Source organism: Microtus pennsylvanicus, chromosome 4, assembly GCF_037038515.1.
Source record: "Microtus pennsylvanicus isolate mMicPen1 chromosome 4, mMicPen1.hap1, whole genome shotgun sequence".
Classification (NCBI taxonomy): Eukaryota; Metazoa; Chordata; class Mammalia; order Rodentia; family Cricetidae; genus Microtus; species Microtus pennsylvanicus.
In genome coordinates this window covers 3,512,570-3,649,674 of record NC_134582.1, presented here as the reverse complement: position 1 = coordinate 3,649,674, position 137,105 = coordinate 3,512,570, and the positions used below count along the sequence as shown (strand labels likewise).

The 137,105-nt window shown below is 43.3% G+C and overlaps 2 protein-coding genes across 5 annotated transcripts; one reads left to right on the top strand and one right to left on the bottom strand.

The window, feature by feature from the left end:
* Nucleotides 1-15,434: 15,434 nt before the first annotated feature.
* Nucleotides 15,435-24,228, bottom strand: Timm21 (translocase of inner mitochondrial membrane 21). The gene is made up of 6 exons (XM_075968127.1): nt 23,566-24,228; nt 21,333-21,395; nt 21,150-21,247; nt 16,128-16,201; nt 15,940-16,045; nt 15,435-15,842 (listed from the first exon to the last, which is right to left on the bottom strand). Exons 1-6 carry the CDS (start codon nt 23,858-23,860, stop codon nt 15,744-15,746), a joined length of 735 nt encoding a protein of 244 aa, XP_075824242.1. The 5' UTR covers nt 23,861-24,228; the 3' UTR covers nt 15,435-15,743.
* Nucleotides 24,229-24,454: 226 nt separating this feature from the next.
* On the top strand, nt 24,455-67,131 carry Fbxo15 (F-box protein 15). 4 transcript variants are annotated; one of them, XM_075968123.1, is made up of 10 exons: nt 24,455-24,828; nt 29,003-29,113; nt 33,595-33,699; nt 35,602-35,844; nt 36,932-37,141; nt 40,088-40,214; nt 42,016-42,098; nt 42,995-43,140; nt 62,104-62,228; nt 66,758-67,131. In XM_075968123.1, exons 1-10 carry the CDS (start codon nt 24,455-24,457, stop codon nt 67,025-67,027), a joined length of 1,794 nt encoding a protein of 597 aa, XP_075824238.1. In that variant the 3' UTR covers nt 67,028-67,131. The 4 variants fall into 4 exon arrangements, with proteins under 4 accessions (XP_075824238.1, XP_075824239.1, XP_075824241.1 ...); XM_075968124.1 differs by lacking the exon at nt 33,595-33,699; XM_075968126.1 differs by lacking the exon at nt 62,104-62,228 and having other exon boundaries at nt 66,758-66,985.
* The last annotated feature ends 69,974 nt before the right edge of the window (nt 67,132-137,105 follow it).

Sequence of the window (137,105 nt, the reverse complement as noted above, 5' to 3'; positions counted from 1 at the left end):
AATAGCACAGTTCAGTAGATTGCCCCATAGCAACCAATGCAATTAACAGTGTGCCACAGATATTTCCAAAAGCCAACGTGATCTAGTTAATCCCGTCGGATTTAAATTATGTTGTAATGTAAATAAATAGTGTATACAATAAACCTTTAACAAAATTAGAGGGAACATCTAAACAAGTAACAGGGCCTAATAAATAGTGTATACAATAAATCTTTAACAAATTTAGAGGGAACATCTAAACAAGTAACAGGGCCCAATAGTGTATACAATAAATCTTTAACAAATTTAGAGGGAACACTAAACAAGTAACAGGGCCTAATAAATAGTGTATACAATAAATCTTTAACAAATTTAGAGGGAACATCTAAACAAGTAACAGGGCCTAAAGAATGCCATTAAGTGTAAATACTCCAAACCCTTTTTTTTAAAGGAATGGTCTGTGTCCACTCATATGCTGGCATCAGTCGCCATCTAGTGGCTCTGAGAGTAATAGCATGAGTTATGTTCAGGAAACCCTGAGGACCTCTTCTGTGAAGAGACAGAAGAAATCAACAAATCATCTTTGAGAAGATGAACAAGATTGACAGACTATTAGCCCAAATACCACTCCATGCAAAAGAGAAAGACAGGACTCAAATGGACAGAATCAGAAATGAATGAGGAAACATTACAAGAAACAGCAAAGAAATCCGGAACATTAAAAAGGAATACCCAGTGTAATTGGAAAATCTAAAAGAAATGGATAAATTTCTAGATTCAACCAAACAATAAAAATTAAACCAAGAAGCCATGAACCTAAACAGACTTGTAACAAATGAGTAGGTCATCTGGGTGTGAAGGCAATACCCTTAGTTCCAGCAGGCAGATCTCCAAAGATAAGGTCTACAGCTAGGCTACACAGAGGAACCCACTCCCAAAACAAACAAGCCCCCAAACCAAAACAAACGAGGAGATTGAAACAGCAATAAAAAGTTTACCAACTAATAAAGACTAGGACCAAACGGATTCATGTAATACACAAAATTAAATGAAAATTTCCCATCTGGGCTTATCATACTCCCTCCGAGAGTCATGGACCATCTAACAAAACTTCAACACCAGACATGAGAAAAGCCCCCTTTGAGTTGTTGGTCAGGGCTGTCCAAGAGACTCCCAAACATTACAGGTTATTGCTATTGCTTCGGTTGCCCACAGAGGTGGAAGGTAAGTACTCCTTGATGAAGATGCCATGGACTTTAGACATGGGTCCCTGAGACTCCTGGGCTGGAACTGACCTTAAAGATGGGCTGTCCTGGTGCCAGAAGGCACTCGATGCAAACTTCCAAAGGTGAGAAACAACCTCTAATGATTTAGAACTTCCTGGCAGACGAACTGGACAAACGAATCTAGGGGAACATTATGGACACATTTGCTTAAGAAATTAGAATATAAGTAATTCCTGTTTAAACTTCAATGTTCTCTGTTAAAGGTGTGTTATTAGAAAAATATAGATCAAGAATTCTACTGTTTAAAACTGCATTGGATGAGGGCATGGCCCAGTATTAAAATATCTGTTTGGCCATTTGCAAGGACCTAGACTCAATTCCAGCACTGAAATAAAAACAAAACAAAATATATTACCAGTAGTGTAGAGATGTATAGCAACCCTCTATTACATCAAAGATTTCAAATAGTATCAGATTAAATAGATAAGTGTAAGGAAAAATAACTCCTTTACTATCAAGGAGGAGGAAATGAAGAGATTAAAATAGCCTGTGTAAAATAAAAGTATAAATTAACACCTAAGTATTTTTTTGTAAAAGCATGGGTTTTCACTGTTTGAATTTATGCTTTACTGTGACAAAGTTGCCAAGATGGATTTATGATTAGGATTCTGCAGCAAGGACTCAGTATATGATAGCAGTATTTCACTTCGGTTCATAGACTTTTGGTTTTAATAATTCTAAACAACTTGTCTCAAGTTTTAAAAGGTAAAAATTTATAGAATTGCATGTCATCCATTCATAATATGTGAGAAAGAAGACCCATAGCTTTGGGTCACTTAAATATCCCCAAATGGGGGCTAGGAAGATGCCTCGGTAGGCAATCGATGCCTGAGCCCTGAGTTAGACCCAGAACACATGTGAAAACCCTGGGCATGGTGATTTATGCCTGTAAAGCTAGCGCTGGAAAGGTGAGCCAGCCTAGCCTGATAGTAAGTCCGCGGTCAATGAGAGATCTGTCTCAGGAGTAAGGGGGTCGGTTTCATGAGGAATGATCCCTGAGGTTGTCCTAGGGCCTCATCTCACACCTGCACATACAGGTGCACTTGCACTTGCGCTTGCGTGCGCGCACACACACTCCCCAGTGGGACCCTGTGGTCCATGATGGACCCTAAACCCCATTCTGGGGGTCTGAGACTTTACTGGTACAAATCTGGTTGTTTCCTCTGCTAATGATTCCTCCCACGTCCTTCCCTTTCGCCTGCATCTTTGACCGTCACTTTCTCTATTCCACTGTGGTCCCTCTGGTCCCTCTGCAGTAAGCTTTAGGGAATTTGCCACTTTGTAATTTGGGTGCTGACTGGTTTTCGTTGGGTGAGTGCAACATTGCCACGGGGCTTTGACTGCACTCACAGATGCCCTAGCTCTGCCATTATTCCAATTCTCACAGAACCCTGCTGTGCTGTATCTCAGTGATGCTTTATAGAGAGAGGTCTCGCTCTCTTTCATCCTGGAGAGTTTGTGTGTGTCTCTGTGTGTGTCCGTGTGTGCGACTCCATGTGTGTGTGGTGTGTGCCTGCCCCTTGTGTGCGTGCGTGTGTGTGTGTGTGTGTGTGAGAGAGAGAGAGAGAGAGAGAGAGAGAGAGAGAGAGAGAGAGGGAGGGAGGGAGGGAGGGAGGGAGAGAGAGAGAGAGAGAGAGAGAGAGAGAGAGAGAGAGAGAGATCACTCCTTCTTAATCTGTTGCTATGGAAGAAATCACAACCTTCACCCAATTTTGTTCTACATGAAATAGTGTCCAGACCACACAGAACCCAAGAGTCTCTCACTGGTGGGAAAAAGTCAGAGTTTACACAGATTTGCTTTCATTGTCTGGTAATTCTGATGGCAGAAACAAAGAGCAAAGACAGACCCACCCGAGGACTCAATCTTTCCAATCCCGAGGGGCATTATTATTTTCTTCCATTGCTTTTTCCCTTTCCTTAAAATATTTATGGTTTTTTTTGGGGGGGGAGGGGTTTCAACTATAACCAGAAAGCAGAGGAACAGAGCCCTCGAATGCCCCTGGTTTTCTGCCATAAAATGGCAGCATAGAAATTTGCTCTGTGCCCCTTTCTCCTGAGAATTCGTATTTTCCATTAAGGATGGATGTGGTAGGCAGTGTGAAAGGGACAGAATATGGAAGAAATATCTCTTAGTGGGCACGGGGAAGAGGAGAGGGTCTAGGAATAACACTATCAGCAGAGCTTTGTCTGAACGGCCAAAGGTGAGCAATGACCTTGGGCAGGGACCAGGGTCACCCCTGTGGCCCTACTCAAGGGACTGTTGTGCCACTGTGACTTGAATGATGTAATCCCATGGAAGGCACAGAACAATTTCCCATAGAGAAAGAGAAAAGAGAGGGAAGAGATTGTGTGTTGGTTGCTAAGGGCAAGGAGTGGGTGAATTCCTGCTGTGGTTGGGAGGATTGGGTTCTGTAAACCCTTGTTTACTGCCCATGTCATTTCTCCTGTTGTATCTGATCTTAATTGAGTGTGCACCCAATCATGCATATGTATAAAGTAAATAGGAACTTTCCCCTGAAATACTCAGAGGACATAGTTTGACTTACTGACCCCCAAAGCTAAACCAGTCCAGATTAAAATGACACACAAGGGGCTTGCTAGGGGCTTGCTAGGTAGCCATTAGACTGCACTGACCCGCTAGTGTGCATAGCAAATAGTGGCCTTTGGCTGCTGAGTGGGCTGCCTCGCCCTGCTTGGAAGCCTTGTAAGGTGAATGACTCTGTGAAGTCATACTCAGGTGTTTGAGCAAGGGTGGGACCTCTTGATATAAATTCTGGAAAAGCCACCTTTGTTAGGTCAGCTTGGGTTGACAAAGGGAGGAGGAAGGCCTCAGGTGGTTTGTGACTATTTCTAAATAGCATAAGCTTGAAAGGCAGAAAATGGAAATGGTGTCCCCTGACAGAGGGAAAGTACAGGGCATCACAATCACACCACACCTCTGTCCTGTGTCCCCGTGGTGTGACGAGTGCTCCAGGAGGCTTTCTCTTGGGCAATGGGCGGAAGAAGGGAGGAAGTTTATACAGATTGATGAGCAGTGAGTGGTAGAAGCCGATAGGCTGAGCACACAGTATGAGTTTGCTTTCTTTGTCTGAAAGAGACAGGAGTGATGCTATGGTGGGCATCACTTTCAGCCCTTGCCCTCCAATTCTTTGGTCTTTTTTATAACTCTTCACCATCTGTGCCCCAGAGCCAAAGAACTTCCACGTGTAAGTGGGGAATCCTGCAGTGAGGCAGAACCGACGGCAAGCTGCACATATTTTATGCTTTCCAGGAGTGTTCTCTTTCATAATATCAAGTATTCATGCCAACATTTCACAATAGATCATCCAAATAATGCTTTGTGTAGCAAACCGTTGACCTTGGAGAAAATTGACAGCATCCGAGTTCATTCGGAGCAGAGACTTCAAATAGCAGCTGCAGCGTTTAACTAAGCATAGCAAACACATCTGCCAGTGAAGAGAACAGTAGGCCACCCAATGGCTGTACCGAACTCCTGGTAGAAAAAATTGTAAAAGCAAATAGCATAGGTAGCCCCTCTCCCCTCCCCTTGGTCCAACAGCCCTTTGACCTCCAGGGCTACTCCCTGGAGGGTGAGGACTCCCGTCCTCACGTGTGGGTCACGGAAGTGCTTTGAGAAAGATTCTAGTGGTAAACAAGGGCCATAGGAACAGAGAAACAAACACGACAAAACAGCTCCCTGCAGAGCACAGTGGAGGAGACTCTGGAGCAAGAAGACAGCATTTCTCCTCTGCGGTGACACACTCAGAACATAACTTTTAAATCACTGTTAAACTCAATGGCGCAGTTTAAAAAAGGCATGCAAGGCAGATTTAATACCCTGCAAGTAGTTCTGCTCAATAGGATCCAAACAAAGCATTTGGATGGTATATTAAAATATTCCAGAGCCAAGAATCTATTTCCTTTTTGCTATCTAAATTATTTCAACCAAAAGACAGAATCTAATTAAGCTAAATCCTTTAAGCACATTAAACAATTCAATCTTCCTTCTTGTTCTGAAAGTCTGCCCAATCTGAAGCCTGGTCTCCTGTGAATTGTAATGAACAGTTAGTTTCTTCGAGCGCTTCGTCGTAACGCTGCAATTTCCATAAAAAGGGTATTTCCAAAATCCATTTCAGGTAGGCAGAAAAATCACATCTGGGATTTCCCTCTGGCTCTGGTGTCAAAAACACTTCACAGTGACACCTGTCAAGGCATTAAGGTAAAGAGAGAGCCAAATTATATTTTCTGATAGGAACTTGGTGTGCTTTAACTTTAGCAGCTGGGCAGCTGGGCTATTCTGTGCTGATTTGATGGCTTCTGACCTAGACTATGTCTGGTCAGCCACGTCATCCTGCACTGCACAATATTCCAGGAGAATTATCATCCCTGATTTTTAGGACAGGGAAAGAGCCGGGCTATGAATGCCAATATTTTGGGGATGGCCTCCTAAGTTTTCTACTCAGTTACACATTTTAAAAAGTGTTTTCCCTTTTGTGAAGATTTTTGGGGGAGTCATTCTTCATCAGAACCCGTTCTGTCATGGTGTATATGTGATATGCCCCCCCCCCCCACGGGCTCATATGTTTGCGAGAACATTTGTTCCAGCTGTTGCTGGAGAGGTTGTGGAACTTTTATGGGGTGGGGCCTGATGGGGAGGTGAGGGCTCCTGGGAGGCACATCTTCAAGTTTTCCTCTGTCCTCTCCCTTGTCTTGCCCTTCCCTTCCTCTCCTCCTCTGTCCCTGCTTCCTCCCCTTTCTCTCCTAGGCACGAACATATGTACTTTCTCCTCTCCTCTCTTCCCTTCCTGTCCTTTCAGATAGTGAAAAGGTGAAACATCCTGCTCACAAGCTCCTGCTGCCTTGGAGCCGTCTGCTTTCGTGAGTTCCCCGCTATGACGCACATATGTTCCTTTAAACCACCAGCCAGAATAGATTCTTTTTCTCTTAAGTTGTTTTGACAGGTATTCCCTTCCAGTTCCCAGAAAGGCAGCTAAAATACATTCTCTCTGCATTTCAACACTAAGAACCCGACCAGTGTTTTGGCCTGCAGCACTGAGCTGCTCAGCTGGAGGGAGGGGAGTCGAGTCCTGGGCTTCATCTTTCTCTCCATTTCCCTCTGGGCATCCAAGGGGCCTGGTAAATGCTGTATCAATGACATCTTTCTTAGCTCTCACCAAGGAGAGTCAAATAATTGGTCTCTCCAGCAGGTTCAATGTGTCAGTTTTTATTAAATGACTGCAGGTGTGTGTGGGAGTCACAGGTGGCTGTGGATGCCTGAGCTATGGGGCTGAAAAGGGAGCTGCATGCACTTGCAGCTTTACAGAAAACCCTTTGATGGAGCCTTCAGTTGCAGAGTTCAGACAGAGCTCTCACCGAGTGTCTCCTAGTCCCCAGTCAGAGCGCAGGCCATTGTCAGGGTGGAAACGTGGTTGTTGAGCTGTCTGTGAAAGCACTTTTTAGCTTAGTGGCCCCCATCCTCCATCTTACTTGAAAATCCCATTAGAATACTCTCCCATGTTATCAAGCTTGGACCAGTTGCCCTTTCCAAACATATGGCTGTGCTTTCTCATGTCTATACTACATGAAGCATCTCTGCAGTGGAACTAAAGGTTTAAGATTGGGGGTCTTCAGGTTTCATATGTGTGGCCCCTGAATTCAATGACAGGTGTTATTACAAGGAAATAGAAGGAAAGAGAAGGGGAGACCAAGGGCAGAAGGACCTAGATATGGAGGCTGAGGGGCCAGGGAGGCAGCTATAGCCATGGGTCACTTGGAGCCACTAAGAGGTAGTGGAGGTCGGAAGGGTTCTTCCCAAGTGCCTTCTAAGGGATTATAGTTCTGTAGACAGACACCCTGGCCTTGCTCCTGATCTCCAGAGTGTGGGAGAATACCTTTCTGTTGTTATCATGTTAATCCCAATGACAAGAATAAGATCACTACCATACTTGAGCTGAATTTGAAGCAAGCTTGATTTTTATTGGGGTGTACCCAAGATCTCACTGCAACTGCTGGGTTAAATAGAGCAGCCCTGAATCCATCTCTTGGGCTCCTTTTGAGGAGTAAAATCACTAGTAGTTTTACAGAACGGAGACAATGGAGCAATAAGAAAATACAACATTTAAAATTATGTGATCACGCACCATGTGATTAGGAGGGGTCAGGCTGGGTCAGGGATGGTCAGGGAGTGTTGATGGGTGAGGACACAGGTCAAAGAATCCTAGGCTAACTCCAAAATAGTCCATTTTTTAAATTATAAGGGGAAAACTCACAGAACAGGAATGAGAAGTCCAGCCTCAGCTGTGTAGTGTGGGAACCACAGAGAGAGTGAGCCCTGGGCAGGCCAGCGGTTTTCTCTGGATACCCAAGAAGTCACACCCTAACCTGGCCCAACATCTTAAAGGCTATTGGCTAACAGAGGTTCCCCATCACCTCCCCCCTTTGTCTAAATAAGAGAGTTTCAAATCCAATGCAAAACTATATGCATTAGGAACAGATATTAAGTATAAAATTAGGATTACAAGCAGCATAAACAATATTAAGCAAGGAACACATGCTAATTTTTTTAATAAACATTTTATCCTAAAGAGTCTAAGTCTTGCATTGGAAATGGCTTGGCTAAATCATAAGACTATTTAATCTTTAACCCCATTGAAGGCCTAAGAAAGGAGATAATATTGCTTGAGTAGGCAGGAAGTGCAATCAAGCACCTTCCAAAATGTGCAGTTTATAACAGAGACAACTGGCTACCTGAGCAATCACCCAAAGACTCATTTGTAATGTTGAAGCAACCAACTTTGGCTAAGGCCTAGAGTGACCGACCATTTTTTCAGAGGCAGGAAAATTTTTAGAACTCTCTTACCCTGTCTTGCCAAGGTTTGGCAGTCTTTTTTCTTATGTCCTGCTTATATACCATGTACTTTGTCAGTGACCAAGGCATTGGCAGTGCCAAGAAGAAAACAAGCTCCAAGTGATGTGTCTTTGGTGTTCAATATTCTCTTGGGAATAAATCGGTGCTGTCAGGAACAATTATGTTCACGTCAACAGAACACTAAGTTATTTAAATACCATATTCCCGGGATCCTTGAAGTGACTGAAGATTACCTATCTATGCAGAATACAATCTGTATGTATTTAAAGAACCTAATTCATCTGACTATATGTATTAGTGTGAATAAGTTCATACTATATTACCTATTATCCCATTCAATTTTCTCTCTTTTTTGTTGTTCTAAAATTTTTGCTTTTTTTTGTAAATAACATTTTTTGAGAATCTGCAGTCCATCTTCTAGGACCGCTGAGATTAATTGAAGCCAATGTATAGGGTGGCCTTATTGTTTGAAGCCCACATTTTGACCATTTTTCTAAAAAGGTGAATGCATGCCATTAAAAAACTATTGCTTATTTATCGTTTTTAGATTACTCATACATATAGGTTTTTATGTATATTCTTTGACTACCTTAGGGTACTTAGTGCCAGATGGTATTTTTGATGATATTACTGGATAGGTAGTTAGAACTTTGGGTAAGCCATCCTGGAGTCTGGTACGTACTGATGACGTTAATATTGTCTTTGTACCTTTTGTCCCTGTTCATTAATTTTTATAATTTTTAAAAATATTTTTACCACTTATTTTTTAAAGTTTAGATCTCCTGTCTGGTGTTTTATTCTAACGTCCTCACTGAGGATTTTAAGTTATGAAGTTTGTCCAGTAAAGATAACGTCTCATCCTTGGATATAATTTTTATGATGTACACGTTACATTTTTGGAGAGACATCCTATCTGCCAATCTATCATAAGTGTTTAACAGATTTTGATTATTACATTTAATAGCACGAATTTTCTTAGACAATATCTCAGCACCCTCTGTCACTGACTGGATTTTGTCAGTCAAATTGGTCAAATCTTTTTTTAGAGTGTTGATTTTTCCTTTTAGCTGGTTCTTTTAGTCTGTAAAGAATGTATCATTTTTAAAACTGCCTCATTCTTGGCTCTATTATCAAACCATTTTTTAAGGAGAAAATATGAAAGAGAAAAGCTAATTCCTAGAGATGTAGGAGGAAAATTACATAAGCCTTGAATAATACCATTTATAGTATAAATAAAAAAGCTGCTGAATTTTTGGATCGTTAAATTATTTGTCATTTTTGACCTTATAAATTATATATTTGACCTTATAAATCTCACCTGTAATGAGTTGAAGTGGGTGTAATAACCGTTACCGGCCAGCAGGTGTCACAGTTGTAGCCACATGGCCGGGAAATTCAAGTCTTGAACAGTTTAAATTGGTCTTAGCGTGTTAGATACTGAAAAATATGCTTAAATTAAGAGCAGTTATTAAGGCAATCAAAACAACCAGGATAAAGAGAAAACCTAGAGCCTTTTGCAAACAACCCACCCTCCTCAGTACAAGATGCCCCGCTTTTCAAAGGCAGAAGTGTTGTCCACAGGAAGCTGCATCTTAGCTGGAGTCTCCTGTGACAAACTTCACAGTGGCGGCGCAGGTAAGGAGAAGAGGGTGGTTGTGTTGAAGCTCATCTCTGTTCCGCAAAGTTGGTCCGAGGAGAAAGGAAAGCACCCACCAGAGACTATAATCAAAGATGGTTGCTGGAAGGAGTGGATGTAGACTCACAGTGGCTCCGTTAAAAATTTTCCAACCTTACCATGTGTCTTAGTTAAGGTTACTATTGCTGTGATGAAACACCATGACCAAAGCAACTTGGAAAGGACATGGTTTATTTGGCTTACACTTCTCTATCAATGTTTATCATTGAAGGAAGTCAGGACAGGAACTCAAACAGGGCAGGAACCGGGAAGCAGGAGCTGATGCAGAGGAGGCACAACCAGACAGGAAATAGAGGCAGTAGGACATATCCTTTTGTAATCGTGGGGGCAGTGGGACCCGTACTTTTGTTTTCCTCTTATTGAATGTTTGAGATATGCAACACAGAAAGATTATTTACATTGAGAAATAAATAGTTTTCCTATTAGACAGCATCCACCTTCCTTCAACTCCCTTTGTAGAACGGTGATAAAAATCACTCCTTATGAAAATCCTGCCTGATTCTCAGTTTCCTCCTGTGTGTTTTATCTTCAAAATATTTTACAAGCTAGTAGTTCTCAAAAGGATTAAAGCTATAGCTGCTATTATTATCACAGCTTATAGATAAGGAACACATAGGCAATTTATTTCTCTATAAATTGCCTCTGGCGGTAGGAAAGCTCAGATCATCTGAGGGTGAGCACAAAGGCTCAACTAAGAAGTTCTATCTTCTTTTAAGAAATGTTGAATGTGACTTTGACCTATTCATTGCAAATAAGGAAAATAACTGTAAAGAAATAATTTGAGAATAAAGTGAAGTCCTGTGTTAACACTAGAAAAGTGAGCAGGATTCTCTGATACCCTCAACTGACCTCATGAAATTGCAGCTTTCTGATTCTATGATTTCTTTCATGGCTGAAATGTATCCAAAAAAATTCAATTCACCTGAAGAAGAAGGGACATGAATGCATGGGACTTTCTCACGATGTTTTGAGAGAGAGTAGGAGAAGAGGCCATCAAGTGGGAGCAGAAGGCTAGGGAGAGGGGTTTCTAGAGAGTCCGAAATGGCGATGAAAGAGAGAAGTGGGCTTAGAGGGCGACATACGGAGCTGCAGCCTCAAGGGTCCCAAAGAAGACCTAGCCAGAAATGGAGGTCTACGTTTCCTAGGGATGTGGGCTTCAGTGTGAGGTTATCTGTACTTGGAAATGTTTTGTATAGTTCCCAGCACTCCACACATACAAACTCTCATTCTCTAGCCCAGAACCTAAAAGTCTTCATATTCCCATTTTCATAGGAGGGAAGCAAGATGTTTCAAGTCTCCTTGAATAAATGTCCTCGGGGAGTCAAATCAAGGAACCTTCAAGAATAGGGTGCAATCAGGTCTAGAGGTCTCCTTGCTCCCTCATGTTCTACCACAAGAAGAGGGCTAGAGAGCTAGAGATGCCTGTGCCATCACCAATAAGAAACTTACACATAAGTCCTAAACAATACTGTGGTGTTCCAGGACTGAAAAAGTTAGAGATGAAAAAATCTCAATAATAACACATAACGCCATCATATTTGACAAGTACTGGAAAGAACAATTTCATCATTGCTCTGACAAAGAGTAGGCATTTTAAGGTCTGTTTATGTGATATCAAACTACCTGAAAGGATATTGCATGATGCTTATGTATTATTAATTTTCGGTTATCTATAGGCTAAATACAAGGTGTCATCAATAACTGCAGTCTTTGATTTGATAAGTTGGTTTCCCATCTGAATTTTTCCTAAATTAAATCCATAGCATTTCTTGGTAGTCTATCACACACAGTAGTGATGTGGGATGTCCTTCTGTATTGTTTTTATTGGATAATGAATAAAGCTGTTTTGGCTAATGGCTTAGCAGACTAAAGCCAGGTGTAAAGTCTGAACAGAGATATATAGAGAGAGTAGGCAGAATCTGGGAGATGCCATGTAGCAGCTAAAGGAGGAAGACACCTGCCAGAACCTTTCCGATAAGCCACAGCCTCATGGCAATACACAGATTAATAGAAATGGGTTAATTTAAGTTACAAGGGATAGCTAGAAATATACTGGAGTCATTAGCCAAACAGTATTGTAGTTAATGTAGTTTCTGTGTGATTATTTGGGTCTAGGCGGCTGGGAAATGATTGCACAGTCTCCATTTACACAGTAGCCTGTGGTTTCTGGGAAAAACAGCTGATGTCCACCTTTCTGTGCTAAAGACAAGTGGACCTGTAAGGTTCACATGGAAATCAATACATGTTCCTTCAGCATCTGTGCTAGAGGAGAAAGCCATGTGCCTCTCTCAGCACTAACTAGTGATGTCATTTATATGGAAAATGATGCGGATGAGTGTACTTAAAGAAGTGAAAAGTCTGCCACAGCAAGGGAGTGGGAATAAGTTGTTGCAGGTGTGAGTCCCGTTCAGACTGGAGTATCGCGATTGGTCTGACCGCTGTGGTTCATTGTGTCATCCCTCTGCGCCTGATAGATGTAGCTGTTGGTAGTAGCTGCAGGGAATAAAGACAGCCTTGTAGTTGATGAATCTGGTGTTTACAAATAGGCTTCGTGTTAATATGCTTTCTATTGCTTAACCAGATAAATCTCTCAGATACCAAGGTAATATCTGGCATCAGTACATGTTAACTATCTTACGATGTATCTGATTTTCTGTTCACTGTCTGAAACAGTTTATCACGAATATCACAAAGAAGGGAGAATACAGAGAATGAGGAGAAGAGGGGAAAAGAAGAGAGAAGGGGCATTTTATACTCTCTCTCAAGGTTATTAGAACTAGGGCTGTAAACTACAGAAGCACTGACTATTCCCACTGCAGGCTGGGTGAGCACTTTGGAAATGGGGTGTCAGTGGAAGATGGGGCAGACTACCTCAGCAAATCTTCTATCTTAAGGGCAAGTTGAACTATACTTTTTATCTATGCTACTCATAAAAAAACTGTTGGTGCATCATTATCTTAGGATTTCTATTGCTGTGAAGAGACATCGTGACCGTGGCAACTCTTATAAAGGAAAACATTTAATTACTGTTGGCTTGCAGTTCAGAGGTTCATCCCATTATCATCATGATAGGGAGCATGGCAGCATGCTGGAAGACATGGTGCTGGACAAGTAGTTAAGAGTTCTAAATCTGGATCCTGAGGCAGCAGGAAGAGAGAGACACTGGACTTAGCTACTTGTCCAGCACCTCAAAGCTGATCACCAGGGACACACTTTCTCCATCAGAAACATTTACTCCAACAAAGCCATACGTCCTAACAGCACATCTCCCTGAGCCACCACAATCATATATCACACGATGAAAAGCAAAGTGGGACCATGAGGACAGTTAAGACAGTCCACAGGGAGATGAACGGTGGATGTACTAACTTCATATATATATATGCAGCCCTACAGGTTTTTTAAGACATCATCTTTCTGTGTAGCCCCATATATCCTGGAAATCACTATTTAGACCACCTGGCCTGGCACTTAGAGAGACTTAGCATAGATAAAAAGTATAGTTCAACTTTCCTGTAAGATAGAAGGTTTGCTGAGGTAGTCTGCCCCTCTTTTCAAGGTTTGGCTTTTATGAATGCTGCCTCTGTCTACCAAGTTTTGGCTTTTTTGTCTCTACTCTGATTGTAGCTTAGCTGCACAGATACCCCATTCCCAGTGCAGTCAAATACATTTCTTTCCAAATCATAAAACCATTTTATTTAAAAGTAAATAAGACATTTCTATTAAATGGGAACAGAATATAGGAGCTCTAGTCAGTAAATGGAACCAGAGTCTACTGGGTAGTTCAAATAACTATTTGGTCTTTCTTCCCTGGAATCTCGTTTGCTGTAGTGCAGACTAAGTGACCTCAAAGGGTGGTTATTCCTCATTCCACTATGGCTGCCGAGGCTGACTCTCTAGAGATGGGTGTTTCCTTCCACAATTTCTTCTCCTAGTATTGTTTCTAGAGACATTTGAGTTGTACTGTTTGGGTTATTAATTTCTCTTACTCAGGCAGACTTAATTTTGGGAAGGGCAAGACTACATACACTTTTGCGGTCTTCTATTTTTTATGCCTAGAATATTCATATCTCAGCCGCATCTTCAGCCACCCTTTGAACAGTACAGTATCTGGATACTAGAATCATAAGCATCTCTACAGTTTGGATGTTGTGCATGCCCGGGTGCTGGCTCTCGCTGGAGCAGCTCTGTGTGATCTCCTCTGCCCTAAAGATGTCCTGTGAGGTAGATTTTACATCGAGCATAAAATGAGGGAGTGAAATGTGGAGAAGAAACACTAGAGGATTTGAAAACTGGGCAAGCCTGGGTTCAAATACCTATTCTAAAGTCTTACTGGGGGTGACCTACTACTGCAGGTGTGGCTCCCCAAGAAGTATGTCCACACTGCAATATCTGGTGATGTAGGAGGGTCGGTCATCTTTCTATGTGTTACTTTCATAGGTTAATAAAGAAACTGCCTTGGCCCTTTGATAGGACAGAAAATTGTTTAAGTTAAAAAAAAAATCAGGTAACTAAAGCAAAGAGATAACCTAAGTTGGACAGACGGGTACTTCCTCTCCTAAATAAGTTAATCATCTCAAGAACACATCTAAAATCCCTCACCACCCATTCCAAAGACAGAAGAAACACATGCCAGGAAACCCTCCTGAGGATAAAAAGGTTCCTATACCTGTCTAGTGCACAGAACACTTGTTTATATAATCAAGACTTCCAAGAGGAGACCCCTTTAAAAAACACACCTAGAAAATAGAACAGGACATTTATTTATTTATTGTTTTGTGTGTTTTGATATATTTGGACAAGCCAAATTAGAGACTTTTCTTGTAAAATGTTCTTGCAAGATATGCAAACTTGTAAAATTAGAGTTTTGTTTGAACAAACACTTCATTGTTTGTTCAATGTGTTCACTCAGTTCCCTTAGGAGTTCCACTCTTGGTTTGGAAATGTCAGCCTTATGTTCTGGAAGGCAGGGCTGGATTGTCCAGAGCACATCAGCAGTGCTGGAACCCTTGCTCCGTCTCCCTAAGCACAGGGGGAGGTCTGACAGGTAAGACCAGTGCTGGCTCCTGTGTCCACCAGCAAAGGTGGAGTGATCCATTCCCCTGCTCGTGGGCTGTGCACTCTCCTCTGTGCTCAGTGCCCTCAGCTCACGAGGGGACACAGATTGAGGCCCAAGATCATGAGTGTATGCCACCTTCTCACAGTGTGTTTATCTGGCTTTACTACTGTTCTTATAGAGTTTCACATGCTGCTAAGTCCCTGTCTCTGGCCTCCATCTTTGGAGGCTGTCCCTGTGCCCACCAAACCAAACCTTGACCCCTCCCCCAGTCTATTTAATTGCTCCCCGGACCCCCACTTCACGGCGGTCACATTTGGGGCTTCCCGGTTTCCCTCAGGGCCACCCAAGAGCGCAGAAATCCCATTATACCTGGACCTCCTTTAATTCGGCTTGATTGGGATTTTTGCATCAGCAGAGAGCTTGCATTAGGAAAAGTTCCTAACAATGCTTATCTCAATCAGATTCTAAAGTATATGAAAATGCTTTTGACAACTTTCTGTTAGTTTCATCTTTACTTTTAAGGCTGTAGAAAAAACCATACAATACTGAAAAACATAAAATACTGGCAATTTTATTGATGTGGTGTATAAATTTCAGTAACAAAATTTTCTCATGAACATAGAGCTGAAATACTGTCATGATTGGCAATTTGATATGATACTGTAAAATTTGCTACATTTCACGATTTTCACAAGAAAAAAATCTGAGTCTGGTTTGTCCAAACTCATGAACTCTCACTTTCTGCGTGACATACTTTTTATTCTTATTTTTCTGAACAGATTCTGAGAGTTGTGAAGAGCACAGTGTGATGAATCCCTTTATCCCTGCAGAAGGCAGTGGCTTGGCTTGATTCTTCTAACTCTCTTGGGAACGGTTATCTTCAATGATAATAGATCTCATGGGAGTCACATTCACATATACGTATCGAAATTCAAATTGGCCACTCTGTGGGTTCTGAAAAACACGCACGAGTTATTACCCTCCCCAGAGCTTCGGCAGCACTATGGTCAGAGCCATGTACCCACGTACCCACGACCCGAGACGGGCGTACCTCTTCCACTTCTGCATGCACGGTGCCTTGCCTCCCTGGTTCAGAGCCCTCAATGTAGAATTTCACACGGATGCGCTTTAGCCCGTTTTTTACGTATTCAACAAAACTGTCAAGAAAATATAAAGATGCCATCCAAGTTCCTTTTATTTCAAGTTTATCCTAGAGTTCTTCCAAGGACACTGTATTACCTGACATGCTGTCTCCGCCCACGTCTTGACATTTCCCCGTAGCCTTTCAGAGGCTTGCCAAACACGCTGATCACCTGCAGAACAGAGACCATGCTTCTTAGTGTGACTCTTTCCATGGCTCCTATATAACAATTAGTTTCTGAAAATCAAGTGATGCATTATTTGTTTGCACATTCCAAGTGATTTTACAAAAAAAAAATCAGCATGGTGAAGCCTCTTTACAAAAATGGTGACTCAAACAAGAAAGCTAGAAGTAGAAGGGCATTGTGTAAAATTATATTGTAAATAAGGAAGTATCTCATGCACAGGGACAGAAATGGGCCACTCTGTTGTAGCTTGAGAATGATACAGGCTGAAGTGAACCTGTCCCCTCTCCTTACAAGAAACAAAACCAAAGTATTGAAATATTTCTCTACTAACACTCACTTTGGAATATAAAACGGACAGGCATTTGAAATGAAATTATTAGGTGTCAAGTATTAAAGGCTGTGAGGTAAAAATGAAATTTTAAAGCCCTAATCACAGTGAGGAAAAAGTATCAATGACGCTGCTAGAATGAACGTGCAAATCTTTTCTTCCCAATCAGAAAATTTACTTGGTGTAGAAAGTTTGCATTGAGTTTTCAAAGCAAAAACGGCACAAATACAGTATCAGATGATATTGCTGAGTGTCCCTATTACTGCAAGCATACATGAAAAGGAAGGTGTAATTAGTACCAGACACCTAAAACCTCTGTAGCATGAACAATAAAAAAAACAGAGACAGATATTAGGGTTCAAGCAGAAGACCAGAAAAGCAAAGCAGCCAACTAACAGAGAGGCCTTTAAACTCTACCAAATAGTCAGACTGAATGGGCACGATCCTGTCTCCACGAATCCTCAGACTCCACTAGAACTCCAGCGAGTTCCTGCCTCTTCCCTTTTACATTCTCCTCTCCACCCAGCCATATTGCTCTTGTTTCCACCTCTGTAGTGCTGGGATTAAAGGTGTGTGACGTGACTCCCAAACACTGGGATTAAAGGTGTAAGCCATTATCACATGGATCTGTATCTTGTGTAGCCCAAGGGTAGCCTTCATCTCCCAGAGATCCCTCAGCCTTGTCTCTAGAGGTCTGAGATTAAAGGTGTGTGCCACCACTCCCTGGCCTCTAGTGGCTTAGCTTTGCATTCTGATCTTCAGGCAAGCTTTATTTATTAAAATACAAATAAAATTATCAGCACATTTCCCTTTTTTGTCTAAAATAAAAAAGGCTATAACTAATATAAAAACTATATATAAAAATACAATAACCATATACAACATATACAGGCAATAAGTACATCAACAATGTCTAGTCCATTAGCATTTGACAAGTTCAGAGAAATCACTCCATATCTATCCTATCTTGGTGAGTCCAAAGTCTTGTACCTAATTTACTTTCTATCACAAAACTTGCTTTCTGCATCTGGTAAACAAGGAAAACTATAAAGATCTTGTCTTCAACTCCCTTAGAGACCCAAGAAGGAAATATTATCTGAGTAAGCAGGAAGTGTAAGCAAGCAACTTCCAAAAAATATGAGTAATGACAAAACAGCTGGTTGCCTGGACAGTCACTCATGATTTCTCTGCAATGTTGGGGCATCCATTTTCACCCTATAGGACTAGTACATATGACAGACTTTTCTGTGAAGCAGGATATTCTGAAGAGCTCCCTTTCTTGTCTTGATGATGTTTGGCAATCCATTTTTTTTTTTGTCTTGCTTGTCCAATTACAACAGCATACTGTCAGCAGTCAAGGAAAGGGCATTTTCTTGCCCAGTGGCTTACTTTTGCCACAAAGAAAATAAACTCCTTGTGGAGTTTCTTTGATGCCCATCATCTTCTCTGAAGTAGATTGGTGCTGCCAGCAGACATGTCTCATTGTCAAAAAAGATAAAGAGTCTGGTATTAAAATATATTAAATGCCATATTCTATAGATCTCTGAAGTGTTTGAAGATGACCTATTTAGACATATTTATATATTATATACATTATATTATATTTATATGTGTTTGACCTGAAAACACACCTACTGTGAGTATAATTTAGACTGTAATAGAAGACTAACTACTAACCTGCACTTTCTTATTACTCTAAACAGATGGTAATAATAACTTCCAAGAACTAGAAATTTGCATTACATTGTTAAATAAGCTGTTTAGGTACAATACCATGAACAAGATTAGAAACATATGTTTCAACAAAATTAATCTCAAATTTGTATACCATATGCAAAAGTCTAAGGTAAAAATTTTAAAACTAGTAGTTGCTTTTAAAAAGTATAGATTCAATAATCTACCTTTTAACTTATCATATCTATATTCTCGCTTTTTTCTTTTCAGAGTGGATCCAATAATCTACCATTTTATCCTATCATATCTGTATCCCCCCTTTTTTCTTTTCAAATCAAGAATCTTGAATCTTATCTCCTTTGTTTTGATCTTTTCCTGACCATGACCAGTAACAACTTGTAATCAATTGCCCTAAATAATGACAAATATCCATAACCCAATAAAAGACCAAAAGTCTCCCACTCCTTCTCTTGGGAATGTGGGCATCATGTTCTTAAATTTACTTCCTGCTTTCTGGGGGGCAATGGTATCTTTAGGGGATCCTGAAAAGAAAAATCTGGGTTAACTGTCAAGTCATGGGAGAGGGAGCTGTATCATTTGTTGTCCAGTCTCTGCATAATGGGAAAGTGGAGGGTTTGTCTCAAGTCCTGGCTAGAGTAGTCTGTGAGACTGGATCATCTCAGCTAGCCACCTAAAAACTGTTCAGAGCATGTCACAGTCCAAAGCTGATTAGGTGGTGTTTTCAGTTAAGTGGTGTTATCATAGTCCTGGAGGTGTCGTCGTTGGGGGGCCCATCCTTCTTTTGAGACTTCAAAGGCCACTGTTAGTGCTCATGGTTCACTGAAGCAAACTGATAGAAACAAACCCGAAACCATGTACAGAAAGGTAGAGGAAACCTTTTCCTAGAATTAGTTAGTACTCTATATGATCATTAATATCATGACAAAAAGTTAAAATATACATATAATAAATATATATTAATCTTATAAAATTTATACCTTAAGAAAAGTCAATATAAAACCAAAGGATTGTGAGATTAGTGGCAATAAAGTAGTCCTTAAGTATTTGTTTTTCTTTGTCCCATATCAGGTGGCTCTTCTTACACGAAACAGAGATTTTGGATTACTTTAATAAGCATGCTTGAGTTTAGAGAAGAGCGTCCCATTCCAACTCCAGAGTCAGCTTTCATCTTTAATTAAGATGGGATTACAAAAGACCATTTGCATCACATGTCTGTAGAAAATAGCAGAAACAAACATTTGGGAAGACTTATAAAATTTTATACTGTTAGAAATATGATATACTAATAGGCCAATTTACTATTTCTCTAGGGATATTTTCTTCTGGATGATTTGTCCTTTTTCTTCATATACCTCACTTGTGCTCTTTAGAATTCTTAGCTATATAACTTTATTCTTCTGAAAAGACAGAAACAAAACCCTTCCCCAACCCTAATTTTGGGGAGATTAATATGTGATCAAATAAAAAGCATTTTTTGGTTTTATAGGTTAGTTTAAACAGTCATATTGTTTGATGAACTGTTATCTCTTCTAATTAAGAGATTATTATTGATAATATTATATGATCAATGTTATCATATTACAAATAATATGGTAATTATTATTATTATCCCTTGTTCAAATAAAATTTTTATCAATTTTGATGCTACTCATAGCTTTTCTTCTCTTGTGGAAACAAAATCAAAACCCCTTTCCCAATATAACACATGTCCTGGCTTCCATTCTGAGGTCAGTACATCTTTAATGTATCTTGGCTGATTTAATTTTGCAGTTTTTATGCTATCCAACGTCTCTCTGAAGCTGTTGTTCCTTTCTCATTAGCATTTAGAAAATTCAAAGTTAATAAAGTGTTAGGTAATCTATTTCTGGGGGCCTTTATTATCCCTTTCTGTTTATTTAACACATCCTTTAGAGTTTGATCTTTCTATAACTGCCTGCCCTGTAGGATTATTTGGTAATATGTTTTATATTATAATAAGCAAGAAACTGTTTCATTTTCTTAGAGACATATGCTGAAGCATGGTCTGTCTTTATTTGTGCAGGTATACCCATGATGGCCATAACTTCTAGCAAATGTGTGATTACTGAATCAGCCTTTTCCAAACTTGAAGCAGTTGCCCATTGAAAACCTGAATAGGTATCAATGGTGTAGTGCACAGATTTTAGTTTTCCAAATTCTACAAAATGGAACACATCCATCTGCCACATTTCATCCTCTTGGCTACACTTCTTCTCAGTCTTCCCTTTTGTGGTTGAGGACACAAAAGGAAAAATGCCACAGACCACCAGCTTCTGAAGCATCCACCCTGAGGCAGAGGCATTTAACACCCATGAAGAACTGACAATGATCACTGGCACAGCTGGGAGGAAAACATATGCAGTGAGCTCTGAGTGCCAGGGTCAAAGTGAATCAGTGCACAGTGACCTAACGACATACAGACAACCCAAGCAGCCCATCGTATGATGTCACTTCTGCAGACGTGATGCATTCCTGCTCCCCAACATGTAGAAGGAGCTGAGGGCAGGCATTGCTGCCACCCAGCTCCTGGCCACCTGGCTAGCTGATGCTCCGAAATAACAACACACAAACTGTATTCATATAAACACTGCCTGGCCCATTATATCTAACCTCTTCTTGGCTAACTCTCATATCTTGCTTAACCCATTTCTAATAATGTGTGTAGCACCACGAGGTGGTGTCTTACCGGGAAAGATTCAGTATGTCTGACCTGGTGGCTGGATCCATCGCGTCTGACCTCATTTCCCTTTTTCCTAGCATTCTGTTCTGACTACTCCACCCACCTATGTTCTGACCTATCAGGCCAAGCAGTTTTCTTTATTAATTAATCAATGAAACAACAGACATAAAGACCCTTCTACATCACCAACACCTTCTCATCAGGGAACTAACCTCAGGATGTGCTCTGCATTTTCCTAAGGCTTTCCCATAGATGATATTAGGACTGGATGAAGAAAACAGTTCTTTGAAAACTGTATATAACAAGGCACCTGAAAAAGCAGAGAGAAAGGTGAAGCACAGCCACGGGTTGAGAGGCTGGGGAAAGGTATCCAGGCACTTGCTGGGCTTTGCGACCTGTAATGCTGACACCGAAGAACACCACTATCAAGTAGCTGAAGTCTCTTCCGGCTTCTTTCACTGCAAAGAAAAATGTTGAAAGGTTACAGGTGTGTCTACAGTACCCTGGCCCCTGGGGACCTGGTTGTTCCTAGCAGGTAACATGTGGTGGTCAGGCCCAATGGAACATTCTCAGCACCTGATCTCAATGCTCTGGAGCTTTAGTGTTTCAAAAGAATCCTTCATCCAAGCACTAACCAAGCCTAGTCCTGCTTAGCTTCCAAGAGCAGAAGAGAATGGGCTGTTCAGTGTGGCATGACTGTACACATGACCGAGCAATCCGTGTACTTCTTTCACTGAGTAGCATAATGTTGATATTGTTTCCTTTCTAGTGGCATAAAACCCTTATCAGTCTCCAGAGTGAGAACGGCCACAGATAGGCAACATGGACAGAAGTCTACCCTGTCCGGATCAAGGTTCAATCAACCAGAAGACAAGGGAACAGAGGGATCCAAATGGAAGCAACTCTTCACAGTACTACCTCACAGGTCCCCACCGACTGGTGCATAAAGTTAGTGAATGGAAATTGGAATTGGAAGGTAGTTGGCCAGGATGGTCTATGAATCAAATAAACCTACAGAGACTGTTCTTATTTTTCTATACTAAGTAGGAACATGTGGGGAGCTAGAGATAATTAATCAAGATATATTATGTATATAGACATACATTATTTACATAAGTGCATGTTATGTGTGAAAAGCTACATCACCACAGTGTACTTTTTCACGGATGCTGATAACATTTCCATCTTTGGTACACTTATAGGTTAGTATAGTCAAATTAGGAACCTAGTTTTCTCTGACTTCAGTCCTTAAAAAATGAGGAAATCAAAAATTTAACAGGTGGTATTTTTCCTGCACTTTTCCCCATATGTACAGTAAAATACTATAATAAAACCACTCATTTAAAGGTAGTATTTACTGTAATGTATTTGGGTTTTAGTACTGGTTGTTAACCTGAACTGTGTTCAGGCGGCCGGAGAGATGGCTCAGAGGTTGAGAGTATTGCTGCTCTTGCCGACAACTGCAGTTCAGTTCCCAGCACCCACATCTGGTGGCTCACACTTGCCTGTAACTCCAGGTTCAGAGGATCTGACAACCTTTCCTGGCTTCCATGTTTGCCTACATTAATGTACACACACACACTCTAAAAGAAAACCTTTAAAAAAAAAGAAAAGAAAATAGAAATATTGCATCTTGCCAGGCAGTGGTGGCACATGCCTTTAATTCCAGCATTCGGGAGGCAGAGGCAGGCGAATCTCTGTGAGGTCGAGGCCAGCCTGGTCTACATGAGTTCCAGGACAGCTCCAAAGTTACAGAGAAGCCCTGTCTTGAAAAAAAAAAAAGAAAAATAGAGAAAAAGATATATTGCATTGCATCTACTAAAATTTATATAATTCATGGGATTGATCTCAACAGTAATTGCTTCGCAAACCCAATCTCTTTACTAGGCTCAGTGGCTGAGGTCTGCAATGACAATCTCTATTCCATTACCCATAATGTCATAAACTACATGTCAACAGACACCACCATGCAAGGTCCCAAGTTGGCAGCACAACAGTTAGACTAAGACATAACCATAATTGTTCTTGATTTCTAAATCAGGTCATTGGCCTGAACAACCCAGAATCCTGTTCCTCCCTACACTCAGTCCTGACAGGAAATTTCTAATCCAAGCACCAAGAGCTCTGTAATATCGACTGTGTGTAAAGCTGTGATTATTACACACATCTGCTAAGTTCTAAAAATTCCTGTTAAATATTACATTGTAACTTTCTTCATTGTTCTGACTTTTTGACTCAATATTCTCACACAAGACCCTCATTCCTTGTGTTTCTGAAGTCCTCTGTCTCTGTTACTGAATGACAAAACACTTTATTGATTGACAATAATCTCTTCCTATTTATGCACACACTTATTCACAATGTAATAACTATACCAAATACAAGATCAATTTTCAAAGCATAAAGTTGTGAAAACTGCGGGTCGAAACTGTTTGGTTGTAAACTATATGTTTAACAGTTCTTTTTAATTATTTTAATCTGGATAATTCCCCTATCCCATCTTTAGACGTGAACTAGGCATGAAATGGTATTTGGCAGGTTAGCTGGAGAGGCAGATCTTCACTGAAGTAGAATCTTCAATCTGTATGTATGTATGTATGTACGTACGTATACACTCTATTTATTTACCTTTCTGAGACATTGAGAGGCCGGTTTCCCCTCTCTGATTTCCGTGAACAGACACTTGCTTGCTGCTGTCCTCTTTCGCTTTCTGGGGGTCTGGTCCTTGGGTCCAGAAGGTTTTCCGGGTGAACCCAAGCTCGGTTCTAGGATGCACTGTTTTCTTCTGCTCGAACAGCCCCCACCTCAAAGGCTGAGTCTTCAAGCAAGCTTTCGTGTGCACAAAGTGTGGCAGCAACTGCCCGCCCAAACACCCGGGCAGCTTCTCCATATGCTGCACAACTCGTAGAAAAGCACAAAGCATGTTCACAAAAACTGCGGGGCTTCGGGACTGCAACTTCTAAAGCTTAGTAATCCACACACTCAACTGAACGAGACATGAAATCCAGTCATTCACATTCCGCAGTGTGTTAGGCGGATATCAAGATGAAAAATCCCCGAGAGGTTACGTACGCCTTTCTGTCTTTTTTTTTTTTTCCTCTCTGGAATTAAAACGCCCTGTTTACCTTACTATTGACATTCACATCTTGCCCGCCATGCTTTCGCAAAGCAGCCTGGGAAGCCCCATGAGCCCTGGGAATCGCAGTTTAAGGACTTCACTTTTTCCTGTGTAACCAGAGAAGGGAAGGCAGGAGGGACTACATCTCCCACAATGCACGGAGAAAGCCGCAGTCCAGAAGGTACTCCCAGACGCCTCTGCGCGGATGCCTGTGCTTGCGCTCAGTGTCCTTAAGGCAGGCAGAGACAGGGATGTTAATGGCTGCTTGTTTTCATCTGGAACTTGCAGATTCCGACGGGTTGTGAATTGAGTCTTCTCATGGCCTCTCTACCGAGGACTGTCAACTGAGAAGTCCGTGTCATGGGTTTGCCATAATTATGAGAAAGGGACAATTTCAGCATGTCCGTTTCCTCTAGAAATCAGCTGACAAACGTAGGTGAACAGGGCCACAGGCCAATGGCCCCGCGCTGTGACCGGCGAACCCTCCTCGGCGTGACGGGGTCGGCAAAGCCGACCCGGAAGCGCCCGGACGCCGGAAGCAAAGGCGGAGCTGTCCACGGGGAAACTCGACCCACGTCTGCGCGAGCCTGGCCGCCCTCGCGCGCATGCGCGAGGGGCGGTGCCTCACTTCGGCACTGTGTCTCCATGGCGACCGGACGCGGCCGGATGCCGCGGTCCGGACGTTTCGGACCTCAGGCGCTGCGCGGGTCCCTGCATGGTGATGGCTCTGCCCGGGACAGCGCGGGGGCGGCCGCGGGGCGCTCCGCGTACAGGTGACGCTCGGGGCACGTGGGTGGTTCTCCCTTCGGAATCCCATCCCGCTGCTCTTTCCAGAATATTTTCATTGGTCCCATTCTGGCATGTGACTGCTGTTTCTTGTTTTAATTTTTTAACGCGGGAAACAGTAAGAACGACAAAAGGAAACCTCTCCATCCTGGAAACTTAGGGTACCTCAAGTTAGGACACAAGTAGAGGTGCTTTCTAAGGAGGTAACAGGTATTACTAAGCCTTCCATCCATTCATTGGTTTGCCCCGTGGTTAGGCTCTATGGTGACTTCCAACAGCTGGAAGCCTGCGGCAGCGCACGTGCGAAGACAGGTGAAGACCTGCGTTTTATAGATTTCAGAATGAGAATCAGCTTTTTCTATGGCCCTGTAACATGGAGTAGAATGGATCCATCGAAACCCAGTGCTAAGGAGGTGTTTCTTGCCATCGGGACGGTCTCGAGGCTTTCCTTGGCGTTTTTGTGCACCTCTCCCACCAAGCCAAGAGGTTTTCTAGACGGCCACATTTTGTTATGCAGCCCTGTTGTAGTTTGCTGCGTTTCTAGTAAGTGTACGAGCCTGCACGATGACTGTTCTGTCCTCAAGGTTGGTTTTCTGTTTCTCTCAAGGAGTGCCTCTAAACCAAAGGATGTTCCTCTCTCATAGTGAGAGAGAACAGTGTTAACATGTGGGGGAAAGGCTCTGAAATCTTTATTCACCCAAATAAGTACCTTAGTTAACTTGCTTCGTTATGGGCTGTTTCTAGCGCTGTACCGTCACTCCAGTTAGATCACTGGGGAAGGATGACGCTAAGAATTTGCTTTTCTTCTGAGACAGGATCTCTCTATGTAGCCCTAGCTGTCCTGACTCACTGAGAGCCGCCTGCCTTCACCTCCCAAGTGCTGGGATTAGAAGTGTGTGCCCCCACGCCTGGCAAGTATTTACATCTTGAGGATTTTCATTTTATTCCTGAGGCTTCTTAATGTATAGATGCAGCAGTCGAGTGCATGCTTCTGAAGCACCCAGGTATCCTGTGTAGGCACAAATAACCTGCCAATGGGTTATGTCAACTACTTAGGTCCCTTGACCCCAACTCCAGGGCCCTGTCCTTTGTCCTTCCTATGTCTACCATTTCAGAAAGATGGTGTTGTTATAATAGTTCTTGAATGAGTTCTCAAGATGCTGGACAAATCAGGTTTGTGACAGAATGGTGACATTGTTTGCAAAAAGATGAGAAAGACTGTCCTTTAAGCTGGAAGGTTGAAGTTTAAGTTAAATTTTTTTCTATTCCTCAATTTACTCTTTACATAGTGGTCTGCATGGTGGGCAGGAAGAATGTTGTCAGAGTGTTTGATTTCTTTTTAAGCTGGGTGAGCCTTCTGATAGATCCATTTAAATAAAGTACCTCTCATGGTGTGGGAACCTGCTCCCTCTCAGCCTGTGAATTTGACTGTGCTTTGAGAAGGCAGTTATTAGCCCTGTTGTGGGGCACGCCTTTAATCCCAACATTCATGAGGCAGAAACAGCTGGATCTCCAAGTTCAAGACCAGTGTGGGTTCCAGGATAGCCATGGCTACAACAAGAATTAACATTTATAAATATTATGTACTGTAAGAAATACAACAGAATGCATGTCAAGTTTAGTTAATTTATATCTAGTCTGACTTATTTCACACTAACAAATACAATTTAAAATTATTTTTACAAATGTCTTGCACTTTTCTAAGCTCTCAGGAAAAACGTTCGCATGACATGTATTTATTGCTAATCCATTGTTATTCTCTTCTCTGACCTTTTCTTTGTGCACTTGAAAAATGCTTCCAAACTAAACAGTGGGTTTGACATAGAGCTGCTTGAAGATATGTGTTCAGTTCACCGATTGTGTAGTGGACTGGGCCATTTAGAATGCCAAGTCATTTTCAGGAAGAAATGGAGTTGTGCTTTTCAATCATGCCAAAATTAAATTGATAAATATTTGAAATGGTAAAAAGAACTCCAAAATGGTTGTCAGGAGAATCTTGGGAATCTAGTCGGAGACTTGGTTGTCTTTTCTATGAAACGAGAGGAAGGGATCTTTTTTGAGTTTGGTTTTTTTTTTTTGAGAAAGGGTGTGTCTGTATAGCTCAGGCTGTCCTGTACCGAGTGCCAGGATTAAAGGATTGCACCAATGTTCAGCAAGGGGGTCTTTTTTCAAGGCAGATAGAAGAAAGCCATTAGAAAGGAGTCACACTGTTTTAAGAAAAGTATTAAAAACCATGTCTGTAATAAAATACTCTTGCTTTTCTTATAAATATAGGATGCAGTAAGTTTTAAAGCATTTAATACATTCCTTTGTACAGAATATGCCATTAAGATGTATCTGAAGAATAAACTGGTAAATAAGCTGTAGTAAATGCTTTAGTCAAAGACAGGCATATCTGTTTGGTATCAGGTTAGGGAAAAGCCTTTGGTACCTTTTTCTTTTCTCAATAGCTGGTGCCAGGAAGTACCTACCTGCCTAATCATTACTTAATTGTTTAGGGAGAGTGAACAGCTTGATTGTGAGGATGCCATAATACACATTAACTATAGGTTCTGCACACACACTCAGAAAAGAGATAACAGTTCATTTCATGAGGTGAATTTAGCCTTGGTGCTCTGAGCTGGACATTTTTTGGGAGAACTATTGGGAAAGCACATTTTCTTGAGTTAAAGCATATTTCCAGAAATGGAATTCTGACTTTAAAAAAATGTGCTTAGATGTTAATCCAAATGTGTCTTGGGAACCAGGTTGGTCCTGAAGGTGATTAGGCATTGGTGAATGAGAAATGGGTAATATGTGCTCTATATTGTACCTTAAATAGCACGCAGGGTGTGGGGGTGTGTCAGCAACTGATGTGTGTATGTTGTACATTGCTCAAAGAAGTAGCTTCTAGGGATTTCCAAGAAAAATGAAATATTCACTAAGAGCACTCAGCGGGGCTACTTCCTAAAAATGGGATCTGTGGACTGTGACTTCCTATTGTTTCAGATCTCCTCCAGTCTGCTAGCGAGCATCAGTTGAGGACTTACCCAATTCAGACTTGTTTTAGGAACTTTGAAAGACTATATTTATGTCATCATATCTAAAAAGCTGTTAATTAATAAGATGCATTGTTTTATGTATCTCTAAAAAGATAGCCAATTAAAATATAATTTATTGACTATAAGGTGTTAAAATGTGGGAAACTTTAGTATAGAGGGACCTCTCTGCCTAACTAAAGATAGTTAAACCAAAGATTAACTAAAGGATAGTCAATGCTATCCTTAGAAACTGCTTTGAAGATCAACAAAGTTGTAGGTTGCCTTGACAGATCTAGCTCACAGGTAGGAAGTTATGAAAAATCTATGGATTCTACTTTCAGTAGGTTTCTGTTATATTATTGAAAGTGGCCTCTGGATATATCTGTTTTAGATAGATTTAATTGTCTGCTTGGCACAGCCCAAAACCACCTGAGAAGGGAATCTTAGTTGGGAACTGCCCAGATCAGATTGGCCTCAGGGCATGGATGTGAGTGATTGTGTTGATTGTTAATGATGGAGAAGAGCCAGCCCACTGTGGGCATCACCAATCACTGGGCACATACGGTCCTGATTGTTAATGGATGGAGGAGGGCCAGCCCACTGTGGGCATCACCATTCATTGAACACATACGGTCCTGGGGTGTAAAAGCCAGTTAAGCTGAGCTTGTGAGTGAGCACCCAGCATCAGTGCCCATGGGTTGTGCTTCTCAAGCTCCTCTAGGTTCCTGGTCGTACTGATGGACTATAGCCTGTAACGTGCCCTTTTCTCCTCTAAATTGTTTCCGGGTTAGAGCATTTGTGAAATGAAACAGGACAGCATGTTTCTCCTTTTCCCTTCGTTCCCCTCCATCCATTCGGGGATGCCCCAGTGACTGGCTGGCCGTCTATAATGAGCATCAGTACTGCACTGTAAAGTGCAGATTTTAGCTTTATTAACCTACCACACACTTGATTTGGACCCCTCCCTTCCGTTCCCCTCCATTCTTTTCTCCCCTTTCCCCCTCTTTATTTTCAGACGTGAAGTTTTGCATTGAATAATCTTTGGAGTCTATTGATCCTTCAGAATTTTGCGAAGGGGAGCAGATAACTAACCTCATTTGGTAATTATTATATAACTTGAGTTTCTCACTTTTGCTTTCAGAAAGGGTTTTGGAGTTAAGTTTGCTAGAGGCTCACCTGTGGTGAGGCAGTGTACCAGGCATGGCCAGCACAATGAGAAGTCCTCCTCCATCTCTTTTGTATCCCTGGACAGGTACGTAGCCTGCTTCTCATGGGGCAGTGGGCTTTAAGCATGGGGTTTTTAGAGAAAATTATAGTGCAGCATATACCAAGTTGCTATTTTGAGCTTTCTAAGAATAGGATTGTGTAGGAAGAATGTACAACACAGAGTTTGACATGAGTCATGAGCCTGTCACCATTATCCTTATTAGACTAGTTAATGAAACTAAACTTCTAAAGGTGACAAGAACACTGAATTTTCCTTCTATTAAATTGTTCTTCTTAATTATTCACTTCTTGGTAGATAAGAACCGGTGGAAAGCCAAAAGAAGATCATGTTTTTTCTGAAGTTGTACAGCCTATGGAATTTTTTTTTTTTAGATCAGTGGTTTGGAATTCTTTGCCACTGTGAGATTTATACTGTGACCATTGGAACCAAAATATTCAATCTTTTAAAAAATTGTGAACTGATATTAACATGCCTATAGATGTGTGTTGCAATACCATGTTGGGATACATTGATGTAATTAGCATCCCTTGGAGCCCTGTAATGTTGGTATTTTCATGGAGAGACATTCAGGATACAAAGCCTGAAGACTCTGTGTATTGCAAAAACAATTTACAATTGGACATTTAATACTGTATCATACTTGGTTCAGCCAACAGTACCATATAATATATGCACATTTCAATGTACTTATTTTAGTATGTTTTTACACATAGAGGTCAAAAGAGATAATTAAGTACATCAGTTATGTTTAAGACCCTTTATTCTGGGAATTGGATCTGATGCTGTTCCTGATGCTGGGGACACACAGTGAACCTTTACATGTATTTTCTAGAAGCTGATAGACTAGTGAGAGAGAGTTTTTTTTTTTAATGAAAAATTGTAAATTGGAGTGCATGCTGTCAAGGAAATGAATGAATTCCATACTGTAGAATAATACAATCAGGTGGTAAGGAAAGGCTTTCTTGGGGAGGTGACATGGAAGATGGAAAGTAAAAGTTGAGATTAAAGACCTTGGAGAAGAGGGTACCAGAGTGGGAACCCAGAGGTACAGAGACAGACTTACTCTAAGAGAGGCACCGAGTAGCTAGTGTGATGGGAAAGGCATAGGCTCCCATGATCCTGGGTAGAAGCTGAACTTCTAAAATATCTTGTTTACATGCCTGTCTCTCTATCAGGAGGAGGGATAGAGTGAGACAGGCAAGTTTGGAACATTTGGAGGTATAACTGACATTATTCATAAGTAAAATAGATGTCCTTGTCCTTGTGAGGAGTAAACAGACTGTTAGCTCCAGCAGATGTGTGGATGAAGGTACTGCTGCGGAGATGGGAGAGTGGGGGATGCAGGAGAGAGTCCTGTTGATGATAAGAGTTTGCAGAGACTCCATAGGTCCAGTGCTAGCTCTCCTGGATGTGATGGATTTGGGGCAAGAAGAGAGAAACTTGTCTTTTGAGGAAGCCCAGAGATACTGGGCCATTGAGAAGCAACCAAGGATCCAGGAAAGACCTATGAGAGGGGAGGGCCAATCCTTATTTTTATGTTGTTTTGTGTTTTGTATTTATATTATGAAAAACAAAGAAGAGGAGGCATGGACATAGAGACAGTAAGTAGAGACAAGCTGGTGTGTTTTCTTTTGTTGTTTATCTTTTCTGGAAGCTCTGCAGCCAGTGGTTTTGCAGAGGTTGTGTAGCAGTTAGAGAAAGCTTGGGGAGAGCTGGGCTTGAGTCAGTAGGTAAATATTAAGGTGCGACATTTTGGCCATGGTTCAAAGGCTAATGCGATGCTGGAGAAGAGGGAGGCCCGAATAGAAGACTGAAGGCTTTGAGGACATGGCTGGGAATCCAGGGCCAAGGTGGTTTGATAGATGGAAGCAAGCATTCTCTGAAGAAGTGGGGTGGGGTAAGGGTGGGGATGATGAGTGCACACATACTGGAGTGGATTTCTTGTGTACAGTATGGGCAAAGACATGTTTGTAGTTCAGTCACTGTATTAGTTACTTGTCTGTTCTTTTGATAGAACACCATGTCTAAGGCAACTTACAGAAGGAAAGTTAATTTTGTTTATGGCTCCAGAGAGTTTGAGTCTATGGAGCAGCATGCTGAGAGCTCACATCTTGAACTGCAGACACAAAGTAGAGAGGGGACAGGGTATAGGGCAAGGCCTCTCCAAGTTTGCCTTTGGTGACACACTTCCTCCAGCAAGACCACACCTCATAAGCCCCTCCAAATAGCAGTACCAACTGGATTGGACCAACTATTCAAATACCTAAGACTATGGGGTACAATTTCCCATTCAAACTATCCCCACAGTATTGAAAATGAACATATACAAATCAACTGAGTTTCTTAGGGAAGACCACTCACTTAAAGCAGAACTTCTTGTCCCCATCTTTGTTTCTGTTCTGTCTCACTTCCTCATGCCCTTTCTGTCTTTGTTATTCCTTATCTTCATTCCAGGGATTATGTGAATTAATTAGAATCCAATAAAAAGCAGCCCAACGTGGGTGTAAACATTGGTTGGTCCAGCTTAGTGACAAGTCATTAAGTAGTAAATATGAATGTGTTATACAGGTCTTGTGTAGTTCACCAGTGCTGCTGTGAGTTGGAGTAACAGCTGTGTCATGTCCAGAGGATGGCATTCCACAGAACTCTTCTGCATTCTCTTGTTCTTCCATTCTTTCTCTCTGTCTTCCAGGATGTCCCCTGAGCCTTGGGAGGGGTGGAGTTATGTAGATATGTCTCAGTTATGGTTGAGCACTTATTCAAAGGACTTTGAACAGTGAAGGACAGATGGGATCAAGATATATATCTCCCCATGTTCAACTCTGGTGGCTACAAAGATGGAACTTACTCATTGCCTCACTTGCACGGGACTTTATTCAGTTAAATCCCTACAGTTACTCCATACCTTTCTGAAATGTCTTTATGATCAACTTAGTTTGAATTGTAATAATTTAAAAATATAGGCACAGACTTTTATAAAGAATTTAAAATATGAAAGGACATGCAGTGGCTAGTCCTAACGGTGACTGCCTTAGTACTTTTCTATTGCTGTGATGAAACACCATGACGGAAGGAAAGGCTTGATTTGACTTACATGTTTGGAATCTTAGTCTATTGAAAAAAGCCAAGGCAGCAATTCAAACTGGAACCTGATGCAGAGGCCGTAAGGGATGCAAGGGTATGGGGTGTGGGAGGTTGGGGTGGTGGTGTTGCTTCCTGGATTGTTCCCTTGTCTTGCTCAGTTTGCTTTCTTATAGAACCCAGGACCATGTGTCCAGGGATGGTACCACCCACAACTGAGGTCCAGCCCATTATGACCTCTCCATCAATCATTAATTAAGAAAATATTCTACAGGCCTGCCTATATTACTGAAGCATTTTCTCAATTCAGGGCCCTTCCTCAGGTGACCCCCTTTGTGTCAAGTAGGCTTACAACTAGCCAGCATGGTACCAAAACTCCTCACCCCCATTTTGTTCTCTACCATTTCTTATTGAAGGTGTCTAACACTGATTATGAATATTAAAGATTTCATGGGCAGGGCAGGGAAGATTTAACTAAGGTGAGGCTGCCTGTTCTTGCACTGGGTGCACTCACATGGTGACATGGATCAAATATGTGAAGAATTAGCTGCCTCTCTCCAAGGATACACATTTTTCTTTCTTAGTATTTTCAGGATTTTAGGACTAGCATTTCCCTATGAAATGTTTGATTACTGAATTCTATTAGTAAATAAAATTATTTTAATTATTAAAGTCACAAGTAGAGACTGACCAAACCATTTGAAGTTGGTCCCAAAGGGTTTTCTTAGTCCTTTATCGCTATGTGTTCCTCTTCCATCTCTTGCAACAGTCTTCACAGCCCTGTTCATTTGCCCTGCAGCTAAGTGCTGATACAGATGCTCGGAGGCCCATTCCTGCTTTCCTCGTGCTGCCGGATTCTTGTGGTGTGTGTAGAATTCTGCAACTATGAAAGTAGAAGGAATCTCAATAATAAAGTATAACATTCACTTAGACATAAAGCTCTTCAGAAGACTCTATGAAGCCTGACGTTTTCTTGAACTAGAGAGGAAGCAGTTAGTGTCCCTCTATGAGGACATTTAGCAGGCTGATGAATGAGAACCTGAAATGCAGGTTAGGTGTGAACACAGTTAATGTTTCCAATTCTAGCAGCAGCATTCATGGCGAGAATGTGTTTCCATCTTCTAGTTCCTGCATTTCAGCAGAGGATAATACCTTCATGATAGAGTCATTGAACCGAAGTGGCTGACATACTGAAAAAGTCAGTTCTCTGTGTCTATGCTCTCCTCATTGGTCTATGCAATGAGAACTGTAATAACCAGAAAATTACAAACAAGAAATTAATCGAGGATGAGAGAAGAGTTTGCCTATTAAACAGATGAGTATGATAGTAGCCCTCTCTTTAGAGATGCATAGCCAGTTGTATTCTGGGTAATTTGTAGATTCAGTATCTGCTATCTTGTTTAATTTTCTCCCTCCTCTCTCAGAATGCCCTCTGAAGTCTTGCTGAATATATTTTCCTACTTGGATGCTGTGAGCTTGCTGGGCACTGGATGTGTGAACAGACGCTTTTATCATTTGGCCAGTGACAAGTAAGGAGATTACTATGTCTGTCTGTTCTGTGTGATAATAGAAGTCATGAAAATTAGTAGACAGCCATTTGCTAAAAATTAAGAGAATTAATTTTAATTTTATTTTAGACAATAATGTGTCTAATGCTACATGTAGTCATGTATTTCCAAACATTTGCATTTCTGAGTATCAGGCTATTCTTTGTGTATACTGAAGATAAAGCCTATTCCTCTCATTCATTCACAGATCTTTTCACCTAGTTCTTGGGCAGATGGTGTGCTCTACTGGCAGTCATACAGATCATAGAAAAAGAAGTGTGTGTGGACTTTTAAATTGACATAGCTTTTCCTCCAATATCTGCCAGTCAAATGGACTTGATACATGGAAAGAGTGAGAGAGGGTAAGAGAGAGAGACACAGCATGTGGAGGCTTGGGAACCAGGGAGACTCCTCAGTTAGACTCTTGGGCATCTATGAATAAAGAGGAGTCACTGCTTCTATTTTTCTTTGTGAGCTTGGTCTGTACCTAGAATTTCCTCTTGTACAGAGAGAGATGGAGTGCCCCTAATATCTACTGAGCATTTTGTTCCCACGTTTTGGCTTTTGAGGGTTCTCTCTTACTCAGCATCAAAGACCATGCACATATTGACTCCATATAGACCCTGCAGGAATGTAGTTGTTCGATGTGGAAGGTAAAGGTGCGGGGAATGACAGATAGGGTGCAGGGTTTTCTATTCTGGAGCATGGCAGGCAGGGAACATTCTCTATGGTGGTTCCCAGACTCTAGTCCATGCGAGAAGATGCACAGTCAGCTGGGAAAATATAAGACTTTGGGTTCCTAACTCTGTATCTGTGAAGATTATGGCTCAGTGCTTTGAATTGTGATTTAGTGGTTTGGAATCCATATTTTTTTTTACAGTTTCTTCAGGTCATAGTAATGAATAATCTAGTTCTGAAATGACTAGCCTAATATATCTTTGATGTTTTGGTGTTTGCCCTTTAAGTGAGGAAACATAGTAAGTAAACCGTATGTTCTCACTAAGGTTGTCCTCACACTTCTCACTCTGCCACGGGAACATGCACCTGCTCTGATTGAGGAGCGAGGTTCTTGTCTTTTCATTTATAAAGATACAAGAAATTCTTGTGCGAGAGGATACATGTTTTATCTATATCAACTACTAGATGGCATTTGACAATAATTTTGGAATGAATATAGATAATTTTTGAATCATTAAAATGTGTGTGTATTCATGCATATTTGAATATACCAGTCTTGGCTGCAATTATATGATCTGTTGTACAGTGGGGGTGAAAACAGTAGCTACCTTATGTATTTATTGGGAGGAGTAAATGAGTTAATGTGTGTGAATTACTTAAGTAACAATTGACATGTGTGCTCAGGAAAGCTTAACAAACACTTAATAAAGTTATATTTTAGTTACTTTCACTATTTTACTTTTGAAATTGGAGCAGGCATGTTCATTGTTAAAATTTAAAGATAGGAAGCAGAATGAATGTATACTATGTTTACTCATTGTTTTGCAAGTGTGTACAGAGCTTACACACGTACATACCCACAGTAAGACCAGATTCACCCTTATGTACACCTATGACTTTCCTGTGATTGAACTCCTCTTCAGTCATCTAGCAGAAAGACAACATTTGATGATCCCAAGTAACAAGGAATTCGTAATTTAAACTTGACTCTGGAAATAGGATTTTCCCTTTTTTATGTGCTTTTGGGGATAGTGGATCTAAAACATGTCATTTCAGACTGTGGTCCACTGTACACACGTAGACAGGCAAATTCTTCATTGAATTGGTCTATTTGAAATGAAAAGTTACTGTGCATCTCTAATGTAACATATTGTTACAGGCACTCTACAGTGCCTCCACATTCTATCCTTTATCCCTTTCTTCCAGTCTTATTTGGAGAAGAATCTACTCAGCTGCATTTGCATCCAAAAGATCCCACTGGAAAGTTCATTCAGTGGAGGAGACAGCCACATCCGTGAGCTTACTGTCAGTTGAGGATAAAGAAGGCGGATACTGGAAGAAAGAGTATATTACAAAGCAAATCTCATCTGTGAAAGAAGCACTAACCCAAATTGCCAAACCTGTTAATTCCTACACAGGTCTTCCTACGAAATTCAAAGAGGTCCTCAGGTGTGTAGGCTGCTCTTGGATGCTTCACTGGCTCCTGGACAGAACCACAGGATTGTCCAGGTTCTAACCCAGTGTTGTCATATCCAGGTGTTTTAGACATACGGTGGATGTGCAAGGTTCTTACTTAGTTTGCAGGCTGAAGGATTGAAACTAGGGCCTTCCATATGCTGGGGAAGTGGATATCATGAACTACACTCCTAGACTAGGGCCTTCCATATGCTGGGGAAGTGGATATCATGAACTACACTCCTAGACTAGGGCCTTCCATATGCTGGGGAAGTGGATATCATGAACTACACTCCTAGACTAGGGCCTTCCATATGCTGGGGAAGTGGATATCATGAACTACACTCCTAGACTAGGGCCTTCCATGTGCTGGGGAAGTGGATATCATGAACTACACTCCTAGACTAGGGCCTTCCATGTGCTGGGGAAGTGGATATCATGAACTACACTCCTAGACTAGGGCCTTCCATGTGCTGGGGAAGTGGATATCATGAACTACACTCCTAGACTAGGGCCTTCCATGTGCTGGGGAAGTGGATATCATGAACTACACTCCTAGACTAGGGCCTTCCATGTGCTGGGGAAGTGGATATCATGAACTACACTCCTAGACTAGGGCCTTCCATGTGCTGGGGAAGTGGATATCATGAACTACACTCCTAGACTAGGGCCTTCCATGTGCTGGGGAAGTGGATATCATGAACTACACTCCTAGACTAGGTGAGCAGTTTATATTAGAGGGTGCTGTCTCTGATCTTGTGTGTGTGTGTGTAAAATTTATGAGACATTTTGGTATTTCCTTACATTTTTATAAACAGAAGAAACAGCCTCATGATGTTGAGTAGGTGTTGAAGATGCCCTTCCATTGTCTGAACTGCTAGTCATGGAACAGGGATTATTTGCTGGAGGAAAGAAAGGTTCAGAAGGTGCTGTGGGTGAAATATGCCAGAAGTGTGCCAAGGATTTTGACTTTTGTCTTTAAGGAAGTAGATATTATGGAAATACACATCAAGTATGTGTGTGTTTGTTGATACAGAGTTCTTTCTTTGAAAGCACTTCGAGCTATCATTTCTTTCTCTAGAGTATTTGGCCTACGTTTTGTAATTATATTAAGAGAGAAAAGTGGAAAAGAACACATCATGCAACATGTTGATGTTTCCTTCAATGATACATCTGTCACTGTTGTGTGGTATGGCAAAAACTGGCCGAAGCTTGCCATGTTGTCCACCCTGGATTTGTGTGGTATGACTCCAGTTTTTGCAGATCGGCATAAAACCTTCGACCCATATGGGTAAGTACTAATTCATCAGCACATTGACAAGGACTCCTGGTACCTAAATATTGGCATTTCTTTGTAATCAAAAAATACCACTCATGTATTTTCATTCACTTGTGTGTCAGAAGCCTTCCTGTCATTCTGCATTGCTATGAACAGAAGACACCGGGCTTGTCACATTAGGTCTAAATTAAAAGTTCTTGAATCTTATAATAGTAAAATGATGGTCTAGTTTTAAAATAGTTCTATTATTTTATAGTTTGTTAGAAAATGTGTGGCTTTTCTGCATTTTCACTTTTAACTGTTTTAACAATATAAGATTAGCTTATTCTTCAGTAATTATATACTAATTTTGTTTAAGTACTTTATAAATACAATTATCACTTATTTTGTGTGATTTTTCTCTTGAATTTACTAGATGTGTGGCCATGTGTACCTGACTCCGCCTTCTTACCCATACATTGATATGGTGCTGATGGCTGTTAGGTGAAGATCAGGAGACTTAGTTGTGAAGTCCGTAGGTCCTGCTGTGGATGGCTTTGTGCTGAGTGCTCATGCACTAGAAGGCTCACTCCTGCTTACAGCACAAGCCACCTCCATAGTGACCATGGTCTTGTGAACTGGACTGTGGAGCTGTAGATCCTAATGTCCCCAGCAGGCTAATAATGTCTATATCAGACCTGTTGCAGCGTGTAGTAGTGATGCCTTCTCCATGGAGGTGCTGCTGCCTGTCCCACCTCTTTGACTCTGCAGCAGTGTCTTTGCTTACTGTGGTTCTTATGGCTCCCTCTCATCTCTGTCCCTATGAGAAGAGACGATGTTAAATTAATATCATGGTTTCCCTGCAGTGGGCCTGCTGTTGGCTCCTCTGTAGTGCCAGCTCTGTGGCTGTTTAGTGATCGTACTCAGACCTCTCATTGCTGCCCATGCTTGCTGTGTTCTGAAACCATTATCAGTGTAAAAACATGGATTATTTTCCTAATTAGATTACTAGATATATTTTGACAACACAGTTACTTTTTTAAGTGATATTTTTATCTGGATAAATCTGAAATTTGTATGATGAACTTCAAGTTTTTCTGATATAGTAGGTAAGTCATATACAGTCTGAAATCATGTTTGCAGTCGGAATCCACACAATGCACTGTTGTGATTGGATGGTGTTACTTAGTGTATTGGGGATTTTTGTTTGTAGGCACTGATACAAATTAGTTAACATTAGTTAAAATGACCTTGAAAGACTATGGATTGCAGATCATGTTATGTTGAATTATAGAACTCACTTAAAAGTATAGTGTTCCCAAAAATTGCCACCCAGGTCAGGAGTACTAGTTACTGCATAGCAATGAATGCTAAAATTCATTGGGGAAAGTTAATCGAATGTAATTTATTTCCATTTAAACTCTATGGGCCAGCCTTTGATTGGTAGTGGTAAGCAGAGCTGAAAGTGTGTCCCACGAATCTGCTTTGATAGGCCCCTCTCTACAGTTTGTAGGCCAGTGCGTTCATCATGAAGGAGAACAGATCTTTGTGTCTTTGCGCCTTTACTTAAGCTTGCGTTTGTTCTGCTGTGCAGTGTTTCTGGGAATATCACGAGTGCTCGTGGAGCCGTGTTCAGATCTTTGCCCTGTAGCCCAGACCTTTCTAGATGAGCTCTCAACTGTCGGTTCTCAGAGTGTTCTGTTCTCAGTCCCTGTGCCTGTGCCCTCCAAGTTTGTGAGAATGGTGGTCTAATGTTCTCCAAGGCCTCAGTGGCCATGACTGACTTGTAAAGCTCGGGTGAATGAGGACTTAGTTTGTCCCTGGAGTCTGTTTAATATTTTCATAGCCATCCTTAGAGTGTTTCCCAGCTGTGGTATGTTGAAGGTGAGGGAAGAGGCTTCCTGCCATCTCTACCTAACTGCCACTTTCTGTCTTGACTGTGGCAGCAGCGATGGCTGCTGGCTATTGAGCAGCTGTTCAGTGTGCTGTGCTGTCATGGTCATGGCATTCTTTCTCTGGACTGTCCGGCCTTCCCTCTGGGCAGCTGTTGTCACATGGTGGGACCTAGTCTGTGGTGTTGTAAAGTCATTGTCAGCTGGAGCTAAGGTTCCCCTGGGTTTTCCTGAACTTCCACTTGTGTCACTGGTCTTGTGTTTGTCATCCTCCAGGCATATTCTTCATGTGCTGAGTCTGCTTTAGTTCGTATGTCACAAGTCTCACCAGCCAGTTCTGCCACCTACTTACTGTTTTCAGTGTAAAAATGCCTTATGAACACAGTGTAGAATCCTGTCCCGTGAGAGCTGCAGTTGGCTTTGTTGCCTTGCAGCCCGCCTCTGTTTGAAACAGTGCCACAGGTGACCCAGCTTTGTTTCGCTCGGTATCTGTGTTGATACCTGCTGTCTTGAGTACCTGGTGCTGAGTCAATTCCAGATGCTGTGTTCAGGACCTTGGGGACTTTGGCCTAGTGCTCTGGCTCTGTTGCTTGACCATTGAGGTCTCAGCTCCTTTTCAGCTTCCTGAGCTGTATGTTGTTGTCTGCCTTGCACCATATTTGTAGATGGTGTTAAGTCTTAACGTGGAACATACTGAAGGCGTCTCCCACATACCTGAGTATTTACTCTTGGACTAAGACTGAGAATTCTGTGCGACTCTCTCATGAAAACACCCATGATTTCAGCTTACATTCCTGTTCTCATATTCCAGTTTTCACTGTTTCTGTTCTACCTTATAAAAACTTTGGGAAAAAGGCACATCTGCTCTCAGAGGAAGAGTGAGGGAAAGAAAGACATAGTAGGGTGAAAAACTTGGTGTATTTGCCTCTCAGTTGTACAAGGCTCTATAATTCTGTCACTTGGTTTGAGCATGTCACTGTGTATAAATTGCTCTTCAAAAGCATTTTTAGTTACATGAATAAGACTTGACAAAAAGACATATTGGAATGTTCACAATCTTTCTTCTTTCTTGGCATGGTGTTCCAAGGCCACGGTGGCTGTCTTTAATTGCAAAGTATGATCTGGATCATTTAAGGGAGCCTACCATCTTTGGCTGTGACAGACTTGTCCGGATATTCTGTCTAAATCCTGGCCTCCTGGTGGGGCTATGGCAGGTAAGATGGAGTTCATGCACAAACTATGCTGTGTCCTTGACAGTTGCATGTTTGCACACTGTTATGTAAGGTGGAATTCATGCATGGACTCTGTCGTGTCCTTGACAGTCCCACGGTTGCACACTGCTATGTAAGATGGAGTTCATGCATAGACTCTGCCGTGTCCCTTGACAGTTGCATGTTTGCACACTGTTATGTAAGATGGAGTTCATGCATGGACTCTGCCGTGTCCCTTGACAGTTGCGTGTTTGCACACTGTTATGTAAGGTGGAGTTCATGCATGGACGCTGTCGTGTCCCTTGACAGTTGCACGTTTGCACACTGTTATATGTGAGACTGAATGTAGAAGTGGAAGCATTCAGTGCTGATGCATGATGGGCATCTCCTCTGTCTTCCTGTTTCTACTGACAGTTATTTTTTTAACATTAGGGCACTTCCCCTCTACCTCTCCCAGTAAGTCTATGTTCCACTCTCAAGTCTTTCTTTGCCAAAGTTTCTTGATAGTACATGCATGCCCAACATGGAGGTCTCTAAGATCTTTCTGACTTGTGGATGTGACATGGGACACACTCTGCCTTCAGGGTTAAATGTCTAAGAAGTTGTTTTTTCAGGTTGTGTGCTCTGTTTCACCAGGCCAGGCTGAGTTCTGATCCTTTAGAGTTTTCGTTTTATTTTTTAAATTTTATTTTTATTTTGTTTTTTTGAGACAGGGTTTCTCTGTGTAACAGCCCTAGCTATTTTGGAGCTAGCTCTGTAGACCAGGCTGGCCTCAAACTCACAGATCTGCCTGCCTCCCTAGTGCTGGGATTAAAGGCCTGTGCCACCAGCGCCCGTTTTTTTATGGAATTGTATCACTTCCCCCTTTGCCCCTCCTTGTATCCACTCACAGGTCTCTTCCCTCTCACCCCTTTCATGCTCCTCCCACTCTCAAACTGATAGCCTCCTTCTATTACTGTTACATATACATGTATCAGTATGTATGTGGAAATATATGAATACAACCTGCTGGGTTTATTTTTGTTGTTTGTGTATGTAGTTTTAGAACTTGCTATTGGAGAACCAACTAGGGAGCTCAGTCCTGGGAAAAGCTATAATTCTCTGTCTCTCAGCTCACATTCTTCGCCTGTAGTTCTGTCTAGACGTGGGACTGTGTGACAATTTCCTTTTTCTATGTTAGCCTGCCTATTGGTTGTGCTATTGTTTAGGTCTTGTTTATGCAGTCATTTCTGAGACGGACTGTCTGACAAGGAACTTACTGATGTTATGACCATCCAGAATCTCGGTTGGGACTCTTGGGTAATTCCGGGATGTATCAAGTTGACAGCTGAAGCTAACTAGGAGAAACATTGTCCAGTAATGCCCAGTTTATAAAATTTACCAGACATCTGCAGGGTCTTATCAGATTGTCTTTATTTTTGAAAATAGTTTGAAATAGCTTGAAATCATCTCTCTCTCTCTTGTTCACACACAAGTATATGTATCTATGTATACATGCATATGAATATATGAATATTATATATTATTTATGTATACAAATAAATAACATGGAAATCATTGTGTATAATAGGGCACTTTGCTATTGCACAAGTGTAGAATCTTAATTCTTTTGGGACTACGTGTTCTGCCAATTGAGTGAATCATGGTCCAGCTCTCGGTATTGTGTGCAAGTCTTATAGTAACACTTTATTGGCAATAATAATGTATACATCTTCAAGATGATAAGGTGTGATTTTCACAGTGAACTTGTGAAAAATTAAAATACTTCTATTGAAAACTTTGTTCTTTTAAACTACCTTTTCAGAAGGACGCAGAACTGGCTTTTGTCATGGCAAATCTTCATTTTCATCACCTTGTGGAGAGAAGCACATTAGGCTCAGCCACTCTGTATGTATCTGTATATGGGTGAATTGGATTCTCATAAGGTTCGAAGTCAGTTCCCTCTTAATAGTCTTAGGATAGCTGTAAAAGTATTCTGTATTCAGTAGACTGAAGACATCAGACATGACTGATCACTCAGCTATCGCTAAGATAATTGTATTATTTATGGACATGTATCTGCTCAGTTTGTTCCAGTTTAAGGACTGTATACCTGGTAGGGTCTTACTTAGAGGGGCAAGAGTGCTTTGTTCTGATAGCATGCTACCATCCTCCCTCAGGTTCTCATATTTAATAATCTAAAGTTTTGAACTTGGAAAATGTCCAGACCTTTGGCCCTCTGGTTGACTCTGGTCTGTTCTGTGCGTGTCTTCTAATATATCAGCCTGCTGTTAGGTGGAGAACAATCTTTTTTGTCTCCCTGCAGCTTTCCCCTTGCCCCCTCCTTACTCAGTTTTTAAGTAAAGCTCCTGGATGCTTTTAAGTGTGCTGCCTTCCATGGTGAGGGTTTTCTTATTGAAACAATTGGTTGGTTTTAGCTTGCGTCTTAGCCTGATTCCTTGGCCTGTAGGTCTGTGTTGGTGCCCCTGTCTTTGGTCACTGAGAAGACCGAGGACATGGTGGCCTTTGTAGAACTGCTGTTCTAGGGCGGATCTCAATCACAGTCACTGTGCTGGTCTGGTGGCTGCCCATGGAACTCTATATTTGTGCCAGTTTTTGTTAGAAGCTGATGAGAACATGGAAGAGTTCCTTTGAGTTCACAGAATGAAGGTTATTAGGTTCCTATAGCGTGTCATTGGTAGGAGTAGTGTTTTGAATAGATAATAATTTTTAGGAGTGTTTTACAACCAAGTATTTTGTCTGTGATGTTGACAGATTTGTGTGTGTGTTGATTTGTTTTTCAGTCCCTATGTGTCGCCTCAGCATCATGGTCCCCTTTTGGATGACAGCCCAGAATATGGACTGCAAGGCTATCAGCTCCACATTGACATGCACGGCGGTGGGACTTTCTTCCTGTGTAGTACACTTTACGCACTCTTCTCCAGCAAAGGTGAAATTATCGTTTCTGAGACTGATGGGTCGTAGGGGAGAGAGAGGAATCACCCTTCTAGCTGGTCCTTTATAGTCGCCAGCCTGGCTGTGTTGCGTGGGCCTCTCTGGCTGTCTCTGTCTCCCGCTCTCTCACCTCTGCAGGATGTTCGCCTCCTCTTTTCTGTCTATGTTCCTGACTGTTTTCTTAACTCCAAATCTTCCCTTGACCCTGGAATTTGGTAAATGTGATCACCAGGTGAATGCCCTAGCCTTGCAGAGTGAGACTGAAGAGAAACCAATTTTTCTCATATTTGCACTGGCTTGGTGTTTGCCATTTGCCATACTTTCCAAAATTAAGAAAAGGGCTGGGAGAAACTCAAGCTCAGAATTCTTAAACTTTAAGTGCGGTGTAGGTCTGCTTGTGTTCCAGTTTTATAGAGGAAAATGTAACTTCATTTCGCATCATCTTACAAGACGCGCTTGTTGGTATTTCCTTCCATTCACTAAAATTGCTCCTCCACAGTTTCCACATGGGTGTAATGTATATGATTGCTCCCTGCCCGTCTCCCCATCCCTGTCATCCACCTTCCGCAAATCCCTTTCCTGCTGTCATGACCTTTCTTTTGCTTTATGATCTGCTGAGCTAGTCAGGGCTGTCTGTGTAATCATGGGTTTGGAACTATCCTTTGGAACTTAGTGGACCCCCACTTGATACACAAATGAAAATGATTATGGGCCCTCACCAAAAATCCACTGTTACTCAGTAGTTGAGCATGAAAGGGTAGGGGCCCTATGACCCTCTCCCTCTCCCATGGCTGGCTCCCAGTGCGTGTTTTGTCTTCTCTGTGCGTTGCAACCAAGGTGTGTCATATTTTCAGCAGTAGGTCCTTAGGAGGAACGCTAGAGCTTGTATTGTGTTTGAAGCCAGTGGAACCTCCGTGACCAACATCCCTTACAGAAGTATCCCACACCTGGCAGGGGGATGTTTTCTTGTTGACCCATTGATTCTAGGAACAGCATTGTCTAGACTTATCAGCAGTTTCCCCTTTAACTTTTAGAAAAATATTCTTAATTGAATTACAAGATAGTAGGTGTCTGGATGGATTTTCAAACACTTTTCAGCTTGCTTAGCCCTTCCCTTCCCTGCCAGCGTGTCTCTCTCTCATCCCTCTGTGTTTTGTGCTAAGCCTGTGTTATCAGCAGTCTGCCCGCCCTTTACTTTCGCTTCAGCTGGCTTTCATGGCCATCACTTCCCAGTGCGCCCACCTGCCTCCCTTCATGAGAGAGAACAGGGAGCACTTGTCCTTCTGGGCCTGAGTACCTTACTCCGTATTCTTTCCAGTTCTGTCATTTACCTACAGTTTCATTTTCCTTTACAGCTGGGTAGAATTCTATTGAGTATATGTACCACATTTGATTCTGTTTCTTGCCTATTGTGAATAGAGCAGCAATGAACATAGATGTCCAAGTATCTCTGCAGTAGGGTATTGAGATCCTTGGATATAAACCCAATGGTACAGCCGGGTCATATGGTAGATGATGTTTTTGTTTCTTTGAGAACCTCCAGACTGATTTTCACAGTGTCTGTGCTAGTGTGCATTCCCACCAGCGCTGGAAAGCGTTCTCCTTCCCCATGCCACTGTTTGTCATAATCTGTGTTTGTGACAGAGGTCATTTATGATAGGATGTTAAAGTAGTTTTAATCCTTATTCTCTGGTGACTAAAGATGTTGACCACTTTTAAAACTGTTTATTAGCCATTCATATTTATTCTTTGGAGAACTCTTTCTTTAGTTCCATGGTATATTTTAAATTTCTCTCTCTCTCTCTCTCTCTCTCTCTTATTTGGATTCTGTGGTTTTGGTTGTGCTGGACCTCACTCTGTAGACCAGGCTGGCCTTGAACTGACAGAGCCTCCCGAGTGCTGGGATTAAAGCGCGAACCACCATGCTTGGCTGGTGTTTGTTATCTTGGTGCTTAGTTGTTGTTGTTGTTGTTTTTTTTAATTCCTTGTATTTTCTAGATACTAATCCCTTTGTCACATGTGTAGTTGGCAAAGATTTTATTCTATTCTTGGGCTGCCTCTTTAGTTGATTGACAGTTTCCATCTCAGTATAGAAGCTTTGTATGAGATCCCATTTATCAATTGCTGGTCTTATTTTCTGTGCTGCTGGACTCCTATCAGAAAACCCTTATCCATAGCTGTATGCTGAAGCTTATTTACTACTTTTTCCTTAGCAGTTTAAAAATATTTGGTCTTCAGTTGAATCTTGGATCCATATGGAGTGAATTTTATTCAGGATGAGAGCTAAGAATCTAGTTTCATTCTTTTGCATGTTGATATCCACTTTAACTAACAGCATTTGTTGAAGATGCCATTTTTCTGAGTATTTTGAACATCATTGCTAAAAGTCATGTGTCTATAGTTGCAGTGACTTGCATCTCTCCCCTCTTCTTTCTGTTGCCCCATTCCATGGGTCTGTCTTTGTGCCAGTGTGATACTGTTTTTATTACTATGGCTCTACAGTACAACTTGAAATCAGGGACAGCGGTAACATCCAAAGTGTTCTTGTTGTTTACTGTTGTTTAGACTGCTCATGGTCTTTTTCTGCTCTTACAGTCTTAAAAGTCCAAGTTCTCTTTAAAGTCCCAATGTCTCTTTATAAGTCCAAAATCTTTTAGCTGTAGGCTTTTATATAATAATAAATAATAATAATAATAATTTTATGTAGTGTATTACTCCAAGAGGCAAGAACCAGGGAACAATCACTGTCAAAACAAAACTAACATCAACAATGTAAAAATGTCAGTGATTGACGTCAGGAACCCACATATGATCTGGGCTACAAGGGGCTTGAGCAACCTCACTTCTCTGGCACTAAAATCCGTAGCTCACATAACTCGTCTCCTAAGTTCATGTAAGCTCTACTCCACAGCTGCTGCTGTCCTTCGGAATCATCCCATGGTGCTGATATCTCTAATATGCTGGGATCTTTGCTGCCACAGAGGCTGCATCTTCGTCAGTTGCCACTCCTATCCTCTCTTCAAGGACCCCAGCCCTGTGGGTTTTTTTTTTTTTTGTTCTTTGGGGCCCACCATCCAACTTCCAAATAAATGCACTGAGACTTGCTCTTTCTTATGAATGCCTGGCCTTGGTTTGGCTTATTTTTAGCCGGCTTTTCTTAGCTTAAATTATCCCATCTACCTTTTGTCTCTGGGCTCTGCCTTTTTTTCTCTCTCTATTTTTCTTTCATTTTGTGTCTGTCTGTTTGGCTGGGTAGCTGGCCCCTGGCATCCTCCTTTTTTTTCCTCGCTACCCTTCTCCTTCTATTTATCCTCTCTGCCTGGCAGACCTGCCTATCCCTTTCCTGCCCAGTTATTGTCTCTTTATTAGACCAATCCGGTGTTTTAGGCAGGCACAGTAATACAGCTTCACAGAGTTAAACAAATGCAACACATCTTTGCATCATTAAACAAATGTTCCATGGCATAAATGAATGCAACACAATATTCAACTAATATTTCACCACACCTCCCCAAAACAAAACTGTATAGGTGGCTGTTTTGAGTGGTATTTCTTCTCTGGTTTGTCTTAATGATTGTTGTTGGTATGTAGGAAGGCCATTGATTTTCGTGTGCTAACTTTGTTATCTACTGCTTTGCTGAAAGTATATCAATTCTAAGAGTTCCTTGGTAGTCTTGTATAGAGTCATGTCATCTGCAAAGGGAGATAGATGCCTTAATCCTTTCCCTTCTTTTGTACTTGTATTCCTTTTATTTCCTTCTCTTGCCTTATTGCTGTGGCTAAAACTTTGAGCTCTGTATTGAATTGGACAGAGTGGACGCTTGTCTTCTCACTTACCATGATATTGGTTATAGGTTTGTTGTACATTGCCTTTATTATGTTGACATGTGTCATGTCCGTTCATCATTTCTTTTCATGACATATCATGAAAGGCTGTTTGATGTTATCCAAGGGCCTTTTACATCTATAGGGATGATTGTGATCATATGGTTTATGTTTTTGAGTCCATTTTGATAATCTCCTGGGCACAAACCTGCTGTGAGCCTCCACCTTGGGCGGCTGTTTTCAGGCCCTGACAGCCCCTGGTAATGGGGCTGCTCCAGAACAGCTAGCTGCTCTTTGCAGAGTTGGAAAATTCTGTTTTTAACTGAGCCTCAGGTGGTGTCTGTACCTCAGTATTTACCTTTGTTCCATCACACAAGGCTCTGCAGATAAAAATCTCTTCGGTGGAGTCCAGGTATATACCACCATACCCTGATCCACACTTGGGTACAAATGTTTCTGCCCTTGATGGTGTTGGAGAACTTAGTCTGTTGTGTCATGGTGCTTTCTGCCCCTTCCCAACCAGTCCTTGTCTCTGCACTGCCAACATTCAGCTTGTCCAGGTGTTCCCGTGATAAGAACTGGCTTTGTTGAGTAGTGATTGAGAGTGGTGCCTTGTGAAGGGATAATAATGCAAGTTGGGTGGTCCTTGGTGCAGCTGCTTCCCAGAGTTCTCCTTTCATTTGAACCTTGTGACCATTGCTGTGGTCTGCGGGGTCCAAACTCTGCCTTTCGGGTCCCCTCTGTGGCATCATCCCCGTCTATCTTCTGCCCTGCTCTGCTTTCCCAATCCTGCTGTGGCAGTGCCAGCTTCCTTGACTGTACCAGGTCGGTGCTTTATGGGTCCTGAGCCTGCCCTCATGCCTGCAGTATGACCGCCACAGGTCTTTGCACGGTCACTCTCAGCTGGGAGACTTCCTTGCTATGCCGCGTCTGGAATCTCAGGCTCTCCCCTAAGCTCTCTGTGTTGTGTTATTCAGTTTTACCAGTTAGTCTTATTTGAAAAGATATCCTTGGTGCTGTTTCTTTATTTTGTTCCTGGGGGTCGCCTAGAATGTCAGTCTGAGCACTGAGTGTTCCGTAGGTGTGTGCACGCATATTCTCCAGGGTGATGTATAATCCCTTTCCTTCTCTGTGTTGTCCGTATCTCCTTCTGTATGTGTGTCTGTACATATCATGTATGTAGAGTTCGTCTGGCTGCTGCTGACCGCTCTTGATGGCCACACTACTGAAGGGCCATTTGAGAAATCCCAGGCCTGTATGGAAATGTCTTCATTTCTTCATGTCAGACACTCAGGTGCATTGGGCAGTATCTCTGCTGGAAATGCTTCTGCTTCTCTTGGGGGAAGACAAGTGGCGTGCTGCTGCAGAGGATGGTCCTGCATCTTAGTGGCATTGCTAGACCACAACAAGAGGGTGGCAAGGGTTTGAGAAGCATTCCATGAGGAAAACCTTGCCTTCCTGCCTCTCAGAGTCTAGGCAGGCCTCCCAGATGCCAGTCAAGCCTGCTTCTCAGGTTACCTCCCAGGTCCAGAGTAGCCACTGTGGTTTTGCCCTGGCTTTATCACTCTTACAATACTATGCATATAGGGTAAAGCCCTGTCTTGCTCTTTGGAAGGAGGAAGCCCCAAAGGTTCATCAGTGGCCCAAGTGTATTATGTCTAGGCACCCATAGTATAGATGCGTCACTACATGTAAAATTTCGTTGCCATCTCCTCACTGCAAGGAAAGCCTCAAGCATGTTTTCTACTTCTGACTGATTACAACCAGTCTGTAAAATTTGTTTCTAAAGCTTTTACAGCTTTGAAATGTGAAATAGTTTCACACTGTAAAAATACAGAGAGCTCCAGTACTGCCTGTTTACACCATCTGCCAACTAATTCCTTTTCCTTTCAGTGTTGTCCTTATCTCTTTCAGTGTACGTGTCTTATTCATACATGTTGATGTATGTAGAATGAGCCTAGCTACTGCTGAATGGGTTTCCGTCTGTTTGTGCTGGAGTTGTTAGTGATCACATACACGTGAACACTCATTGTAGCTGCTTCTGCAGTTTACTGTCTTCAGGAATTGCTGTGAGACTGGAATAGAGCATCTTCTCCTGAGTCACTGGTGTGGCCTCTGCAGCTAATAGCTGCCATGAGGTGAGGCTCCCATGTGCATCTGCATCCACCTCACTCCAGAGCACATACCTGGCTACATAACCATCGGGATATGTTTGTATTTTAATTGTATGCATGTAGCATGATTAATAAAAACTAGAGACAGAAATTGGGGTTCAACCTGAAGGTCAGAAAAGCAAAAACAGCCAGCTACTGGCTCTTACCTCTATCTCAGTCCGAAGTGGCGATCCTGCCTCTAGGAATCTCAGAATGAGACTGAGAGCTGTCTGTTCCGGTTTTATAATCCTCTCTAGTTCTGGGATTAAGGGTGTACAGTAGTACCGCCTGGTTTCTATGGCGAGCTAGGATTAAAGATATGTGTGATCACTGCCGGGTCTGTAGGGGTGATCAGTGTGGCTCTCTTATTCTCTGAACTTTAGGCAAGTTTTATTTATTAAAATACAAACAAAGTATCACTATATATGCATTTTAGGGTTTTCTCTGTCTGTGTCTCTGTCTGTCTGTCTGTCTCTGTCTCTCTCTCTCTCTCTCTCTCTGTGTGTGGGGGGGCGTGCATGTGCACGCAAGTGAGCAAGCAAGAGAGGGCGGGGTGACTATAACTGTCTTTTCAAAGTTGTGGATTCCTAGATGTGGTCAAAGTGGGTCTGTTGTGCTGATTTGCTGCAGTAATGTTCAGTCCAGCTCTATAAAGGGTGAAAAAACCATGTCAGTAATAACATGCTTGCTAAACATGTAAAAGTTGAAGTTAGTGAAGGAAAATGTTAAATTTAGTAATTTGTCTTATCTAGATCATGTGTGCTGTGTGTGCATCCACATCCTTCCCATGCTTAAGGCTCTATATAGTAAAAGGATTTTCCTATGTGGATTCAGGGCATTTCTCCCTCTTCATGTGATTCCACTAAGAGTCAGGAGAGGGAGCTGTTGCCATCAGAGTTTGTAATGTCTTTTAAAAGTACAAATGGATTGTCCTTTACAGTTTTTGAGGAACTCTCTTGGTACCCTGTAGTATATTTAGTAAATCTCAGCTATGTCATTGTAGTTCAGGATGACAGAATGTTATCCCTATTTTTTTTTTAAAACTCTTTGTCCCTATCAAGGATGAAATGTTTTATCATCATGTCCCTAGAATTTGGGTTGCTCTCTGCTTTCTTTGTCCTCAGTGAGACAGGAGGAACCTGGCCAGGCACTAATGAGACAGCTTCAGAGAAGCACACAGGGTCAAAGAGTCAAGGCCAAGTTGTTTGGTCCTTCATTAACAAGTAGTGACAGAATTCAAGGATGAAGCCCACACGGGAATAGACAGAATTCCTGCATTTCAGCAGTGAGGCCTAGAGCTTGCTGAGCCAGGTGCTGGTACGCACTGCTACTGAGAGGGAGATTGCAGGAGTTCTGTGGGGCCAAGGGAGGAACACGAGACAATTAGTCATGGTGTCGAGAGTAGACACGTTAAATGCCCAGGTTACTGTATCAGAGGAAGGCTGAAGTGAAGTAGGGCGTGACACAAACAGAGCCTGAGCCTGGTCATTTTGTAGGCCGTTTCTAGCATTCTGTCTGTGAGTAACGGTCATATCTATGTGCCAGTTTCTTCCATAAATTGATTGCAATTGCTTATTTAAAAATCTTAGTGGGGATTGTAAAGCTTGCAGAATTGATTCTGAAATAGTTTTGGAGGGGTTAGGATATAGCTCAGTGGTAGAACACTTGCCTAGTGTAAGACCACAGGCTCTCTTCCCAGCCACGCAGACGGACAGGTAGGTGGGTGGTGGGTACGCAGGTAGACAGATGAAGGCCTCTTTTTGGGAAAACGAATAGAGGATGGCTGCAAAACTTGGACTTAAAATTCTAATGGTGAGCTATTAGAATCTTTTCTGTGTATGCTGTAGGACTTTAGACAACAGTAAGATAATAATCAGGGAGTCAGGACAAAATTTAAGGAATAGACTGTTGCCATGACATTTGAGGCCCTTGTGTGGTCCTTATTGCTGGCATCTGCTTTTCCTTCTGCCAGAGGAAGCCACCATTCTGTATTGAGCTAATTGTTCCCCTATCTTTTTCTTTTTAAAATTTAAATTAAATTTAAACCTTTCTGTATTGTGAATTGATAACACCAAACAGATCCTTACTTGTTTTTGAAAATGATGGAGTCTGCTTGGCGAGCATTAGCCTGCACTCCTGCCCTTAAGAGTGGGACAGAGGACCCCTGCTCATCGTCTACAATTCAAAACAGTCAGAGTGTCTAACCATTTAATTATATCTGATAAACATTTGCTTACAGAAAATAATTATCACATAGTTTAACTAAGTATAACATGGTATATCTTTCTATCTGGATGTGTCTTCATCATTATATTAATTCTTGAAAACTTTGGTATAGAGTAGGTTGTGTAGAATAATTTGCAAATAATAACTGGCAAAGAGGGTCTATAGAGTTGAATATATAGGGAATGTAAATCCTCAAAGAGTTTATTATACATTCATTTCAGAGGGAAAAGATCTGATGAAGTATTCAGAATAAGTTCTAAGGATCTCATTCAGGCTACATCTTGGTCATAATATTTTTTGTTCGTAACTCATTCCATGTACTTTGCTAAAGGTTCTTTGAAGTTTTTTGTTTTTCAATACAAGCTGCTAAGCAAATCAGGAGTGACTCTTAATGCCTGAGGTTAGATTCTTGCAGCACAGTGTTGAAGATAGCTGTGGAGCTGATAGTGGTGACTGCTCTGGGGTAGCCATGCTCTGACATCTCATAAAGCAGCCTACAGATTGTCCATGCCCAGCGCTGCCGTTGTCACCCACTTCAGATTGCAGCAGAACTGCCGAGCTTTTAATTCCTGTTTCTTGTAGATCCAGCTCCCAGCCATGAGCACCAAGTCCTGCTTTGCTGTCTTCTCTTTGCTGACCTTTAGGCACATGTGTGTTTATTATGCAAGGTCAGAAGTTATTTGAAGTCCTCTGATTTCATGTGCCAGGCTTCTGGACACTACTGTTTGCGTAGATTTTGCTACCTTTCAGCTCTACTTGATATGCACTTATTATGATTTCGGCCACTTCTCCTTCTGTGGGTGTTTTGACTGTTTTTCTGTGGAGCTGACTCATGCTCACTAAGGAACTGGAAAGCTGTCTTTCTTTGAGGTTATACAAGTGTTTGTGTACTTCTGTGTGTGTGTGTGGGGGGCAGTGTGCAGTGCTGAGTGTGTTCTGAAACAGGTTCTCTTGACTGGACTGACTGGCCAAAAAGCTCTAGGAGTCCTTTTCTGTTCCCCAGTGGTGACATTGCAGAAGCGTGGCGCTCCTGTCGGCAATGCTTTTTAAAGATGGGTGCTGCGGATCTGGACTAAGGTCCTCATGTTTTACAGCGAACACTATGCACTGAGCCATTTCCCCAGCATTCTTTCCTTGGGAGTTTTATGTGTTTTGCCACTTTGACAAGTCATAGCTATATTGAAGTTTTTTTTAAGTGATTTATATAATCTCTTTTCAAAGAAAAAAATTAAGATCCTTAGAATGTCACATAATTGATGACATTTTTGTGTATTCCCATTAAAATAAGTACAAGGGAAGATTAACTGAGGATATATTTTGCTGTCTGAATTCAGTTTATGGGAGGATAAGAGAGAAAGAGGGATAATACACAGGAAATACTTGCAGAATGACTGGTAAGTTAGTATTGAAGGTTGTTAAAAAACTGCCTTATGCAGTTTTTTCCCTCCCTCCCTCTCTCCCTTCTTTTGTTTTTGAAAATGCAGATAGACTGATGTCATTTACTATTAGTTCCAAAGTTCATTGACTCACTAGGACAGTTCACAGTCCTTAGGATGCTGATGTGTTAGTGGATAAAACCAACAAAGGAAAGATCTGTGGACTGAGGCTCACTGGAAACCACCCAGTGCCTAGAGTGCTCACTGTTCTCACGGGGGGGGGGGGGGGTGCTCCCAGGACTGTGCAGAGCTGATCAAATCTTACTGTAGATTCAAGTTTTTATGGTGGCTGCTGTCGGTTCCTGCGACCTAGAGCTACTGTCTTTCCAGATTCCTACAAGGAAAGAGGCGCTTAGTATAAACCAAGAGCACAGGCACCAGGCACAGTGAGCAGCCTTATCAAGTAGGTGGAGGGTTCTCTGAATCCTGTCCTCCTGGATTGTCAAAGCCTGTCCCTGTGAGCAGAGCTTGTGAAGAGTAGATGGACTCCCGCATGCTATATGAGCTCTTTTCTGCACAGCTCTCCATTAGCATTTTGATTAGGTTACAGTACAGCCTGATGAACAGAGGAAATAGTCCAGTTGTGTCTTTGAAGTGTAAATCGAGCTTGCCAAAGGGCCTGATCAGCAACACAGAGGATAAAGGAATGTATACTTATTTGATCTTAGTATCAAGCTAATTATTACCAATTTCCTGAAGCAGAAGGAGAAAGGTTTTGCCCAGCATGGTATATTGTAGTCTTTTATCAGTATTCAGAGGTGTAGTTAGAATAAAGTAGAGAGAAGCAACTTTAATAGCAAAGCTCACTGCTCCTAGCCTTTGACTTCTAAGAAAGGATGCTTTACTTTTTAGAGCATCTTTAGGTTCATAGTGAAACGGAGAGGAGGGCCAGGCAGACTGAGAGGAGGGCCATGCAAAACCATCATCCCATATGATCCTTTCTGCCGCTCCCTTTACCATGTCTCACCAGAGAGGAGTGTTAGTAACAGCCGATGCCCACATGTTAACCATAGTGCCCAGCAGTCACTTTTCTTACTTGTTGTGTGGGTTTGGGCAGATTCTAATGGTGTGTATCTGCTGTAAGTATTATATGCAGCCATTTGATTACCTTAGAAGTCTCTGTCCTTGCCTTTCCTCAGTGTTTGGTAATCACTAGCCTTACTGTCTTTGTACTTTGTGTTTTCTTCACACACTTCTCATAGAATGTCACACAGATGGAATTATGAAGTGCACACACTTCAGACTGACTTCTTTATCATGTAAGGGTTTTTTCTATTTTTCATAGTGTGATAGCTCATCCTTTGTTAGTACTGCTTAGATGTAGCTTTTTCATTAATATACCAGAAGAAATCATGTCCAGTTCTAACTCTGGTGAATTTTGATTATATATATATATATATATATATATATATATATATATATATATATATATGCGCGTGTGTGTGTGTGTGTGTTCATGTAGGGTTTTGTATAGATATTTTCTTTCCTTCCTTCCTCCCTCCCTCCCTCCCTCCCTCCCTCCCTCCCTTCCTCCCTCCCTTCCTTTCTTCCTTCCTTTTTTTTTTTTTTTGAGTCAGGGTTTCTTGGTGTAGCTTTAACTCACTGTGTAGACCAGGTTGGCCTTGAACTCAAGAGACCCACCTGCCTCTGCCTCCTGACTGCTGGGATTAAAGATGTGTGCCACTACTGCCTGGCTTTGTGTAGACATTTTCAACTCAACATATTTGAGTGTAAACAGTAAGGAGCACAAATATTCTATCCTGTGGAAAGAGTATGTTTACTTTTTAAGGAGGTTGCCAAACTTTAGGTAGGCTCCAGAGCATACCCCCCCCCCCAAAAAAAACCCCAGCAGGTTATTCCTCTTAATTGCCCACCAGAACTGAATAAGATATCCTGGTTGCAGAGAAGTAGAGAAATCAAGCTGGAACTGAGCTGGAAGCTTCCTCCGATGCTGGAAGGTTCTGCTCAGGCTCTGGGGCTCACTAGGCATCAGTGATCCTACATGCTGAACTAGAAACCAGAATGTCTTTTATTTATTTATCTTATTATTATTATTTATTTATTTTTTGGTTTTTCAAGACAGGGTTTCTCTGTGGCTTTGGAGCCTGTCCTGGAACTAGCTCTGTAGATCAGGCTGGTCTCGAACTCACAGAGATCCGCCTGCCTCTGCCTCCCGAATGCTGGGATTAAAGGCGTGTGCCACCATCGCCCGGCCAGAATGTCTTTTTATTATAAGATTTGAAATCTGTAGACAATTATTAGAAAAAATTAAATAAAACCCCTAAGACAACTATTGCTCATAACTTGGTCCATTTTCAAATTCATAACACTTTCTCTGCAGAAATTATCTGGAAAATGTTGTTCTCTATTTTTCCTTGTCACTGCATTGTGAGCATTTTCCAGTTTTAGAAAAATTTGACTTCGAAAAGTTGTATGAAATTCCAGGTTTATCCTGATTTATTGGTCCCTTCTTCCAATTGGGCATTTAATCTTTCATTACTTGTGATTGAAGCACTGTTGTCATCAATGTTATTTTGAAAAGTCTCTAATGACTGTAGAGATCAGTGGCGTATCAGTTTACCCAGAGGCCTGTGGTCCTCATGGTGAGCACACTTATGAAGCAGCTTCACCATCACCTCTGACTGTCCACGAGAGCAGTTTATCCTTGTGCCCTTGCACACGTCGGTATTGGAGCCTGCTGATGAGGCAGTCACTGCTGGCCCCAGAAGGAGTTGGTGTTATGGCCTCATTTTCATGTTTCCTGACGGTCCTAGTCACATCTCTGTTTGGCTCCGTTATTTTAAATGTTGTGACTGTGTGCATACGCTTCTTACATATAGTTCTTCCATTTTGTCTTTTACCTTTTAATTTTGTACATATAGATATCTCAGAAGTTTTCAGTTAGTTTTCAAGTTGTTTTATATGGAGCATCCTACTTTGTAAAATCAGACATACACTCACCTTATTTCCTATAGGTTAATTACTTCTCTTCAGTTCTTACGCTTTTCTCTCAGGTGATTGCCTCTGATCGTTCAAATTTAATTATTGTGTTATGAAAATGTCTTTTACCCTAGTTAAAAAGTTAGTGATATATTATTATCATCTATTTATGCTTTTTATATTTATGTAAATATTTATTTTATGTGCATGAACTTGGCTAGAGACCAAATATCTACAGGATCTTAACAGAGTCCTGTTGAATTTGTACATTAATCTAGAAGGATTGGATTTAGGGCCTTGGTCTTACTGATGAGCACTCCACTACTGAGTGGATCTTACTGATGAGCACTCACTACTGAGTGGAGTGCTGTGCACACTCCCAGTCAGACATACTTTATTGATGGAGGAAGGTCATTGGTTAAATAAAAAGAAACTGCTTGGCCTTCATTGGTTAGAAGATAGGTGGGAGGAGTAAACAGAACAGAACGCTGGGAGGAAGAGGAAGTGAGCTCAGACTCCACAGCTCTCCTCTCGGGAGCAGATGCCTCAGAGAGACGCCATGCTGCTCCCGGGAAGATGCACGCGATGAAGCTCCGACCCAGGATGGACTTAGGCTAGAATCTTCCCGGTAAGCGCACCTAGCTGTGCTACATAGAATATTAGAAATGGGCTAGTCCAGGTGTGAGAGTTAGCCGAGAAGAGGCTAGATAGAAATGGGCCAAGCAGTGATTAAAAGAATACAGTGTCCGTGTAATTATTTCGGGGCATAAGCTAGCCAATCAGGCAGCTGGGGTGCTGGGGACGCAGCCCCGCTGCTCATATTACTACACTTTTATTTTGAGTTAGAGTTTTGGCTCATTTCTTTGTTTGTTTAGGTTTTCCTTTACAATCTGTATTAAGGTTCTCTAAAGAACAGAGTGGATAGAACAGGTTTGTAAACACAGCAAAGGTGCATTCATTAGGTTGGCTTACAGATGTACTCTGGGCAGTCCAGCAATAGTTGTTTCACACTGAAGAGGCCAAGAATCCAGTAGTGCAGACCATAAAGCTGAGCATTTCAGCAGTTGCTGGAGCAGAAGAACTGGAGGGTTCTTGGAGAGCCGCTGACCTCAGTCTGCATTGGAATCCAGGAGGAACTGACTGTAATGTGGGCAAAGGAATACCATAGCAACAGAGCAGAGGTTCTCACCTTCCGAATGCTGTGGCCCTTCAGCATAGTTTCTCATGTATGGTGACCCCAACCAGAAGCCTATTTCCATCCCTGCTTCCTAACTGTAATTTTGCCACTGTTATGAATTGTGCTGAAAATACCCATGGTTTCCAGTGGCTCTTAGGTGACTCCCGTGAAAGGGTCCTTCCACTCCAGGGTCGCAGCCCAGAGGTTGAGAACGGCTTTAGGGCGGGTCGTCTTTCTTCAGATGAGCTGACGGAAATTCTTCATAGGAGTGCAGCTGCTGCTTGCATTTCCCTGCCCCAGATGCTCTCAACTGAAACCAGATTCCTCGCACTACCTTAGCAGAAAACAGTGTTTGTGCTGATCCTGTGCTTTCCCCTCCATACGAATACTTTGGTTTTGTGTTGTTGTCATGAATACGCTCCTTGGGGTAATGTCTCCCTTTTCTCCTTGTTAGTTTGTTCTGCACCTCCAGGTCACTGTTAAGATACTGACTGGGCGGAGCATTCGCGCTCAGTCTGAGACACACTGCAGACAGCTTTAGAAAGGTCATCCAGTAACAGATTCCTTTCCTTGTGCCGAGAGGAAGCTCTACAGCAGCTGAAAGTGAGTTCTTTTGAAGTGCTTTTCCTTTCTAGATCTTGTGCATACATCATATTATCTTATTTTTGTGGCTGTGATACTAAAAATAGGTGGCTTTTTCATTCCCTCTGTCCCTGATATTAATTGCTTGCTGTGTTTCTAGGTCAGGTTGTACTCTGTAAGCATCTCTCATGACATGTGAGTCACTGGAAGCAGTGCTGTCCTTTCTGGGTGGTGATTATTAGAAAACTTAGAGCAGGCACCGCACTATGGCATCTTTCTTCATTAGGAGTACACACCACCTTTCTTCTGCTCTGTACTCCTAGTGGCTCCCGAGAAGTGCGCATTGCAGGTGACCACTGCCCATGCCAGAGCTTACCTGGAGGAGGAGATTCTTACTGTGGAGCACACCTGTTTAATTTTGGGGCCTGTTGAAAGATTACAGGTGCTCAGACTAGGGCATTAGAAGTCCTGCTACACAGGCTGTGCCCCATGAGTCTCATGTTGCCCGGGCCAGGCTGAAAACAAGCCACCGCTCTGGCTGCCAGACGTCAGCTTTTTATTTGCCTTTGCTGGTGTTCCGACTTCTTTGAAGTATGTTGTTGTCAAGGAAATTTATTTAAGTTAGATGTTTTAGATAGTAAGATATTTTGTAAGGGAATTATGGAAATAGAATCTCATACAAAACACGTAATTTGGGAAACACAAGTGCAAAAAATGTAAATGATAGGCTTTCTAATTTTCCCGTGGTGTGGGTTTACGTGTGCACACCATGATCTTTGACCTCTAATTGTGTGAGTTTACGTGTGCACACCATGATCTTTGACCTCTAATTGTGTGAGTTTACGTGTCCACACCATGATCTTTGATCTCTAGGATATCGATCTTAGAGCCTCTCCTTGCATTGCAAACTTCCTAACTGTTGGTGGGCCTACTTTCTGTACTCGTAATAAATTTCTGGGTCTCCTTTCTTTCTTGGTCTTTCCAATGACTTCTTCCTGTCTTATACTCTATGTGGCATGGCAGAGACCCCTGCCTCGTTGTCCCTGCTATCCCTGTATAGCATTGACCCACATCTGCTGCTCTGAGCAGCCTCCCACCCAGGCTGTCACTTCTTGCTACTTAGGAATCTTGCAATCAGTTGTTTGATGACCCCTTATGTTTTGAGGAACACCTTTCATTTTTCAGCCAGCGTTTCCCTCCACCCTTGCTCCCGTGCCCTCCTGCCATGCTTCCTCCCTCCTCGGCCCTCACATCTTCACTTGTCACAGATTTTTTTCAGTCTTGCTTTTCCCTGTTTCAGAGGAAAAGCTGTCCCACTTCTTTCCAAGATGAACTTTCCAATTTCTAAATATAACCACTCCTGCCTGCTCTGAGACCTTTATTTAGCCATTTGTCTCTGTCTCTTTTATCATCTCAAAGCTGCTTTCCTATCAATTCCTCTTCTGCTTACAAATTTGTCTGTGCTTTCCATGTCAAAATTATTTTAGAAGAAAAAACTCCAATTCTGTGTCAGGTAATTTTTTTATTAAAATTTTTATTAAAAACTATAAAACCCACAGCCTATCACGACCTAACAAACCACTTCATTCTGCTGAGGAATTCAGAGGTACATCTTAGTTCAAGTGTGCTTCGATGCAGGTCCACTGACGCCCATCATGGGACAGGATGTGTCTAGACAGCATATGCCAAGACCGCCCATCTCCTGTCCTACTTTGGTTCTTCATGGTCAGCTTCATTCTTAGTTAGCTCTCCTCCCTGGCTTTTGGGTCCGGTGTCTGAGGCATCTTTTCCACTTCTGAGGGTCTCACTGCATCTGTTTGGGGCTGGTGAAGCCACATGAAGAGGATACTTGATAGCAGGGTTTCGCTTCTCTCACCCGTGCTCCACCATCCTGACTTGTTGCTGTCAGGAATGTAAGAGTGTGCTAAGCGAGGACAGCGTAGGACTTAGAGACCCCCTCCCAAAAGTTTCCATCTATTTTTTTCTACCCTGAGGGAGGGCTTGTCTAGAAAATAAGTTATATTCATGTGGACTGAACTGATAGGAGATTGGTGCAAATCCATGGAAAGTGGAAATGAGACCCAGGAAAATGCCAGCTGGAGCCATAAGCATAGCAATCACAAAAGCAAGCTTCAGACTCCACTGAATTGGCCAGTGGTCGAGCGTCTAGTGCGTATATTCTCTTTAACCTGCAGAGATTGCCATCACTCTTAGGAAGGTCCTTCTGCCTGTGTATGTATCTCTCTCTATAGATCCAGTTAAAGGACAGGTGTAGACTGCCTGGTGACTCAGAAGTTGTGTCTCCATGGCACCTAGATGTAGAGGGGGAGGTCACTCTTCTCCTCCTCTCAGCCTCACCTTGCCATTTCGGCTTCTGTAACACAGAGGCCCAGGAGAGAACACTCCTCCTTACAGTGCTTGGAGCCCATCTTTCCATATCCCACCTTCTCCATCTGAGTCTAGGGGCTTGAGCTTCTTCTCTTTTGGAGATTTGAGAAATAATAAAGATGTCTAAAATTAATTAGCTAGAAAGTACAAAAAAAAGAAGAAAAAACATGCATATATCTGTGGATTGTTTATGTCAGAACATTACAGGGAATCAGGAACACTAAAGGTTTTCTCTCCTTAAGAGGCAGTGCCAATCGGTCCTTCTAGCGTTGTGCTTTTGATTGTCCCTTTGTAGAATCTGTAGCCTAGTCAATACTGGTTAATACTACATGGCAAATAGCCTTGAGTTCACTGTGTGAGAGGTGGTTGCTGTTGCTCTTTCTATGTGGCTCTGTGTTACCCCGTTTGCCTGTCAGGTGGAATCTTGAGTCCAGTTTCCTTTATTGGGCTTCTCTCTTTAGGCAACTCTGGTGATTCCTGCTTCTGTCCATTCTAATCTTTACTTCTTCATGCTCTTCTCTGTGCATTAGAAAAATCAATTACCAATCAACCTTTTCTCGCCACAGTCTTTATACCCCACTTTTTCTATGTTACGTTTATTTCTTAGCTGAAAATGTGTTATTAGCATGTTGTTAATATGCCTCAGATGGATATGGCTTTTATTTCCGAAGAGCGTTGTTTTTGACAAAGCAGATCTTAGCATGTAGAAACTGTCGCATGTAGTGAAACGCCAGGGTGCAGTGGAGGTCTTGGAAGAGGAAGGGTAAGGATGGAGTGCAGGGTGCTGACGTGCATACAGGTGATGTTGATGGAGGACCGAGTGCAGGGTGCTGACGTGCATACAGGTGATGCTGACGGAGGACGGAGTGCAGGGTGCTGACGTGCATACAGGTGATGCTGACGGAGGACCGAGTGCAGGGTGCTGACGTGCATACAGGTGATGCTGACGGAGGACGGAGTGCAGGGTGCTGACGTGCATACAGGTGATGCTGACGGAGGACGGAGTGCAGGGTGCTGACGTGCATACAGGTGATGTTGATGGAGTACCGAGTGCAGGGTGCTGATGTGCATACAGGTGATGTTGACGGAGGATGGAGTGCAGGGTGCTGACGTGCATACAGGTGATGTTGATGGAGGACGGAGTGCAGGGTGCTGACGTGCATACAGGTGATGCTGACGGAGGATGGAGTGCAGGGTGCTGACGTGCATACAGGTGATGCTGACGTTTTGAAGGACTGCATTGTTGGGGCCCACCAGAGGCACAGCTGTATGTGAGGTGTATTACACGGTAGCAGGGACTTTGGGGCAGGGCTGACACAGCTGCTATAGGGACCTTCTGTCTCCTGCTCTCTTCTTGCCGAAGACTCTCATGGACTGTCGGTCAGAGTCTAGACAAGGTGTTTGTGCCTTATGTCCAAATAACTGAAAGCCAGAGCTCACACAGGTTTGTAAAAGAAACAAGATAACTTTGTTTGGAGGAAAGGGAACAAAGTCACGGTGCTGGTTAAAAGGATACATGGTCAAGATGGATGAAAGAGTGCAATCGGTTTCTTCCTTTCCTCCCTCTTGTTCACCTGCTACTTATCCTTCCTTTGGTAGGCCAGCTTTCATCTCTAATTGAATCTCTTTGCTTAAGCTTATCAGTGTTTATCCTTTTCCATTTTCATGACTGACGGCATGACCAAGTAATATAGCCTTGATCTGGAATGACCCCTCTTCTAAGGGCTCATGTGTTTTAAAAGTCATGGTTTTCAACTTGGCATTAGTTAGAGGTAGTGGAACTTATCAGGTCATTGGGGTGTGCTCTTAGAGGGGCTAGTGGGATCTTAGCTAGCTCTACATGTATTCTACAATGTGTATTTATCACAGCCCCAAAGCAGTGGGGAAGCCCGCATAGATGGAAACATTCAAAGCCTTCCTTCCTTGATAGTTTCTTCTCTGATGGAGTGCTAGCCAACACCCCCCAGTGAAGCTTGAGCCTTTGTCTTTCCCTCAGTGACTGGATAGGTTTCCTCAGCCATCTTCCGCTCACCTTTGGCAATTCCTTAGACCCCCACATCTGTTCTCCAGTCTCTGAGATACAGGTTATTACTCAGGCCTGATGATAGAGGGCGCTGTCCTCAGTGAGTAGAACTTCACAGTCCGAGGCACACCTCAGGAGTAGCCTGCCTGAAGACATGCTCCCCCTTCAATTGAAGCGCAGTGACTAAACTAACCTTAAATCATTTCAGAGTGCATTGAGAATGGATATGCGAAGTTCATGGTGATAAATTTGAACAATAACAGACAGCACCTTCCTCTTATTGGGAAAGTTGGCCTTGCATGGAGAACTACTATTTTTAATGGCTTTATTGAGGTAAAAACAAAAGTTTTTTTTCTTCAAGTAACTTTATGTGTAATAAAGTCTGTTGATGTGTGTGTATAACCCTCCTTTAAACTATTCTGGTTTCTGTAGATTTGTGTCTTTGTCAGAATGGTATCTTCATCAAGAATTTATTTAATGTTTTATATTGGTTACTGTTCTATTGCCATGAAGAGACACCATGACCAAGGCAACTCTTATAAAGGAAAGCATTTGGCTGGGGTCTTGTTTATGGTTTCATGATCATGGCACTGGCACAGTAGCCGAGAGCATACATCCTGATCCATGGGCAGAGAGATGAGTCAGGCACTAGGTCAGCAAGGCCAGACCTCCTAATCCTTCCCAGCCAGTTCTACTAACTGGGGACCAAGCATTCAAACATATAAGCCTATGGGAGCCATTCTCACTGAAACCACCACAAATGCCTGTGCTGTCCACGGAGTGTATCGGAGAAGGATGGGCAGGTAGACTGTAGCCATGTTTGGATAGCTCTGACTGTACCTCTGCTTCCTCACACCCTCAATCTGTCCGGCGGAGGAAGAGGGGAGCTGAAAGTTGGCCAGGCAAGTAGCATTTGCTGAAAATGGATATTTCCACTTATTTGAAGGCTGTGCAGTTATGAGTCCTGTTCCAATTTTAGGATCTTGATCAGCTAAATGAACATAGCTAAATGGTGGGGAGTGGGGAGAGTTGGTTTAGGGATGGGGACTGTCAGGAAAGACGGGAGAGAAATTAGGAGATCTCCCATGATTCCATTCTCTTATGTGACTGTTGCCGTGGTTCCCGCTGGTTCTCTTTACTGGATGGCACGAGTGGGGTCTGGGGGTCACAGGTTGGCTGTGGCTGCAGGCGCCTTTGCACCGTGCTCGTTTTGCCCTCTGATGTGGATGACTTGACCATGACCAGGGCGGGCTGCAGTGGAGCCTGATCTTCTCAACCATTTGGGTTTGCTCTTCATCTGTGAGCAGACCTTAAATCTTGGTAAAAGATTTGAATGTCATTTATAAGATTATTGTTTTATATCTTTGAGGACAAATGTGAACTTTCATCTTTCTGTGATAGACCGAAATGGCCATGATGTAAAAGCACATTAAAATAAAATATTAAAGTTAAAAATAGACCTTGAGGACCAAGAAAGGCAGAATATAAATATGGCAAGCATAAAATGTCTGAGTAATTTTAAAGTTATTTACTTCTATTTTTTCTTCACAGCAAGATCAAAGCAGGTGTGTAGTTCTCTGAGGTTAAAAAGGGAAGTCTAGTAATTCTACCATGAGACAAAGCTTTCTTACAGCTCCAGTGTTGAAAACAAAGTCTCCCCTGGAACTATATGTAAGGAAAGCTCAACCCTAACCCTGAGTCTTTAGCAACAAGTGTTCTGTGGATTTCTGCAGCATTTCTCAAAGAGGCTGCACTAATAGCTGCAGAACCTGCCCCTCCAGCTCAGGGCACATGTCTGTAGGTTGTCCATGTAAAGGCATGATTCCATGTCTGTGAGTAGGGGCAGTGGCTCTGGAAAGTTTCTCCAGCAATACCTTTTCTCTCAGGGAAGAGTTTCTTGTCTCCCCTGAGTTGGAGGTTAGGTGGATCTGCATATGGCACTTATATACGGGCCTAGGTCTGGAGTTAGACTTACTGTTCTAAGCGAAGAGACCCAGGCCTCTAAATTATCAGTTCCAGGCTATGCTGTTATCAGCCATTCTGATTGTGGGTCTGTGGGATTTTCTCTGGGCTGCAGTTAATCATCTCTTCTGCTGTCCTTGAGAGTAAAACACAAGCAGTAAATTTCCTGAACTAAAAGCATCAGTAAGCTGGGGTGACGATGAGCATAAGGAATTTGAAATCTTTTAAGTGGGGTGTAACCTCAACAGCAGCTTGGGCAGGTGGTAATTCTATGTCCTTGGAGATCTGTGACTAGCTTAGGTGGACGCTCTATCCCTAATCACTGCTGATAAAGATAACTGCAGGAAAGCAGATCTCTGTGTTTACCTAGGGGAGAGGAACAGAGGCCTGGCAGTGGGAAACTCATTTCACCAAACAGTTCTGAACTGTGGGAATCAGTTCCCAAATATATATCAGAAAGGGAGTTAGGTACAGAGAAAATCTACTGCAAAGGACAGCCACTTATTCATAAAGCAATAATGCCAGAAAGCCTTGCTTTTTGGTTTAGCCTTTATCAGATCCCTTGGTTCTGATAAGTCACGTGTGAAAATATGGCTGAGCAATTACTGTATAATGTTGCAGCTTGTAGCAAAAGAGATTCTTTTATTTCTAATAGTCATATGTGACTACAAAATGTCCTTTTTATTTTATTTATTTATTTTGTAGGCAGAGCCTTATACTGTGGCCCCGGCTTAGAAATCTACATAGAGCTTGGGTGGCACCAGTCTGAAATAATCCAGATCAGACAGGGCTGGTGGTGGGCGCAGGTGGATGTGCGGGGCAGGAGGAACTAGGGTGGCGCCAGACTTCAGACAACTGATGGTCAGTGGGGCCACTGCAGTGCCCAGTGCAGCTCTCGGGCAGGGATGGGCATGGGTTTGAATAAGTTATGCCAACCGTGATTGACCTTTGTCATTTTGTTGAGCAAGAACTTGGATATTTAGTTTTTTGAACCTGAAAGAGGTTTAGCCTGGAGGTACATATTGGAAGTCATGGATATTTTGATTATTATGAGTTGTGGATGTAGATAAATTCTGTCTAGGGAGAGAATGATTATATATAATAAAACCTGTGCTCTAGGTCAAGCTGTGAGGACCGTTGTTAGAACTGCCTGGTGGAAGGTATGCATGGTTCTAGAAGTTCTGGGAAGGTAGTATTTGAAGCGAAGAATGCTAAGCAGTGCTGAATCTGTCCAGTGGGGACTTGACAGATGTTCACTGTGTTTAGAGATCTTAGGAAGAGGTGGGATCAGAGTGGGTTGAAGTTGTGAGCAGGAGGTAAGGTTTTGGACACAGGCAAGATAGGTCTGCTTGCAGAGGGAAGAGAGAGCAAGTGTCGCTTAGGCTCTGGGAGAGTTATTTCTCTCTGTGTGTCTGTCCGTTTGTCCCCTGTCTCCCCTCCCTCCCTCCCTGTCTTCCCTCCCTCCCTTCCTCCCTCCCTCTCCATAGTCACTTGAACAAGTCTGCATGTTAAAAACTGGGGGAAAGAGACAGTACTTACTGTGTCAGAGGCTACCTCCTTGTTGGTGGGCTATACTAAAACCCACCTGATAAAAGCACACTTAGCACAGATGTGCAAGTAAGGAGAGGGTGGGGGACATAGTTGTGTATTTGCTGTTGGGAAGAGGAGGGTGCTCTTCTCACATTGCTGTGCAGGGGCACCTGTGAGGAGGGCACGGAGGGTCATGGGAGAGGATGAGGATGCCAGTTCAGGGAGGAGAGAAACTGTCCCACAATGAACAGTATATTCAAAAGACTTCTGAGCATGTTATGGCTCCCTGGGGATAGCGCTGTCTGTGGCTCTGCTGCTGTGCAGGGCAATCAGATCCAGAAACGCATGAGATACCTCAGCTCAGGCACAGCTCGGTTGCAGTAGATCTGGAGCCAAAGGGAGATAAACTGATGAAGAAGTCAATCCAGTGAAGAACAGTGAAACAGACGTGATTGAGATGGGGCCTGAGGAGAGTTAGAAGGCTGGTAGTTTAGAGGTCATGGGCCATGATGTTCCCCAAACCTTTTCAGGCACACAAATGTGTGTAATCACACATACTCCTGTTATCTAAGCAGAATTTACCAAGATAGCATTGTTTGTAATTTCTCCTTTTAACACATAGTTGTGCCTCACAACATGTGATTCAGGATGCAGTGGCTTACAGTGACAAAATTCTGGTGAATCTGTAGTCTAGTGGTCTGGGAACTAGGAGTAGCTGAGTAGAGACGAGTGAAGAGACAAGCTAGAAGCAGGGCCCACAGTGTTGATTCAGGAGCTCAAACTGTGGGAATGAATACCTGAGGTGAGGTTGACGAATCGATACAGGAGTCAGATAGAGTCTGTTACTGGATCCACTAGCAGTTGGGATCACTCAGGAGATGGTGGGACCTGAGGGAGAGCGAATGAGGGGAGCACACAGGTGGATCGAGATCCTAGTGTCAGGAACAGTATAAGCCAGAGGATGGTGGACAACAAAGAGGAACACGAGGCCAGGGTTGGAGAGCTGAAAGTTTGGAACCGCAAGGACACAGATCAAGAGTGGAAGGCGACAGTCTGGTCGAGCATTGAGAAGCTGCTGTCCAGGGCAGGATGTCACCCTCTTAAACAATGGCACAGGCCTCTCTTGTGGAAGACCTGTTGCCTCTAGCCAGGCTCCAGCACTGACAGCTCCTTGTGCACACACGAGGATGAGCACGTGCACAGGAAGTCTATGTGCTGACTGGGTTTGGATAAACAGGAGTCCTATGATGTGCATAAAGGACTTTGGAGTTGGATGCCACAAGCAGCCTTTCCAGTCAGTCAGTTTTACAGAGTCGCAGTGCCTGTGGAAATGAGCCTGCTGTCCTGACGCTTGTGAATCTTCATTACAGAATTGCTCTTTCATGGACCTGACTGTTCTGGAAGAGTACAGGAAGCCCTTTTGGTGTGTGACTTCTCCAGTGCACTTGAGGTCTGTCCCCCACCCCTCTGATGGTCCTCATTTCCAGGGGCACACTTACTATGTGGACTACATGGACCCAGAAGGAGGAGTGCATGCAGAGCTGTTGTGGATCGAGGAGACAGAAGAATACTTCCTTGTCAGCCTGGTCCTTTACCTCAGTGTAGCAAAAATAAACCATTGGTTTGGGACAGCATACTGAGTTTTAGAAATAGGTGGCAAAGTCTTGTTACTATTGAGGTGTTTATTTTTTTATTTTTACATTTTTGTTCTTATTTAAAATTAAAATAAAGCATACCCACAGCAGTCTGTCTGGTGCCTTCTTATTTTCCATTAACGACTCTGTCTTTGAGTAAAGTGTTTGGAAGATTTCTTTAGCTGAAGTAGACTTAGATTGCTCCTGGATAGGTGTTAGCTGCAGAAGCCAAAGGCAGAAAGGCACACTCAGTTAACACTACCAGGCTGGAGACCAGGAGGGTTAGGCCTGAAGGGCAAGCAGTAGGGTGCCTAGGAAGGGAGCTGCCTAGAATGCACCACTAGAGTCCTGAGTAGTGGACCTCATGTGCTCACCATGGCTGAAGCACAGAGTCAAGGCTAGGCTGTTGAGAGGCAAAACAGACGGAAGGAACAGCTGCTGATGAGCAGGCCCTCTGTTAGTCGGAGCTGGTGAGTGCCAGCATTGGTCACGCCCAGACTTCAGCTGGGCAGCACAGTGTGCCCCTTCTGGAAGTCGTGTAGAGGAGAGGGCATGGAAGGGCATGTTCAGATCCTGAAGGGATGCCTGTGGGGTCAGGTCCTTGCCTCATCCATCCAGGGCTTTGCTCGTTGCTTGCTTTACCCTCTGGTTTCTGAGTGATCATGAAAAGGACTCTGCATTTTACCAAATGTTGGCGGAGACTGCTTGTTTGTTCCTGGCCACCCATACCCAAAATAATTACATAGAAACTATATTATTCACTGGTTGGCCAATCACTTAAGTGTATTGCTAGCTAGCTCTTATATGTTAAATTAACCCATTTCTATTATTTTATATTTTATCACGAGGCTCATGGTTTACCAGTACTGGCACACGGGTGTCTTTCTTCTCCGGTGGCTACATGGCGTTTCTCTGATTCTGCCTACTCTCTCTATGTATCTTTTCCAGACTGCCTATATTCTGTTAAGCCATTGGCCAAAAGCAGCTTCTTTATTAATCAGTGGCAATAAAATATATTAACAGCATACAGAGGGGAATCCCCCATCACCTCCCCATTTTCTGTCTAAATAAAAAGGTTTTAACTTTAACATACCAAGATTACATACAACAAAATAGTTATCAAGCAAGAATTATAGTTAAAATATTTATTTATATCTACTTTATATTTTATGACATCATGATGCTGATAGAGCTACTTTAAGATTGGTTTTGGGTGATTGGTTTTGGGTACCAGCTGCTAAAATGATTCCAACTTGGTTAGCTGAAATGGTGCACCTTCTTACAATGTTCTGGCCAAAACTTCAAATAAGAACTTCAGAAAAGTCCTAATGAATACTCAAGAGACTATTTACAATTATACCAAACAATAATCTTGAAACTTAACCATCATTTTAATTTTATAGGATCCCTTAGAAAGAACACTGCCCCCATGACAGCTGGAAGCAATTCTAGAAGACGATGCCCCCTCTCCCAACAGTTTGTTCTTAGAGTTAGGGACATCAATTTGGGGTTGATTATAACTGGTATAGGGTTGGGAGTTGGGGTGGAAATTATGTAGGCTCAGGGATCTTCTTGAAAAAAAAAAGGGAAATTCGATGGGATAATAGGTAGATTATTGTGAGCTTACTCATGCTAATAATAACAGTGAGTACTAGAGTGAATACTTTTGAGCTATTATGTATAGGTAATTTACATTTGTATAGATTCTTGTATATTGATACAGATTCAAATTATATTTATTATATTGAATATGCTCCTATTTGTAGTAATATGGAGCGGCAACGGGGCTGCGTCCCCAACACCCCAGCTGCCTGCTCGGCTAGCTTATGCCCCGAAATAACAACACACAAACTGTATTCATTTAAACACTGCTTGGCTCGTTTCTATCTAGGCTAATTCTCACATATTAATTTAGCCCATTTCTAATCATCTGTGTGGCGCCCCTAGGTGCGCTTACCGGGAAGATTCCAGCCTCTGTCCACCCTGGGTCGGAGCTTCATAGCATGCATCTTCCCTGGAGCGGGGAGCATGGCGTCTCTCTGAGGCGTCTGCTCCTGAGAGGAGAGCTGTCGAGTCTGAGCTCACTTCCTCTTCCTCTCAGCGTTTTGTTCTGTTTACTCCTCCCACCTATCTTCTAACCAATGAAATGGGCCAAGGCAGTTCCTTTATTAGCCAATGACCTTCCTCCATCATTTCTCCTTTTTCGGTTTAAACAAAAAAAGGCTTTAACTTTAACATAGCAAAATTACATATAACAAAACAGTTATCAAGTAAAAGTTACAATAATCTTTATCATAACTAAGGAAAACTATAACTATAACTAACTATTCTTAACTCCATCAAAGACTCCAGAAAGATACAATACTACATAAGCAAACAAGAAAAAAGCAACTTTTAAAACTCTAGAAATGACAGAGACATCTCGCTGCCTGGACAGTCACCCAAAGTTCCTCTGTACCGTTGGGGTATCCATCAGCCTTCAGGCCCATGGTATCCAGCAGACATTTCCATAAAGCAGGAAAATTCAAAGTCAGTTCAGTCACTATCTGTTGTGTCCTGCAGAATGTCTCGCAGACTCCTTCATGAATCAGGAACCCCGAAAGATCATCTCACCTTAGGCAAGTTCAGTAGTCCTCTCTCTGTGGGTTCTCTGTGTCCAGTTTATGCAATAGTCCAGGCAAGAGCAGTTTCTTGCCCAAATGGCTATCAAACTCCATAAGGATCCTCTTCAATGCCCATCTTCTTCCTGAAGTAGATTGGTGCTGCCAGGAGCAGAGTGTCTCATTGTCATGAAAAATCCTCAGTTATTAAAACATTAAATGTCCTATTCTGTAATCTTTGAAAGACATGAAAAATGTCTATCTAAAATATATCTCTATATATCTAGAAAATCTAACATGACTACAAGCTTTACCATTATCGATGATTATCCATTAACAACCTATATTTCTTAATTATACAGTACATATTTAAATGTACTACACAATCACAATACCTTAATCAAAATCAGAAACACTTATACATATATCAAAATTGACCTTAAATCTCTATCAATAAAGCAAAATCTATACCAATACAAATTATTCATATCTCTATCATATCCCCCTTTAAATGTAAAAGAACGTTTATAAACCATATTTGGGAACATGGGCGCAGTTTTTTCTCTCCAAACTGCTTCCTGCTGAATGGGGGCGTCGTTAATTAGGTCTTTCATGGTATAACCTGTGTGCTAGTTTCATCTCAGTTGGCAGTTGAGCAAAGCAATTTTCTGAAGATGTTCACAGCAACCCTTCAGGAGGACGTGGTCCATCATACCAAATCGGAATAGAAGAAATGAACAGGGTTTCATCCTCTGTGAAAACAAAATAAGAAACTCCTTTCCAAAGCATCATGTCCTTAGATCCAAATTTCGAAATCATAATACCCTTATATCCATTCTGGTTTAGCTTGGCAGCCCATATAATGAAATATCTCTCTGTACTTAGCTCTTTCACAGTCAAAAAATTTAAAGAAAACACAATGTACATAATCCAGACTCTCTGTGAATTTTCCATTTTTACGTGGCTTATTTTTCTTTATTTCTTTTAATCTCTTAACTATCTGTACTCTGTCTCTTTAAAGACTTTACCTTTTTTTTAACATTAACTTTATTTTTTATATTCTTTTTCTTCTCTCTCCCAAGCCTACGTACATTCATCCAACTGTGTGACTCATTTAGTGGTCTGAATGTGTCCTATTGTGAATCTGCAATTTTTTACTATCCAGGAGCACTTTTGATTTGCACCTTTATATCACTAGGCGCTTAAGAATCTAAGCTGTGACATTCCTAGGTTAACTTTTTGCTTTTTGAGCGCCTATCTTTGACCTGGAATAACCCTGTAGACCAGGCTGTCTTTGAACTCTCAGAGATCCGCCTGTCTCTGCCTCCCAGGCATTGGGATTAAAGGTGTTTGCTACTACACCTTGAACTCACAGAGATCTGTTTGTCTCTGCCTTTTAGGCACTGGATTAAAGGCGTGTGCTACCACACCCAACTACTCTCATTCTTCCTTATTTTTGTTTTTACTATAAGAACTTGAAATTTTAGTCTGCATATATTTTCAACACACTGTAAACCATTTAGAAATTTTCATTGTCTTTGAATCTCTCTTTACTGTATATCTCTCTGTTTTTTGACCACATGAGTCTTTAATTTACCAAGCAATCTCAGTAGGACTAAAGGCATGACTTTGACGGCTGGATCCAGCCCATTCCTTAGCTTTCCAGCCTCATGGCTGAGGTACTGGCTGCAAGGTCCCTGCCAGCCAGCAAGCTACAACAGACAACACTCAAGTCCTCTCTCTGTAGCCGACCCTCCTGCCTCAAACAGTCAATTTGCCCTGGCAGGATGGCCCAGAAAGCCAGCATTTTTAAACGGCTGCTACATTTTAAATTTCCTGCTACGGCTGAAAACCGAAAAGCATGTGTTCAGCTTTTCGTCAACACTGTTTAAGTGTTTCGTGGCAGGACCTCTTAATGAGCTGCAAGCTTTGCAGCTAAAGCTGAGTCAGGAAGCCTCTCTTAGATGAGGCGCTTGCTTGCCTCTAGCAAGCAGAGCAGACCCAAGAAATTGCCATAAGAAACATGCTTTACTCTATTCTTTTCCAAGCTTTCTCAGGCTTTCTGTGGACTCAGTTAGCCCCACGTCTGGGTGTCATTTGTAGTAATATGGAGCGGCAATGGGGCTGCGTCCCCAACACCCCAGCTGCCTGCTCGGCTAGCTTATGCCCCGAAATAACAACACACAAACTGTATTCATTTAAACACTGCTTGGCCCGTTTCTATCTAGGCTAATTCTCACATATTAATTTAGCCCATTTCTAATCATCTGTGTAGCGCCCCTAGGTGCGCTTACCAGGAAGATTCCAGCCTCTGTCCATCCTGGGTCGGAGCTTCATAGCATGCATCTTCCCTGGAGCAGGGAGCATGGCGTCTCTCTGAGGCGTCTGCTCCTGAGAGGAGAGCTGTCGAGTCTGAGCTCACTTCCTCTTCCTCTCAGCGTTTTGTTCTGTTTACTCCTCCCACCTATCTTCTAACCAATGAAATGGGCCAAGGCAATTCCTTTATTAGCCAATGACCTTCCTCCATCACCTATTTCTGTTTACAACATTTGTACACCTAAGCAAAGTTATTTTGTCATGTTGCATACATGCATGCTTCTACCTCTGCTTAAGACATTTTGTATATTGATACAATTTTAGGATATATTGATCATATTGCACGATAGATTTTTACTTCTAATCAAGATACTTATACATTGTTTACATTTTGAGGTGATTGTCAGCATTTGCTGCACAGTTTTTTTTAATTTATTTATTTATTAAGGATTTCTGCCTCCTCCCCGCCACCGCCTCCCATTTCCCTCCCCCTCCCCAATCAAGTCACCCTCCCTCATCTGCTCAAAGAGCAATCAGGGTTCCCTGACCTGTGGGAAGCCCAAGGACCGCCCACCTCTATCCAGGTCTAGTAAGGTGAGCATACAAACTGCCTAGGGTCCCCCAAAGCCAGTATGTGCAGTAGGATCAAAAACCCACTGCGATTGTTCTTGAGTTCCCATTCTTCCTCATTGTCCTCTATGTTCAGCTAGTCCAAATTTATCCCATGCTTTTTCAGACCCAGGCCAGCTGGCCTTGGTGAGTTCCCAATAGAACATCCCCATTGTCTCAGTGCACCCCTCGCGGTCCTGAGTTGCACAGTTTTTAAAGATTGTTTAATATTCTAATATGAGGCCTTACTCTTTTAGCTATATAGGTATTAAGAATAGGTCAATAGTCATCCATGTTTTCAAACTTGTAGTTAGACTAATCAAGTTCTTTAGATACGTAAAGATTGTATTTTGCATAGATAGGTAATCTTCATCCACTTCAAAGAACTGTTGAATATGGCATTTAAATAACTTAGGGTTCTGTGATGTGAGACACGATTGCTCCTGGCAGCATGGATTTTTTCCCAAGAGAATGTTGGGCACTGAAGATACTCTACTTGAAGCTTGTTTTCTTCTTGGCAAAACTGACCTTTTGGCAGAGAACTGCCCATGCCTCCACCACTGACAAAATGCACGGTATCTGGACTGGACAAGCAAGATACAAGAGAAAAGACTGCCAAACCTTGTCAAGACAAGGTAAGACAGTTCTGAAATTTTTCCTGCCTCTGAAAATGGCCTGTTAGTTACTCCAGGCCTTAGCCCAAATTGGTTGTTCCAACGTTGCAAATGAGACTTTGGGTGATTGCCCAGGTTGCCAGTTGTCTCTGTCATTTATTGTGAATTTTGGAAGTTACTTGATTGTACTTCCTGCTTACTCAAATAATATTATTTCCCTTCTTGGGTCTTCAATGGGGTTGAAGACTAGATAGTTGTAGTTATTTTCCTCTTATAACTTGGCCACGTTATTTACAATACAAGACTTAAACACATTAGGATAGGATAATTATTGAAACATTTATCACTTGTTTCTTGCTTGATATTGTTTGTGCTGATTCTAATTTTATACATGTTATTTGTTCTTACTGTATATAGTTTTTATTAGGCTTAGAACTCCCTTATTTAGACAAAAGCGAGAGGTGCTGTGGGAACTCCTTCAGCCAGTAGCCTTTAAGATACCAGCCTACTTGGGCGTTGTCTCATACTATAAATGCAGCCATAAAGCTCTCTCTCTCTCTCTCTCTCTCTCTCTCTCTCTCTCTCTCTCTCTCTCTCGGCGGTGACTTCTGAATTTGGTTCTTCTTCCCCATTCCTACAGAGGTCTGTGATTTGTGAGTCTACTCCTAAATAAAGAGCCCTTTATTATGCTCACTTCTGAGCTAGTGTAGGATTACTTTATAGTGTCCATCCAAAGGCCAGTGTGTGTCTACTAGTTAACATATGTGCTTGCCGTAATGAAATGAGATGCACTCATCTCCTGGGACTAATCACTAAAGTGCTCTCAGAAGTAATTTCTCGTTGGCGGGGTGGGGAAGAAAATAAAAATTTCACTGTGAAATAATCATAGCTTTCTGTTTTAATGATGAGAGCTTATTGTGCAGCAGGCACTATGAGGTAGCATTGTTACCCACAGCTCTGCAGATCTCCCTGCATCAGGCACTGTGAAGTAGTATTGTTACCCACAGCTCTGCAGATCTCCCTAGACCTTATGGGGATATGGTATAATAACAACACTTCACAAGGATCTCATCTGGGAAGTTGAATGTCTCGAGGAGAAGAGCACATCCGGTGATAAGAGTTGGGATCACCCTGGTCCCGAGGCATGGGCCCTGACCACTAAACCATCCTTCTTTCTGCTCTGGTCCTGGGGGCCAAAGGTCTGCAAGACATTGAAATACACAAGTCTTTAGCAGAGCTCTAAAGTGTCGTGCAGCTAACTGAGTAATAAGCTTGTTAAAAGAACTGTGTTATATGGAGCTGATGTCCATTAACACAGAACTGAGAGTTCCAGGTAAGAGCTTGGAGGTGGGGTGGAGACTTTCTGAATTCTCCAGGTAAGAGAAGGACAGAGCAGAACTCGGAACAGACACATGATTGTGGCAAAAGTGAGTCACTTTAAAATAGATTGCATGGGGTTAGGCTGTGGCATCATCTGAAGGAGGAACACCTACTTCATGCCGTGCCCGAAGGCATGTTCCAGGTCGGTTATAGACCCAAACCTGTAAAGCAAAGCAAGAAGCACCAAGATGGCAATGTGGGCAGCCCCAGCTCTGCAGTGAAAGCACAAATTGTCTGAATAAAAGATGATCAAAGCAGCTGGGAAGATGGCTCAGTGGGTGAAGTATTTTCTTTTCAAGCATGAAAACCTCTAATGATAGCTCTTGCTGAATATTTCTCTTCACACTGGGCCAACTTAGAGCCAACATCTGCCTCTCAGAAACTTGGGGAAACTATGAATCAGCAGTCGAATCCCCACTGCAGATACATAAAGGTTTCTAATTGCACCTGGTACCACTTTAGCTCACAAAGGAGAAACCGGAGGCAGGTTCCAAGTCATCAGGAGGCAGTTGTTCAACTCCTTGCATTCCCTTCTGGGCTCCACAGTGAAGGAAAGCCTCTTTCATCCCCACAATCCTCGCTAATAAAATTTAACCACATTTAAGTCGATAAAACGTCACATAGGAGCATAAGGTCTGGAAAAAGAATGGTTACTTAAGAACATGCTCAGTGGAAAATACTAACTGATGAGATTGATAGAGATCAAATAAATTAACCAAATCTGTATTGTAAAATTTATATTATATATAATAGCTTGTAATGTATATTACATATAATATTTGTATATTTTATATAACATACACACACATTTTCTATTGCAAGATATTTACTTATGTGGTCTAGGGACCAGGTCAAATAATTTTGTTGCTTTAATGGTATTTAATATTGCTATGATTCTGAGAAAGATGTTTTATTAAAAAATAGTCTAAACATCCTCAGGATGAAAATGGTGAGGTTAAGAATTACTGAACCCTTTGTATTTATTTGAAATGCCAAGTACTTCTTAAGTGTAGTGTGCTTTAACCTAAGTAAAAATTACATATTTTTCAATAGACAGAATAATAACCAAATAAATACAGTTGGATTTGTTGAGGTCCTAACATTATGAATTTTTTTACTTGTAATTCTATTAATGTTACTATAATGTGATAAAATATTTAAAAATCAGACATTTAGTTCATGGCTATATTAACTTTATACTAAATTCTGCTATGACTGGCTGTGGGGCCTGCAGTAAGAATTGTTGAATTTGTTCACATGCCACACGAGTTCCAGGAGTCCTTAGTTCCCTGGCTCTTGTGCTTTTTTTCTGGGATGAGCAGATCTTTCTGCATTTAGGCAAGAGTTGTGGTTATCATGGAGTGAGCGCTTCACTGATAGTCCGCATATACATTTACAGCCACACCTCCTGCCTTCCCGCAACAGGACATGGCTTCTCTGTGATGAGATTCTATTGGCCACCATTCGGCCACTTAATCGCTATCCCCCCATTACTGGTTGTCCTTCGGTGGTGGATGGCCATTCGAACTCCAGAGTGGCTTCATTTCTGCTCACCGTTTGCTCTGTCTTCTGCAGTAATGGCCCATGCGATGCTGGCCTTAGAGTTGCCGTGTCCGCTCTTCCCCAGGAGCTCATGGGAGCACACAGGCAATGCGTCCAGGAGGTTCTCAAAGCTCTTCTGTAGGAATAAGTCCCTGGTAGGGGCCCCACTATTGGAGCAGGTGACCTATGCAGTCCCCGGGTTTATGGGTTCTATAAATTAGGGGACATTAGTCAGAGGAACTATTAGTCAGTTCTCTAGAGGAATGCAACTTCTAGAACACACACACACACACACACACACACACACACACACACACACACACACACACACACAGTATTCATTACAGTGGTTTACAGGGTGTGGTCCAGTTAGTGGCTGTCTATCAGCAGAAGCTGAGAATCCAGTGGTTTACAGATGTGGTCCAGTTAGTGGCTGTCTATCAGCAGAAGCTGAGAATCCAGTGGTTTACAGATGTGGTCCAGTTAGTGGCTGTCTATCAGCAGACGCTCTGACACTCCAGCAGTTGTCCAGTGCACGAGGCTGGACGTCTCAGTGAGTGCTGAAGGAGGAGGCTCCTGAGCCAGTGAAGGACTGACTGAGGGTGAGAGGGAAGAGCAGGAAGAGCGCTTCCTTCTTTCACGTCCTTGTGTAGGCTGCCAGCAGGAGGTGTGGCTCTTCCAACCTCAAGAAATCAGGATTAAAAGTGGTTCTTCCCACTTCAAATGATTTAATTAAGAAAAAAAAAGAATCTTTCATAATGCATCACTTGGTTTTTAGTTAATTCTAGATGTAGTTAGATTGATAACCTATCTTGCTATCACAGGCCATAATTATGCTTTTTAGCTACTGCGATTTGTGTTAAAAACAGAGGGGGGGGAGGGACAGAGGGAGGGTGGGAGGGAAAGAGAGAGAGACAGGGAGAGAGAGAGAGGGAAAGAGAGAGAGACAGGGAGAGAGAGAGAGGGAAAGAGAGAGAGAAAGGGAGAGGGAGGGTGGGAGGGAGAGGGAGAGAGGGAGGGAGGGAGGGAGGGAGGGAGAGAGAGAGAGAGAGGGAATATTTAGCAGCTAAGTCATAGAAGAGCAAGTTGAAAGAAGACTCCTCTTAAGGAAGGCCATTCCATAACCCCAGACATCTGGAACCAGACCACTGAAGTCCTGTAATACCTAATACCTGTTCCATCCCACCAGGAGCCCCAGCCACTGGCTCAGCCAATCCTGACAGTGTGGTATTATCCTCTGTTGTGTGAAGATACTGACTAGCAGACAGGACCTGGGTCGAGGAGGCAGGGGATGGCTGTGCTCTTGACTTATTACAAGCAGAATAATTTAAGACATTTACCTGCAGACATGAGAGCATTGGCAGGCAGCACATGCTGGATCCTAGCTGAGCAGCAAGGCCCAAAGGGTTCCATCAGGTTTCTCCCACAGCATAGCATGGTTCTTTCTGCTCACCAGCTTACTCCGAAAGCGTTCATCGATTGCATACATGATATCCCCCAGAAAGTCAGCTCTAGATGTCAGGCTAGAAGGCAGCGATGGCTACTCCGTTGAGGCAGAGAGCCTTCCTTCCTATATCTGCCTCAGTTCTACCAGATGATGCTTACCCAACCCCACTGAGAAGTTCAGCTAGCAAAAAGCTAAGCAGTATTGCAGGATCTGCCAAGGAAGCCCCTCCCTCTCACTCACTCACTCACTCACTCACTCACTCACTCACTCACTCACTCACAGAGCTCTGGCTAAGGTGCCAGCACATGGTATTGTGTGTGCACTGACAGTGTTCTGAGCCCCGCTGTGTTCAGGACATACACAGCCGAGTCAGAGATGCCGATACCTGAGATCTCCACATGGGCAGAGCTGAGCAGCCCATGGATCCTTTAGTGAGAGACATCCCTGGCTGCTTGGCAGGAACCGTACTGCCTCACATTTGGGACAACGGTACCTACTAAGCTGGAGTGTCTGGAAGTGATAGTCCCGTCCATTGGTACTGAACAATGAATAATGCTCTCCGGAAAGGGGACCGGGTGCTCCCAAGTACAGTGGGAGCCCTCAGGGAGACGGATGCCATCCACATGCCTGCTGACACAGCACCACTGCTCGGGGCGGGGCTGCTGCTGCAGACAGTGGCATGGAGGCTGTGGGAGAGTGGCTCCGGCACCTTAGGGTGACGGGCACATCACGACACTGAGCGCACAAAGGTGGACTGCACTGTGGCACACCCGCCCCCTTTCCTTCCGTCAGAAATATCAGCAGGGTCAGTGTCCTGGGAAAGCACTTCCTAAGAGTTCTGAGTCATTCTGAGTCACAAAGATCACCAGGAACCCTCCCGAGGTAGATCACTGTGTTCTCACTGGCCCATGGGCGCAAGGTACGGATCGAGAGTAGAAACTTCAGTTGGAGCCGGCGGACGTCCTTAAGATGGGTGCTGGAGGACAGAGGACAGATGTTCAGCAGGAGCCAACCCCATCAGAGATTGAAGATGGGTGCTTGCGATCAGATTCCTTCGTGTTTCCAGATAAGTTAGCAAACACTGAGTAGAAATAGGATCCGCCTCTGGATAGCATCTGCCCTAGCGCACTCCATGAGTGTCTGTCAGGATTGGATAGCATCTGCCCTAGCGCACTCCATGAGTGTCTGTCAGGATTGGAAAGCATCTGCCCTAGCGCACTCCATGAGACCCTCTCAGGATTGGAAAGCATCTGCCCTAGCACACTCCATGAGTGTCTGTCAAGATTGGAAAGCATCTGCCCTAGTGCACTCCATGAGTGTCTGTCAGGACTGGAAAGCATCTGCCCTAGCGCACTCCATGAGACCCTCTCAGGATTGGAAAACTTCTGCCCTAGTGCACTCCATGAGTGTCTGTCAGGATTGGAAAACTTCTGCCCTAGTGCACTCCATGAGTGTCTGTCAGGACTGGATAGCATCTGCCCTAGCGCACTCCATGAGTGTCTGTCAGGATTGGAAAACTTCTGCCCTAGCACACTCCATGAGTGTCTGTCAGGATTGGATAGCATCTGCCCTAGCGCACTCCATGAGTGTCTGTCAGGATTGGAAAGCATCTGCCCTAGCGCACTCCATGAGTGTCTGTCAGGACTGGATAGCATCTGCCCTAGCGCACTCCATGAGTGTCTGTCAGGACTGGAAAGCATCTGCCCTAGGGCACTCCATGAGTGTCTGTCAGGACTGGAAAGCATCTGCTCTAGCGCACTCCATGAGTGTCTGTCAGGATTGGAAAACTTCTGCCCTAGCGCACTCCATGAGAGCCTCTCAGGATTGGAAAGCATCTGCCCTAGCGCACTCCATGAGTGTCTGTCAGGACTGGATAGCATCTGCCCTAGCGCACTCCATGAGTGTCTGTCAGGACTGGATAGCATCTGCCCTAGCGCACTCCATGAGACCCTCTCAGGATTGGATAGCATCTGCCCCAGCGCACTCCATGAGACCCTCTCAGGACTGGATAGCATCTGCCCTAGCGCACTCCATGGTGGCTAAGGTGTCACTCTCCCTCTCAGCCGCTAGAGTGTGTTGAAGGAAGACTTTAGATGTGTAGACGAGGAAGACAGGATATGGCTGAAGACACGCAATTTCATAAAGTTAGGTGGTCACATAGCGGGTGGTGTTTGCTACAGCTACTGAACTGGAAGTTCTGGGTGTGTGCCTGTGAGACAGAGAGGGGGAGAGGTAAGGAGAGAGAGAGAGAGAGAGAGAGAGAGAGAGAGAGAGAGAGAGAGAGAGAGAGAGAGCTCTATTTTGCATCTGTCTGCAGTTCACTCCAGAATGACCCTTCAGGATGTCATTTAGAAGAAGACAGTCTTGCTGACCACACTGGCACGCTAAATAAACCCTGCCAAGAGGGCACGTTGATAAAGCTTCATCCTTCATTAAAGTTTGCCCAGGGAGAGAAGTTACGGTAATAACTTTATGTACCAGACCACCAACAAATGTCTGTGTGACTGAGTTTGTTGAACTGAGTGCAATTACACATCTTTTCTTAACGAATCAAATAATTAAACAGTGAGTATTCGCTAGAAAAGTCTTTCTGTGTGTGATTAGCCGAGTTCTCTTTAGAAGAGAATGAAAATGAGAATCGTGCCCGTGTCTCTGCCTGTAGAACGTTGACAGCTGCGTATGTCCTCGGACATTAACAGATTCATTTTGTGGCTGCAGCGTGCATCTGTATGACAGGAAAGGAATCTGCTGGCGAGCACTGGCCCTCCTCTATCCACCTGCAAACCTCGTGAATGATAAATCACCATGTCTGTCATTTGTGGAATTACAATTACATTCACTTCCTAACAGCCAAGGGAAATGGGGAAGGAGAGACAAATACTTGGGTAATCTATATGTCTTGTGAGAAGAGACAAGGTGATAGACACACACTGACTTGCGAGGATGACGGTGTTCATTTGTAAGTGATGTACAGTTTAAAATGCAGGATGGTGATGGATTGAGACCACGTCACTTTTTAAAATAAAACTGGGATGCAACTAAGTGGCACGGCAAATGTACAGCCACATATTGATAAATGACTCCTGCTTAAGAGCAAATGAATCATTTCCCTTATAAATTTCATTTCTACAATCTATTACAGAATATTAGGGCGTGGTGAAAACAGATTAATCCACATGTCTCCATTAGAGAAAAATCATCTTTCTAAATAGGTTGTCAAAATTTTCATTGCAGATACTAGATGTTTCCAGGATCCCATGTTGATTAGAACAGTGCAACATTAGGTCTTCAGAATACTAAGCCAGTGAGCACATGGGATAAAGATACCCTTTTCATTCCAATCTAGAGAGCCTAAAAACAAAAGCATGTGTAACAAAAGCAATTATGGCAGAATGACATTACCGAATGGATGGGGAATGAGGGCTCATCAGTTAATGGTTCTGGATCTCCGTAAGAGAACGGTTAAGACTGTAGTCCCTGTTTTGCACAAGACGACAAAATATCCATTTCCAATGGACTGACACATAAGCATGGTATTGGAGAATGTCTCACGTAAACACAGGGATTCTTCAAGATAGGAAAGCAGTTAGAGCAAGCAAGAAAACAAAACTTGGCAAGTTGAATATTTCCATGCAAAAAGGAACCCGCCGACAGAAACGTTGGGAGGTATCTAAAACGCGTGCAGTTGCTATGATTGTTACTCAGTATATTTTCAAAGCACAAAGCTCCTTCTAGCCTGTAAGCCAAAGACCTGAAGCTTGGGAAGACAAGAGACTAAATGAACAGCAAGTCACAGGGGCAGAAGCATGAGTGGACAGAAAACAGGAAGACAAGGAAGTTCAGATGAAATCAGGGCGAGTTCTCCATTTTCCTGACGATTCCAAGTGCTGACCAGGTTGTGGAACTTAACAGCTGCTGCAACCATCTGGGTACAAATTGGTGCATCCGCCTTATAAAAATATTCTTTCATTTTCTAACCAAGTTGAAAACGTACGGAATGTAGCTTGGAAGTTCTATGTGAACGTGTTCTCGTTTGCTTTCTTAAAGCGCTCTGACCACATGCAGCTTGGAAAGGAAGGGGTGTATTTGGCTTACCTGTCCCCATCACTGTCCACTCGTGGATGCCAAGGCAGGAACTACAGAGGGGCGCTGCTACTGGCTTGCTCCTCCTGGCTTGTTCAGCTTGCATTTGTATGCACCCCAGGACTACAGTGGGCTAGGCTCTCCACATCAGTCACCAATCTCTTGCCTACAGGGCCACTTGATGCAGGCATTTTCTCAAAGTTCCTTCATCAAAGATGACCTTTGTGTCACGTTGACAAAAAACTAAGAATCACAGCAAGTATGGACCAATGAAAGTCTTACGTAGATCTACACAAAGAGAGACAATAATGTTATAAAATCTTTATTTGTTCCGTGGTGTAGTTGGTAGACATGGTATACTTATCTATCGTGAGTGCCTCTGGCGGATGGAATGGAAATGGCTGGAGAACCGCTACTTTCCTAAGTGGGTAACAGCAGCAAGAAACTCAGATCTCAGTAGCAAACACACAGGCTCCTGTGCATGCACATATATGAGAGTTTGGAGCAAGGACGGCGAGATGGTTGTAGTGTGTTCATGTGGAAAGCAGAGACAGTGTGGCACAGGACAACAGATGACAAGTCTCCAAAAGCACAGACTGTAGCTTCAGCAGCGAAAAGAGGTATTTATAAAAGAACAAAACCAAGAGGAATTCACAGAGTGGAGAGTGTGGGGATAGAGCATGCTCCAATATACGGGCGTGTGCAGAGGGAGTGTGGCAGAGAGTGGAGGGGAGGGAAGGGGGGAGAGGAAGGGAGGAAGGTCGGACCCAGGAAATTAACAATGACTCTAGGCAGCACGGGTGCTGAGGACTGTGCACACCGCCTCCTGGGCAGAGGTCCCACTGGTTCCCAGCACTGGCTGGTACAGAAGTAGGAAGCCGTCTTGACTTCTGAGTCTGTGCATGAGCAGTCAAAATCCTTGCGTTATTCTGTGTCTGGAAATCACAGCGAGGCCTCTGGAGTGTGGGCTTGGAGAACTGGCTAGTCTGAAGACAGAACATCGTGGAAGATTTTTTTAACTGGTCAAAGATGTGTTATATTTGTTCACGGTGCATTTGTTAATTGTGTAAAGATGTGTTGCATTTGCACTAATTAAATAAAGCTAACCTGGGCCCAGAGAGGCGGGGCTAACAGCTGGTGGACAAGAAGTAGCAGGGAGGAGATCAAGTAGGATGCTTTTAGTTTGGGCTGTGTGGAAGGGAGTGGCTTCTGGGGACACCAGCTAAGAGGGAAAGCTAGCCAGCTGCTACTCTAACTCTGAGCTTGGCAGGCTTTTGCCCTAGCCTTTGAATCTTCAGTTTTATTAGAATGATAGAGATTTAGTTAGAGCTACTGTTAGCGGGGAGCACCAGAGCCGTTGTCTAGGGGAACAGAACTCCCCCTAGGCTATGGCCTGAGCAGTTGGGTAGCTAGTGATTTAAAGCACAACCTCTGTAATGAACCGGGTAAACCAACAACCAGCTCCTAGGAAGAGCTGTGTCTGCAGAGAATGATTGACTGATAGAGTTTCAGTGATGTGGAGAGGCTGGGGTGTTGCCAGTCCAGGAGCTATTTACCTTACCTCGGGCTAGCTTTAGCTAGCTCTAGCTGCTTGAACAGCTATTCCTTGCCCAGGAGTACCTGGTCTAACATCCTGTGGGGGGAAGATGAAAACCCTTAGCAGACCGCAAACTTTTACCAACCGCAAAGCTAGGAATGTCATCACGTAGCAGCTGAGGCTGGCTGAAAGACTTCCTCATATTCCCGGACACTGTCTGATAGTCTCGCCAAAGTATTTTAAATTTGACTTAATTATGACTTTCTTTGCTACACAAAACCGTAACATTTCATGAAATGGCTTTCAAAAATCCTAGAGCATTGCATTTAGGGAGATGCAAATTTATGTTCTCAGACCACATCCTCTGTTCTTTAGAGGTAAGAGCTGTTTCTTTAAAAACAGGGAAGTGTAGACCAGTTCTTTCCGGGGCATCTATGAGGGATGCTGACCTGCAGGAACCCCAGACACAGTAAGGAGTAGCTGGAAGCTATCAGATGTGGGAGCTTAGTTTTAGGAAGCCAGAGCAAGTGAAATGAGCAGGCACGTCACAGAAGATGAGCTACTCAACACTGATGGACACATGAGAAAAGGCTCGCTATCCTCAGTCATCAGGAAAATGAAAATGAAAACTCCTCACTCCCAGCAGAAAAGATATCATCGGGAAAACATTTCAAATGCCGGTGAGGATGCTGGGAAAAAAGCCCGAACCTAAGCAGTGCAGCCCTGTGAGAATCAACTTGGAAGTTCTCGGGCTAAAAGTAGAACAACCATATGCTCGAGGTCTACCGATCCTGGAAATGCACCCAAGGATCTAAGTCAGCACACTGCCTGTCCCTGCCGTCCCCGACTGTCCTCTGCCTGTGCCTGCCGTCCCCGACTGTCCCTGCCGTCCCCGACTGTCCCTGCCTGCCCATGACTGTCTCCTGCCTGCCCTGACTGTCCCTTGCCTGCCCCCCACTGTCCCTGTCCCCTGCCGCCCCTGCCAGTCCCCTGCCTGTCCATGTCCACAGCTGCACTATCCAGAGCCCCATTCATAATACCCATGGTGTGAAATCACCCTAGGCATCATGGGAAACGTAAAAGAAACCCACTCTTCTACCGAAGGGTTAAGTGACACAGAATGTCAGTTTTTCCAGTCGCAGCATATGTACTCAGTATGCAGAGGCAGGTGGATCTCTGGGTTTGAGGCCAGTCTCATCCACAGAGTGAGTACATACCGAGACTCTGTCTTGAAAAACGAAAACAAACAAAAAGACTGTAAGGAAGCTGCTGGGTAGAAATTTAAATTCCTCCAGAGCCAGCATCTCTTGAAGTCAAGACATGTATTCAAATTTGCATCCTGTGTAGCATTCGTGGCTCCGTAGATACTGGTCCTCTCTAGTGAATTCTCTGTAACAAGAGGGATAATCGGTTTTCTCCATCAACAAGTGCCTCCCCCCACTAATATCCGATCCAGTTCTAGACTCATATTTCTTTTTCTTTTTTTATTGATTTTTATTGGCTCTACATTTTTCTCTGCTCCCCTCCCTACCTCTCCCCTAGCCTTCAACCCTCTCCCATGGTCCCCATGCTCCCAATTTTCTCAGGAGATATTTTTCTACTTCCCATGTAGATTAGAATCTACATGTATGTCTCTCTTAGAGTCCTCATTGTTGTCTAGGTTCTCTGGGATTGTGATTGGATTTGTAGGGTGGTTTTTCTTTGCTTTATGTTTAGAAACCACTTGTGATAATTGTCTTTCTGGGTCTGGGTTACCTCACTCAAAATGATGTTTTCTAGTTCCATTCATTTTCCTGAGAATTCAAGATGTCATCATGTTTTTCTTCTGTGTAGTACTCTATTGTGTAAATGTACCACATTTTCCTTATCCATTCTTCGATCAAGGGGCATTTAGGTTGTTTCCAGGTTCTGGCTATGACAAACAAAGCTGCTATGAACATAGTCGAGCACATGTCCTTGTGGCACGTTTGAGCAACCTTTGGATATATACTAAAAAGTGGTGTTGCTGGGCCTTGAGGAAGGTTGTTTCCTAATTTTCTGCGAAATCACCACACTGATATCCAAAGGGACTGTACCAGCTTGCATTCCCACCAGCAATGCAGAAGTATTCCCTTTTCCCCAAAACCTCTCCAGCATAAGTTGTCATCGGTGTTTTTGATTTTGGCCATTCTTACATCTGTAAGATGGAATCTTAGAGTTGTTTTGATTTGCATTTCTCTGATGACTAAGGATGTTGAACATTTCCTTACGTGTCTTTTAGCCATTTTAAATTCCTCTGTTAAGAGTTCTCTGTTTAGGTCTGTACTCCATTTTTTAAAATTGGATTATTTGTTCTTTTGATGACCAATTTCTTGAGTTCTGATAAGACCTCTGTCTGATGTGGGGTTAGTGAAGATCTTCCCATTCTGTAGGCTGTCATTTTTGTCTCGTTGACTGTGTCCTTTGCTTTACAGAAGCTTTTCAGTTTCAGGAGGTCCCATTTATTGTTTCTCTCAGTGTCTGTGCTGCTGGGGAAGTGGTCTCCTGGGCCAATGTGTTCGGTAGACTCATATTTCTGTAGTGAGTCAGCATCAGGTGAACACAGTGAATATACACACGATGGAGGGAGTGCCAGTCAGTCAGGAGAAAGACCAAAACTCTGCCGCTTGGAAAATAAATGGAACTAGGATTGTTGTGTTCAGTGAAATAATCTAAAATCTAAAAGACAAGTGTCACATGATTCATGTCAGTCATGGAACATAAAAGAAGGCGTGGAAATGGTACTAGTTACTAGCAAATGGAACAGAGACCAACGGAAGGAGTGGGAGAATAAGTGGATAATATGGGGTAAGTAATCATATTTATCTTGTGTACATGTATGACAATACCATGGTGAAGGGGAGATATGTAGAATGCTGACTGGACTGGCTGGTTTTGTCAAGCTAGAGTCATCAGAAAGAGCCTCAGGTGAGGAAATGCCTCCATGGATCCAGCTGTAGGGCATTTTCTCAATTAGCGATCAATGGAGAAGGGCTCAGTCTATGGTGGGTGGAGCCATCCCTGGGTTGGTGGTCCTGGATTCTATAAGAAGGCAGGCTGAGCAAGCTAGGGAAACAAGCCAGTAAGCACCTCCCATCCATGGCCTCTGCCACAGCTCCTGCCTCTGGGATCCTGGCCTGCTTGAGTTTCTGTTCCGACTTCCTTCAGTGATGAACAGCAATGCTGAAGGACAAGCTGAATAAATTTTTTTCCTGTCCAACTTGGTCTTTGATTGTGTTTTGTTATAGCAATGGGAACTCTGACTAAGACACCAACTTAGATCCTCTGGATATGTTCCAGGCAACGGAGAAAAGGGAATTATGAATCCTTATGGCTGCAGAGTGAGAAACACCCCCAGTATCTAGCACTTTCTGTTCCAGCTGTTGCTGACTTGCAGGGGCATGGGAGACATGTGGGTTTTCCACTTCCTTCTGAAGCACTGACAGATTGTGGTAAAGACCTGTTAAAATGTTATTTACTTAATGGCAAAGAAAATAGGTCTTGGTGTGCGCTACCATCCAGCCAAATTGGTTTAGTGTGACTTGTTAATGACTTTAAAATGTTTTATTTGAAATATATTTAAAGAATGGTGTGTGTGTGAGAGAGAGAGAGAGGAGGGGAGGGGAGAGGGAGGGAGAGAGAAGGGGAGAAGGAAAGAGGGAGAGAGGAAGAGACTGTAGATTTGTCCACAAGTGCAGTTCCCATGGAAGCCAGAAGAGGGCGTCAGATCCTCGGTAGCTGAAGTTCCTGGCAGTTGCAAGCTGCCTGATGTGGGTGCTGGACTTTGAACTTGGGTCCTCTGAAAGAGCACTGTGAGTTCTTAATTGCTCTGCTCATTAGCAGCTCTATAAATGACTTTATTTATGACGATACCACAGCTTAGTTTCCTGCGCTTGGCAAATTCTTGGCATTCTTCTGCTTTATATAGGTCAAGGAGGTAATTGGTATTTAATATCTGAAAAACAAACAGACGTCTCAGATAGTGAAGGTTTGCAGCCTTGCTCTCCTGCTCTGCGTTTTACTCTCTTGACTCATCCTTGTAGTTCTAAGCACTGTGAATCAGAAAGCCTAAAGAATCCGCAGGGAATAAATAAAATGCTGTCTTCCATGGCTAAGTGCCTCGGAGACAATAAAAACATTTTGTAAATGAAGGTTTGGCCCTACAGCCCGAGTTGCTTATTGCATTTGTACTGATAACAGAAGAAGGATCGCCAGCATTTGTTGCTGCTTATGGCCCTGCAAGGTAATGAGTGTGAGAAGAGGCAGTTCCTTGGGATCTGTCTGGGCATAGGTGTGAGGGGGACATGGCCAGGTAGTGTTCTGATGAGATCAACACGAACCGAAGAGCTTTGCACCCCAGTGGAGAGTGTCCTTCCCCTTGACCTTTGTGTGATGTTATTGGGTGATTGAAGCAGTCATTTTGAGACAGACTTTATAAAGTGTCTGGTGGCCAGGTAAAACCGGAAACAGACCTTTTTGAGGCTAGGCCAGTTCAAGTTCTAATCATGGCCGGGTCAGCTGCTAGAGTGTGACCTGGGACATATTTTTGATTTCTTTAGCCCCCAGTTCTTCACTTAGATGATGAAGACAGTACTTGCCTGACTATTGTATGGCCAGCAGAGGGGCCCTGTGCTTGCACAGGGGTGACACCTACCATCCATGTATTCCTGCCTTTGGGGTGGAACTTGATAAGTCACCATGAAAACGAGGCCAGGTTAATGATGTGAATGGGATCTAAGAGCACTTAGGACCCGCGGGCTGTGAGTCTCTGTGTGTCTGCGTCTCTGTGTGGAGCGTGCCATGACCACACACCTGCATTTTCACTTCATTTCCTCAGCTATATCAGACAGGCAGTGATAGTACTATGCTTTTAGTTTGTGTTCTGCATTTTCCCACACTTTGTCCTGGTTATGTAAATGGGAAGTGGCCGGCTAGCCCCTTATACCTTGGGGTACAGAAAGAAAGATGGACAGAGGATTCACCAGGGGCCAGTAAGAACAGACAACGGATCCTGCTGAGTTCTCTAGCTGCCTCTGTCACTGTGTGGTGTCGTTAGCATTCTAGAAATACGGGGGCATGTTTTCAAGCGGCATTTCTTAAAATATACGTACTTTGTAGCTGCTATTTATGTGCCCATGTTTAGCGTGTTCTGCCCATCATAATTTGATGCAAGGCTTCCTGTCTCTTTAAGACTTCCTGTTTCTTTTCAGGAGACAAGATAAGAAAATGAAAATAGAAAGTTGGAAAGATAGTTCTGTGGCTGTGCCAAGAGTGAGAGAAAAATGCACGTTGTTGAACCAGAAAAGGTTGCTCAGTGTCATAACATAAAAATCTTCTCCCTACACTTTTTAGAAACTTTACTATTTTAACAGTAGCCGTTAATTTTGAGGTTTTAGTGTGGCAATGCAAATAAAATACAATGGAGCAGAAATCACGATAGATACCTGATCCGTTATACAGCCGAACGCCTCCTCTCCCTTTGAGATCATGTCTCAGATCTGGTGTCCTTTATTTGCCTCTGTTCTTCCTCACGGGGTGGGCTTGGTACCATGGGTAAGAGCATTCATTCCTGGCATGGGACCAACTTAGTATCCATCCTGGGCTCTGCCACCCGCTAGTGAGTCACCTTGCAGGTCCTCACTTGTCTCATTTGTGGAGGGTCACCTGTAAAGTGACAGATTCCTCACAAGATGGCTGTATCAAATAGGACAGTGGCACCTGCCCATGACAAACGACCAGCAAATTTGGTTATCATTGTGCTGTGTTGGAAACGGACACGTTGGTATATTATTATTTATAGTGGGGCTGAAACGTGAACGGCGGAATGGACCTGGGCACTTGGGCGCAGAGGCCGGGAAACGATGTGCTGTGAGAATCCGCGTGTTTCTGTTTCCTTGTCTAATTGGCTTTGCCCCAGCTGAATTGTGGCCTTGGGAGGCTGGGGCTAAAACATAGAAGAGAAGCCTCCTCTTTAAACCTAAACATGCAGGAAAGATCTCAGATTGGGACTACCTCCTCCTTATTTAGAGCATAAGAGGATGTTTGTAAGAGAAGTATTGTTGTCAGGGCCGCCGTGGGTCTTCACTGAGCCCTGGCATGCAGGGGAGGTCAAAGGCGACTTTGGAGTCAGTTTTCTTCTTTCCTCCTTTATGCAGGATCTGGGATTGAGCTCAGCTGCTCTCGCAAGCCTGTCTACCCACTGAGCTCCCTCCCCAGCCCCATGACAGGATGTGCGTAATTCCCTTCCAATAGCTGTCAAGTTTCACTCCTCGTGTGCTAGGCCGCTAGTTTTCATGTGCTGTAAATATGAATTCAAGTATGAATATATCAGGTTTTCCTACCTATGGTTTATTTTTAAAAGCCTGATTTATTGTGTATATTCCTTGTAAAATAACAGTATATTTGGAAACTCGTTTCTTTATTTTTTGGGAATGCTTGTATTTCTGAGCTGCTGTTGCCTTGTTCCTCAGCTCTGTAGGTGGCTTTGGTGTCTGGAATGTGAGGTAGGTCTGTCTGATCTCAATTTTTATATGTTAAATATTCAGCTACGTCGTGGGAGCTTCTCTCTCTGTATATATGAGTTTGAGGAATCCTTCAAAAGCCTTCTGGAACGTTGATGGGGATAATATTGAATTAATGGGTTATTTGGGGTAAAATTAATCTGCCACAAAAGCCATAAACTAACACATAATTACAGTGGTAAGAAAAGGAAAGTTAAAGTGGTGATCAAAGCCACTCGGTCCCTGCCCAAGGACACAGGCCGGCCTCCTCTGCTCCATCAATGGCCAGTTCTGGAAATTTTTATTTCTGTGGTGCCTCATCAAATTTTCCTCAGCTCTCCATTTATAAGCACAAGAATGACACTGGTGTTCTTTTTTTTCTTTTGTTGAAAATCGATCTTTCCCCTCATATAAAATACGCTGATTATGGTTCCCCCTTCTACTCTTCCCAGTTTCTCCCGATCTCCCCCTCCAGATCCACCACCTTTCTGTCTCTCATTAGAAAACAAATAGGCTTCTCAGAGGTAATAATAAAATAAAATATAATAAGATAAAATGAGAATTGACACATTGGGATAGGTCAAAACAAATAAGAGACCCAAGAAAAGGGACAAGAAACATATATAGACACAGAAATCCACTCTTTCACACACTCAGAAATCCCATAAAAACATGAGACTTGAAGCCATAATATGTATGCAAAGGACATAGAAGGTAAAAAGAAGGAAAATAAATATATAAATAAATAAAATAAAAGCAAATATAAAAATATAAGATATAGTTTAACATGGGCAAGAAAGCCCTGCAATTCCATTATAACACAAGGAACCCCGAAGGATGCTCTTGAATTTGTTTTCCACTGGGCAGGCAGCCTACCCATAAGAGGAGTTTGTTTTCCCTGTGAAAACTCCCTTGGAACAAACTTGCATTTGCAAGTAGTTATCAACTGGAGATGGCCTCTGAGTTAGTGATGGGGGCGTGAGTCCACTTCTCCTTTCATCCGGCCCAGACCCTGGCCGGCCCAGTGTGTGCTGCCTCGGTCTCGTTGAGTTCACACATGGGTTGATTCTTTCAGAGGGTCCTGTTTTCTTGATGTACTCTGTTCCCTCTGCCTCTTGTAATCTTTCTTTCTCCTTTTTCACAGGGTTCCCTGAACCCCAATGGGAGGGATTTGATGAAGACATCCCATTTAGGGCTGAGTGTTCCAAGGTCTCTCACTCTCTACATAATGTGTGGCTGTGGGTCTCTGTGTTTTTCCCATCTGCGGTAGGAGGAAGCTTCTCTGATGATGGCTGAGCAAGGCACTGATCTATGAGTACAGCAGAATAACCTTTGCTTTTTCTTTTCTCTCCTTCCTCCCTCCCTCCCTCCCTCCCTCCCTCCCTCCCTCCCTCCCTCCTTCCCTCCCTCCCTCCCTCTCTTCCTCCTTCTCTCTCTCTCTCTCTCTCTCTCTCTCTCTCTCTCTCTCTCTCTCTCTCTCTCTTTCTTTTGAGACAGGGTTTCTCTGTGTAACTTTGGAGCCCGTGCTGGAACTTGCTCTATAGACCAGGCTGGCCTCAAACTGACAGAGATCCGCCTGCCTCTGCCTCTCAAGTGCTGGGATTAAAGGCATGTGCCACCAATGTCCAGTAACATTGGGAATCATTTTATCACTACATTTCCCCCCTTTTGTCAGACTGGTTTATTTGGTTTTACCCTAGGATCCTGGGCTATCTAGTCTCGGGTTCTTTTGTCAGACTGGTTTATTTGGTTTTACCCTAGGATCCTGGGCTATCTAGTCTCGGGTTCTTGGTCACAGAAGCAGTGTCAGGTGTGAGTGCCATCGCATGGAGCGGGCCTTAAGTCAAATCAGTTATTGATTGGTTACACAAAGTTTTGTGCCACTATTGCCCCAGCATATCTTGCAGGTAGTGAACCTTGTAGATCAGTGTGCTTGCAGCTAGGTTGGTGTTTATGTTTCTCCTTTGGAGTATTCAGAATACCTCTTTTTTGAGACAAGGTTCCTTTGTAGCTTTGGAGCCTGTCCTAGAATTCACTGTGTAGACCAGGCTGGTCTTGAACTCACAGAGCTCCACCTGTCTCTGTCTCCCAAGTGCTGGGATAAAAGGTGTGCACCACCACTACCAGCCAGCCAGAATACCTTCTAGTACCAAAGACTCTAGAATGTAGGGGTGAAGGCTCTCTGTAGGCACCAGCTTGACTTCTCATGTTCAATGAGTTGTGTTGGTATTGTCTTCAGCAATGGGACCTTATTATCAGTTTGTGAAGGGCAAAATATAGTCTTGGCAACAGCCTGGGTTGTTTCTGGGTTCCCATGAGACTCTTGGCCAACAACCCATTCTGTGCCAGCCATTCTCGGTAATGGAAGCTTCATTTGGTGACAAGAGATGTCCAACTGGGACTCTGTCTCTGCCATTATTTGGCAATTTCATTTAGATCATCTTTATGCATGTATATATGTTAAGAAGTCTCTGTGATATGAAGTTCCCATACTGCCTCTCAAATGCCCCTTGATTTTAGCTGTCTCTTCTCTTCTGCCCTTCCTGCTTGGTCTTCTTGTTTCAGTCCTACATAACTTTGTCCATCCATAACTGTTTATTTCCCCTTACCTAGGAAGATCTATCTGTCCCCCAAGCCCCTTACTTTATACCTAGCCTCTGTGCTTCTACAGATTGTAGCTTGGTTATCATTGACTTAAAAGCTAATATCCACAGGTAAGCAAATCCATAGCACATCTGTCTTTCTGGATCTGGGTAACTCACTCAGGACAATTTTTTTCTAGTTCCATTCATTTTTATGCATTTGTTTTACAGCTGAGTAACATTTCATTGCATAAATATACACATTTCCTTTATTCATTAATCTGTTGAGGGACATCTATATTGTTTCCAATTTCTGGCTATTATGAGCAGAGCAGCAATGAGCATGGTGGAGCAGGTGTCTTTGTCACAGATTGAAGCATCCTTTGGGTACAGGCCCAAGAGCGGTGTACTGGATCTCAAGGTAGATCAATTCCCAGCTTCCTGGGGGAACTGCTACACTGATTTCCATAATAACTGTACAAATTTGCATTCCCACCAGCAGTGAATGGGTGTTTTTCTTATTCCACACCCTTGCCAGCCTGAACTATCATTCGTTTTATTGATCTTCGCCATTGTAATGGTTATAAGATGAAGTCTCAATGTGTTTTGATTTTTCACTTCCCTGATGACTCAGTATATTGAATATTTCTTAAGTCCAGTGCCTTAAGCACTCATCTTGCTACAGGCAAACATTTCTGTATTTTTCAGTCATTGAGAATCCTCTGTTTAGATCTATACCACATTTATTAATTGGGTTATTTATTTCTTGATTTACAGTTTTTGAGTTCTTTATATATTTTAGGTATGAGCCCTCTATTGGATGTGCAGTTGTTAAAAATCTTATTATGTAGGCTGCCATGTTGTCTGAATGACATTGTCCTTAACCATTCAGAGCTTTTTTCCGTTTCATGAAGTCCCATTTATTAGATGTTGATCTTAGCACTTGTACTAATGGTGTTTTGGTCAAAAATTCTGTGCCAAGGAGTTCAATGCTATTCCCCACTTTTTCTTCTATTAGGTTCAGTGTGTCTGGTTTTATGTTGAAATATTTGATCGATTTTGAGTGGAATTCTTTTGCTGGGTGATAATTATGGATCTATTTGTGTTCATTTATAATCAGCCACCCAGTTTGACCAGCATCATTTGTTGAAGATGCTTTCTCTTTCCCAGTGTGTGTTTCTGACTTCTTCATCAAAAACAGGTGTTGTTAGGCGTGTGGACCTATGTCTGGGTCTTCGATTCCATTGATCAACGTGTCTGTTTTGTGCAAATGCCATGCTGTTTTTATCACTACAGCTTTGTCACTAGTACAGCTTGAAATCAGGGATGGTGAGACTTCTAGCAGTTTTTATGAGTTAGTATTGGTTTAAATATTCTAGGGTTTTTGTGTTTCCATATGAAGCTGAAATTGTTCTTTCAAGTTTTGTGAAGAATTGTGTTGGAAATTTGATGGAGATTACATTGAAACTGTAGATTTCTCTCTTTTCTTTTTTTTTTCTTCTGTTTTTCAAGACTGGGTTTTTCTGTAGTTTTGGAGCCTGTCCTAGAACTAGCTCTTATGGACCAGGCTGGCCTTGAGCTCACAGAGATCTGCCTGCCTCTGCGTCCCTAGTGCTGGGATTAAAGGCATGGGCCCCCATGGCCTGACGCAAATCTGTAGATTTCTTTTGGTAATTTTTACTACATCAATCTTCTGATCTAGGAGCATGGTAGATCTTTCCCTCCCCTGATAGATTCTTCACTGTCTTTCTTCCATGTCTTGAAGTTTTTTTTTTTAATCATACAAGTCTTTCAATCGCTTGGTTAGAGTTTCCTTATAATATTTTATACTATTTGAAGCTATTGTTGTTTCCATGATTTCTTTCTCAGTTCACTTTTCATTTGTATATAGAAAGGCTACAAATTTTTGTGAGTTAATTTTGTATCCAGTTACTTTGTTGAAAGCATGTATCAGCTGTAGGAGCTTCTCAGTGGAATTGTTAGGGTCACTTTTGTATACTATTGTATCATCTAAAAATAAAGATACTTTAACCTCTTCCTTTCTAATTTGTTTTCCCTTGACCTCCTTCTGTTGTCTTTTTGCTATAGCTAAGACTTGAAGCACTATATTGAGTGGACTTGGCAAGAGTGGACAACTTTGTGTCCATTTAAGTTGTTGTTAGTTACAGGCTTTCTGCAAATTGCCTTTGTTATGGTGAGGTGTGTTCCTTTATTCCCTGATCTCTCCAGGACTTTTAAAAATCATGATCGGGTACTGGATTTTTGTCAAATGCCTTTTCTGCATCTAATGAGATGATCAGGTTATTTTTGTCTTTCAGTTTGTTTATATGGTGGATGATATTTATTGATTTATGGATGTTGAACCATCCCTGCATCTCTGGGATGAAACCTACTTGATCATGGTGGATGATCCTTTTGATATGTTCTTGGATTTGATTTGCAAATATTTTACTGAGATTTTTGGCATCTATGTTCATAAGGGAAATTGGTCTGAAATTCTCTTTCTTTGTTGGGTCTTTATGTGGTTTGGGTATCAGGATAACTATGGCTTGATAAAATAAATTTGGCATTGTTCCTTCTGTTTCAATTTGTGTACTGATGTGGGGAGTATTGGCATTAACTCTTTTGAAAGTCTGATAGAATTCCTTATTACAACCATCTGGCCCTGGTTTTATTTTTTGATTGGGAAACTTTTACTGATTCTGTTTCATTAAAGGTAATAGGTCTGTTTATATTGCTTATCTGATCTTGGATTAACTTTGGAAATTGGTATTTATCAAGAAAATTATCCATTTGTTTTAGATTTCCCAATTTGGTAGGGTGAAGTTGTGTGTGCATGTGTGTGTGTGTGTGTGTCTGTGCACATGTGCGTGTGTATGCTTTGAGAGAAAGTTTATTTACTATTTTGATTTACTAAAACTTAAAATATTCTATCAAATTACCCAGGAAGATTCAGGTAGCAGAAATATATAGCATGTACATTTCTTCACAAGGTCCCAAGTTAGTTTTCTGAGGTCATAAAATGATGTGCATATATATGTGTACTATGCTATTGAAACCACCCCTACTCTTGGTCCTTAAGAACTCAAGTATAGAAATAAGCACTGTAGTACTGAAGTAATATCAGGACCTCCCCTAATATGGTTTCACAGGGGTTTAAGGTTAAATGTGAACATGATATGCGGTTTTGAGTCCATCAGTCCCATTCAGATTGTGGGTTCAGAGCAGCGTATTAGACAGCTGCCCATAGCCAGTGCTCTCACTGGGTTATCTGTCTGTGTGTGAGACTCATCCAGAAACAGCTTTAGTTTCCGGCTCCACAGCCCAGACACTGCCTCACATACACCCTGGCGGGTGAGTCTGTTCTGTATTTAGAACTGCAGGTTGATGTATCAACAAGAAAGAGCAATGGTGCTGCTGGCTGGAGAGGGGCCTGCTCCTGCGCTCACACGAAGTGTTTTCCAGAGACGCTCTCAGTCACTTTGGTTTTGTATTTCGTTTTAACATGGAGTTCAGGTTTTAAAGTATGTCTTTATAATTCTCCAGATTTCTTTGGTATCTGTTGTCATGTCCCTGTTTAAGAACCTAGTGTTCTTAACACACACACACACACACACACACAGTATCATGCCTCTCTAGTTCATTTTCCTCAATTTTAGCTTCTAATTTTGAAAAAAAAATACCAATAATTCTGGACATTTTTCTCTTCTTTTGTAAGTAATTGGGTCTCAATTTAGAAAATGCTTTCCACTTCCTCTTGTCCCTATCATTGAATCTGCCCTTGTATCTTTACCCTGTTTTCCCCACTTCGGTTTGTTTACATTAAATGATCGCTTCAAAGCTTTCTCCTTTCTCCTCTGTTTAAAAAGCTACAACCACCCTTTGGGTCAGGCTTTTGGTACTGTTGCCAAGAATTCATCGCTCAGCTCAAGGTCAGAAGATATTTTCCTGTGTTTGATTCTAGAATTTTCATGGATTCACCTCTTTCATTTAGCTGTATGGGCTTTTTGAGTTAACTGTTGGATGTAGTGTGTGCTGAGGGTCTAAGATCTTTCTTGCCACTCTTTTGCGCATATATATATATATATATATATATATGTATATATATGTATATATATGTATACACACACACACACACACACACACACACACACACACACACACACACATATATAAAATTACCCCAGGCCCGATTGTTGAGGAGACTCTTTTTCTGTCTCCATTAATTATCTTGGCACCTTCGTCAAAATTAAGCTGATTGTTACATAAGAGTTTATTTCTGGACCCTTAATTTTATTCCACTGATTTATATGCCTGTCCTGTGCCAATGCCACTGTCTTGATTAATGCAGCTTTGTAGTGAGTGCTGGGATCAGAAACTGTGAGTCCTCTGGCTAATTCTGGGCCAAACTTGTTTTTTGTTATTTCTTTATATTTTTATTTGAACTTTGGTACTCGTTTGTAGATTCCACCTCCACGTACACAGATTTACACTGGCATTGCAGTATGGTTTAGGGATAATTTACATATAAATATGGGGGCAATACCATCCTGACGATATTAGATATTTCAATCTAATAATGTCTTCATTTATTTATGATATCTTAATCTCAGCAATTTTGAGAGCTTCAGGATAATATTTTGTTCATTCTTCTAACTTTATTTCATTTTTGGATGCTTTGCGAAAAGAGTGTTTTTTTCCAATTTCATTTTCAAATTGTTTGTTACTAAAGCGTATCATTTGTGTGTTGATTGCGGGCTTCATGACTTTTATAGACTTATTCACACAGGACACCCAATCATAGTTTCTCTTTGTTTCCCAAACTAGATGATTCTTCTTTTTGCCTCCCTTCTGTTTTCTACTCTCCTTCTTCTCCTCTTTCCTGCTTCTCCCCCTCCTAGTTTGATGATTCTCGTATCACATTGTCTAGGACCATTCACTTCAATGTTGAACGGACATTTCTGGTCTTCCCAAACAGAGGGAACAAGCATTTGCTGTTTTAAATTATGTCACTGGGATTTTTATAGATGTCCTCGATCAGGTTAAGGGCATTTTCTTCTGTTTCTTTCTGTTGTTGCCCTGTAACCTAGGCTTGCCTGGTATTTGCTATGTAGACCAGGCCACCTCAAATTTGAACTGAGTGTTCCACCTCTGCCTTCCAAGTGCTGGAATTACAGATGTGCATCGCCATGTCTGGTTTCTTATTTCTATTTGATAATTTCTTTTCCTTAAAAATCATGAATGAATTTGGGGTATTGTCAAATGCTATTTTTGTATCCATCAGAATAATTTTTCTTTGGAATATTATTATATCAATATAATCAATATAATTAAAGTATTTGATTTTTGGATAGTAAACCAGCCTTGATTGGGGAAGGATAACTTGATCAAACTTTATAATCATTTAAAAATATTTCTGAATTCTGGATGCTAAAACATTGATTCAGTGATGTTGTATTTTCTAGGGCTGCTGCAGCAAAGTTCTAGGTGCTAAGTAGCTCACAGAAGCTTTGAAGGTCAGAAGTCCAAAATCAGTGTCAGTAAGGCTGTGCTCCCCTTCGCAGCTTTCAAAATGACTCCTCCTGCCTTTTCAGTTCCTAGAAGCTCCCAGCAGCCCCTGGCCTCCTCGTGGATCCACCATTCTTGTCTCTCCCTGTGTTTTCATGTACATCCTCCCCATCTGGGTCTCAATTTTCTCCTTCTTATGAGGATATCAGGTTTTGGTCACATTAACCACAACCTGCAAGAGAACAAAGCATGATCTTCTCCGGTGAGTTTCTCCCCACTGCTGTGACAAAGAGCTGCCTGGCTGAGGGGGTTGGAATAACAGAAATTCATTCTGTCACAGTTCCAAAGATCAGACATCCAAGACGATGATGTGGGCCGGGTTGACTCTCTGGGAGGCTGTTGTGAAGACCCGTCTCCAGGACTCCCTTTGGTTCCAGATGGTTGCTAACAAAAGTTGGCATTCCTGGGGATGTAGAAGCATCGCTTACTGCATCCCTTAATCTCTGCCTTCATCCTCAGTTGGTAATCTCTGCATCTGCATTCAAACTCTCCCTTTTCCTAAAGACCCTGTCATGCTGGATTAGAGTCCACTCTATACAAACATAGTTTCGCTGCAACCCATGAAGACTCCACTTCTTCTCCTCCCGTTCCCTTCCTCCTTCCCTCCCTCGTTTCCATTTTAGTATTGAGGATTGAATTTAGAGACTGAGCCTGCGAGAGAAGAACTCTACCAATAAGCTATATGGCTAATGACGAAGACCATCTTTCTAAAGACTGTTTTGAGAATTAGGAATTGAACATATTTTGTTGATTGTATTAGTTAGCTTTGCTTTGTTGTGACAACAGTACATTCAAGGAACAACTTAAGGCTTCTAGTTGTGGTCTGTCGTGGTGGAAAGGGACAGCTAGACAGCTGAGTTCATTGGCATAGTGTGGTGGTGGAGGCTGACCAGAAAGCAGAGAATAAAGCCGGAACCGGAGGCCAGGTAGGACTTCCAGACGCCCACCCTAGTGTTCTACTTCTTCAGCTGAGTGCCACACCCTAAAGTTCCCACAATCTCCTGAAATGTCGTCCCTAGCAAGGGAAGGAGTGTTCCAAACATGAGTCCACAGGGACACTTCAGATGCTAACCTTAATAGGAGTGGATGTAATTCAACCCAGAAATTCTAGTGTTGCTGGTTTTCAATTGTGTAGTTGTGAGAGGAGCCTGTTGGCGTCCTGTCCGTTGCTTTCCTGTACTCCTGTGACTTGAGCTTCCTTCATCTCTTCTCTACACTGTCGACTTCCATCTCTTCGAGGGTTTCAAGAAACGTATCTATCTAAGCTAAGTACGAAACTAAAATTTGTGTAATGATTAAATAACTTACGTATTGAAAACTAGTTACAGCAGAGAGATAGCTCAGTTTCTCCTGTGCAAAGACAGCTCACCGGAGTCTGTGCCTTCAAATGAGAGAGTGGGATGCACTACTGATATAGTCTTGCAAAAGAAATATTTTGAGTTACACATTTTAACGGTGCCGCCCACCTAGAAGTATGAGTATGTTAGAGACATAGCATGGACCACCCACCACCAGCACCTAACTGTGGCATCGCTAATGTTCCTTTGCTGGAAAGAGTCTCTGCCCGAACAGCTTGAAGCCGCGGAGCAGGACCTTCGTGTTTCCAGGACTCAGAACCAGAGCCTTCAACTCAGCTCCCTGAGGTTTGAGTGACCTCAGCTGTGTGTTCCTCAGTCAGATGCTAGAATTCTAACAACTAGACCACTGGGGTGGGGCTTGGGGAGGGATGGAGAAAACAAAACCTCACAGGACACAGGACACCTGGCAGAATGGGATGGCCAGGTGGAGTGTGGGACATGTAGTCCTTAGTGCCCAAACAATCTTTATCTTCAACTGCTAGGCCTTGCTCTTTAATCTCTGTGGTGTCTGTTAATGCAAAAATCATTCCTGTAGAATTTCAGAGACATTATCTTAACTTTTTTTAAATCATAAAAATGTCCAAACTTAATGTTGAAGGAATTTTACATTGAATTCTGACACACATATCAGAATTATATAATTAATTATTTGTCCCCTCTCTAAATTAATCTTTATTATGCTGTATAAATATGGGTCTTTTGCCTGCATACATGTCTGTGCACCGTATGGGGGCAGCACCTGTGGAGGCCAGAAGAGGGGATGGGATTCTCTGGGCTGATGTTACAGAAACTTTTGAGAGACCACGTGGGTTCTGGGATGCAAACCCAGGTCATCTGGAAGGGCATCCAATGCCCTTAGCCACTAAGCCATCTGGCCAGCCACAGCAAAGTCTCTTTTGATCTTAATATTGTTTCTGTAACCTTGTATAGACGTGGTGCCAATACTTGATTTGACTTGACTGCTGTGTCAGCAATTTGTTGATGAGTTTGCCTCAGAACCTAGATTTATAGCGATAACAAAAGCCTCTTGGTGCTCATATGTGAGTATCACTCAGTCACAATATTCTGTCTGAGTCGCGTTCCTGGTCTGTGGTTGCTCTTTGTGCTTCCAATGCTACTCTTTAAAATTCTCCTTCATGTTGGTTTTACTGGCCAGCACCATCGTGTTAGCTGTGGGTTCTCCCCATCTTACAGAGTAGCCCTTCCTTGTCTGGTGTGCTAGGAGCTCATCCCGTGCTGCACACTCAGGACCGTAGGCCCTGGGGATCTGCAGAGGAGTGGGAAGCACTGGCACTGGAGGGCGGTGACAAGAGTTTGTAGCTCTGGTGACAAGTGTGGTTCAGATGGTGCTAAGTCCTATTCGAGGTTTTCTGGTTTTTGTTTGAGACAGAGTCTCACTCTGTAGCCTAGGCTGATCTAGAACTCAGGCTGGCTCTGAACTCCTGGAGGTCTTCCCTCTTGCCTGAGGCCCTCAAGTGCTGGTACTGTAGAGAGGGCAGGTGTGCTGGTCCCTAAGTCCTACTACTCACAGGGAAGAAGAATCTGCTGGTGATTGAAAGTAAGCCATTCATTCCAGCATGAGAGACACTGTTGTCAACATTAGACACACGTCTGGTTTGTTCGTTATTATTTCTGGATGCTTGGACTGGTCTCTGTCTGACCTTGTGCCTCTGCTAGCATCTGGAAAAATCCTACAGATGCTGCCCATAGAGGATATGGCTGGTCCAACCCCCACGCTGTTCTTGAGTTTCCCACGGAGTAGGGAGCCCTCAGTGGGCAGATGATAGGCAACTTTCGAAGGATCTGCTTCTAATTTTCATAGCCAGCTGAACCTCTGACTTTCCCCACTTTACTTCCTATGCTTAGAAGAGTCCCTGTAAAAATCTTCCTTTGTTTTTCTTCTCCTCTAGCTCTTTTGCCTCCACCATGCGGATCATCCTCCAGGGACCACAGCCCCTGCCACTGTCCTCAGGTGTAAGGTGTCCTCTCTGCCTGTGCTCATAGATTATCTCACTTTCCTCGTGCCCCTGCAAGACCTGCCTGTGTTAGTGGTGATTAGTGAGGCTAACGGGAGTGTTCGTTCCATCACAAGCTTCCTGTGGGAGAGGTCTCCATTCTGCTTTGTTCTGACACTTTATTGAGTCCTCAGACTGTTTGTTAGTCAGAATTAGGTGCTGTTAACTAAAGAAGTCATGAAGCGCTCATATATATCTATAATATATATCATATATAACCATATAATACCATATATGTAATATATAATATATATCCATAATCATATATCCATATTAAAACAACTCTAGCCTTTAAGGGCAGAAAAACATTTCTGGAGTATTTTCAGAAATAGTATTGATCAGGGCTGGAGGCTTGGTTCAGTGGTTAAGAGTAAGCACTGTTTTCACCAAAGACCTGAGTTCATTTCTCAGCACCCATGTCGGGTGGCTCACAAGTGTCCTAACTCAAGCGCCCAGGTATCTGACATCCTCCTCTGGAGTCCTCTGTCACTACACTTATATATACCAGCCCTCACACATGCATGAAAATAATTTAAATAAAAATATTAACAAGGAAACAGTGCTGACTAGTAATGTGTTAGCTGGATTCACGTTTGATTCCCTTATTACAGTGTGAAGCTCAGTCATACAGCAGCCCTCAGGTTGGCCATGAAGAGTAGTGTGTGTCACCCACACAGTCTGTATCATTTCTGAATGACATCTTTGAGAAAAGGAAGCAACTGCATTCTTGATGCAACTTTGAAGCTGCTGGTTTTATATGTGATTTGAGACCTTTTACATTTGATTTTGCATGAAATATGGCATGTGCTCTTATTATGTAATGGAAAAATCATTAAGAAGCTACTTATCATAAAGCACAAGATTTGATGCAAATGCTCTCAAGTTCCTATCACTAACATAAGCTAAAAGGCCAAAGAACTGTTCAAAATATACATTGCAGATAATGGTCCTCATTTTTTATATCTTCTCTACACCCCAGGGCTTAACCAGCTTCCAATGTCCAAACTTGGCCAGATGCTTACACCATGTGTTACTGAGAGCTTTGGGTCCCAAGCTACAAGTGTTATCATTATCATGGTTATAATATAGGAGAACTACCAGTCATGTTCAGAATCTTTAGTAGAAGAGAACTTTAAAATTGCTGCTATATACTTTATTAGAAAATAGCTCATAATTACAACCAACACACAGTTTTCCTAAGTATGAACAAAGTCATCCCTCTTCATAAAAAGTTATTACCCTTACTTTCCAAGCATTTCTGTGATAGTTTATTATCAGATTCCACAAGGAGAGATAGCTGTGTCTACCAAAGACGCATGATGAATGTGACATTAGCCTGGTAGACACAGAGCATGAAGACATTGTTTATTCGTCAAACTCATCTATCGGACCATCCTTTTTCACTTGGCTGTGGGAAAACACAGTTGAATAAAGCAGGGTTTCCTCCTAAATACTAATCTGGCTAGAAAGATGGGGCTCATCTCTACAAAGCAACAACCCAAGGCAGAGCCAGAATACCATAAGGAGTTTCTGGAGACTTCTGTTGTCAGAAATGTGTTCTTCTAGCCAGGAAAGGGAAGCACACGTTTACAGAGGGGTAACATGGACCAAAGATTCAGTACCCATGCCAACCCAGTCTTGGGAGGTAGTCCCAATGCTGATGGGCACATGTTAAGATTGTGTAACTGGAAACCCAAGGAAGGAACAGTTACTTGAGGATAAATTGTTGAAGCAAAGGAAAGCATTTACTTGAGAAGCTAGACTGAATAGGAAGCTTGTCACCATTGAGGACCAATCTTGCCTAAAGGAGCAGGTGTAAGGCTGATGTACCGAACTGTGGGAGGCACAGCATAGGCTGCTCAAAGGCAGTCACAAACACGGGGGCTTGCTGTTCTGACTGGGCATTGTGGGTTCTGCGCAGCTAAAGAGAAGGTGCCCTGGAGAAAACCGGATGACTCCTGTCTTACCAGTTCTTTCCCTATTTGTAGTTAGTAGTTAATGATTAGCATAACTACGCTACCTTTTCTTGGGAAAACAGAAGATGGCAAAGAGTTCAAGAGAGACAGAGATGAAAACCTTCTCCTTGGAGGGCAGGGGGAGCTAACTGAAAGGCAATTGTCAGGACAAGCTGGTGAAATGAAACCTTGAGAACAGTTTCAACTGCTTAGCTGGCTCATGGTCTGAGGCATCATCTACAGAATGGCAGAGAGAAGCCAGCGTCCTCCTCCTCTTTGCAACCTCTAAAAGCAATGAAATCAAGTAGAGCCAGAATATCGACTTAGGGTTACTTCTGGTAACATACAGTAAGGAGGAAGCCGAGTTTACGGAGTGGGACGTGAAAAGGAATTGGGTGCTGTAGGGAGGGCGTGTGTGGGAGTGCTGGGGATGAAGATGAAAAGGGTCTGGCCATTTGGTGCATGGCCGTCAGCAGCAGCAAATTATTTGAGCGTTGCTCTATGCAAAATGGGAGCCCAACCTAGCTTTTGAAGTATGAGTACTGTGATCAAATTTATATTTTAGGAAAATTAATTTCAATGAATTCTCAGTTGGCTTAAAGTCCTGTCTTGAGGGAGATAAACTAGAATGGAGGATACCAGAGAAACACAGACCAGCCTGGGAGATGACAGTTGAGTGGGAGAGCATTTGCTTAGGATTGATTCATGCCAAGCATTGCAAACAAAGCAACAACAACACACAAAGGGTAGGGCCTTACTGCTGGAAAGATGGTGCCACCTCCTTTCTTCCTAGTACACAGCATTCACGAACATTCATTTATTTATTTACACGACCACCTGCTTGAAGTCTCTCCTCACCCCACCCATTAGAATGGAAGCTCAGAGACCTTTGCCTAAATTCTTCATCCTCAATACAAGAACAGCACCTCACATGTAAGAAACTTTTAGATTTTGAGTCAGTAAGTGGGTATATCACCATATTCCAGGGCAGGCCCTATGTTGTTGTCTGTGGACTTTATGATTTGTTTTGGGACTTTTTTGTCTTGTTGACTTTATTTTGTTTTGATTTTCATTTTTCTGTTTGATTTTTGATAGATGGATAGATAGATGATAGATGGATAGGTAGATAGAAAGTACATAAAGTTGGGTGGGTAGGGAGGAGTTGGAGAAGGGGAAACATAATCAAAATATGTTGTACAATTTTTTAAATAGAAAAAGAAAATAATTATTGAGAACTGATTATTTTATTGAAAAACGGGGAAGGAGAGATTAGAAATACTCAGATTCTAGCTTACATAGATTTTTCAGCAGTAAAAATGGGCTTGGAAACTGAGATGGAGAAACAGATAATTCTTGTGGGGAGTTACACTAATTTCAAGATATTATACCTCAGTGTTCCTCCCAGTAGCCTCAAAGGTCATCTGAAAGACATCCATTTCCTCAGAGAACACACTCCGTGCCAGAGATGCTGGGGCTTGTGTTTGTGCAAAAGCATTCACGGCAGTTTCTGGAAAAACAGTTCCCTTAGTCTAATGGAAAAAAACTCAGCTGAAGAATTGCCTTTATGAGATTGGATCAGGGGACATTTTCTAGACCATTGGGTCACGTGCCCACTCTGGCATGCTGCTGATCAGCTGACCTCTTAGCTAAGACTGCTGGAGTGTCGGCTGTGAAGAAGGTGTACGTTCTCATCAACCATGTCAGTGTCTCTGTCACAAGACTGCCACTTACCTGGTGAGCGACCGAGTTTCCCACACAGTCATTGTGCTCCTTATATGACGCCTGGGAGTGCAGCGGTTGTGCCTTTTCTTCCCGCTTCCTTTTGGGTCCTCAAGGAGCCATGCTGGCCCAGAGGATACCAGCGCTTACTGATTAAAAGGGGCAACCACGTAGCTCGTCTGCACCACCCAGGATCTGCAATCAAGTCACTTTCAAGATTGCGCTTAGGGTAGATTTTAACGGCCATCTGAAAGGAGCATTTAGTCATCTTAATAACACGAATTAATCATCAGTCTGGCCTGCTGGACAATGTTGCAATCAAAACAACAGATCCTGGAATGTTCTGAGCAGAAGGAAAACACTCAAGCACAGCTTCGTTTGGAAATGCTGCAGCTGGGGCCAAGAAACTTCCAATCAAAGCGTTCTCACCAGCGTGCCTGAAACTTTCTGTCCTTAAGTGTTTTTGTCACAGAAAGAATGTCAGCCATGTAATTCCAGACTTGAACAAGAAGCAGAATTGCAGTAATTGTGGACATTCTGCGAGCAGCTCACTTCCACCCAGTGATGCAGTTGAAGCTGCATCTGACCCAGTTGAGTTCCCTTAGATATCAATTTCTGAAGAATATAGCTGTTATTAATAAGACATTAAGAGCATATTGCTTCCTTTGATGGTGATTTGCTCCCCCAGTAAACATGAGTTAGAACAATTAGAAACTACACCGGAGTCTGCTGTCTAGGCATGGGATTCAGTGTTTTCTCCCATGTCTGACACGTTCATCCTTTAGAAAATGTGTATCCTCTCATTATTCTCTCCGGTCTGTTTTAAATTACATGGGAGTGAAAATTGCCCCTTTGTTTTTTAGAGAAAGTTTTTCTGCAAGAGTTTGCTCTGGGGAATGACCATGCAACTTTAAAATGCAGTGTTATCCTTGCTAATCCGACTCTCTCAGAAAATGCAAAAAATGCAAAATGTTATACCAGGCCCAAGCCCGAGCAGCCTGAGGAGAGGCGTTGCTCTTTCACCCAAGGCAGGTGAAGCCCATGGGTTGTCCCGGCTTTTGAGCTCCAGCTGAGGTTGAGGGTTGAGAAAAGCTTCCTCCTGAGGAGTCACCATGGAGGGATGAAGACAGCATCCTCTTGGGATCTTGTGAAGGAAAGCAGCTTCTCTGTGCGTGCGGGAACCAGCAGATGCTGTCTGTGTGTTCCTGGACCACCATGAGGGGACATTTATGACATGTTGATTTGATCCTGCTTTAGGCAACCACGCTAAGAAAGTTGGGGTCTAAATTGGGAGAGCTCACAAGGAGAGCACAGGGTGAAAGTAGACTTTCTCAGGGAAAGCATAGCTGGGCTGGTTGCCTTGTGAGATGGCCAGCTGTGGTCCTGGGTTAGCCAACAAGTTAGTCTGTTTTCAGAGGGGCAAAGTCCTTTATTAACATGCTTTCAAATAATTTTCTCCCTTTCCTTAGCTAAACCGTTTTGGAAAAAGCCAAGTATGCCAGCTCATCCTTTATCACACGAACGTGCCCAAAGTGTTCTTGTGTCCGCCATTTTAACCTCTCAAACTCCAGAAGGTTTTTTTTTCTTGTTTCCTTTCTGTTGCTCTAACCAATTCCCCAACAGGAAGCAACTTAGGGATGAGAGGGTTGGTTTGCTCTCAGTTCTAGGTTGTCCAGTCCATCACCGTGGAGATGTCAAGGCAGGAACTTGAAACAGCTAGTCACATGACAAGGTCCAAGGGCACAGTGAGAATGAGCACACACCTGCTTGCGTCCAGCCCATTTCATTTGTGGCTACACATTCAAGACCCAAAGCAGTGATAGCGCGCCTACTTTTCGACTGGGTGTTCCCACAGCAGCTAATACAGCCAAGACAATCCCTCATACACATCTTCACAGGCCAAGCTGATCTTGACAGTGCTTCACTGAGACTCTCTGGGTTATTCTAGATCATGTCACATCGGTGGCGGTCAAAACCATCACAACTTAATTGACCAAACCTCACATGTATCTACCGTTTTCCCTTCTGTTCTTAGACTGAGCATGCTCAGGGGTGTGCTCCCTCACTGAGCATGCTCAGGAATGAAGTGCCTGCCCCTGAAGTACCTTCTATGACAGTTTCCAAACCCTTTCTAATCTCTGTGTTGTCTTTTTCAAGGGGGGGCACTAGGGAGTAACTGCTGTGGTTTATATGCACACTGCAGGTGATATGTTGTTTCTATTCCCCTTTCTTGACTGTGCTGGTTTTGGCTTTGTCTGATAAGATGTGAACCCAGTGTGTGGTTATGTAAGGTCAGCACAGTAGAGTCTAGACTGGCTAACAACACATATGCACCCAGACAGGAATTAAAAAAAGAAAAACTCTTCTTGTTCACCAAAACACTAATTGTTATAATGAGTGATTTTCTTTCACCACCCATGATTATCAACTCAGTTATGATTTCCAGGGCCCTTTCTGGGAGCAGGCTGAGTTGATCTGAGGTGCTTACTCCACAGGATGGAGCCACCTCAACTCACTGGAGAGGTGAGACCAAAGATCATATCGTCCTGCCCGATCTTTAGTCTTCTAGACACTGGCTCCTCAGCTCTGAGTCATGGGCTAAAGACGGTTGCTTTGGCATATCAGCACCACTGACTTTCCTGGGAACTGAATTCCTAGGCATTTTCTTTTCTGAAGTGATGAATGCCAAAATGACTCACCGGAAAGACTTGAGCTTTAGAGTGAAGAGGAAGAAGGAAAGCCTGCACAGCGGTGTGGCGAACTGTGTGGAAAGGAGAAAGGGAAGACTCACACAGGATCGGTGCTGGGGGTAGACACCCTGATGCTGAGCACTGGAAGTCCAGAGGGATGTGCAGGAGAGCCAGCCTGCCCTGTGCAGCAGCAGCCCCACCGTGGACCTCCGATCTGCAAGCATTTTAGAGAGGAGAGCTTCTACACGGGAATCAAAGGGGGCAGATGTGTGAGAAGTGGCCATCAGCATGGACACGGTGAGCAGGAGAAAGAATGAGAGTGAGCAACAGAAGGCAGTTGGTAGACTATTTGTGTATGAAATATTGCCCTACCCGCTGTATGTAGATTCCAAATATATTCTATGTATGTCCTATGTATATATCTCCTATCTATATCCTATCTATATTCTACATATTGTTTTATATATATTCTATATTTATATAGCTTATTCTTATACATCACAGCCTGACCACAGTTTGCTCTCCCTCCACTCCTTCTAGTCTTCCCCTGCAAACTCCCCCTCCTCTAAAACCTCTCTTCTCCCCCAGATCCACTTTTCCTGTGTTTTCCCTTCAGCAGGCCTCCCAGGGATATCAACTGAACATGACACAACAAATTAACAACAATACTAGGCTGGAAAGGCAGCTCACTCTCCCACGGTTTGGAATTCCAGAAGAGCACCAAGCTATACAACCATACATATATGCTGAGGACCTAGGTGGGACCCATACAGGCTCCCTGATTGTCAGTTCAGTCTCTGTGAGACTCTATGTGCCCTGTTTAGTTGATGCTATGGGTCATGTTCTTGTGGTGTCCTTGAACTCTCTGGAAAGGAGAGGAGAAGATAATTTGGGAAATATTTAGAGGAAGAATTCAGACAGTTTAATCTGATCTCTGGCTCTCTCTCTAACCTCCACTCTACATTTCTCTTCTTCCTTCCCCTTTGCTCAGGAGCCCCTGGTCACACTCCATCTCTTTCAGCATTCTGGAGCATGCTGCCCTAACTACTGACACCAACTGTCTATCAACCTTCACATCTCAGCTGAGACCTTCCAGCAATCCTCTCCAGCACTCCATTCTTGCCACACCGCACCCCGTGTGTTTCCTTTGGTCAATGATGGCTTTCGTGGGCATTTGTATAAGTTCATGATGGAGTCTGTGTTTACTTTTTCCTTGTTTCAAAATGATTTCTTTTATTTTTGAGATTATTAATATACATCTCATTTTCCCCTTCCCTTTGCGCCCTACAAACCCTCCCATGTAACCCTTCTGTTCCCTTTCAAATTCATAGTCTTCTTTTTCATATATATATACATATACACACACAGACATCCCTAAATAAATAAATACAGCCTGCTCAGACTAGTTAATGTTAATTGTATGAATGTTGTCAGAGACGATCATTTAATACTGTGTAGCCAATTGGCATGCTCTTCCTGGGGAGACTATTCCTCCCATTCATACTCTTCCTGGGGAGACTGTTCCTCCCATTCATGCTCTTCCTGGGGAGACTGTTCCTCCCATTCATGCTCTTCCTGGGGAGACTGTTCCTCCCATTTGTTCTCTTCCCTGGGAAGACTGTTCCTCCCATTCATACTCTTCCCGGGGAGACTATTCCTCCCATTCATACTCTTCCTGGGGAGACTGTTCCTCCCATTCACGCTCTTCCCGGGGAGACTATTCCTCCCATTCATGCTCTTCCTGGGGAGACTATTCCTCCCATTCATGCTCTTCCTGGGGAGACTGTTCCTCCCATTCATACTCTTCCCAGGAAGACTGTTCCTACCATTCATAGTCTTCCTGGGGAGACTATTCCTCCCATTTGTTCTCTTCCCTGGGAAGACTGTTCCTCCCATTCATACTCTTCCTGGGAAGACTATTCCTCCCATTCATACTCTTCCCGGGAAGACTGTTCCTACCGTTCATACTCTTCCTGGGGAGACTGTTCCTCCCATTCATACTCTTCCCGGGAAGACTGTTCCTACCATTCATAGTCTTCCTGGGGAGACTGTTCCTCCCATTCATACTCTTCCCGGGAAGACTATTCCTCCCATTCATACTCTTCCCGGGAAGACTGTTCCTACCATTCATAGTCTTCCTGGGGAGACTATTCCTCCCATTCATACTCTTCCCGGGAAGACTGTTCCTACCATTCATAGTCTTCCTGGGGAGACTATTCCTCCCATTTGTTCTCTTCCCTGGGAAGACTGTTCCTCCCATTCATACTCTTCCTGGGAAGACTATTCCTCCCATTCATACTCTTCCCGGGAAGACTGTTCCTACCATTCATAGTCTTCCTGGGGAGACTATTCCTCCCATTCATACTCTTCCCTGGGAAGACTGTTCCTCCCATTCATACTCTTCCTGGGAAGACTATTCCTCCCATTCATACTCTTCCCGGGAAGACTGTTCCTACCATTCATAGTCTTCCTGGGGAGACTATTCCTCCCATTTGTTCTCTTCCCTGGGAAGACTGTTCCTCCCATTCATACTCTTCCTGGGGAGACTATTCCTCCCATTCATGCTCTTCCTGGGGAGACTGTTCCTACCATTCATAGTCTTCCTGGGGAGACTATTCCTCCCATTTGTTCTCTTCCCTGGGAAGACTGTTCCTCCCATTCATACTCTTCCTGGGGAGACTATTCCTCCCATTCATGCTCTTCCTGGGGAGACTGTTCCTACCATTCATAGTCTTCCTGGGGAGACTATTCCTCCCATTCATACTCTTCCCGGGAAGACTGTTCCTCCCATTCATAGTCTTCCTGGGGAGACTATTCCTCCCAATCATGCTCTTCCCGGGGAGACTGTTCCTCTCATTCTCAGTATCCCTCAGCTCCCTGTAGTTACATCAGTAGGGTTGAGGTCTTGTGAACTCTTGTCCATCTACTTTGGCATGTGTATTGCTGTCTTTGTTCAGCTCATATTTGGGCAGCTGTGTTGGTGAGACTCCATAGGTGTAACTTGTGACATTCTGAGGAGACACAATCTCTGTACTCAAGGATCCTTGTTCAGAATCGCATCCTCAGGACCTGACATGGACTAGCAAGCAGCATGTGCACACTACATACATTTCATGCCTCTCATGATCCTGAAAGCAGCCAGTGATGCCATGAACATGTGACACTGGCAAGTGTGCACAGGAAGAGCAGCTGATACATGGGTCTGGAACACAAGATGGATTTGGGACTGCATAGACACCAATCTGAGACCTCCCTGCATTACTTTCTTAAACTGGCTGGAGTGAGTGAGTTCCATTCACAGGCTGGAAGAGTCTCTTACGACTTGGAATGTTCCTTGAACTCTCTGACTTTCCATTATCTCTTGTGTCAGTTGGGGCCAATAACACTTGCCTTGGGCTGCTGTGGTCATTACAGGTCTTGGAAAGCTCAGCCTATTATCTGTCTACCCAGAGCACACAAACAATAGCAGAAAGAAGAGGTCCAAACCCAGGGGAAATATTATGAGCATGTGGGGGAGCAATCAGGAACAAAATAAAAGCATGGGAGAATGTCTGTAACAAAGTTAAATGCTTTTCTTAGTAAAAATTTGGGAAGTGCAGCTTAATTCTAAAGTTACATTTGTATTATTCTCCTAAATAATAACTTTGAGGGTGAATTTAAGTATCCATATCATTTAAGCATTTTTCATTTGCCCTACTCTATTATATTTCAAATGACTAAGATAAGAAATATCTTAATGGAGTTTTAATTTAAAGAACTCTGAGGCTGGCTGGATTGCTCAGTGTGAGGAGGTGATGACTCTCAAGCCTGGCAAGCCGAGGTCCCACAGTCTGAGGCTGGCTGGATTGCTCAGTGTGTAGAGGTGATCACTCTCAAGCCTGGCAACCCGAGGTCCCACAGTCTGAGAATGCACGTGTGCTGTGGCCATGCATTCAAGACACACTCAAAAAGAAATACAATTTAAAAGGATAAAAGTTAACTAATGTAGAACAGAAGCCTGAGAATATATCGCTGTCACTAAAGGCTTACGACGTTAAACAATTGCTCTGGCAATTATCAGTTTTAAATTTATTTTTGTAACTAGTGATTTGCCCAAGGAGTGGCTTAGACTTCCCTGCGTACACAGGACACACTGTGAGAGGCAGGTTCAGCCGCTCTGGAAATGCCAGCATTCATCCTATGCTTTTAGGTCAATGAATTGTGAAATTCTTCTGTCAGGAAAATTGACTGTGACTCTTTAGGCTCGACTATAAAAATCGTTCCTATCATTCCTATATTAAAAATCCCCTCTCTGTCATGTAGCTTTCACGGAAGCCATGTCCACTTATCTTAGACTGTCAGATAGTGTTATAGACGACCTTATCAGCTGTTCACAGAGTTCAGAGAGGCAGGAGCATGGGTATATTCCACCCCATGGGAAGGCTTAATGTCCATGAGAGAAAAATTAAAGCAAGATGAGGAACCATTTTTCATCTTGGAAATTGAAAAAGAGGAAGAAAAGTTGTATGTGCTTAAGGCTGAGCTGGTCAGGATACAGTTTGGATTATTCAGGCATCCTGGCCTGGGGCTCAGAGGATCAGGCTTGTACTGTTGAGGTCTGTAGTTAAATAGTGTGTGCTTTAGGAATCCTGTTTTCACTGCTTAGTCATGAACTATTTAGGATGCAATTTCTAAAGCTTCTCTATCCTCTAACACGTCGCTTCTACAAGTTGAAGTTGTCAAGAAGACCAGAGGAAGTGTGTAAGAGCTCTGCTTCTTTTGAGCGAGAACTGGAGGCTAATTCTTACCAGGGGAATGGCATCATCTGATGGATGGGGAAGGGATACAGTCGCTTGTTTAAGCATTACCAATGACCTACAGGTTGACCTGAGGGAAATCAAGTCCTATCTATGCTTCAATTTTCTTAGGTCTCAAAGGGCAATTTTTCTCATACTACAAGAGTTTGTTTCTAAAGCATGACATTTTCCAGAAGGATAAGAGCTATAATGGCTTTCTAATTGGTTACTTTTAAGAATTTCCATGAAAATGACCCCAAATTATACTTATCATAGGCTAGGACTGTTAACACATTACTTATTTTATATAAAATCCTCAGTCCAGGACGGCCTCTCATGGTAGCTATTGTTCTGAACTGATGATTCTGGATGGCAGGAGGCATCTAAGGTCCCTCAGAAGCCATGGTATTGGAAAGACTTCTAATAAACACCCGGCTGAACTCTGCTAATCTCATAACACATTCTCCTCATTGTGTGCTTTGCACATAGGGCGTGTTTAAGACAACACGAGGACTAACGTATGGTCCATAAGCTTCCTACCTAGTTCTTCTGCACAGGACCTGTCTTCAGCAGCACAGCTTGCAACGATGTGCAGCAAATCTAGGACAAAGACAACCTTACCACACACCTGCTGCTCTTGCACAGGAGACCAGGAGTCTTAGCTGCCCTTGTCAGACTGGTGTGCCAGGTCACGCGTCTGACTATTAGCAACACTCACTTTATAACAAAAGGCCACATTTTTTTTCTGAGGGTGATAAAAGTCATCTAATGAAGCAATCTAAATGAAGAAGTAGCTACCTTTTATTGGATATTAGTTTAAATACAGTTTTTACATTTCAGATTTATCATCATCATCATCATCATCATCATCATCATCATCATCATCATCATCATCATTTTCTGTGAATATACATGAGGCCAAAGGACAGCTTCTGGGTGCTGATTTCTCCTTCTACTATTCGGGTTCCTTGATCTGGACTCAGGTCAGGCCTGGTAGTGAGTTCCTTTAGTTACCGAGCCATCTTGCCAGCCCAGCTGAAACACATTTTAAAAGTGCTCTGTATCTCTATGGGCTTCTGACACACATTTGCACCCCTTTCACTGGGGAAGTCACGAGGCTACTTAACGAAGGGGATGGGATTTGCTCTCTCATCACAGTTACGCAGGTTCTGTTGGTTTCTGCTGATTAGGGGGCTCAGAGCTACTTCCATCCTCTGCAGAAGATCTGTGTCATATCAAAAAACATCGCCTAGAACCAACCTCTAAAATCACAGGGTCTTCTTGAAAAAATCCAAACAGCATGCTCCTGCAGAGACTGCACCAGGGGCCTCCTGTCACAGAGGGGCCGCCGGAGACTTGTATCTTCAGTCTTTGTTCTAGTGAATGAAAAGGATTCATCGTCCCCAAGGAAACAGTGATGGCGTCAGATCTGAAGGCAGAATCTGTGTACTGTAGTGTTGAGTGCACACCCACAGGTGTCTGCACGGGATTAGGAGTGTCACGCTGACCCCACGCTAAAGAAAAAGGAGAGGACATGAATGGTGACAGATAACCTTAGCGTGAGTCATATGGACAACACCTTCATACCTGTTGTTGGCGTTGGGGTGTGTATGTGTGTGTGTATGTGTGTGTGTGTGTGTGTATGTGCACTTACAGGGTCTATCTAGATATAATTAAATTCCCACTGCCTAAATTTCTCCCTTCCTACTTAGGCCTTTTCAGGTTCAGTGTAACAAGAAAGAGAAATAGACAAAAAGGACACAATGGTGTCCCTTGCTGTGGTTCTCTGTCCCTCCACTCCCCCACCCCACTGCTTATGTGGGGAGCTGGGAAGGAAGCCTGAGACTGCTTGTGACAGAAAAGTCTGTGGGTCAGGAGGAAGAAGGTAATGATGAATGACCTTTCTGTGGGACAGCAAGGGAAAGCTGTCCCGTGTTTCCAGTGGCATGAAGGATGATGGAGACACAAAGGGATGGAGAGAAACAGAGCCTCCTTCCCGCTCATTCAGGCCTAATTTATCAAGCAGAAGAAACAATGGCAAAGAGACAGAAAAGAGGCATCTGGAAAAGCGGAGGGCAGAGAGACTTCTGCTTGACACCCGACCGTCCAGGATGAGGCTGCAGGGAGTTTGTCAGGTCCCCTGTCAGAGAGGAGTTAGCCATGGACTAGCATCTTCAGTCTTTGCTCCTCATTCTAGTGTACGATAATAATTCAGCCCTCTTGGGACACAGAATATCACTCTCCCAATTGCCACAAGTTAGCGGAGGTTACATGAGTGGGCCAAATGGCTGAGTTTAGCCTTAGAGGGAGCTGGGTGCCAGCTCTCACAGGACTGGGGGAGAAAGTGAGTGGCAGCCAAGGCCTGTGTGTGTCAGAGCCAATGATTTCATGAGAAGCACGCCTCATGCCTAATGTTCATACCCAATATGGAGCGTGTATAACATCTGAACATTGTCTCATTTTATACTGCTGAGCTTGCTTATCCTCATGTTTATCAGATTGAAACAAATTTAATTCCATTAGTGCTCACCAAAAGGCTGTATTGTATTTCCTGCTAGCTATAAAGCGACCTCTGAGTAGTAGCATCAGACAGTAATGAACTCTGGTAGGGAGGGCTGAAAAAACATTCCCTCTCAGATGGCTGCGCAGGGTGAGTTAGGGGACCACAAGCTTGATTGTTCTTCTTGCATGCTCTTCGAGACCATCAAATGTGGGGGTGACACCTCAGCGGCAACACTGAGAAATAAAGACAAAAGGGGTAAACGAAGAGGAGGGCAGGGAAGGAAGGCTATACCAAGCGTCTAGTCTGTGCTGGGCTTACAATGGAAGCTCTAGCTGTGTGTGCAGGTGACTCCTGGACAAGGCCCTGGTTAATTCGTGCAAAGTCCCTAGTGTGGGAAATCATGTAAATTCTCATCCAAAACAGAGACTAAATAGACTTGTTTTACAGATGCAGGAATTGGGTTTTGGGCACGAAATCTTTCTCAGCTGTGGAAGGGAAGAAGCATCGAGAACTATTGTGTGGGAAAATGACAGCATTATCCTGCCTTGTTTTAAGCTGAAAGAGAAAACTAATGTTTTCAGCATAGTCTCTGCGGTGCGGAAAACCACGGTATTTTAAAGTGAATAACTGCATGATTTAATCATTGCTAATCTAGAACAAAATAAATTCTGAAAGGCACCCTGCTGCCGACTGTGCTTAGTATAGGATTTACTACCTTTTATTATCCTCAGAGAGTAGGAAGTCTGAATAAATTACCTCCAGTTCCAAGGCCTCCATTTTCCAGCATGCTCAACTTCCTTTTAATTGCTCGTGGAGAAAGATAAATATGTTATTCGGCTGCTTTATGTTGTATGGTGCACGTTCTCTTCAGAGAACTGAGGTGCCGTGTGGCTTATCACTGTTTGTCTTGGAATCTGGGTAGGTTCCATCTCCTTGACAAACACCGCGCCTCATAGTTTCCTCTGAGAGCCGGCGGTCAATAAATATCACTGACGAACTGATCTGCGCACTTAAAAAGTTCAATCACTCCGCAGTTTTGGTTAAATCCCCGTCATAAAACAATGGAAGTGGGATGTTCTGTGAGCAGCAATAGAGATTCATGGGGCGAGAGCACTTGTCTGCTGCAGAGACCGGCTTTTCGGGGTGTCGCGCAGTGCTGGGGGAGCCACAGCCTGGGCTGGCAGCTCTGACCGGAGAACGTGTAAAAGCCCTCCTCATCCTTGATGCACCATCACTGCCAGTGCCCACGTGTTCCTGGCTGCGCCACGTCAGCTGTTAGTACCAAGAATGCTACTGAGTTAATTAGTTGTCAAACCCTTTCTGAGTTAAGTTCAGGCTGCAATGAAGGAGGGTGGGGGTTGATCCAGGTCTTAGAGCAGACCACTAGTTACCAATCGACACTGGTCCACTTAGGAGGCTTTGTGTATTGTGAGGAGCGAAATTAGCACAGTCCTGCTGGCACTACATAGCCAGAGCCAGCTGCTCAGTCATTTCGCCAAGAGTATGAATGGACATAGCCTGAGTTCACACTTCTACATCTTAGCGGGTTGTATTCTCAGAGGCGGAGGATGTAGGAGCTGGGCAGGAATGTATGTGGGTTCTTATGAAAATCTTACAGGCTGGCTCAGGTAGCCATTGGGGCCCACTCACAAATGGTTCTAGAGATGGGGGCCTGCCTGATAATATCCCTCCCTTCTATAGCTGGTATTCCTTCCTTCCTCCCTCCGTCCCTCCCTCCCTCCTTCGTTCCTTTCTCTCTCTCTTACTTTTTTAAATCACATTTTCATTACTTGGGTTCTTCCCGTGAAACAAAGCAGGGACTCATGTCTAGTTTGCTTCTCCTGCTCAACTCCTATCCTTGTGCTGGTCTCATGCTCTGAGTCAAGTCCACCCAAAGCATCAACTGCTCATCTGAGCCCTGCCACCTATCAGAACAAGGCAAGGACTGGTGGGGAGACGGGGTTCCAACAAGTCACAGCCTGGGGCTTTCCCACAAGTGCACTATGAGCTTGATCTGAGCCCCATGGCCTCTCTTGTGTAGACAGCTCTGAGAACGGTGGGGTGGAAAATCAGGTTGGCGGTCTTACTGTGACTGAGTTCCATGGCAGCTATCTTTACTTACAATAATTATGCCTGAATCATCCATTTCTACTTAAACAATTACTTTGTAGTTAAGACACAACATGAAGTCTATGCTTTCACTAAACTTTTTGTTATTTTCTTGTTTATTGGGTCTTTGAGAATTTTATATAATGTGTTTTGATCGTATTTGTCCTTCTCCCAACTCATCCTAGCTCCACCCCTTTCCCTGTCTACTCAGCTTTATGTCATTTAAACCTTCTCATCTGTCATGTCCATTTGTGCTGCCCATATGTTCATGGATGGGTAGCCTTGCACTGGAGCATGGCTGGCTTATCAAGGGCAACATTTATTATTATTATTATTACTATCGAGTGCTACATTTTTCTCTGCACTGCTCCTTACCTCTCCTCTCCCATCAACCCTCCCCCAAGGTCCCTATGCTCCCAATTTACTTAGGAGATCTTGTCTTTTTCTACTTCTCATGTAGATTAGATCCATGTATGTTTCTCTTAGGGTCCTCATTGTTGTCTAGGTTCTCTGGGATTGTGATTTGTGGTCTGATTTTCTTTGCTTTGTGCTTAATAACTACCTATTAGTGAGTACATGTGATAATTATCTTTCTGGATCTGGGTTACCTCACTCAAAATGATGTCCATCCATTTGCCTGCAAATTTCAAGATGTTGTTATTTTTTTCTGCTGTGTAGTACTCCATTGTGTAAATGTACCACATTGTCCTTATCCATTCTTCAGTTGAAGGGTATTTAGGTTGTTTCCAGGTTCTGGCTATGACAAACAAAGCTGCTATGAGCATAGTTGAGAACATGTCCTTGTGGCATGATTGAGCATCCTTTGGATATATACCCAAAAGTGGTATTACTGGGTATTGAGGAAGGTTCTTTCCTAATTTTCTGAGAAATCACCACACTGACATCCAAAGGGGCTGTACCAGCTTGCATTCCCACCAGCAATGCAGAAGTGTTCCCTTTACCCCACAGCCTCTCCAGCATAAGTTGTCGGAAACTGACTTTCTCGCAACAACTTGATTAGTTGCAAATAGACACACCCCTACTTCCCCTTTCCATGCTGAGATCTGGTTTGGTTTGAGATTATGTGTCCTGACTGTGTGTACTAACTCATAATTTCTGTGAGTCCATCTGCACAGCAGCTCTGTTATACTTGAGGACATTGTTTCCTTGTATTCATTCCCTACTGATGGGTCTTACAGAAGAGGGGTCTGCCCCCCTTCTTCAGTGTATCTTTTAACTGAAATTCCCTGCTATCTCTGAAGTAGTTGACAGTCCTATGTACAGGTGACCCAGTGGGCCCTTTCTAGGAAACGAGGCAGCAATCAAAAGGAAAACAACAGGTTTCCTGCAGTCTCAGTACCAAGGGAGGGCAGAGGGGAGGAAAAGGGGAGTACTTTGACTTGTAACTCAAGCTTCTTTGGGATGAAATTACTGGACTCTTGTGATTGGAAGGCAGCATAGCAGGAGGGCACGGAAGGACATGGCACAGTGGGTCTCCGTAGAGCCAGGCTGATGGTCTTGGTTCTCTGCTCCCTCAAGCATATACCTGAGAAATTACAAAGTGTCAGATGCACTGGGCACAGAGGCTGGCCTGCTGAGACCTACACAGGAACCACACATTTCAGTTTCCTCGTATACGAACCTGTAAGGCATTCTTCTCTGGGACAGTGCGCCATTACGCACGACAGAGTCCATGCTGGTAGCTTCTGTGTGGCTTGAGCTGGGCTTCCCCCTGCAGCTGGAATCTGGCTTCTAAGGAAGTCCTTTTGGCCAGAATTTGTTGTGAAGTTGTTGGCATCCTTTAATTCACACTAACACAAGCGGGCACTCTGCAATTATCTCCCCACAGAGACGGTAATCCTTTCTGCACACCGTATAATGAATGCCTTGCAGAGGTGGTGGGAGGCAAGAGCTCAGAATATTTATGACGCCTCTTGATTGGCTCTTACATTTATTCCCAAGTGACAATTCCAGCCATGCGTAAGACAGCCAGATAACTATTTAAGGGAACACCTTATTTTTGGAAATGTTATTTTTTCTTCCTAAAAGGGTAAGAGACTTCACCAGCAGTTTTATTTTCTTTTATTTTTTTGCTTCTGTTCCTCGAGAACTTTGTCGGCTTGAGGATGACTTGACGGAGGAAACTTTCAGTGAGGACCAGAGAGTGTCATCGGATTTCCCAGTTGGATGAGATCTTGGAGGCACCCATTCTCACTACCAAGGTTTTTTTATGAATCAAAGATGAGGTGCAGACAGGAGGCAGGTGAATCCGTTCCTGCCAGGTCACCCGAAAGACCATGGATCGGAGATAATGCTTCTTGATACATGGGCCACTCAGACTCAGATTCTTATGATTTCCATTACCTCTAAAGGAGAGTCCCTCCTGTTTGCCTGAACTTTCCAGGAATAGCTGGAGAATGCTGGGGGGATGCAGCATCCTGGGATAAGGAGGGACTGGCCAGCAAGCTGGTTTGTATTCTAGTGTTTTTTAGAAAGAGGATGCCCTGTGATGCCTTAGTTTAGTGCTCGGACTCTCAAGGACATAACATCTAGAGAGCACCACCTTCAAGACTCCTTCACTCTGGAACGCTCCCTTGAACCTCAGGGGACTGGCTGGCAAGGCTTCTGGTGTCCCTGACTGCTGCCCTTCTGTAATCAATGAACTTGTTCCATGTCCCTGGGGCGTGGGGCTTCTCTTTCCCACTAGACACAGGGAGGCTGATACCCAGGAGAAAGCAAGTTTGCGTCACGCCGGCCGCTCTCTTTAAGACTGCAGTGTGCTAAATCCAGACCTTCAGCTGGGCCTAAGGATTTGCAAGGAAGACAGAGATTTGCTTCTGGTGTTACTGGGTCAGCATTCACTGCTTGTGAAATACTCATGGATGTTCTCAGATGTGTGCTGTTCAGAACACAGCACCCACTGTGTTCACTGTGTCCCTCAAAGGGATCTTGACACCTGTAGGCCATCCCAAGTAGGACAACATGAGCAAACTCTGCTCATTTCACCGTGCAGTTAGGGAGATTTCTTACTAGGTATTGACTGTGTGTCTGGCCTTGTGTGGAGTTGATTGGCTCTTGCAGTTTCTGTTAAAGATGTAAGCTTTCCCAGAAGTGATATCTGAGAGCTTCTCCAGTGTCTGCCAGTCTCACTCCCTGCTCTCCTTGAGGTGTTATTTCACCTACCAGGAATCAGGGAACAATTCCTTCCTACTTCTGCTTGTCTGGGTGGAGTTATAAACCATGCTGTGTAGACAGAGACAGGATTCTGACGTCTGCATGCTGGGTGCTCTACCATGCTCCCAAAGTCCAGTTCGGGTATCTTTCACTAGGGAGGAAGAACAGGCCTCTGGGGTCTTGATAGCACTCTGAGCACAAACCTGTGGGACCTTTGCCACCTTGGAACTTTTCTCCCACCATGGGATTTCCAAGCAGCTTCCTCTGGACTCCCTTACAGAGTTCAGTACCGGGAGATAAATGTTGAGTGGTTTGCACTTGAAAAATGTTAGATAACTCCAAGATTCCAGATTTAGAGTTCACTTTAGATACTTCTGGCCCCAGTTCAAACAGATGAATCAGAGACATATAGCTTTGGTCTTGGCATTGGTTTTCTTACCACCTAAGAATCCTTTCAAAAGTTATCTTGCTTTTTCCAGAATTTAAATATAAATTAGTGTCTTAAAAAATCTACATGGATATCTTAGGGGATATCATGGAGTACATAAAACACAAGATGCTTCTTAGCTATTTCAGTCAATCAATAAACCAATCAATTGGTCTTTATTGAGAAACTGTTATATACTGGGATAAAAGGGTAAGTTAGAATTTCTTCCCATAAGAAGTCAGCAGATAACTAGTCAATAACCAATAGCTAACTGGTAGATAAGTAGTAAAACAATACACAGTTGGGATAATTTCAGACACGGAAGAGGAGGAGCTGGCCAGAGTTCTCACCTATATAGTGGCAAACAAATATAGTTCTCAATCTATATAATAGAAAATTATATAGATTGGAACTCTGAGAAATTTAAATAGGTAAAGAACTCTGGAACAAAGGAGTAAGATCACAGAATCACACGGATGCCTTTGTCATGAGTGAGGACAGGCAAGGCACAGTCAAGACTCTACTGTAGAAATAGTACAGGTGGATTCTCTGGGGATAGGCTAACACTCACGCCCAGCTCTGAACTCTTCCAGCCTCTGCCCTTTTTTTGAGGAGGGACCCTCATGAGTTCAGGGAGGTAGCGGTCAGGCTTAGCTCGCATTTAACAATCTAGCTAGTGGTGGGTAGGGAAAGAGTGGCCCTTTTGTCCCGGTGTTTGGTGTTTGGTCCTTGGTGCAAGGCTGCTGGACACATCAGTTAACAGACTGGACAGCAATGAGAAAAGCTTAGGGAGTCACAGGGGACTCTTCCAAATGGAAAATTCTGGAGCTAATACCCTAAGACAAGAAAAACAGACTGAGCCTTGGCAAAACATTCCAACATAATGTCCAAGCAAAGACTGCTGGAGAAAGAAGCAGAAAGAATGAAGGGCCAGCTGGTGGGACAGAAAATAATGGATGTATAGGAACGCGTCACCCTGCAAATTCCAGAAGTAGGCATTGTTTTTACTCTGTGGTAGAAACCATTGCAGGTTTAGATGTAACCGTGTTTGTAAGGGAAACACTGCGAGAACAGGTTCTGAGCCAGTCATATCTTTATTGAAATTAATTAATTCTGTTGTCCTTTTGAGTTTTGACATGCATAAGCCATAGCAAACATGTGGCCGTCAGAGGGCAGCTTTGGGGGAGTAACTTCTCTCCTTCCATTTGTTTCCGAGGCAGGGTCTTTCTAGTGTCCGCTGCTGTGCTGTGTACTCCAGGCTAGCCCGTGAGCTTCTTGTGTCCGCTGCTGTGCCGTGTACTCCAGGCTAGCCCGTGAGCTCCTTGTGTCTGCTGCTGTGCTGTGTGCTCCAGGCTAGCCCGTGAGCTTCTTGCTGATTCTCCTGTCTGTGACTCCCACCTTACGGCAGGAGTCTGAAACTACAGATGTGAGCCACATCTGGCTTTCACATGAATTCCCAGAGTCAAACTCAGGTGCTCAAGCTGGTGTGCCACGTGCTTTGACCTGCCAAGCCGTCTTCTGAGCGCTGAGCCAACTGTGTGGTAGTGAGGTGACCACTGCTGCACACGGAGAACCGGAGGGCAAGGAGAGTTGGCTGTCGCCAAGGAGATGGAAAGAAGGGGTTGGCTTGTGGAGGGGAAAGTCCCGCAGACGTTGTGGGAGGCGGGAAGCACAGCGATAACGAGATGGAGACAGTCGAGGTGGTGTAGTGGGGGGATGGTATAGGATGGTTTCCCGCAGTCGGGTGTCAGGACAGCACGTGACAGTATAGTATGGAGAAGACAGTCAGCTCCGTTAACAAAATACCCATGCATAGTTAAGAAGAAGGAAGGTTTATTAGGTTGGCAGTTTGGAGGTTCAAAGTCAAGATTAAGTGGCCGTGGGCAGAGTCTTAAGCCGTATGATCAGAAGGCAGCGTCTTGGATAAGGTTGTGTGCCAAGCGGGGATGGTGGGTACTGTCGTGACTGTCTCAGAAACACAGCTGTCACTCCAGCAGAGAAGCCAAATGGGACATGGCTCCGCTGGATATGGAAGTCCAGATGGTGGCAGCAGAGGATGTATTTGTGGATCACTGGGGGTAGAGAACTAGGGCCATATGTGGGGAAGTTTGTCTTAAAGGAAAGAGGTGGGGCTAAGTGTCCATTCCCAAGTGCTCTTCTAGGGTCATGATTCATGCTGTGCCCACTGATGCTGTGCCCACCGAGTTCCTTTCACTCACCTGGGCTCCACAGATTCTCTTTTCACAGCCCCTACAACAAAGGTCAGAGCTCGTGTGACTATGTTCACATTCCTCCAAGTTCATATGAGTCACCACCAGTTTTTGTGACACCAGCTTTCTTTTTAGGTACCCTTAGGGATGTCTTTGACACTGTGATGTTTGATATTAACTATCGATGTTAATTATCGAATCTAGAACTACCTGTCGCCCACTCTAGGTAGCACCGTTCCTCAGTGGAGATCTTAGACTGTACAAAGGTAAGGAATGAGCCGAGCATTCATGTTGCCCTCTGCTTCCTGGTTCTGAGCACAGTGGGGTTAGTGACTTCAAGCTCCTGCTGCCTTAAGCTTCCTCGCCGGGAAAGACTGTACCCTTACCTGGGAGCTCAAATAAGCCTTCCTCCCTCCCATTGTTTGTTCAGGGCACTTGATAGCAGCCACAGGAAAAGAAGCTAGCACAGACACTGAAGAGCCGAAAGACATGGATTTGTTCAATCTGGCTGCTGCTTAGCCTGGTGTTTGGTAGAGATGGTTATTTTAGAAGAGTAAGGAGTAGAATATGAGCAGAACAGACCAGACAGTTGCTGTGTGTGTAATATCTTCTTGGTGCTGTGTTATGGGGTTCCTGTAAGCCCTCCAGCAAACTTCTACATGTGTGATCATTCACACTGTATGCTGAGGCTCACCAACCCCAGAGACCTTATGTGGGGTTATAATCTAAGAATGAACCTGTTTTCCATGTACGTAACAAACTCAGCGTGGTGACAGCGAGATGCTGGAAGATGTGGCCTTTCCTCTTCAGACTCAGGGACTTTACCACCGAGTACTGCCCTGTGTCCCCGAGGCACTGCCAGCTGAGCATTTCTGGGTCTGTGTGCACATCCCCTTTTCTGGCTCCTGTTTACCTCACAAAGTCCTACAAGATGGTGTCTGGGGATGATTCTTTTTTAAAATACTTTTTTCCCTTAAGTTTTGAGATGATAAGTACAACATTTCCCCTTATCTTTAACAGTAGGTTATCCGATATCAAATAGTCAGCCCTGGTAAGACTTCTCATACTGAGAAGGACTCGTTTCTCTTCCTTTATATCCTGATGGACAGGAAGGGTTTTTAGCATGTTTGCTGTGAGCGCTGGGCCTGCTGTGGTTTCTACTTGTTTAGATAGTCTGTAGAACACAGCTACATTCTGTGCCATTGTTCCTATGTGTGGTAGTACAGTTTCTGACATAGAGAAGCAGGTAACACACCTTGTGTTAAAAGTTAGTTTAGAAATAGTTTTAGTGTGTTAAGTTCTATTCTGGATAATTGGTAACCAAAAAGGGAAGGTTTGTCTATTTATGCGTGTGTGTGTTGTGTGTTTGTGTGTTTGTGCATGCATGTGTATGCACATGTGTGTCACTGCACACCTGTAGAAGGTCAGAAGACAACTTGGAGGGTCATTTCTCTCTTTTTACCTTGTGAATTCTGGAAATTCAATACAGGTCAACCAGTTTGGCAGCAAGAGCCTTTACTCCCTGAGCTATCTTGCCAGCCCTGAAGTGACTGTTTAAATATTCAGGATAGTTGATTCAAGAGTCTCCCTGATGTGAAATTGAATGAGTCCATTCTTCAAGAGTTGGAAGTGTTTATTCTGGTCATTGGTATTCAGGAGAACATGTCTCACCGTGCTGTTTCTGTGTTAAACACTGTGAAAATAATTTGTTTCAGTTTCTCTTCTTCTAAATATAGGTCTTAAAACCTGCATGTTGGCAGGTGTGTGTGTATGTGTGTGTGTGTGCATGCATGTGTGTGTATGCGTATGTGTGTGTGGTGTGTGCGTCCTGACAAAGCTTGGCCTTGGCCTGGAAGAGGAGAGAACCAAGGCTGAGTGCACATAGGACATTTTCCAGCCATTAAGTCATTAACAGGAATCAGACGGCATTTCTAATACCTTCAGAATGCCTCTGCAGCGAACTGTGTCTGTGTTATATGCTACTATGCCTGACTTTTATGTGGGTGCCAGAGTGGGCTCCATGTCTGTGAAGTGGGCACTTTACCAACGGAGCCATTTCCCAAACTCATGCTTTATTTTTTTATTAGTTGAGATTATTTATGCAGCTCATGCAAATAGAATTTTATGGCAGAGGATTTTCAGAAGCCAAGAAATAAGATAAACTCATTCGCTTTAGTATTACTGGAGTGAAACTCGACAGTAAGGCCAAGCTATCATATGTATCTCCACTATGATCAGTGAGCTGTCTGGCTTTTTGCCTCCCTCTCTCCCTCTGGGTTTCTAATAAGCTCTGGTGACAGGAGGAATATTGGCTCCAGTGTGTGTTTGTCAGAGGAAGAAGAACATTAGTGGACAGCGTGGAATAAAAATGAAGATCCCTCTAATTTCTTTTAAAAATAACCTTTTTAGAAACAATGGCCTAAATTATCTGCAGAAAAGTTTTAATATTTTTAATATTTTTATTATATTGTGTGTATGTGTGTGTGCGTGCGCGTGTGTGTGCGCGCACACGTATAAGTGTGTGTGGTGTGCGTATGCACATGAGTCCCAGAGCACAGAGCATAAGAGGCGATTGGACGAGAACTTGCAGGAGTCGGTTCTCCCACTCTGTAGGATCTGGAGACTGAGCTTGTGTTGTCAGACTTGGGGGGCAAGCGCTTTTCCCGCTGAGCCATCTCCTTAGCCCATGCAGGCTGTGTGCTGAGCGGAAGGGATTCTGGATATTCAGCAGGCATCACTGCCCCTTTCTTTCTTTCCTCCTTGGCTTGAAGAAGAATACAAGTGCTGGTCCCTGGAGTTGAGACTGACAAGAAATTTCACTCTAACTTTCAATAGGATTGGAAACTTTAAAATAACCCACGAGAGGAACACACACAGATGACAGAGGAAAGAGGATAGACAATGAAATCCAGAAAATAATAAAGAATCAGAGGTCGTGAGTTTGAGAAGGAGTGGGGGTGGCAGACACAAGAGGAGTTAGAGTGGGGGACAAGAGAAAACAAGAGAAAGGAAGAGCAGAGCTAAGCTTCACAAATACTCGCCACATTTTCAAAAAGAAACGCACCGTGTTCTCATTTTCCTTTGTATTTTAATTGTTGAGACGCACTTGAGACAAACACAAGTTTTAGAAGGAGCTGATGGTACGGTGAGAGGACCTATTATTTTTCTGACATATCTGAGCATAACTGACATCAGAATGCCCATATCTACTGGATACTTAAGGATATAGTTTCTGCAGAAAACAGTGATTAAATTAGGGACTTGATGCTCACGTGTTACGGTTGTACGACAGGTGACAAACACTCCAGAGAAACAACTCAGAGCAGGGAAGACCCACAGTGGCTCATGGTTTTGGAGGACTCATTCCCCTGTACTTGGATCTGTAGTGAGACAGTGCACCATGGAGAGATGGAGGGGGCAGTAGGTGTCAAGGCCAAGGCATACCTTCCCAGGAACTCACGGCTAGGAAGAAAATATTGTAGCTAACATAATGTTAAAACAAAAGGGTATTTATCAAAGTTAACATGATGTTAAAATGAACAATGTAGCAGGCTAATTGATAAATGGATAGCCTTTACAAGATAAAACCTTTTAGAACCAATAGTGCACAGGAGTTGGGAATGGTGGCTCGCGCCTGCAATCCCCACTCTGGACAGGCAGAGGCAGGGAGACTGCACAAGCTCAAAGCTCTCATGGTCTAAGCAGTGAATGACAAGGCAGCCAGGGCTGCATGGAAAAACCTTGTCTCAAAAAACAAAACAAACAAAACAAAACCGCATGCACACAAACACGAAGAAATCTATACATTCAACAATTAGTAAAACAAGCAAAATGAGAATGCCCGTGAATTTGTTTGCTTTTGTTTTGCTTTTTGAGATAGACTTTCTCTGTATAGTCCTGGATGTCCTGGAACTCATTCTGTAGACCAGGCTGGCCTCGAACTTAAAGGGATCTGCCTGCCTCTGCCTCCTGGAGTGCTGGGATTAAAGGCATGCACCACTCCCAGCAACTACTAAACTAACAAATTAGGGGAACTTAATAAACTCACCAGGAAGATTTCCTAAGACAGATATCGAATTGCTATTTAAATTAGTAATGCAAAACAATTTGGAAAAGTAGGGGTATTATTTCCCTAATTTGCCCTCCAGCGTAGGGATGGGGTGACATTGTAATCAGGAAGCTACTGTGAGCATTTTGGTTTTAGCCATTTCAAGTATTAAGAATATGTAATGGGATAAATTTATTATAGGTGCATCAAATACTCAGGCCAAACCAGCAGCTGACAAGCTCTTAGACCATTCTTAGTAAGTAAAAGGCGGGACAAAGAAGGAGAGGGAGCTCAGGGTCACTGGCCAAATTTGACAGCCCTTGAGTCCTGGAAGCAGAGCATATCCTGATTTCTAGGATACGCAGAGGAGGGCAAAGAGCCTCGGATGATCCCTTGTGGAGGCCCGAGAGCTCGAGCATGCAGAGTTTGGCGTCCAGTGTCTGGCCTGTGCCCCTTCAGTGGTGCGGTAAGGCTGGTACAATCTACAATCCTGGCACTTCTCAACAGACAAGCCTGCAGGCCTTTTCTACTCTGTGCCCCCTTCAGTGGTGCGGTAAGGCTGGTACAATCTACAATCCTGGCACTTCTCAACAGACAAGCCTGCAGGCCTTTTCCACTCTGTTGTCCTCCGAAGGGCATGAGCATGAGCCGGGGACAAAACTGTCCCAGCTGACTTGGCAGAAGGCTGTGCTGCATGCTGCGCTGGCCAAGAAAACCAGTTTCTCCCTCAGTTGGTGTGGTCTATGTTAATCAGAGCCTTTGCCACTCTGACAAAGGAACTGAGCAGAGCAACTCTAACAGTGGAATATCTGTGTTGACTCGTGGCCCAGAGGTCTCAGTTGGTCATGGCGTGAAGGGCACTGGAAGGCAGGTCAGATCTCTCCATGATGTGGAGGAAGGAGACCCACCCAGAGAGAGAGTGAATGAGAACGCACGCACGTCGGGGCTAACGTTTATCTACTTTCGCCTCTACTATGGCAACAGTGTCCCATCTATGGCACGATGCTAGATGTCCTAGAAATGCCCTCTTTGACACACTCAGAGATGATTTTACTAGCCTCCTAGCACTTCTGAATTTAATCAAATTAACAATCAAGATTATCCACCATGGTTCTTACACTTCAAGGTTCCTGCCCTACCTGCTTCATGCTCAGAAGAGTCTACAGTCCAAATGTCATGATTTCATCTTCTGGAGATAAATCCACAGACCTCAGCAGCTTAGCTGACCTCATGTTTGAGAACACGTACCTGCTCCTGCTGACCCTTGAGCAATGCAGGCCACCGTGGAGGCAGGTTGAGAAACTTAAGTACTCTTGGTTGTACGGGCCTCTCTGTAAGACTCCAAGGCCAACTCTGTGAAAAACACGCCCGTGGTTGAAGTTCAAGGGCCGAGGGACTTTGGGGATGTGGAGACTGTCTCCTTAAAAAAGACCAGGAAACTGGGAGAACATTCCAGTTGTGTCTGGAGCTCCCAGAGGCCTGGGCTTTGGAGAGTACTGGGCAGGTGGGGCATTCTAGTGGGCATTCCTCTTGCTGTAGTGAACACACAGGGTTCACTGCCAATGAGTCTAAGTAGGTAGTCACAGGCAGTGGTTAAGAGCGAAGGGAGGTTTACTGTTTATAACAAATAATGAAAATGTGTGTGTGTGTGCATGTGTAGGGAGGGCATAAAGATGTGTTCTTCCAAACAGGAAGGCCAGGGTCTTTGGTTGAGGAAACTTGTTCGTATTTCTAAGGGATTGGCTCCTTATCGCATGTAGCGGCAGCACACCCCTGTCTGTGCTGAGCTCTAAATCCCAGTTCTGCATATTGATGTTGAAATACATGGCAGATGGGAAGGGTGGAGAACTTGCTCACCTACCAGGGTGGCTCAGAGTGCGTTGGAGGATTTTGATTGGTTCGTTGTAAGTTCCTTTGGAAGATTTTGTTTAAAACATACAAACAACTTAGAAGGCAAAGTCACAGTTGTTTGACAGGGCAGCTTACGCCCTCCTCCCAAATGTAGGAGACTGCCCGTGATACGGCTTTCCACTCGCTAGCAGTTTGGCCTTCAGATGAGCAGAGCTCACAACAGAGCTCAGAACCTCATACTTGAGAATGCAGGGAAGACTTGCTGGGGGTTCTCAGAGCCTGGAAGAGGAATCACACTAATGAAGGACATGGTTGTGGCAACTCTGGGACCCGTGGTAATGATACTGAGCGGACTCTTGGTGGAACTCAGGTTTCTTAGGATTCAAATCCCAAACCATAGTAAGGACCCTTACAACAAAACGAAGCTGAGAGGGGCAGGGCCAGGAAAGGAGCTGACAAAAGGTTACTCCAGAAGGAGACTTGTTAGGAGAGAGAGTGTTCACCACTGGCGTGGGGGCAGGGTCAGACCTTGAAATGGGAGAACCACTAGGAGGAAAGATAGCTCCCCACACCAGAGAAAGCATGACCTTTTCAGCAGAGAGAGAAGCAGAGAGACAGAGGAGATAGAGAGACTCCAGTTTGCTAGACTGGCTGGTCAGTGAGCTCAGGGAGCCGCCTGTCTCTCTGACTTCCCCAGCCCACTTCAGTGCTGGCTTCACTGGTGCAGCCACCACATGGTTTGAAACCTCTGGTTAAGCTCAGAGGTCTCTGGAGGGACTCTTTTGACTATAAGAGTCAAGTGTTTACAGCCCGAAGTCTTTTAAGAGGGTCCATGAGAGGAAGGTCTGGGACAGCAGCCTATTCGTCCTTGAATGTGGGCTGAACGTTAGTTTTAGTGCCTGGCACTTTCTCAGACAGTATAGCAAGGAAGGCTGAGCTGGCCCTAGAGACACAGCTCCGTACTGCTAAGAGCCGTAGTAGAGTCTGGTCATTTCTTAGTGCTGCAAGTTCTAAAGATCTCCAAACAAGGGCATTCTGAATAAGATCATCGCATCTGTGGCCAACATCGAAACAATAACAGGATATTCCGAGCACACACAGGTTAATGTATCCCTCTGATTCTAGTGCATCTTTAAAAATTACAGTTGTATCTCACCCATGGCTGATTAATAACTGCATAGGCGTGAGGTGGAGTCCTCCCGCCTGTGGGGACAGCTTCACCTCTCTGTAGTATCAAGAGGTACAGATCATTCAGGAGGATCTGCATTATAAGACACTAAACATGTGTGAGAGAAAAAATGCAGCTGTCTAGACATGAAAGCGAACCGTCTCTGTCTACGACCCAGAGGCAGAAAGGTGGTCAGCACATACGTTTTTCTCATCTCCGTGGGATACTTGATTTTTTTCACGTGTGTGTAAGTGGGTGGTGGATGCACAGGAGTGTAGATGTTCACGTGTCTGTTTGTGTTTATGTGAAAACAGCAGGATGTCTGGGATCTTCCTTGATTTTATGCCTCATTGCCCCAAAGCAGGGTCTCTCAGAGCCAGAAACTCATTGTTTTGGCTGGACTGACTGACCAGCAGGCTTCTGGGATCCACTCCTTCCTATCCCAGCCTCTCCCCACTGCTGTGGTTACAGACATGCACATCCATGGCAGCTTCTTACATGGGTGCTGGGATTCGAACTCAGGTCCTCACGCTTGTAGAGCAAGTGTCTGTACCCATATGAGCATCTCCCCAACTCCTTGAACATTTTCCTGATTATAAACTTCCCATAAATTCAAGGGCTGCATATCACGTGTTATATATCCTGCTGACAATTGATTATTAAAAGCTTCATTATTTTCTAAAAAGAATATAGTTGCATTCTTTATCGTATGTGTGCTATAAATAATGTACCATATTAATACAGACTCAGCCTTTTCCAATATTAATAAGTTTTTCTGCTTCTGTGACCAGCAGCCAGAACAAAAGACTGTAGTTCGGAGAATGAAAAAGGAATTTATAAATACCAATAAAATTAATTATTTGTTGCCTTGTTAATCTTTTTTTTTGTGTGTGTGTGTTTAAATTTCCATTAAGTTGTGGGCAAATCAAAGATCATCAACAAACCTGCAAAAGTGCTGCAATTTTAATTTTCCCTAATGGTATAATTTGTATGCAGTCACATGCATGGATGGATGGCAAGAATATGTTTGAGAGGTTTGGGCAGGTCTTTGTAAAAGTAAACAATATTTCTTTTACCCCATCTAGTTCCTCCTTGTTCCTTTCAGGCCAGCTGTGTCCCATGCCAAGGCAGCTGCAGTTCCTTTTGTCATTGCTGTAATGTCTAGTTTTGAAATGTCGTGTAAATGGAACCATACCTCTGCAATCCTTGGAATATGACTTCTCTCGAGAAAGCTCTCTGAGGTCCTTGGTGCTATTTGGTGTGTTGGTGACAGATTGCTTGCTTGCTGTTACCTGTAATCACCAAGTAGACCAGTTGTCTGAAAATGCAATTGCTTATCTATTCCAAAGACAGCCGGATACTTGGGTTATGTCCAGTTTGGAGCTATGGTAAAATGAGGCTTCCATGAACACTCCTGTGCAAACACTTTGTGGACATGTTTTCTTCTGCTTTGGAGCAGGTGTCCAGAAACCGGTTTGCTTTTCTTTTCCTTTAAAAAACTATCTATCTATCTATCTATCTATCTATCTATCTATCTATCTATCTACCTATCTATCTACTATCAATCTATCTATCATCTATCTATCTCCTATCTATCTATCTATCTATCTATCTATCTATCTATCTATCTATCTATCTATCTATCTATCTATCATCTATCGTGTGTGTGTGCCTGTGTGTTTGACTGCACATGTGAAGGTCAGATAAAATCTTATGGAAGTACACTCTCTCCTTCCACCATGTGGGGGTGTGGGGCTTGAAGTCAGGTAGAACCTCAGGCTTAGTGGCAAGCACTTTTTAAAAATTTAGCCTACTAAGACATTTCATTGCCCCCACACAGATCTTTTTAAGTCCATAATTTGAATGCGTGTTTAAGAAACCATTACTTTTCTCATCCCTGTTTTCCATAACTCTGTCTTCCTGTCCAGACAGGTGTAAGAAGAGAGTGGGTCACCAGGCCCTAACACTACATCCAGTACAGTGGGACCACGTAGTGACTCACTTAAGTGGGAAGGATGGTTGGATGGGACATGAGAAGGCACATCTCGGGGTGAGATCGAAAGTCTTCTGTTGTGTGTGGAGACAGAGATGTAGGCTGATCAGGATACAGTATATTGATGAGCATTTTTTCCACACACTGCCTATTTCTATAACTAACATTTTAAATAAAATGTTTATCATTTTAAAAATTAGGTTGTTTCTTGTTTTATTATTGGCTTTTGTAGTTTTCTTTACATCCTAGATTTGAATCCTTTACCATATTTATATATGGTAAATCTTACCTTTCCCCTCTCTTCTCTTGTTTTCTCTCTTCTAACCTTTCTTTATTTTATTCGTTTTTAAAACCATTATATCTTTTAGCCCTGACTAATGTCAAGCTCACTGTGTAACTGAAGATGACCTTGAACTCAGGATTTTGTCTCATTATTCACAGGTTCTGGGATTATATATATGAGTCATAACTAGCTTTGTCTTTTATTTTTTCTTTCAGTAAAAAATTGAATTTGTTGGTTTAGTGTATTTGTGTACACATGTGTCTGTGTGTGCACACATTCACTTGGCATGCATAGCGAGGCCATAGGACAATTTTGGGAATTGGTTCTCTTCTTTCGGTCCTCGGGACTGATAGCAAGTCAGCGAGTACTTTTACCTGCTGAGCCATCTTTCCTGTTCTGTCCTTTTATTTTTCTTAATCTTCTGAAGGGAGGAGTTTTAAAAATTTTGTTAAATAGATCATTTTTCTTTATCATTTTTTTGTGTAAGGAATATTTATCTGGAGAGTATGAAATGTTTCTCATCCCTGTAAATCCTTAATATTTTAAGCCTTTATGCTGTGGGGGATAGTAGACACAGGGGATATGAAAGGAAAAGCAGGGGAGGGAGCCTCGCTGGTGAAGGGGGAGGGAGAGGGGACAGAGCGAGAGGAAGAAAGGCAGGGAAATAACACTGGGGATGTTTGAGAGGGGCATAAAAACATATTAGTTCATAAGCTTACTTAAAACACAGGCACACAAGACACACAGACACAGGCACAAACACAGGCGCGCGCGCGCGCGCACACACACACACACACACACACGTTTTAATGGAGTTATGACATACAGAATGGTGATGTTCCCCTCAGGAGCCATAGACCAACTAACAAAACCTCCAGTATCTGACATGGGAAACCTGCCTTTTATTATTTTAGTCAGGGGAATTCAAAAGTCTCTGAAACAGCACAGGCGATAGCTGTTTCCTTTGGTTTCCTTCCAGAACGTAAAGATAAGAGCCCCTTGCTGAAGACGGGACAGGCTCTGGGCCCAGGACTCGAAGGAACTGAGCTGGAAGTGACTAGAAAAGCTCCTTACTGAGAGTCAGCGCTCATATCTGAGAGATCTGTGCTAGCTGCCAAGGGAGAAGGGCAATAATAGTCCCGCCTACTACTTAAACACGTAACATTGAGAAACACAGAAAAGCACATGATGCCCAAATGTGAGGCTGCCCATCTTTAGGGGTAGGGTTTGGAGAGAGAATGGGAGCCTCTTCAGCCTCATTTTCCGGCATCGACTCCAAAAGAAATACAGTGATTTGCTTTGAGAAATACGAAATGTCTGTGCGTATTGTGATGCTTTTAGCAAATGAGGCAGAGACAGCCTTCTCTAGAAGGGCTAAGTGGATGTTTGCTCCCTAGTGGCACTAGGCATGGACTCTGAGCCCCTTTAGTGTGTGAAGTGTGTGTGTTGGGGGGCGCAGCCTTGTACTCAGTGGAAGGGAAGGGCTGAAGGAGGTTCTGGGTACTGCGGTGTGGCTCCTGCCAGAGCTGGTGCTACTCCAAGTCCCCGAATCAGATGGTGGTATGCTGTGACAAATACAAAACATGCTCCTCTGCCATTTTCTTTGAAAATGGAAAAGCAGAGGATGCTTGCTTAAGGACCTGGGTTGAGATCCAGTATCCACATTAAAGACTGGGTGTGGTTGTGTAAGCCCATAACCCAGCACTGGGCAGGGATAGGCAGAGGGCAGAGACAGGCGGACCTCTGGGCCTCACTGCCCTGGGAATCTCACCAAATCAGTGAGCTCCAGGTCCAGCGAGCAATCCTGTTTCAAAAGAGTTACTTGGAGAAGCAACTGACAAGATTGATGTTAACCTCTGGCTTCCACGTGGGGACAGGTACTTGTGCACATATTGTGTGCCTATACACACGATAAATACGTTAGTTAATTGGTAGGAAAATCTAGGTGTATTCTGGCAAGTGAGTACTCTGGCATTATTAGTAGGAATTCTCTTGCATAGCCAATAACCCCGCAACATTTTAGGAAGGATTTAAAACAGGGAAAGACAAAGGTTCCTCTGGTGCCCAGGTTCACAGCTCAGATCTGCCTCCTCTCCCCAGTTGTCTCTGACCCAGCCCCGAGGGAGGCTGCCGGCAATTTTATCCCCTTAGCTTTATCATGACCACGACGCCAGGAGTCTGCATTTCTTCCGAAATGATTGATTTATGCTTACAATTCGGTTTCGGTTTTCACGTGTGATATTTGGGGGTTCGAAGTATTTCATTTTAGCAACAGGAACTTCAATCTTCCCTGACAAGCCTGTGCAATCTTTTTTTCCTCATACCTTGAGGATTTCTTTCTATGAATTCAAGATCTGTTTTGTTCCCTACAGTAAGTCTCACGCCACCATGCGTCCTGCGTGCATCCAGTCATGCGAGGACTCTGGGCTTTGGTGGTACAGGCTCAGCTTCATGACGGGCTTTCCCAGCATTCAGTGGGAATGATCTGCAATTTTTATAATTTTGAAGCCATTAATTAACACCAAGAAGGGACACATTGTCTTACATCACAGATCCAGCAACTGTCACCAGCTGCACCGAACCTTTGACGTGTGAGGCCTCAGGGCTGTTTCACTCCACTGGGTGCTTAAATGTCCTGGGTATTGTAGTGAACGGATCTTGCGAATGCAGTTGAGTTCTTTCTTTCTTTTTTGTTTTGTTTGTTTGTTGTTTTGAATTAGTCAGGGAGTTTGTCCTGGTCACATCCAATCAGGTGAGGCTTACACAGAAGAACCCTTTTAGAAATTGTGACTTCCGGCTTATAGCTATGGGTGGCAGCCTGTCTGCTCTCCTATTTCCCTGTCTATCTACAGACTTTAAGTTTCTTAGAGTGTGATCTTAACTGAGTCAGTGAGGTGTTTGTTATAGTATCCACACCGTAGGTATGACTGCTTTCTTCTCTAATTGAAGGGTAGCGCAAGCACCCACACCGCATTTCCACAACAGCATTTCTTCAAGTCTTGCTACAAATACTCCTTTCTTTGTAGATTATACGCCATCGTACATTGGCATGTTTATGCTTTTCATCTATAAAATAGTTTGATTCATGGACAAAGGATGCTTAAGAGTAGCAGTCAGTGTTACCACCATTCACTAATGGGTACGGTTAAGTTTTTCCCACAATGCTTGGGAGAAAGCTTGATGGAGTTAGCTTGGTCTGTGCAGTGGAAAAACAAATCAGGAGACCCAGTCTCAAACAACGTGAAAGGCAAGCACCAACGTGGCAGCACCGACATGGAGGCTGTTTCTGACCTCCACATATGCCTGAAACACATGCACACTCACATTCACACATGCATACACATGAACGAACAGTACTTATTGTATGTATGAGAGAGAGAGAGAGAGAGAGAGAGAGAGAGAGAGAGAGAGAGAGAGAAAGAGAGAGAGAGGAGAGAGAGAGAGAGAGAGAGAGAGAGAGAGAGAGAGAGAGAGAGAGAGAGAGAGAGAGAGGAGAGAGAGAGAAGAGAGAGAGAGAGAGAGAGAGAGAGAGAGAGGAGAGAGAGAGAGAGAGAGAGAGAAAGAGAGAGAGAGAGAGAGAGAGAGAGAGAGAGAGAGAGAGGGGGAGAGAGAGAGAGAGAGAGAGAGAGAGAGAGAGAGAGAGAGAGAGGAGAGAGAGAGAATTATTGTACATTTCAATAGGACCAGATGCCAGAGCGATGCATCGACTATTCTTACGGTGCAGCTGTGACTGATGCCAGGTGTAAGTCCTGAATCAACTGTGTATTTTATTTCCAAGCCCCACTGACGTGGTACTCTGGCTGTAATAGCCTGTAGCATTGTATATTTTTCTTAGAAATCTTAATAAACAACCACAAACAAGCTGTACCTTAAAGTATCTAATGACACATTTGGAATGTTTTGATTCAGCACAAACAAAACAAAACAACAAACCAAACCAAACCAAAAATAAACCCCAAGCATTTGGCAGTAATAGAAGTCAGTGAGCAGTGCAGATATTTCAGTTAGGAATGGAGTCGGGTCCTAGGCTTTGGTGAGTGGTAAAGTCATTGGCAGCAACTCTACAGTCTCTTGAAGGTGGAAAGACCTCCACCCAGTTTTACCTGGTGCTTCATTTCCAAGTTTAGTGCCAGAAACAAACCCCACCATTGCAATTTGGCTGGGTTTGTTTACTATTCAGTTTTCTAGACTACTTTCCATACTAGTATAAAAATAACTAACACTTGAGTGTCTGGTAGTCAGTCTCAAGGTGCCCATTCCTACTGTGCCAGGCCCTGATGGCTGCTCTGCCTGTATGTCTGAAGATAGATGTGGAGGCCCAGAAATGTGAGCCTGTTTCCACACTCAAGGTTAGAGTTGGAACTTCTCTAGTCCTTCAAGATTATTGTGTTTCTACCTGAAACAAAGATCCCACCTAGATTTAGTTCAGAGAGTTAGGTTCTCTCGAGGTTATTGTCACCAGGTGTGGCTAATAGCCAGACCTTGTACTCCAGGAAAAGAGAAATAGAGACGTTTCTACCTCAAACATAAGTCTAAGGATCCAACGAATTCCAGTTCCCTTAAGGAGATAACATTGGATTCCATCCAGGAAGTGGTTTGCCTACAGAATATTTTGGTCTAGGGTGCAAGCGTGACTTGTTTTGTTCTAGCAACAGAATGTTTAACTATGGCTGCAGCCTGTGACCTTCAGCTGGTCTGTCCACTTCCTTGTACCATGTTGATGCAGTCTTTTGTGTTCAGGGGTGTTTTAAGCAATTGGAAATTAAATGCAGGGCAATTCCAGTACTCACTGGAACTCCCTCCTGATACTATCCTATATGTTTCTCCATTTTATTTTCAGTATTATTCAGTATTTACTAATATTTTCTAAATCCCAATGTCCAACCCTGGCAAGAGGTATTTTTATCGAGTATGGTCCCCAAGAGGTGGAGACAAAGGAGTTCCTAGAGAGGATAGCATCATCATACTATCATTTCTTCCCACAGTGAGGGAAGCTGCCTTGTTGTTACC

Excerpts from the sequence above, each read along its gene's own strand:
- Timm21 (XM_075968127.1), bottom strand. The coding sequence starts at position 23,860 with ATGCTTTGTGCTTTTCTACGAGTTGTGCAGCATATGGAGAAGCTGCCC. Across the intron at positions 16,046-16,127 it reads GGGCGGAGACAGCATGTCAG|TTTTGTTGAATACGTAAAAA; the intron begins GTAATACAGTGT and ends TTTTCTTGACAG. Across the intron at positions 15,843-15,939 it reads TGCATGCAGAAGTGGAAGAG|AACCCACAGAGTGGCCAATT; the intron begins GTACGCCCGTCT and ends CGTGTTTTTCAG.
- Fbxo15 (XM_075968123.1), top strand. The coding sequence starts at position 24,455 with ATGTCCGTTTCCTCTAGAAATCAGCTGACAAACGTAGGTGAACAGGGC. Across the intron at positions 24,829-29,002 it reads GCGGGGCGCTCCGCGTACAG|AAAGGGTTTTGGAGTTAAGT; the intron begins GTGACGCTCGGG and ends TTTTGCTTTCAG. Across the intron at positions 40,215-42,015 it reads TCCTGGTGGGGCTATGGCAG|AAGGACGCAGAACTGGCTTT; the intron begins GTAAGATGGAGT and ends CTACCTTTTCAG.